The sequence below is a fragment of the Perna viridis genome, chromosome 2 (assembly GCF_037379345.1).
Source record: "Perna viridis isolate PV_CMFRI_1.1 ecotype Kerala chromosome 2, ASM3737934v1, whole genome shotgun sequence".
Lineage (NCBI taxonomy): Eukaryota > Metazoa > Mollusca > Bivalvia > Mytilida > Mytilidae > Perna > Perna viridis.
In genome coordinates, this window is record NC_142446.1 from 50,443,594 (window position 1) to 50,574,656 (window position 131,063).

The window sequence follows — 131,063 nt, forward strand, 5'->3', positions numbered from 1 at the left end:
CTTTCACAGTTTATTTGAACGTGCCCGCTGTTAACACTTGTTTAATATTTTTGTTTTATTGAATAAACAAAATAAGGGATTGGATAACAGGTTATATGTCTATGCACATTCTCTCCCAACATTACAAGATGGAACATAATGTACAACATTATACAGATATAGAATATCATGCAATTAACTCAATTTGGGAAAAAAATATGTAGGAGAACAAGTGTCTGAGGATGTCAATGAAGATGAAGTGTGGAGACATAATAGAACATACAGAATCATCAATACTCAAGTTATTTGCTAAGTATAGAAGGAAGTTGTGCACTATCATACAAGTAGTATTAAGAAATAAAGAATATGTGATTTTTTAATATATTCGGTCATTTTCTGATTATTTACAAGATTCTCTATAATATCTAAATAAAAAATATATTAAGAAAAAAATAAAATATATTAACCTATTTGTCCTCAAACTTCTTTTTTCGGGAGGGGTATTAAAATGAATATGAATAATGAAAGTATTGGGGGATGGGAAAAAAAATAAATATAAAAAGGAAAACGTGGGGTTGGAGCTTGTCGAGGGAGCATTAAATCAATATTTATCAGCAGATATGACCAAAGTATAATATCATTCATACCAGGGATGTAGACCGATCATACACTGTTTAAACCTTCATTACTGCATTTGCTATTTCAGTGTTGTCGACTGGAAAAAGTTCCCTGTTATAGCCTAGTGAGTTTTTTGTATCTAAAATCCATGCAAAATTCTACAGCTCTAAATAAAGCTACATTATCTACAGTGCATAGTTTGGACCAATCCAAAAATAATGATAGTTTTCTTCTATTCCCTTAATTTACCACATTCACACTGCGAGCTCTCAGACAGATAACACTTCTTTAAGATATTTCAGTGACTCTTAATTTTACTTAGATTATCAATACGCTGACGCCTTTGCTGTATCTCACCTCATTCCTTCCCTTTTTGCAACTTACTCTATTTACGCCCCTGAAACTAAAATACTGGATCCGCCAATGTATAGCACGTCTGTACATAAAGATGTAATTAAATTACGGCTCTATGATCTATACTTGTATATAACATGTTTTAGGAAACACCGGTGTAATTGATAAGTACACACGCTGATTCAAATCCTTTTACCTTTAGTTTAAAAGAACCTCATCTCAAGTTTTTAGATATATGTCTTGTGATTGATCGGTCACCGAATCTACGATCCAGAAGGGCTTCAGGAGTTGACACCCCTTTTTCTGAGGAACCCCGGCTGGCATCCCTCCTTTTCAAAGTGTCTGGATCAACCTCTGGAATGAGGGGGTTCCAACCATACACTGGACCCCACACCCCGCTTCGCATCCGCCACTGGAGCTTTTAAAACACATCTTGAGTAACACGATTTCAACAATATAGGTCCAGTTTAAATTTAAGTTCATGGTGTTATTGGTTCAAGGAATTAATTTCAAAAGTGATCGGAATATTTGAATTGAAACAGTCAGAATTCGAGGTCTTGATTATTAGTTTGAATCATGTATTTACAGTGACATTTTTAATGTTGGGCTGATAGGCAAGTCCCAGAGCGGGAAGGTGGTAGTAGTTGTGTTTCGCGGGACGGATACAATGCAGGAGTAAAGAAAAATGTTGCTGTTCATGCGAAACAATGATGAACTAGTCAGGTGCGGTGTCATCTGGTAAGGACTCCGCGTGTGCTCCTATTATCGATAAAAAGCTCAATAGGGCTTATGTTTATTATTATGTATTTCTCGCCGACTCTGAAAAAAAAAGCTTATTTATTCATTCATTTATTATAATTTTGAGACATTTTGAACATGAAAACCAGAAATTTTCACAAATAACCCAAACTCGTGTTCTAATCTCTCTTCGCTCCCCACAGGGGATTACTTCCGCTAACAAATATGCAGCCCCACTATTATATAACTTATACAGGGGTGATCCCAGATTTTGGGTTGCCTCGCCGACTCATTTTTTTTTCAGATAAAATCGAATATATCATTATTTACTGCTCAGCAATTACGAGACAAATTGAATAAACACAGGTATCACCTTCAAATACTTCTAATATATAAAAGGTACAAAACGGTTTAAAATTATATAGTGAAAAAAAAAGAAATAGTCAAATATAAGAACGCTTATTAAATAATCAAATCAGTATTGTCTATTTTAAGAGTTGCCTAAATTAGCAATCGAACGGTCCTCTCAAACCGGAAACTCCAATGGCTTCTGGGTCTTTACGGTGTTGGGAGAAATTTTATCATAAATTGATATTCATTAATCAATTGTCTCTTTAAATCATTCATTGTATGCGAAATCTTTTCTAAGTTTCAATAAAATTATATGTATTGATAAAACAGTGACAACCAATCGCACAGCTATTGTTTTCTTGACTGGAATAATAATGGAACGAAATTTTCCTACCACACCCGGAAGTCACCAATGAGCAAGATGACATTTTGATGAGGTGACAGCTTCTACATTCATGGGTGCGATTTGTCCACTGAAAAATGGATGACACGAATAATAGCAAGAAATCTCTTAGTTTTCAAATGCAAATAGGTCTAACAAGGGATCAAATAAATGTCGAAGGGGAGCTTACACTTGCTAATTTGAAAGAAATCGCCTGTTCTTTTGTCGACAGGAAGGTAAGTCTGTTTTGATGGTGTGTATATTGTTATTGTTTACAGAAACTGAGGTAGACACATTATGTTTCACGATTTTTACTGTAAGTGATGCAGTTTGTTCAATTTTGCACAGTCCATGAATTTGATCTAATTCAAGTGCTAGGTACTATTTAAGACAGTCAGTATGATACTGTACTCAAAATACAGGAGAATAAAAAAAGTAGATTGTCCATATGCAGCTAATTCAGTGGTAACTAACACCAAGGTTTTTTTTTTTTTGTTTTTGTTTTTGCTTTTGTTTTGTTTTTTGTTTTTTTTTTTGTTTTGCCTTTTTTAAATTTGAAATCATAATAAGCAGACTACAAAATTTATAGAAGTGGTTATTTTAATGTACATAGACACATTATTACAGTGGTACAATGTAAATAGACATTCATCAAACTAAAATTGTTTACTAAGTTATCAGTATTCATGTAAAATTGCACATACTCGGTACTCCACTTGTACAGTGTACCTCTGTGAATTTGATATTTTTTGTATAAGTTAAATGAAATAAAAATTGACAATTGTGTATGGTGGAATAAATGGAAATGGTGAAATGCAGCAAATGCACCAGTGTATAATCTAAATCCAAAAATTGTAAAAACTTTCATTGAAAAAAATCTTCTGTAAGCTAGACTAATCAGTAGATTTCAAGTCTTCCATGTACACATAACTCACCAGGAAGAGCAAAAATACATGTACATATGTAATTCTTTTCAAGTAAGTATTTTGCAAACCTACATGTAGCTTTATTTTGTAAGCACTTAGGGGTCCAAAAACACCTGTAAGTGCAAAATAAAAATTCATGTAGCACTGTAATAATGCTTCTATGTACATTGAAATAACCACTTGTATAAATGTACAAGTCAATGTAGGGTATACATGTAGAGTACATGTATACCCTACACTGACTTGTACATTTATGCTGATCACATAGACCATTTTCAGGAAATCGTAGCTGATACATCATAGGTGGTATATTTGCTGGTGAAATTGGCCCCTTATTTTATGAATTGTTGAAGGGTATTAACAAAATTACCAAACTGATAAACTCTAAGCAAAAGTCGAAACTTGAAAAGAAAAGTCTATATAACAAATGACAACATCAAGGTAAATCAAGTCCAAAAAAAACATTCACCATTATTTAACGAAAGTATGCCAAGGGAATTGCTCATATTTGCAAATCAGGCTACTATTTCTAACTCTGTTTCAAATTAACATGGACATGATCACTGCTCAAAATGGCTGATTCTCTTAAACATCCCCTAAAGCAGGAAATCAAAAAACCTTTTGAGCATGAACTGCTTTGTCAACCAGATCAATACTCTTCTGCAATTTTTTTACTCTTTATTTATCCATTAAGATTTTGTAGTTTTACATGTATGTTTGTGCAGGTATTACAATTTTGAAAAAAAAATTATGATGCATGTAATAAAATAAAGCTACATGTAGTTTTGCAAAATAATTATTTGAAAAGAATTAGTTAATATTATTTTTCTTTGATATGTCAGTGTGCAATGTACTACATACATGTACATGCACATGTGCAATTTATTTATTTAAAAAAAAAAACTGTTGATTGTTATAATTCTGTTTCAAAGTCTACAAATTCAGATTATTAGGGGTCTAAAATCACTTGTAAGTGGAACTTGTCCTTTCCAAAATTGTTAGAATCATTCTATCTCTATCAGATCTGTAGTAAATGTACATTTTGTATACTAGACCCTGTCATGGTCATCTTTGTTTCATGGCACCTGCACATACTTTGTACTTGTATATTGAAGTGTAGTACATTTAACTGGAATTCGAGAAAATTCATGTGCTAGAAATATGATATACATGTTTGTATGAGATCCTTGATTTTTATTTTATAATGTTTTGACTTCTCTACCATTTACATTTAGCTACATTGTACAATGTACCTTTGAGTGTTCTGAGCAACTGTTTATAATACATGGTAGTGTTATAGCTAGAATTTGAATATACATATGTAGAGGGGCACAGGAGGAGGGCACTCTCATGTGTAATATGGTAGATGTAATACACAGACCCACAGATTTGTCAATTTGTTTTAGAATATCACAATGTGCATTTTGTAGTATATACATAATACAGTACAGAAAGAGACATACCATGTCTGATCACTGACAAACACGTGGTGGTTTTCCATTCTTTTAGTGATAGCCAATAACGTTGTTATTTCTTAAGGTTAATAACTTATCTTAAAAATTCTTTTTGGAAGTTGTTTGGCATAACCTACAATGTAGCATTCTAAGTTTTAAAAAAGGGAACTTTCTATTTGGATAAACAAAGTTGGGGCTACCACTAACAGTGGTGTACCACCCTGTCAGTGATCAGCCATGGTATGTCTCTTTCTGTTGTGTACATTGTACATTTGTACATTTATATCGGTTGAAGGAGAAATAAGTTATTTGCATTGTTCATTTCATATAAAATGGGTTGGGTGACATTGTTTATCAGAATACATGTACGTGTGTCAGAACACTTTAAAATCACATGTGCATGTACATTTGTATTAAGAGGGATGCAGAGATGCTTAATGGAGCATGGATCTTTCTCTGGTATGTAATGCCCCTCCACTTCTCTTTAGCAAGGAGATGGTATTGTACTTAGCCTGTTAAGTTTTAGATGGTTCTATAAAAGTCAGGTCCACATTTTCATAAAGAATTGTACAGAAATGTACAGTTTAATGCAAAAAGTACAATTGAATTATATCTGTTGTGACTGATCTTTCAGTTTTCACTACATCTTGAAAACAACTTTGCCTTAGACATGTGTGAACTCATTTTCCTTTCCTCGTTTGTCTACCCCAGACTTGACTTTATGAGCAACTCAGCGGGTGTTTCTAGAAAAGCAGAGGACGCTTACCCTACCGTGCACCTGGTCCATGATCCCAGTTTTTATTGGAGTCCGAATTGCTCATTTGCTTTTGTTACTTTGTATGTATGATATTAGTTACTTTATGTTCTTTGTTGTGTATGTCTGTTTTCCATGTCTGGTCTTAGTCCCTGGGTTACATTCTTTTGATTACCGCTATAACCTTGGTTCCGTTGATTACTCTTTCGAAAACATGGTGGTGTGAGACATCTTTGACTAACATGTATGGAGTTAATAGTATGTGGCATTGTACAAATCGTGTACACAATGTTCATTGCATGCATCATGCATCAACATCATTGATCACCTGATCTAAGCTGTTCATTTGTATATATGTTTGTTCAATATATGAATATCATTTTTTCACGTTACAATGAATGGATTCTTGACAATGTCTTATACATTGTATGTAAATGTAGAAAGCTTTGTAAATGAAATTTCTATCGCATGACAATTTTGTCAATTTACATTTATAGCACCTTCATACAGAATATGTTAACTATACTGTATGTTTTTCCTTAATGATATAGTTACATGTACATGTAGATGTTGTTTTTTTTTTATAATTCAAAAATATATTATATTTTAATTCTTAAATGGATATAATGACTATGGTTAGGCTGGTAATGAAATGTTCATGTACATGTATATCAAGCATTTTATTTAGACTTTAAAACATCATGATGAGTTTTAAGTTTTCGTACTTTTTTTGGTAATTATTTTAAAATTAGATGTTTGTAAGACTGAATAGATGTTATTCCAAATTAGGAAATCTGGAATTGCTTTGTAATTATACACTCTACTGGAAAAAAACTGGTACCAAAATAAACATATTCTTATAGCAAAGCTTTTGTCTGAAACATTGTTGGCCTTCCAAAATGATTATAATCAATGCCAATTTTTCTTTTGTAGATAATAAGAGCATTGATAAGCTTTAAGAATCTATTTTTTAATTTAAATCCATAAAAAATGATTTCCTGCATAAAATTCTTCCTTGCTCATGATTGTGTGACCTACCATTTTACCCCAGATAATCTTTACTAGAAATGGGGAACATCTAAATTAATGAGTTTTTCTTGAAGTTGGAATATCATCAATACAATGTAGGGACATCTTAGAAAGTTGAAAATAGAATGTTCATTTTTGTTACAACAGATATTTTCCTGTAAACTTAAATATATGTACATTAAAAGCACAGTGCTTTTTGGTGGGACTTGTCCCAAAAGTTCTAGCCTGACTACCACTATTTTAGTGTTTCATACCAGTAGTTTTCTCATAAGAACAAACAGTGAACTCTACATTGAATAACTACAGCTTTTGTGATAGGACATGCATCATGTTCCAGTGCCAAGGTGGAATACGTTTATAGGAAGGAACAGAATACAGGTCAAAAGCTCTTTTTAAGGCCCCATTTAAAATAATGTTAATTTTCCCTTTACCAACCCTATCTCCTACCTTTGGGTAGGTACATGTAGGTAGGGAAATTTTTCATCTCGAAGTTCATCTGATTCTGTAAAAACCATGATCAAAGAAGTGAAAAATGTTGCCTTGAAAATTTTTTTAAAATTTTGTCGGAGGATGGCAGTAAAATAATTTGGGTAGGGCCAATTTTTATGAGTAGGCAGGGTAAGGGAAAACAAACTTAAATTTAAATTTTAGCCTTAGGTTCAATGTGTGGATAAGATTATGAGAATTGATCACCATCGATACCTGTAGTACATCCGTCTTCATCAAAGTAATTACATGTAAAGATCAAATTAAATGGATTTGTATTGTCTTTAGGCTATTGCTATACATAGAGGAAGTGTTACTGTTCTTTTCATGTACACATACTTCCTTTTTGTTGAAATGTTGTGACAGTCCAAAGTACTATAAGCTCATGATACAATTTATGATTTTTATGCATGTTTTTGAGGAATCAGAAAATATATGTAGTTTAAACGTATGAAAAATGTTTTATTGATACTATGGCATGAGCCTAGTTCAAGTTAAGATTGGCTTTAAATACAAGGGATAACTTTCAGGGCCCAATCGGAATTCCTCTGCCTTTCTAGTTACACTATTAAAAACCTTGAAGGGAAAAGGCAAAATAATAGGTCTTATTTGACTGATCCGATTCTGAAATTATAGTTTTACTAGTTGAAATTTTTACCATTACTTTTTTTTTCCTAGCACTTTACGCCAAAATTCTTGACAGAATTATTATTCTTTATTTCTAGTGATATCTAACCAAATTCTTTAGAATCACCAGGTGGATAGATCTACTTTGAGTTGTGCATGGCTACAATTCTGGCAATTTTTTTTCAAAAAGAAATTCTTATTTCTGCATCTGAGGTCGTCATTTCTTGTGTAGCCAAAATTGGCAAAGTAATTCCGATTGTCTCAGGGCATAATCTAGAAGGAGAAATGAATAAAAACTTTTGCTTCTTTGTGCTCACTTTTCCTATTTGTCTTTGACAGGGAAAAGTTTTTGTAATAGATAACATAGACAAAAATGTAAAAATTAATATTTTTTAAGCAGATTCTACTTCTCCTTGTCATCGATGTCTAGATGAGGCCATAAACGATTCATTGGTGGGGCCGTAAACATGTGTAATTTGATATGTACATCTGACAATGTGGTAAACAATCATTTGAGCATTATTTATATTAAGAAAAAAAATCTTCTGATACTCATAAGTTATAACAACCTTCAGTTTGCATTTAATGTCATTTCAATATTTCATTTATCGCAATTGGTTAAATGCTTTTCTTCTAAACCAACAGTTTCAAATTTACTTTCAAGAATGTAAGGTTCAGGATTTTTCAGAGTTAGGAATAAATGATCCACTTTAGAATCACAGGAAGTCCTTAATTAAATGTCAACGAAAAGAGTCCAGGACCTAAGTTAAAAGAAATTTCAAAAGTCCAAGGTTGGAAATCAAGAGTCTTGGACCTCGGACCACCACTAATTTGAATATGAGCCTGTTAAGTACTTCTTTACCATGAGGACTTACAAGTACTTGTAGAAAATTGTACTGTTAATTACAATTCTGACAATTATAAGCTTTTGTCTGGCAACCCACACACTGTCTGTTTCTTAGATCTTGTAAAATATCATCCACTCCTCAGTAAATGAAAAATTCTTGTGGTCCAAATTTCTTCCAATACATTTATCCAAATGGTAGTCATGGTTCAAAGTGCAGAGATACATGTGCCACTTTAAACTTTTCATGAAATTGAATAATTGTCACATCATTATTTTTTTGATAAGGTTAATATAGAAGTTACAATTGAAAGATGTAAAATAGCCAATTATACAACAGCACCATAACATGTCAGATTGTATCAATGTCAACTGTCTACCTTTACTTGTAATTAAGTGCAAAATTCTTTTCTTTACTGGTACTGTGTGTACATGTATTTACATGCATGTGAAAAAATCCAAACCAGGTACATTCATCATAATAAACATTTTTAATTTCAATCTACAGGTAGATGAATGCTAGTGAATTATAGTTACACAATGTACATGTATCACTAAGATTGCTTAAGAGGAGATTTTGACTTCAATAGTCAGTTACTTGCAAAATGCAAGTTAAAATTCAAATTTGCTGGTAGAAATTAAGTCCAGAAATAACCTAAAAAAACTTTAAATTTAGTGCGTGTAAATTTTCAGTACTTGCTAAATTTAGCTAGTAGAAAAATACTGAAATTCAATCCCTGATAGCGTATGTATATGTAATATTGCGGCCTAAAAGATGTGTGTTTCCAATAAAGTTAAAAACAAAAATAAAGGGTTGGTAGGTTAGGAAGCAATTGAAAAATTGGATTGTTTCAGTTTCTGTAAACACTTCTTTTAAATTTGTTTACGACAGATTTTGAGAGTCCCTGAAACTTATATTTAATAAGTACATATTCTTTACTAGGACAATTATGTTTTAGTGTGGTTTTTAAAAATATGATATATACATGTAAAATGGAGCCATACTTTAATTTTTTTAAACAACACTTCAGCATTTTTTGTAATACTGTGAATTCATTACGTATGACCCATTCCATTTTTCACTTGAGAAACTTATTTTCTTCGTGAAAGCAATCTTTAATTTTTCTGAATTTCTAACATTGGGTACACATTGACCTCAAATCAGTCTGTAAGACTTTAAAAGGGGGAGAATATGAGTTAAGAACCAAATATTTTCTAACTTTAATGCATTGCTTTGAACCATAAAATATGATTTTGTGTTGAGTGCAAGTAAATTGAATTTATTCACAATTCAAGAATTATGATCCTAATCTCACAAATTAATTTTGTATGTGTATTAGGGTATCTAGCTATGATCACCTAATTTACTCCTCTCTCTCTCTCTCTCCCTCTCTCTCTCTAGCTTTAACTCTCTGCTTTGGGAGTAACCTTAAAGGAGTATACAGGAACATTTTTTTTTGGGGGGTGGGGGGGGGCCTTTACTGTTGTTTGTCAACACAATTTTTGTTAGAATGGTTTGGGAATATTTTAAAATATACTCACAGGAAATCACCTACCGTTTACATGTTTGTATGAAAACCTATTACTACCAAAGTATTAGTAAGTGACCTACATATCCATATATTGACTTAATCAAACATATCAGTTCAGGAAGCAATTGAGCCAAAATCCAAGCTTAGGATTTTTTACATGTTGTACATTTTAGGCCTTTTTTAAGTATGGGTGAAGTGTTCTTGAACAAGTGTATATAGTTTTATGTACTGATTTAGTTACCAGTGCAGTTACTGAATCATGATAGCTCTTTAAGATCTTGGAGTACATGTATATGATGCTTGTTGAGTGTCTGTTTTTCCTGTGTTTGAAACGTTTTCTCCATTTCTGTTAGAATATGTAGGCAAATGAACCAATTGCAGCTATCGTGGACTTTCACATCTTCATGCTGGGGAACACAAGTGTAATATATATACTTACAATGTAAAAAAACTAAAGTTTAAAGTCTCATAGATTTGAAGCTGTTATCTTCTTGGTCCCTTTATTTTTTCTCTTTTTTTCTGTTTTTTGTTTACCTTTCAATATTTTGACAAATATAACATGTAAAAATGTTCATATTTAGTGCCTTATAACACCATGTTACTTCAATGATTTCATGATATGTGCTCAAATAGCCTTCTACATTTTGCAGTGTTAACTGTAAATCAATTGTTTCATGACTTTTCTTGTACAGTTTTTTTTGTACTATGTATTTATTTACATGTTCTCTGAATTATATTTTAACAAATTACTTACTGCTACTTGTTTCAGCATTTCTTGTACACATGTACATGTATCATATGTCATTCAATTTCATTTTTAAAGCTTTCATCATTTTGAGATAAGTTACCACTGATTGATAAATAAAATCTTGTATTTTGATACTAATTATGTCTATATTCGTGTGATATTTGATCTTAAACATGAAGATTACAAGCTATTTAAGTTTTTAAATTATGACGAAGACATTACACTTATTTAAGGTGTGGCCATTTAATTTCCAGTATACAGGTAACTTGAACCACCACCCACACAGGTAGTGAAAGTGATAAGAGGAAAGGCATGAACACTGATTAAGTTAAACCTATGTAAATGTTTATGCTTTATAGATAAATTGCCATTAATATAATTACAGTCAAACCTGCCTTTTTGACTTAAAATTTGTGCAGATTAGACTGGTGTCTTGTTTATGAAGGTTCAAAATACAATGATTGATGTAAAAAGATTTTAAAAGGGACATGTATCCGGTTTAGACAGGTTTTCAGATTTTTCAGGGTTTTGTTAAGGCAGATACCACTGTATATTATTTATATACAGTGAAACCTGTATAACTGAACCTCATAAAGTCTGAAGATTTTGTTTAGTTTAGAGAAGTGTTGGTTTTACACAGGTTTCCAATTTCCTCAGTGTTCAGGACAGGCAGATATTTGTTTAGTTGTAAATGACTAGGTGGATTTTGGTTTTTACTTCCTGACTTCTTATGATATGTAGGTTACAACTTTACAAATATATTCAGTGTTTGTACATGTATATTTATACCATAGTTGGTAAAGCAGTTACCTTATTACCCCATACCCAATCCTCTTTTTACTTTGGAAAATATGAGCCATTTTGTTGTAAATTGGGAAATTAGGGATAATAGTACAAAACTGAATTTGTAGTTTAAATTATTAGTCTTATAGGGGATAACAAAGAAAGATAAGTCCTAAATAATAAATCAGTGAATTATTTAAAAAAAGAAACACCATATCATACACCTTGGTTATCTAATTTATCTGATAATTTAGGATACATTTTAGTCTCTTTTTTTGGACTAACTGGGAAAGTTTCCTTAGGGGAAACAGCCTTATTTCAGATGTGATTTAAATAGCGTATCTTTTAAAGCTTTGAACAAAATCTGAAAAATTATTATTAGGCCCAAAAAAAATTCTTGTTTTCTGCTACCAGCAAGAAAAAAAGGGTAAATAGGTAGGGAATAATAGGATAATTAATTTGAATGAGTGAATAACCAAAATAATATCACGAGTGCTGAAGAACGCCTAGATTTAACAAGTTTCCCACACAAATTAAATCCTTGACCGTTCTTGGCACAAGTGATCATATTTTGGTTATTCACTATAACCAACTGATTTTTTTCTATATATTATGTAGATTTTCTTCATTATTCATCAATATTTTTAACACGACTTTTACATTCTGTGATTGGCAGAAAGTCGGAGAATGAAATTACCAAATTTATTTCACAGTGTGAATTATCAAAATTTATTACACTGGGAACATTTGATAAAACACTGTTATCTATATAATAAAGTATACTATTTGTCAAAAGAACATTTTACATTGAGTTAATAGGGAAACAATTTAGACTTTAACAATATTTGGGAGAAATGACCATAAAATGTTTATGATAGGCAAAAAAAATAGGGTAGGTAGGGTACCAAGAAGCAGACATGTTATGTTTTGCTTTATCTTGATAACTTTGATACTTTTGATTCTTTCATGTAGTAAGCAAGGATGTTTATCTATTTTAAAGTAGCTGTCTTTGTAAGAATCATGCAAAATCCAAAAAAATGTGATACACCTTGAAAAAGACTACATATTTTTATTTTTGCAATTAAGTTGTTTTATGGGACTATACTATGAAATGTGTAATTATTCATTCAAATCTGCCTGCTCTTAGGAGATAATCAACATTGAAAATCCAATAGATTCTATTGTATTTGAAGGTCATTTACAGAGTTATCTACCTTAATTTTGAAATTTATAGTGCATTCTATATAATTTTCATCTCCATAGAACACAGCTGATATGAAAAACTGAATGTTAATTCTTTTTACTATGGCAATTCAAACAAAATATCATAAATAAAAATATATAGGCTTTTTATCCATGAATCACATTTTGCATGATTCTTAGCTGGAGTGCTACTTAAATTAAAAATGCCTATAGGTGCATAGAATGTTTGGCAACAGCTTGATATAAATGATAAATAAAATTCTGTGGTTAACTCTGTGTACCTATGTCAAGGGTTGTTTAAGGCTTTTACAGTTTCCTTGTGACCTATGTTTTATATATTATGACTGCAGTTGGAACTACTAGTACATGTACATTTTCATTACACCAAAATATCCTCAGATGCAGAAAAGAGTTATTTGTTAGAATTGTGGATGGCACTAAAAGATATAGTAGACATTTTTTTAGACCAAGAAAAAAAGTAATTGTAAAAAATTTGACCAGTTCTAATGCATACAAAATTTTCCTTCTGTGGAACGAGAAAGACTAAAGTATTTCCAATTTACATGACTCTTCAGCATATTGTCTTCTAAAGAGTATACCAGTTGCTTATTATCATATCTACCCATATTTTGAACTTTAAATTATAAAGGGTAATCAAGGGAACCAAGACATACACAACGAAGAACATGAAATAACCAAAATAATACTTACAAAGCAACAGAAATAAATGAGCAACCCAGACTCCACTAAAAACTGGGAGCATGGACCAGGTGTACCAGTAGAACTCTCTTTAGAAAGAATTCTGACCAAAAGAACAAATGAACTGATATGTCCAATTAGGGATGTCAGTAGCATTTTAAGTACCGGTAGAAGGGGGAAAAAAAGAAAAAGTAGCAGGTTGACTTCACCCGTTTTTGAAAATATAGTAGATGTCAAAAGATAAGCTAGTAGCTGTCTAATTTTGCCAGTTGACGGCTGCTATTGACATCCCTACAAATATTTTATGAATTGACTTATAATCATTGTAGATGATAGACAACCACAACTGGTAGACAAATGTATTGTCAGACTTACTCTGAAGGTCAGCAAGTTTAAGACTTATAGAACAATCTCTCTTGTGAATGACAATTTCCTTTCAGACATATTAAAACATTCTGTATGTCAGAACAGACAAAGAGATTGTGGCATGCATGGTTATAAATTCTTAAAGATGACATTGGTGCATCTAAATGGCCATCAACATTGACAGTTACTAGATATGTTCTATTCCACTGTCTGTCGAGAATATTGGCTAGGTTTAACTAGTCCAGCTCTCAGAAAAAATGCATTGAGTATGGTAATTATTGTTTCTCCTAGAAGTATACTGAAGTAGTACTTTGTTAACCATTCAGTGGTCATAAATATGTGTTCTACCTTTACAAATGTAATTGGTTTAACATATGGTATACAGACATGCAGTGCTGTGTTGTACATGTACAATGTACATGTATCAGTGACACAGGTAATAATTAAAAGTGTGTAAATTACCGTAGAAATATGATACAATCAAAATATTTGTCATTTAAGACCTTTATGTGTCAATTTGGTCAATACCAACTAATTCTAAATAAGGCCAAAAATAATAATATAATCGTTCCCATTACCCTACCTACCCTAGTTTTTTGTGCCTACACTAAACTTTTTATCAGCATTTTGCACAGTAAAGTATAGATTGTTTTCCCGTTAAAAAAATCAAATAATTTCCCTATTTACCTGCTCTATTTTTTTTTTGCTGGTAGGAGGAAACGATGCTATTATTATATTGTTTTTTTGGCCTAAAATAGTGTTTGTAGAACAGATTTTACATTTGGTCTCTCTAACCTTAAGTGTTAATACTTGTATATAAACATTAAAATCTTGCAGCAGTTAAAGTGTGAGATCAACATATCAATATAAAAAAAACTAGGAATAGAATTTCATGTTCTCTGATTGAAATAAATTGAAATCTTATCACTGGGTGTCTCACTGAGATATTTCCTGATCTTGCACTTCCTGACACTATCTGTTTCTTTTTCTCTTTTTTGGAAACAGTTTCTGTTTTTTGTTCATGTATATTTGAATCCCTAAAATGTTCCTTTTGATTATGTTTTACAGTATATGTACCATGTGTTTTTTTTTTGTTTTTTTTATACACCCGTCTAAGACAGGACGTATTATGTTCTACTGTTGTATGTCTGTCCATCGTCCACACTTCGGACAATAACTCAAAAACACTTTCATTAACTTTTATGAAACTTTGATGCATTGTTCATATCTATTGACATAAGCTCCCTTTCGATTTTTATAAATTTCAGATTTATCGTTTCGGTGTTATGAATTTTTTACTCTTTAAAAAAAAGGTGGAAAAGGCCAGTGAAATTTTATTTGTTGAAAAATCATTGAAAATGGACCATTTGATGTGATGATTGACTGATAAATATAAAAGGTACTAGGTAACCTTGTCAGAAAAGTGTGTTTTGGATAAGATAGAAATGTATGGGTGAAAAATCTAAGACAACAAACTTAGTTAAACTTTAGGTAGCCTTGATAGTGCAAAATTTTTTGTGCATTTTTTATTTACTTCTTTTTGGGGGGAGAGGGTATTTGACAGGGCTAATAGTATTTTTAGTTAATCATATAAATTCATTAAAAGCATAAGGACAAGTTAAAAGGCAGCGAACGTATTTTGTGCTTAAAGCACAGCTCTTTATTTTTTTTGCACTTCAGTAGCAGATCCAGAAATTCCAATATGGGAGTGGGGATCACTGGCGAAAAGCGGGACCCACTTCAGTAATTTTCAATTTTTACTTTATTTTTCTAGCATAAGGACCCCATTTGGGTCTCTGTCTCTCTCTTTCTTTCTCTTCCCAGTTTTTTTATGTAATATTTTGTTCAATCATTCATAAAATATATGCCATTGGACGTTTAACCATTATAACAAAATCAATCTTTAACATAACTGTCTCAGTGGTCTCAGGGTAGGGTACTAACCTGGAGTGCAGGAGGTCATGGTTTTGATCCCCAGTCAAGTCAAACCAAAACCTTAAAATCAGTAGTCACTGCCTCTCCGCAAAGAAAATCGTCCTTGGCTTGAAATACACGAAATACCTGTACCTGCGATAGGGTATAAAACAATAATCAATAAATATTAAAAAATAACAATGATGAATGTAACTTGGTCATTTTCATTTCTTATCAGTGTGTAGTGTCAATGCACAATACTAAGTTTTCTCCAACTTAATGTGCTCCCTGGAGCTAAATGGTAAAATGAAAATGCTACATTGTACGGGCCTAAAGGGATTTATACCACATGAGTATTCTCCAGATTTGCTAATGAGCAGCAGGTGGAAAAGAAAGACTCACCATGACAATTTTTCTCATGGACAAACAGAACATGTGAAAAGTCAGACCAAAATTTGATTGGACCAATTGGTATCAAGACTATTTTTAGATACTGTGTGACTATTCTTGTGTTTTTGCAGAAATGGTTCAAAGTTTGCTTTTCTCATATTAGCAAAATCACTGTTGGCTAAGCAATTTAAATGAGACAGTGTCTTCTTTATGTTTTAGTTTCCAGAACATGGGTTTTACAGTTTAGTAGATAAGATATTACTATTTCGTCATGACAACACTAGTCCAAACATTCTTCAGCACATTTCCAGTCCAACTGATGTCAAAGATGGTTGCCTTGTTGAGATTGTTTTATCAGGTAAGAGTATGGAAAAACAATATATAGTATATGTCTTCATGCAATTATAGTCTTTAATGGGTTTTATAAAAAAAAAATCTCAAATTGAGGTTTTCCTCTAATCCTTGAGTTTATACAAAAATCTTTAATTTCAAGTGATTTGATTGGTCAAAATTTGAGTTGAGGAAGGGTTTGGGGAAAATCTCATTTTTAAATTCTTTATAGAATGGGCCCTGAACTAAGCATAAAGTTTAGGAATTAATGCATGTGGTTTAATACACCTTTCAAGTTTTACAAAAAAGTCAGATTTAAACATGAGGCTTTAAATTTAAATCCAGCCAACAGATTATGCAAATATGGAAGTGGATATTACTTATATCATAAAAATCTCAATTAAGACATTTTTTTCAATTTGAGTGTATTTTATCTTTTATCTACATGTACATGTATTTGAATATTCATGAAGATATACCAGTTTGATCAATTTTGGTTTTTTTCATATTAAGTTAGTCTGTCAGCAGGACAGATATTTATTGCTGATCAAAATACTGTCTTTTTCTTCTAGTTAATCTTGAACTGTTCATTTGTGTTATAGCACAATCCTGAAGAAAAAAAAATTAGCTGTGCTGACTGAATTTTTTGTCATCTTGATTTCATGAATTAAGTCCCAGTTCAAAATCCAAAAAAACAGTCTGAATTGTAGCCCTTTTTGACTTTAAAATTTGTTCAGTTTAGTCAGATATTCGACAATACATTTACTAATAAACTGATTTAAGAGACTTTAAAAAATGTCTGATTAAGACATGTTTATTTCAGTTTATGCAGGTCTCACTGTACACATTATATAAAGTGCTTGATCAATGTTTAATTATCAGCTGTTATATCAGTCTACAATTAGTTTAACACACTTACAATATAAAGATATCTATCATATGTATTGATGAGTTAGAACATGATATTAATCAGGTGTCAGCTAGCTAGTATGTGGATTATCTCTTGACTACAGGGACTAAAGTCTCTGCTATTGATTTTATCCACAGACTCTTAGCTTCTCAAGCAGCATTTAATTCTTAATTGTTACACTACATATTGAGACTCTCTCTATTGGATTATAAAACACTTTGATGATAGGAATTTGTCACAAAATAAATGTGGAACTAATTGTTTGGCAATAGCTCTATGGGGAGTCGCTGGGGTTACCTGTTCATGTTTTAAAGAAGACACTTTTGTTTGTTTGTGCTTTGATACTAAAAAAAAAACATGTATTGTTCTTCAGACCTTTTCCTCAAATTTAGTTATGATTGTATACAGGCATCTGTATTGTACAGTGTAGGTTTCTTACTGTTATACACTTTAAAGAAATAGAAACAAAGCCATGCTTTTAACTGAATCTAGCCTTATTATAAGGTTTTAGGTCAAAACCTTTAGTCTCTCCAGGGAAATTGTTTCATTATTTACAAAGCAACAAGCTTTACATTATTAAAACTAAGACACTAGTAATTTCTAGTTTCCTGATTTGTAGAACTGTGTCAGCTTTTTATAGCCCTTGGGAAGATACCATAACAATGGCGTGATTTCCATGTATGTGTATACTTGTACATGTAGTTTAACCATTACTAGTTTGAGTGCCTACAGATTATTTTTTATTTAAACTGAAAAAAAATCAATAGCTTGAACATTTTCATTTTGTCATTACTTTTTCATGTTGCTTTTATTGGAAGGTTTGGTTTTATAAAAAAAAAAATGGAGAAGAAGTAGACAATCTGAAATAAAGTGATATTGTGCTAGCAGGTCTTAGATAATGGTCAAGCAGTTAAAAAAATGTAAAGTCAAATCTGTATCAGACAAAAGCATCGTGTTTATAAGATTTCTGGCCTGAAGCCGTCCAAATGTAGTAATGAAACTTTGTCTGATGGCCAGTTTTTGAAGTTCCAAATTACTGGTATGCAAATTATTTATAGCCATCAAGTGAAAGATCTGAAGATCATGGAAAATGTTCTTTTTTTATAAAGAACTATAAAAATGAAGGACTAATGATATATCAGAGAAACTAAGTACAAAATTACACTTTAATTTTCTTTTGATTAAAGAATCATAAAATCTTTTAATGTGTTAAAACTGTAATTTATAAAATTTTGCAATTTTTCATTTGAGAATCTTCCAAAAGTTGTCAAAATACAAAGCTATAATCATGTGAATCTTATAATTAAGTACCAGTTCATATAAAATTCAGACACTGCCAATATCAAAGAGATTCATGGCAAAGAAAAACACATCAAACAAATGATACATGTACTTTTTCAGTCAATGTACATGTATGCTATATTTTTATGTAACAATTGTCTTTTCCATATTCAGATCTGTACCTTTGAGAAAATCTTGCCTTCATATCTCACTAAAATCAACCAAACCGATCAGAATCAAGAACAATAACTCTTGCAAATTGCCAATTTCATGTACAATCTATACAACTTTCTTATGAAAGGCGCAACAACCAAATGGTCATGTTATCGGTAACTGTCTGAATGAGAAATAGGAGTGAGTTCAGTGGGTTTTTGACATGCATAAATCACCTCCTGTCTGATTTTTATAAAGCCTGATACTTAAGACGATTAATAGTAATTAGAAAGATTTTCAGAAAACACCTGTGCAGTGTTGCAGGATTCTAATAAGTCGATAATTCCATATGAAACTAACCCAGGGACTAAGAGTAGATATTAATAGGTTCTTTTTCAATACCCCTAGATTCTTAATTGTAATGATATGAGGTACAAATAATAAATATTGATTTAGATACTTGGTTTGATATTTATAATGTAAGAAAATTGCAAAGAAAAATGCTTTAATCATACAGACTTCTCACATGGTATTATCCCCTACTAACAAAGTTTTGGACAAAAGAAGCTGTCTACCAGCAGTATTTTACACAAAAATTAGTCATAACATGAGACGTCATAACTTGCGATAATTTTACCGTTACGATTTTTTGTGAAAAGGGCTGCAGGACCCTAATTATCATGTCTGTCTACTATTAGCTGTACACTTCCTGCCATTACTGCCTGGTATTTGAGGTCTCTTACTAGAGTACTTGGTTCTTAAAGTACATGGCAGGACTTACTGTTTTGTATACATGTAACTGTCATAGGTTTTTTCGGGATTGAGTTTCAAGTTATTGATACATGTACATGTATTAAAGGTATCTTTATCTAATATTTGACTTTTTTCTGCTATACTATTTATATGTACACGTAGGACTGATTTATAGACCTACCGGTACTTGTATAATTGTACCCATGACATGGTTTACAAGGTATTGATTGTTTTGTTAATTAAATGTTCTAGTACATGTATATACATACAATTCAGTTACTGTTTTTGACCAGACATGTACATGTATATATTATTAAGTGAAAAAAAAACACATCCTAATTAAGTTCTGTTGTATAGTGTGTGGTACATCTACTGAATATATTTGCATAAATGAAATTCACCTTTAGGTTAGTACAAGGTGACTCAAATGAGGCAGTCAAAATTTGATGCTGTAAAAATAGATGCATATTCTATAAATAGGACTAAGTTGTGATTTATTTCCTGTGATAACCATAAAATAATTGACTAAATCAAACATGGCATCAGTAGACAGATTAAAGAAGATAGGGCATTTAAAAGAGTAACTTTAGGTGAGTGCTTTACTTAAGTGCTTTAAAATTGTACCAAAACTGCTACATGTATGTCCAGACAGTTTTCATGTAGAATCCAAATGGTGCTTCACAATGGCAATACATGTACAACAAATGCTTGTAGTGGCTAAAATATTATTAGTACATATTGAACTTTAAAAAAAAGGCATAATGTTGAACTGTCTTGTTTTAATGGAATCAAGAATGTAAGAAACTTGTGTAAGGTCAAGTTCCAAATTGATACAGACAATAAGTGGATCCAGTTGGGGATGGCAGGGGGAGACTTATACTTGATTAAAAGTTTGGTTAATTGTATAGTAAACATTTAAATCTAATGTAGTGTCCCCCTTCCTTTTCAGGCCCTATGGGGATCTGGGTGTCAAAAGAATAGGCCTGCAGCAGTGCTAAGCTTGTCGTAAAGGCAACTAAATAGGGCTCAAAACTTAGGCTGAAGGCTAGGGTGCTTTTCCCACAGAGCAACTGGGTTGTGTACCCAAGGTAGTGGAATTGGGTACCCCTGGCAAGTTACATGCTGGGGGTAATCAGGCCATAATACAGAAAGCCTTACTGCAAACCATAGGGGTACACTGTTTTGGGAATGATGCCATGTTCATGTTAAAAGAGCCCTGCTGTGGTATTCTATCAAAATAGGAACCTTTTTGCTCCGCCACAGGAGGCTAAATTGCCTGACCCTTCCAACCTCTCTCTATTTCCTGTGGCAATCAAAATTTGCCAACCATATCATCCTTGTATCACATCCCATTTTTCACATCATCATTTCATGTTCATCGCCAGGATATAGCTGAAATATTGCTGCTTGGGCTTTAAACCACAACAATCAATCAACTCTCCTTTTCAGAGTTTCTGAATCTATCACTGCAGAAATTAGTTTCTCACCATCTGAATCTTACAGTAGTTTTGCAGTCAAGTCAAAATCTGGAAATTCTGCATGATTTTTGTTATTACAAACTACTGAAATATACACGTATATTGTACCATGCCTTACAATAAGATATGATAAGGTTAGGTGAATGATACATCTAAAAGAAATGGTACAAACTGTACTTTCCAAAAAACCTCATTTTATGGTAATCAGTGTATTTGTTTAGATGTAGGTGGTCTGTTGTAAACTTGGATTATTTTGTATTAGATCATTACATCACTGAACAAATGTTACAACAAAGTTTTGGTAAACAGCTTTAAACCTAATTCCATGTTAATGATGACAAATAATCCAGTTGTCCTAATGCCAATGTGTCTTCTACTTTCACAATGCACACTGTATAAACAGCTCTATAATCTGATACTATGTCTGTCTTGTATACAGGAGATTACTTTAAGTTCTATCAGATATCTTAAGTCCAAAATTTGGATTTTGTTGAAATAGTTCCAGTAGGTTTATGTACATGCGTGTTTGTCAAGCACAACATAATTTATAAGTTGTTGAAAGATTATCTTAATTGAGGTTTGCATGGTGCTACAGCAGAAGGTTTGAGTTCTTTTTGTATATTTCATCAGAATTGCAAAGGGATTTATGTGTTATTCAAGAGCAAAGAAGTCATAGGATTGCTCGTTTTATTTGATGTATTGATGTTCAGTATGGTACCTTATCTGTTTATATTATTCCATTTCAAGTGGTTACTTCACAGTAATCTAGATTTTGACAAAGTTTTGTGAATTTCTTATAAAGATAAGATAAAAGCTGAAATGTCTCCTTTAAAGCGACATGATCTTAAATTTGCTGTAAACAGTAGAAAGAATGGAAGTTGCAATGGGAAGTTAAATGTTCTCACAATTGTTTAAAATGATTATAATAATAAAAGTTTTATTTTATTTGGCCTTCTAATACAATTAATGTGATAACAATACACATAGTTATGATAAATACAATCAGTATAAGTAGCATTGTTAATAAACATCAGGCAGTAGGTGATTTATGCATGTCAAAAACCCACAGAATTCACTTTTATTTATGACTCAGAATTATAAACAGCCAGGCGTCAATTTCACAAAAAGTCATAGGTGTAAAATTGATTGTAAGTTATGACGTAACAATGCTATTTTCTGTTGTGACGTCATTACTTACGATCAACTTTACACTTACGACTTTTTGTGAAATTGAGGCCAGGTCTTATATTGTCATTCTGTTGTTGTAGTTTCAAGGCACTTTGTAAGGGTTACCTTTCTTGGTTTGGTTGATTTTAGTGGGAGGTGAATTTATGGGTTTCTTTTAAAAAAAATTACAGAAAGAACTATTGTCACATAAAAATATATCATTGACCGAAAGATCAAATAATTCACTAAATTGTTTCTGAATATATATTCAAATGTTTTAAGGTTTTGTGTGTTTATTGTTAGTTTGTCTGACACATTGCTAGTATAGTGTTGCTGAATGTCTGTCTGACACATTGCTAGTATAGTGTTGCTGAATGTCTGTCTGACACATTGCTAGTATAGTGTTGCTGAATGTCTGTCTGACACATTGCTAGTATAGTGTTGCTGAATATCTGTCTGACACATTGCTAGTATAGTGTTGCTGAATATCTGTCAGACACTTTGCTAGTAAAGTGTTGCTTTATATCTGTCTGACATATTTATGGTAATTATTACTGCTTTAAATCTCTTTGAGGCAATATAGTACTGCTTTTAATCTTATATTTATGAGCTTTCAACAAAGTTGATAGAGGCATTTAATCAATTTTTAATACATATATCTAAGTCTATACAGTAAAGTGGGATATTTTGGCAGTTTTCTGTCAAAATGTGCATGTTTAATTTTGGTGCATTCAGACTAATGAGTGTTTTATTTTTGCTCTATCCTCCAGGTGGAATCAAACTATTTATCTTTTATTATGCTAAAAATAGATTTAACACAACCAGTGTCACATTCATTACTACTTTTGACCTGGATAAAACCAAAGGGTCAATTTAACTGCTGTGCAGACAAATATTACAATATTAATCTTGTTTTTGCCTCAGCCTACAAATACACCAAAATACATTGGCTCCTTTAATTTTCAAAATCTTTATAATATGGTATTGTTATTTTTTTTTTATCTTTTAAGCGATGTGCCAAATAAACCAAAATAAAACTGTAACCAGGATATCCCAATTTAAAAAAAAGTAAACATTTTCATCTGCCGTGCTTATTTTTGTCTAGTCCTTAGTTTAGTGGTCCTTTGACCATAAAAATGTCATAACTGAGTACACCATTCCATTTTTTCCTCAGATACTTTCAGATATATGATTGATTTTTGATATATTACTCACATCAGTTAGTGGAACAATGAGTGAATTTGATCTTAACACATCAAGTTCAAGATTATAAGGCACTGAGTCTGTTTTGAAGTAGGTGGCGATAATGATGCTCAGCCTCAATATGTTGATTTCTAATAGGGTCTTAGAAATCAGAAATCATGTGATTTTGATTACTTTTACTTTGTCTTAACTGCAGGTTGTCATATTCAATTACCTTTACGAAAAAAAAATTGTTGTTTTGACTGAAAAGATGTTGGTAAAATGGGGTGGACATATGTTCTATTTTGTTTCATCAGTAATGTGGTGAAGTTGACAAATTGTCAGATCAAAGTTCACATTTATAACACCTTGGAGAACTAATGTTTTGTCTTGTTTGTTTTTTGATGATTAACTGACACAGCGGTGAATTAAGTTTTAACCTATTCTGTTCTGATGTTGATCTTGTTCATTTCCTTGAAGAAATATACTGTTTGATTAAATACATGGATTTTATAGGATTTTCGTAATCAATCAATGTTTTTTTGGTACATTTAATGATTTTAAAATCACTTATTAATCTTACTTTGATTATATGTAACAAATCCATCATTCTGACAAGTAAATAGTTTTGGATAAGGATAAGTCGACCTCCTTATGCATTGACACATGTTCATGCATTTCACTCTGGGTGTCTTTGGAAACTGGTTAAAATTATTCAAATAAAGAACTTGCAGAACGTGTCCTTGAAAATCCTTGAAGTTTAATAGACAAAAATGTTGCCCAGACGAATACACATGTACTGTAAGGATATGGTATAAATAAGGCAAAACAAAACATTAGTGTGTTTATTACTTATGGTTAGAAAAATTTAGGGCAGTATGTAGGAAATTTTTTTTTTTTATTTTACTATATGTATTTTTTTACGTTGAATTTATGGAAGAAACATTCTGTTTAGTGGAAAATTACAAAAAAAAAATCTTTAGGGTACTCTATTTTGGGCTAAAAAATATGATGAGTAGGGTAATAGGAAACACATTATTTTTTTATTTGGCCTAATTTGTTGAAGTTGTTGTTCTATTCACTGGTTAATACAATTTTGAAAAATAACTCATTTTATAATTAAGGTTCTGTTGTCTTGTTTAAATGATTGTATAATGTATGGTACATGCAGAATTCAGAATCTCAGAAATCCAATTGACCCTTTGATGTTAAATTGTTAATTGCAGGGTAGCCAATGAGCATGCTTAATATACACTTCCGTGGAGAAAAGTTGTTCTACCCCAAGTCCTACCTTTGTGGAAGTGTATCTCACGCATGCTCATCAACTGTGATGCAGTTAAAGACAAAAAGGTGTATTGTTTTATTTTGAATTACCATGGCTATAATTTAAAACATGTGGTTTATGCCTACAACAATGGGACCACATTTATGCAAAATATTAAAAAAACAAAAATCAGGTACTGTTCAAAGCAAGGCAAGCTTGCTGCCACATGCCAGACTTAGCTGACACTTGGTTCTGATATGTTCAGTGATTTTGTGATTGTTATTAAGTTCAGTGGCATTAACAAACTTATAACATATCTTTGCTAAAGACACTAGACATGGTCAGTGGGAGATGGTATTACTAAGATGAAACTGGGTAGAAAAGCTTTTAATTTTTGCCTGCATGTATGGTTTTTTACACTATATTTTTAAAAATTTTTTAACTTCAAATGGACTATGGCCATTTTAAAGATACTCTTGCCATTAGGATCAAAACTGGTTACAACTGTTTGAAATTTTAATTAGAATTTTAAAAAAATGATGTTACTGAATTTGAAAATTTGTGAAGAATCACAGATAGAGGAAAGATACAAAAGTTAGCATTAAAATTCACTTCAAATGCTTTTCCATTGTTTTTTTGCTGTTTATGCAATCTGTATTATTTTTTTTATTTCATGTCATAACACTTATGGTTCTTAACTACCTAAATTGTTAAATATAGAATTGATTTGTGACATATGATACATTGATGGCCTAAATATAGCATTCACTAGTGAATCTTTTGAGTACAGGTACTTTGTATGAACAAAATACTGGGACAGTTGGCCAGTGTCCTTTGATTGTGAGTCTATTGATGTAATATAATTGTCCGGGAATAACTGAGATTATCCAAATTGAAAGCTTTTGATGTTATTTTGATAAGGACTTTAAAGGAATTTTATGCATTGACCCCTTTAGTTATTATTTTTCCTTGTGCATTGCTTTTAGAAGAAACAGGCTTTTTACGTCCACGGAGCAGCAGACATAAAAGGACTTATTCAAGTAACTGTTGTAGGCGTATTTTGTAGAATTAATCTCTTATAGGGTAGTATTCACTAAACTGTAGTGTGTTAGTTTTCTCTTCACATTTTCACCCTTTAGAGTGTTATAATAAAATGTGTGGCTTTTTAAAGCTAAGCTGCTTATGATATACATATAACAGTATTGCTTTTGGAACTTTCATACAAGGTTTCCATCACTAACTATATGATATAACATATACACAATACTTGTTTTATGGTAGAACTTATCAATGTATACCTGACTCATCAGCACTCTTGATGAAATATGGTAGAACATATTGAATATATATAGGTTTTACCCTGTCTGTCCATCTGTTTGTCTCTCTGTCTGTCTGAACTATTTTCTTAGCAGCTTGCAGCATTGTTATGAAACTTTGTTGGATGTAATATAACCACATGGAGATGTACATACTGTCAGGAATTTATGTTTGGATAAAAGTTGTAGAAATGAAGGCTATTGAACTTGGTCTCATGTGTTGTCCACAACTATTCCTCAATCTAATGACTTGCTGGATTGTTATGAAATTTAATGGACTGTTAGATTGGGATGTGCATTTTTTTTTCTGAAATTTATGTTTCAAGTAATTTGCAGTTTTATTCTGTCTTCGTGTTGTAAAAAAAAAAAATAGTACTGATTGCGGTTTGGAGTTGAGTATTTTATAATCAGCAGCAAAATTGTGTGTAAAATATGCTTAGTTTACAATGTATATCCCATAAAAATTGTGACCAATATGAATCATGTGTCCATATTGGTCCTTAAATGTTCAGGGTTCAACAGAGTATTAGTCACATTCGGGGCAATGTCTAGTTTAACTACCCATTTTCTTGGATCAGGGAAGAAACATGAGTACATGCATTCTTGAATTCATGTTTTTTAAGTTTTTGGTATACACATCATTGGGAATCTACTATTCCTTTGGAACCAAATTTTGTGGTTTGACCTACCCACGAAAACCACAAAAATTGGTACCCCACAAACAATAGTACTTTAACAGTAGTCTACTCAATGCACCAGCACTATTCAATTCTTCTCCTGTATTCACCTTTACTATTCACCTTTTTAATCTTTGAATATAACAGAAGAAAAGTTAATTAGGGCTTGATTAAATAGTATTTTTTTTTATAAAATTAAATTATTGGCATAAAAAAATTGTATTAATTTTTTGTGCATTTAACAAACATATAAGAAGAAATATTCTGGTTTTTTTTTTTTTTTTTACATTTTTGATTCCCAAACAAGGTGTAGGTATCAAAATCTTTGAGTTTAGCTGAAAAGCAATTTTAGACAAAAATGGCTTGCATTACATTTATAAAGATTAAATGCACAGTGAATGCTTAAGGATCTTTCCAGTAGTCCTTATATTCACTGTAAATTGGCTGAATAGAAAGAATCCCACATATATTGGTAGGACTCCTATCTGTTGCAAATGAAACAGTAATTTAATCCAAAAGTTGATTGTCTTTGAGTATCAATACTTTGGGAATACTTTTAAGTTTTAAAAGGCTGATAAGTTAGAAATTCAAGACTTTCAAACAATTTTTATTTGAACTTGCACTGAACTTGGTTGAAAATAAAGCTTCAGTTGGAGGCATAGTTTCTAAAATTGATTTTAACCTGAATTGGTCAGATGTCAGTATCCAGGAAGTCCTTTAGTTTATCAATAATATATCCTGTTATTTAGCACTGAATTTTTGAGAATTTGATTTGTCAAAATGACAAAAGAGGTCACTCATGGTCACAGCTGAGAAAACTGTATTGATATTGAGTTATCGGAAAAAGGAAGAGATTTTTGAGAAGCGTTAAATAGAACTATTTACAGATATTTAGGCAGTTAGTCTCAAGTGGTATATAAAGGCGGTATTTTATTTAGCATCATTGATTAATTTTGAGTTGTCTCCTAATCTTCAATTTCGAGGAAAGTAACTGGTCAATACTTGAATCGTGTAATTAGTTGATCTATTTAGGATTCTAGAGAGTACAGTCATTTATACATCCAAAAACAGCTATTAAGATAGTAGTTTTCTTTTTTTTTTAATCTGAAATTTAAGGCTATCTTAGTTGTATGTTTTGATATTCTCAAAAATGTCTTCCTCTGTGATTGTTTACATACAGTATAAGCAAGCTTTAGTCATTATATTTCTGTCATTAGACAAAATTTGTGTATGTGATTAAGTTATAGATGTCTACTTTCCGAATGGTTTAAAGTATTTGGTTCAACAAAAAAAAGGGGTATGTTTTTCTTTGCTTTTAGCATCTTCCACATAATACTACAATATATCTGCTTTAGAGTCCTTGGTTGCGCAAAGCTCGATAAAATAACGATTTAGTTTTATATCAAAGCAAATTTAGATTTGAGAAAAGTTAATAATCTATTATAGTTCAACGCGGACCTGTCAGTATCGGCTTAAATTCATCGTTTGGCCAAAATCAGGTGGAAAAACCAACTTTTTCTGAAGCAAAAATATTTGTGAATTTTCAATTTATTCAGTAGTGTGACCAAACAATCCTAACTAAGTCGCAACTTCGATTTGCTATTGTTATGGTGGCAATATGACTTAAAAGGGAGATAATCCGGCTTAAAGGGTTTTATATGTTAAACATTGTAAGCGCAACTCATTGTACAGATTTGGGTTTTACATGTAAAAACCTTGTTAGTGCGGCTCATTGTACAGATGAAATTTTATAGGGAGGTTCGGGATCATATGTAGATGTGCTTTTAAGAATATAATTACTATGGGAGGCCTCCAAATAGAGACAATCATACTTAAGAAATTAACTCTGTGGATGTGTGTGGGGGGTTTCATATATTCAATTAGGATTTAAATAAAAATAGTTTGTTTTACTTGAAATGATTATTTTATTTTTCAGCACAAACTACAATGGAAGATTTACAGATCAAGCCACATCTATTGTTTGTCCACTCCTACAAATCACCCCATTTCTGTGATTTCTGTGGAGAAATGCTCTGGGGGCTCGTCAAACAAGGACTAAAGTGTGAAGGTGCTTTTTATTTAAGATATTGACATAATATGTACCTTGGTGAGAGGTCATATTTTCTTATCATTTTCACTCTTACAGAGATGATTTTTTTCCATTTTAGCAGAATTCCGCATTTCAAATCCTGATTTTACCATTACGATTCTGTTTTTACCGTATATTTACTTCTGAATTTGCCAATTTTTTTTTTGTTTGTAGACCTCATAAAATCATCCCTGCTTTTAAGCCATTTTTCATTATTTGAGACTGTCATATAATTTGATGTAACAGGACCTGTTTAGACAGGAATTAGATTATTCAGGGTTTGGGTTAGACCAGTTTTTGGCTATTCATGGTTTGGTTTAGACATGTTTTTGGCTTATTCAGTGTTTGGTTTAGACATGTTTTTGGCTTATTCAGGGTTTTGTTTAGACAGGTTTCACTGTAATCATTGTCAGATGTGTAACCTTAATGCTTGTCATTTGTTTCTGTTTGTGAGAACCTCTTATTGCTGTTATGATTGTCCTACTGTCCTTCTTGTTTTTATCTCTGTATATACAGTATTTATATAAGCAACACACTTAATGCTTCACAACATTGACTAGGTGAAAAGTGAAGTTATTGTCAAGATTTTAATAATGACACATTTTATTTGATGTTAATTTTGTATTTGCCTCTGGGTTAAATGTTTACATGTATTATGAAGCATACTTTTAACAGTAATGTTTTTGAGTTCTATGTTAATTGAATAGATAGTGCTCATAAAATTTTGTTTGAATATTTATGTAGCACTCCAGCTAAGAATAATGCAAATTGTGTTACATGGTTTGAAAGCCTACATATTTTTCATTTTGATATTTTATTTAAAATGCTTTAATTAAACAGAAAATGTTATGTGGCTTTTCATAGTAACTGTTTTATGAGGAGATAAAAAATATATAGAAAGCAATGTAGAATTCAAAACAAAGGGCAATAACTCTGTAAAGGACACTAAAATTCAATAGAAACTGTTAGGTTTTCCATGTGGATTATCGTCTAAGAGCAGGACTGGAATGAATAATTTTTCATTTCATCATATAGACCTATAAAGCAATTTGATAACAAAAATTAAAATATGTAGCCTTTTTGGGGTGTATCACATATTACAGAATTTGCATGATTCTTACAAAGACTGCTACTTAATACTAAGATGAAGGTGTATTTTGTGAATTTAATTATAAATTTGAAACTGTTTTATAATTAATAACAAATGCCAAGAAGACATGAAAGTTTCTTTAAAATTCTGTATTTAGAAAAAAAAACTCCTATTATATTATACTGTTTGTTTTTAATTGAATCGCTTCTTAAAACTCTTACTGTAGAATATTTTATCTTATATTAAGAAGTAAGTTAACCTTTTGGAATGGTTAATATGGGAGTTTCTCCCCAATTCTCACTGTCTCATATGGGAGATCCTCCCCATTGACACTGTCTCATGTGGGAGATTCTCCCCAATTCTCACTGTCTCATATGGGAGATCCTCCCCATTGACACTGTCTCATGTGGGAGATTCTCCTCCATTGACACTGCCTCATGTGGGAGATTTTCCCCATTTTTTTTGTAAAAAATTTGAATGTTTAGTATTTTGCATCTGAGTATCTCCAGTATGTTTTCCATGTGTGGTCTTTGTCCTTGGATTACATTCTTTTGATTTTCCGCTAGAATCTTGGTTCCCTTGATTACTCTTTCACAGAAAATATAGTAACTTTAATCACAAACCTACCACAAATCTTACATTTTAATGTGGGGGATTCAAAATTTTTCATTGCTTTTGTGGGAGTCCCCCTATTGTTGAAGGATCAATAGGTACATGTATGGGTAATTATAGCAGTTTTGAATATCGTGATGTTACACCCTTAATTACACCCCCATTGTCACATGGCAAAACCTTTGTCACACCCCCATCATCACATGGCTAACCTTTGTTGCATCCCTGCTTGAAATTCTTTTATCATTTCTGTTGGGGTATCTCTCAATTAGTTTGTATACTGTAATACTGTACTATATAAATGTACGATATAGTGAAAATTAAATGGCCAAATCTGTATTACATGCCAGAGGCCGTGATGCTAATATAGATATCTTGGGAGGGTTCAGCATTTGAGACCGATATTGCCATGGATTACTCTCTATTTATTAACTTTATTTTACCACATCTACTGTTTTTGCCATGATCATAGTCACCTTATTTATATTATTAATTCCTATTACAGGTTGTGGGTTGAATTTCCATAAACGTTGTGCCTTTAAGATTCCAAATAATTGCTCATATGACCGACAGCGGCGTCCATCTTCAAGTAGTATCACATATCCAAACCCAGTGAGGGAGAAATGTGACTCGTTAGCTGTAGAAGGAACAGCACAGGTAGAAACTGGAATACCATATGTAAGATATCCATATTACACCCTATCAATGTTGTAAACTGTTGTAATGTGGATATCAGTGTTCAATATGGTGATTTAAAGTATTATAGTATTATTTCCTATACTGTGAAAGTACTTTAATTCATGGATACCAATTTTCGTGGATTATAGAAGAAACACAAATGTGTGGATTCTTGAATTCGTGTTTTGAGATTTTCAGTTATAACATTAAAGGAAATCTCCATTTCTTGGGGAGTCAAATGTCATGGTTTGGCCTTCCCACAAAAACCATGAAACTTAGTAGCCCATGAACAATAATACTTTCACAGTAGCTTCATTTATAGCAGTGTTATAGGAAATCAGAAGTCTTCATTTAGGAAGGTTGCTAGAGAAGTATAGCAGTCTTTTTCAAGTTCTCAAATTCCCAGTCTTTTGCCATCTAAATTTCAAACAAGAAACCCCTATCCTTTATCTGGAAAGAATTTCATATAGGATACAATAGCTTGGAAGCAAAATTTCTGGTCCCAATTACGAAGTTTTTCAGGATTGAAATGATTTATGACAATTTTCATTTCTTTTTTCAATATCCTCAAGGTCTATAAAATATGCAATGTTTTCAACACGACTGGTCCATTCCATTTGACTCTAGAAAGGCTTATGATATCTATTTTTGTGGTTCCGAGTTATATGAAAAGGTTCATTTTTTTATAAACTTAAGTATAAAGATGTACATTAGATTTCCCATGCTAATTTTCTGGACAGGCTCAGTTTGTACTTCTGTGGGGTACAGGTAGATGAACAATTTTGTTGAAAACTGTAGTTTTATGGAAATTTGTAGCATTTACCTCATGTAAGTATCAACTGAATGTTCTCAGAAATATTATCCTGGAAGGGTCTATACATTTAACACATTATGTCCTCATCTCATTTGACTGAATGAAATTTTAGAATTACTGATTGACACAAGGGTGACATTATTGATTGAATTTATCACATTTAGTTATAATTTAACTTCTGAAGGAGAGAGGGGAATCTGTTTTATGCTTGTCCTTGTGTCTGTCCATAACAGTTTTCTCAGCAATTATAGGGACTTGAAATTTTAACACATTCTTCCTGTAGGTATGCTACATTGTGTGATTCATTTTTGGAAATATTTGACAATAACTTCCTCTTTACTGAGGACTTTGTCTTTTTTTCTTATATCATGATTGAATGCAGGGGTATCAATAGATTTCTTGTTTTTGGTTTTTTGTGTTTGTAAGGATCATCAAAGCTGCTTCCTATACCACTGCTATGAGCCTGTTATAGCATGGTTTTAAGAAGATTTCAGTAACAGGTATTGCTTTTATTTTTACCTTTTTTTTTTTTTCATTTTATTCAATTTTGTTGTGTTGTACACACTTTGACTTTGTGGTTACAGTGTTTTTTTTTTGTAGTGAATTACATTTTTTCAGTCACATGGGGAAAAGTTTGTTTTGTTTGTTTGTTGGGGTTTAACGTCCGAGCAGCAATATTTCAGCTATATTCAGACAATGAACATGAAATGGATGATAAAATGAACATGAAATAAAAAAAAAAGGATGGGTCACAAGGATAATAGGGTCGACAAATTTTGATTGCCACTGGAAAAAGGGGGGATGGGTAAGGTCGGGCAATTTAGCCTCCTGTGGCGGAGCACAAATGTTCCTACTCCTATCGAATACCACAGCAGGGTTCTTTAACGTGCGAGGAACGTGGCATCTTTCCCAACACGGTGCACCACTATGGTTTGCGGTCAGGTTTTCCGTATTATAGCCTGACAACCCCAGCATGTAACACGCCAGGGGTACCCCATTCCACCACCTGGGGCACACATCCCAGTTGCTCTGTGGGCAGAGCGCCTAGCCCCTGGCTAGGTTTCTGAGCACTATTTAGTCGCCTTGTACGACAAGCTTAGCGCTGCTGCAGGCCTATTCTTTTAACACGCGGACCTGCACGGGGCCATGGGGAAAAGAAAATAGCTTTTCTTTATAGGTGGTATTTTATTTGTATTATTGGATATAAAAAAGTTCATTATCAAAGTTGATAGTGATGAGTGCTCATGTATTACAGCGAGTAATATAGTTAACTCATGGGATATGGTTGGTGTCCCTTTGATTGAGTAATCATTACCTGGTGAACTTTTTCTAAGGTTGTAAACCTGACAATCAACTAGGAGATTTAAACTTTCCATCATTTCATATGTATTTTAATCTAAGTTTGATAAAAAAAAAAAAAAAAAAATTTTGTCTATTGTCCAGTTAACTACCTAAGAAAGTTCATCGGGTGATAGTCATATAATCAACCAACTCTATTTCCTGAAAATAACTATATTACTCTCTGTTACAGTACTTTGTGATGTTGTAAGTTGCAACTAAATGATCTCTTTTATACCAGACTCCATTTGTGAAATAGCTATTTTTAAAAGCAGTAAATAATTTATCCCATTCTAAGCCAATGATTAAAAATGCATGTGACTCTTTTAACCTGAAGTTAAAGTTACATAGAAAATTTTATATATGCTTAAACATGTATAAGTGTAAGTGTTTGTAAGAATCAGGAAAAATGGGAAAAATCAGAAACATGCATGTCAAAACCCCACCGATCTGACAACAAAATATCACTCAAAGATGCTTTTTCTGTTTGAAAAGACCATTATTTGATCTCTGCATCATTGGATTTGCAAAAAAAAATTCAATAGAATCTTAGAAAAATGAGGTTTTTGACAGAGTTATTTGTCCTTGAAATGTTCATTTTTCAGTGCATTTCAATGAAATTGTAACTCTGTGGTCCAGCATGATATGGAAAAACCTTGTTCTTTTTCCTTGATTCAGATGGTGAGACTAGTCAAATTAAACTATCAAAATGGAGGGTTTTTAATACCATGTTGCACCCGCTGCCTGATTCTTACAGATACTGATTCTTAATACTTTTTTTCCCATTAGACTGTCTAAATGGTTTTCTGTCAATTTGGCCAAAAATATTATTTGTCTGTTTCCTGCTACTTTTTTGTGCCTGAGGCTATTTTGGCTTATTCTGAGGCCATTCTGGCTTATTTTGAGGCCACTTTGGCTCAAACACTATTAAAGTAAATTGTTTCTTTATAAACTTAGTGTGAAATATTTTCGAAAAACAAAACAATTTACCTACTTATCTACCCCCTTTTTTTCTTGCTGGTAGCAGGAAACATTTGCCATAGACTTTTTTTGTTGATTGAATTTATAACTTATTGTTTAAGGCTATTAAACTCATCTTTACCAGTTGGGTAAATATATCCTATTTAACATACATTGTACATGAGGGTTTGTCAAAGGTTTCATTTGTAGGCTTGGTGGATTTTTTTTTTAAATAAGCACCATGACTTTTTTATTTGGCTTCCAAAGAGTTCAGTTTTCTCCATTTTGCATTGCTTATTGTTTTTATAGGACCACAAAAAAAAAAAATTGAGTAAATGGTATGGCATTGTCGTTGTCCATTTTGGTTGACAGAAAATAAATTGGAATATGAGTGTTTGGATAACTATGAAATTGTACCAAAACATTTTGCAAAAACAAACACTTTAATTTGATTAATAAACTAAGTTGTGGCAAAAATGTTTCTCACAATCTAGTCTCATAACCGTATCAAGTTTGAATAGTGTGTCCAATTTCTTGTAAGTGTTCAAAGTTCTACAACTACAGTCGTATTAAGCTGTCCCTTCTGAAGCATTTAATCCATTCTTATTTCTATAATACTTTCTAAATGTTCTGTTTGTTATTAATTGAGACTATGCAGTTATCTTTTTATTTGAACATTTTATTTTCTGTAGACCACTTTTCTTCAGTCTGATTTTAAGCTATATTTCTTTGGTAATTGCTTGGTAAATTGTACTAGATAGGTGACTGTTTGCTTCAGGAGTTCAAATTACAATAACTTTCAAGAGTGACAGGTCCAATGCATATGAATTATGAAATCAAAGGTCCACTGTAGAAAAATAAAAAGTCCTGATAAATGTGTAAATGTAAGTGATTATTAGTCTAGAACTTAAGTAAATAGGAGTTCAAAGGTTCTGGTATAGAAATTGAGGCCACTAGACCTCAGACCACTGTATGTTACAGGGGTTTCATTATTTTTTTGCAATCCAGGTACCTTTTCTTTTGTAAGAGGTAACTTTTATCATTGTCTTTTATAAAACTAAATGAAATTTTAAAATTCTTGAGGTACCTTTCAGAAGGGTAAAAGTACCTGGTACTGCCTCTTAATGACAGGCCAGGTAATATATAAATGAAATTATTTTTGAAAAATCTGCTTTTTTAGGTGTTATGTCATACCCTTGGAAAGTTGCAAGTCTGTCCCCCCTCATCCATCTGTCCATCCCCGGTGGTTAATAGGTGATAACTTGAGAATGGATCAATGGTCTTTTTTTTAAACTTTGCACAGTTGTTTAGTACCATAAAATACAGATTAATGTGATATTTAAGCAAAATCGTAAATGTAGTTGGGAACTAAATTTTGTGGTTTACTGAACCCAAGAAAACCACAAAAAGGCACCTAATGAGCAATAATAATTTTGTAGTAGCTTAATAAATCCACATTAACCATGTGGGTGATATATTGGAATTAACTTGGATGTTTATCATTCTGTCAGTGTGTCCATCTTTGTGAATTTCATCGCAATTATCTTGGCTCCAAATAAATGGATTTTTTTTCAAATTTGGTGTATGGCTTTATGTAGATAGGGCATATAATGTAAGGGATATAGGCATTGTCCAATATCAACTTACTGTTTTTTGAAACTTGATTTTTCTTTATTTGGAATGATATAGAAAATTTTGGTCACAAGAATCTTCTTTCCCATTGGATTGATTTCAAATTTGGTGGGTGGCTTTATATAGATTTGGCTTATGTTGTGAGCTATTATGAATGGACTTTTAAAAGTGTTTGGTTTAGACAGGTTTTCAGATTAATCTTGAGTTTGGTTTAGACAGGTTTCACAGCATTGTATTGCTCTGGTTTCCATTGTACTGATATAGCTTGTAACCTATGTTAAAAAGTTGTATTTGTAGTATCTGATGCCTTTCTTGAGGTAGAATTCATCAACCTTTTATAAATTTTTAACTTTCCTATTAGTGGCGGTTCTTAGAAAAAAATCACAGCAGATATACTGATTATCTGATAGAGAATGAACACCTGATGTTTATTGTACATATACAGGTGACAGAGTAATGATTATAACAGACAGTGACCATGTCAATACCCAGACCTTTGTCGCAATCAAGTATTGATTGTTGGGATAATGTCTAGCTGAATATCTCTATCTGCTGTGTATTTGTGGAGATTATTTTAATTAAACCCTGACCATTAATCTGGGTTCATGTCCAGTTATAATGAAGATCTCATGAAATTTGTCTTATGCAATGATGTGAATAAATTATATGTCACATTCATATTTTTTCTCTTTGTTTTATTTTCAGGTGGAAAAGCAAAATTATCATTTCATTATAAAGTTTTTATTTATTTATTTATTTATTTATTTGTTTTGTTTTTTTTTGGTTTTTGTTTTTGTTTTTGTTTTTGTTTTTTGTTTGTTTTTTTGTTAGTGTTTTGTTTTTAATTAAAGCTTAGATGGATAATTTAGTTTTTCCTAAACTTTAGTGATGGTCGTTTTTTTTTTATGTGGTTTGTTAACATCAACTTCAATAATAATTTATTACCAATACTTCTGTCTTGTCTTCCTAGAATCAGTATACAGTTTTAATTGAGTTAAGTACTAGTCCATATAAAATTAGAACACTGCCTGTGGTAGAGGTGATTCATGGTGTAGAAAAACCCACTGAACATATAATGTATTTTTGGTCTATATATGCTATATTTTTAAGAATTGATAGTCCTTTCTGTTTTCTGATCTGTATAGTTGAGAAAACTGTATATTCATCTTCCACAAAATTCAACAAAATCAGAACAAATTAAGAACTCTTGCTTATTTCCAATTCCATACACAATCTATATAATTTATCTCAAAAGTGCATCAATCAAATAAAAAAAACTATAACTTTCTAAATTACGTGGTTTTTTTTTGACATGCATGAATCACCTCCTGTCTGATTTTTATAAAGACTACTACTTAAGTATTTATTGTAATTAGTGCAACTGATAACTGGGATTGTTACACAGTGAAACCTATCAGTACCAAACACTCTTGGACTTTGAAATCAGTTTAGTTTAGACAGGTATTTGGTTTAGACTGATGTTTAGTTTAGACAGGTGTTTGGTTGACCAAGGTTCAAATTACATTTTAATTAATATAAAGGGACATTGAAAAGTGTCTGGTTTAGACAGGTTTTTAGATATTTCAGGGTTCCAATTAGGCAGGTTTATCTGTACATGTATTACACTAAATATAATTGGATAAAAGAAGTATGCATGAAATTGATATGACTAGAATTCTTTATCAATACTGTTTGACATTTTCCATGTTCCTGATTAATTGTACTTTAATGGAGTACTTGGTCTAGAAGTAGCTTATGTGGTTAGATGGGTCTAAGGAATGTGCCAGTGCCAAGGAGATATTGTCTTAAACCGCTTTCAACAGATTAAGTTAGGTGGAAAAGATCATATCAGAATGGCAAAGATCTATTTTAAGCAGTGTTATGTTTCCAAAGACTTCTGTTGCTTTACTGTTTTTTTATCTTGTAGTTTATGGATGTCTTGTTCTGTTTTAAATTTAAAAAAATGTAGTTTCTGTAGGTTTTCATTCTCCTTCAGGAGTTAGAGTTTACTAAGAAATTAATGACATATGTTGGAAAAATTTATATGAAGTGGTTTGTAATAAGGAACGCTTGATATTATAAATAAACGTTATACCACTAAACCTGATCTTTAATTCGCTGGCTTGTAGATGCATTAGCCTGCAGAAAGACATGAATTCTAGCTAAGACAGGTATCATTGACTCCAGACTGACAAGTTACCATATCTCTCATTTGACAGACATTTGTGGTAGATGCAATGACCAGCAATTTATAACCCTTTCTAATTTAAGGTCTCACTAACCACTTCCAGGTCAAATGGCAATCCCCCTATGTAGTACCAAAAACACACTGAACCTAGACATATGCATTGTAAGTGCATTATTTGTGTGTATTATGATTAAAAGTAGTCAAAATAAAGCTGAGAATGTGTACTTTAAAATCATATATGTAATTAACTACAAAAGTGTATGAATATTGTTTACATGTGTGAGTAATATGCCTCCATGCTGTCAGTTAGCAGAACAGGTAAAAATGTGGATTTTCAGTATTATTTATTCAAGTGAATTTTGTGAAGAATTTCTACTATCATCGTACCATTAGCATAATGATTTTGGAAGCCTTATTTTCCAAGCTTCACAACGGTATGCAGCTTTAAGATGTCATTTGTCCTGGGAATTCACTGTGAGACTTTGAAAATTACTTTTTTAACATGTAAAGTAATGGAAACGTTAGAAGTGGTTAGTGAGACCTAAGGTAGTTGAAGATCAAACCATTAATCTCCTACAAGCTTGACGCTACTAGACTAATAAATTAAGATACTGTATACTCAAGTTGAAAGGACTATAACTGACATAAATAGACATTTCTGACATAAGGGTAAATTTAATCATTTAATTAACTAGGTACCTTCACATGGGTATAATGAGTTCAACTAATAGAGCATTACATGGTAGACCTGGGATAAGGGACACAACTCTTACAAATCATTGGAAGGTTTGTATGCAGCATTTTACATCAATCTCATGCAAGCATCAAAGTAACTTGGACTGATTTCATTCTGTTTCAAATAAAAGCTTGATAGCTTTTGGTGAAATTGAATATGATACATACATATCACTGATTTTAAGAGTTATGTCCCTTACCCTAGGTCTATCTCCTTAACATGGTGTTTTTGTGATGTATTGATGCTGTTTTGTTTCAATTACAAAAAATCAAGAATAATTTGTAGTCAATTTCACAAAAAATCATAATGTAGACAAAATCTGCATATACTTATTGTGAAATTGATAACTAAATTTTACGTAATATTGACATGAAAAATTGACAATAAATGAGATTAAATTTTTGAATACAATTAGACTGGCTTATTTATACCCCTAGTCAGTGGATAGGTGTATACATGTATTGGAATCACCTTATCTGTCAGTCATTCGGTACTCCTGACCAAAAATTCTTTACAATTATTTCTGTTCCCAATGGATGGATCGATTTCAAATTTGGTATGTGGCTTTATATAGATGGGGCATATTGTGTCCTCAGATATTGAGATTTAGTGAAAAAAAAATGTACTCTGTATAATTTATGTCATGATCTGTACTTTAATCTGACAAGCTCTAAAGTGAAAATTCTGTTCTGGTCTGCTGTCTGTTTCATGTTTCATCTCAGATAAGGAAATTTCATTTTTTTTCTTCTTTTTTTTGTGTTTGCAAATTCCCTTGCATATACTCTGGTAGCTAATAAAATAATCAAAATCTTAAAAATATGTTTAAAATGCACTTGTTATCAACCAATCAGAATGTAGGATTCTTATATACAGTGTAATTATTTGATGCATATACTGTACATGTACTGTAATTAATTTCATTGAATACACCATTTTGTTTTTGTCTTTATTGTGATTATCTAGAATGAATCAATGGTTTATGATTAGTATTTGCTAGGGATATGCAACTTTATATGTTTTAATTTTTGCGACCTTCATTCAGATTTTCATTTTGTAGTTTCTCTTGGGAATACTGAAAATTGAAAATGTCTAAGGAATGTAGAATTATTAGATATTTGTTTTGGGTTTTATTACTCTCCCCAGTAAAATGGTCTTTTATTTCAATCAACACTATTTCATGAAATATTACAGTGGAATGTGTCCATTTAAGTACCAGTCAACATAAAATTAGGACACTGCCAATGGTAAAGTGATTGGTGGTGAAGAAAAACCTACCAAACAAATGATGCTTTTTCAGTCTACATATGCTATATTTTCACAGAACAATAACCATTTCTGCATTCATCTCTGCACTTTTAAGAAAATCATACATTCATCTCCCACTGAAATCAACCAAATTAAGCCAAATCAAGAACGATAACTCTTCCAAAATGCAAATTTCATGTACAATCTGTATGATTTTTATCTCAAAAGCGCAGCAAACTAATGAAAAATTAAGACTGGTTATGTGATCATAAATTGTTTCTGAACAAGAAATGAGACTGAAATTTGGGGGTTTTTAACATGCATGAATCACCTTCTGTCTGATATTTAGAAAGACTGATACTTAAGTAGTAGTCTTTGAAAGAATCATGCAAATTCTGTGATATGTGGTTACAAAAAGGTTACACATTTCTATTTTTGTTATAAGATTTCTTTTTAGGTCTATATGATGAAATGTTTAATTATTCATTCCAATCTGTCAGCTTTTAGGAGATAATCCTCATTGAAAATCCAACAGTTTCTTTTGTATTTTAGTGTCACTTACAGAGTTGTCCCCCTTAATTTTGAACTCTACATAATTTTTATTTCCTATGAACAAAGTCACATGTTAATTTCTGTTAACTATAACATTAAACAAAATATGTAAAAAATAAAAATATGTATACTTTCCAACCATGAATCATATTTTGCATGATTCTTATCTGAAGTGCTACTTAAGTTCTTGATGAAACCTTTAGAGAAGTTTTGAGTTCAATGTTTTTAATTTTTTTACTTATTGAATAGTCAGCTGGTATAAGATATAGTATCACAGAGAAAAATTGCCCGAGTTTTTTTTTTAATAACATCTACTGTTGGATTAATTTTCTCTGGAGTTATAAATTTTTTTGTACTATTTTTGTATTTTAGCTAGCTTGTAGGTAACCAAATCCAATTGAATATTAATATCATTCAGAAATGATAAATCCTTAAAACTCAGGTTTCTTTTTTTTTTAACTTCAAGGCTATAACCCTTTAGGTTAATTCTTCTTCAAGTATTAGTTGATATTTGCTCAAGTTAGGTTGTCTATTACACTGCATTTGTCCTGCATTATGTCATGATTTATATCTTGGCGGTATTCTGTTAGGGCATCCAATACTAGGACTGAACTGTTTAATGAATTTTGTCATTGCAAACAATTTGAATTAGAAAAATGTCAATAGATAATCAATTTTACTTAATAAACTGTGGCTGTTTAAAGCAAAAATGTTCATACCATTAATTAAGGAGGTAGACCTAGGGTAAGGGACACAACTCCTACAAATCATTGGAACTTTTGTATTCAGAATTTGATATCAAACTCATGAAAGCATCATGATAAGTAACTCATTCTGTTTCAAAGGAAAGCATGAAAGGCTTTGGTTAAATTGAATATGATACAAACATATCACTGATTTCATGAGTTATTTCCCTTAACGTAGATCTACCTCTTTAAAACAAGAATTGATGTATTCTTAATGCTAGTCTTTTTCTGCATATGTTCTTGTAAAGATGTTTTCATAATAACATTTTTGCACATTGAATTTTGATTTTGTTTGTTATTATATTACCCCCTCCACCAGTGCAGACTATGATTGTAATTTGTAATACATTTAGAATTAAAACTTCATTTTAGGCTCTAATGGTTTCTGGTCAGCCATCTCTATCACTGAGTCTTGGTGGTGATCCTAGAAGCAACAGATCCAAATCCTGGAGTGGTCGACCAATCTGGATGGAACGTGAGGTTTTAGGGAGGATTAAAGTCCCTCATACATTTGTAGTACACAATTACACACGACCAACAATATGCCAGTGGTGCAGAAAGTTACTTAAAGGACTTTTTAGACAGGGAGTACAGTGTAAAGGTAGGTAAATCTGGTTGTATTTTTGGAAAGGCATTAAAGAACCATCCCATATAAAATTCAGACATTGCCAATAGTAGAAATGATTCATAGTTCAGAAAAACAAAACAAACAATGCTTTTTCAATTTACATTTATACATTCAGCTGAATTTATAACTGATCTGTTCCAAAAGTTAAATAATCCTAGTTTTGTGGATTTGATACATATAATCTACCCGCAAAACACTTGAGATAATGGATTCTACAGACACTGTGAAGTCAGCCTCATATCTTGACCTACACTTAGAGATTGATGGTAAAGGAAAAACTATTGACAAAACTGTACGGCAAACGTAATGGCTTTTCATTCCGTATTGTCAACTTTCCTTTCATTTGTGGCATCAACCCCTTAGCACCTGTGTTTTCATGGATTATACTGACCTTGAAAAAATTAGGCAGACTTCTTGTATTGTGCTAGACTTCTTACAATTAAGCTTCAGGAACAAGATTTTGTTGCTAGTAGATTCAAGTCATCAGTACAGAAGTTTTATGGTTGTCTTCATAAACCAGTGGATTGTTGTAGTGTATCCATCTGCATCATGAAAATTGATTTGTTCAGTGTGTCATAGTTTTCCTTTCCACTTTCATATACCCAGGACTTGACTTGTTATGAGCAACTCTGCGGACTATTCTAAAAAGTACAGGATACTTTCCCAATCAAAGTACCTGGTCCATGCTCCTAGTTTTTAGTGGAATCTGAGTTGCTCATTTACTTTTGTTACTTTGTATGTATTATTTTGTTATTTTATGTTCTTTGTTTTGGTAGTCTGTTTTCTATGTCTGGTCTTTGTCCCTTGATTACATTCTTTTGATTTTCTCTAGAATCTTGGTTACCTTGATTACTCTATACCATACTTTTGCATAACTATAATCATTTCTGTATACAGATCTGAATTTTTTTAGAAAACCATATATTCATCTCGCACATAAATCAACCAAATCGAGAATAATATTGATCTTTTGCAAAGAGCCTATTTCATACATAATCTGTATATTTTTTGTTCCCTACCACTATGCAGAGGGGACTTAGAAATACTGGTGTCTGTCCATCCAGTCATACTAGTGAACACAACTCCTCAGAAACTGCTTAACAGATTTTGTTCAAAGTTTGTAGGACTGTTAGTTGATTACATTGGGCTGCCATTCTGATTCAACAAATTTTACAGGAGTAATGGGACTTTTCCATTTCAACTTTTTTTTTATGGTGGCAGGGAACATTTGGCTGTGAGTTGTTCGTTATCCAAATAGTGTAACAACCAAATGACAAACTAAGACTAGTTGTGTGGTATGTAAGTTTGATGGGTTATGTAGCACTTCAGATAAGCAAAATGTGATTTGTGGTTGGAAATCCTACAAATTTTTATCTTTGATATTTTGTTTAAAATGTTATAGTAAACATAAATTAACAAGTGGTTTTTCATGGCACCCTTGTTCTTAAGAGATAAAAGTTATATGGAATGTAATGTAGAATTCAAAATTAAAGAAGGTAACTTTGTAAATGACAAGTACAATAGAAACTGTTGAGTTTTCAATGTGGATTATCTCCTTAGAGCAGACAGATTGGAATGAATATTTATAAATTTTATCATATAGACCTATAAAGCAACTAAAATAACAAAAATACATATGCATAGCCTTTTTTGGAGTGTATCACATCTTATAGAATTTGCATGATTCTTACAAAGTCTGCTACTTATCACCTCCTGTATGATTTTTATAAGACTGCTAATTAAAAGGTTTAACTGAATATCTGTAAGTCTGTTCGAATTTATCATTTCTCTAACCTTCTGTTTAAAAAACAAAAACAAAAACAAAACAACTTTTGAGTTGATTCTTCTTGACATAAACAGCATGACAGGATGCAATTGCTTAAATTACTAGAAAAATGGTCTGAATTAAAACAAGAAACTCAAAACACATTTTTTAAAGAGCGGCACAAACAGAAACTTCCATCATGAATAATTAATTATCATATTTATTTCAGAATTTAAGTTCATGCTAGCATTTTATTGTCATAAATTTTGCGGAATTTTAAGTTTTAGAATTACGTTCAGAATGATTGAGATTTTCCATATATCCTCAACTCATTATTAATCATGCTATGAATTTTAATATTGTTTTATTGCTTACATATGGTTAAAAATATAAATAATTTAAATGACTTCTATATCCAATCTCTTCAAGTTATTAAAGGCTTTTAAGAGCATGTTAACAGAATTTCCAGTTTTGTTTTGAATTACAGTAAAATCAGTGTAAACTGACTGTCGTTTGGGCTGAGAGATTTGTCCATTTTAGGCAAATTATGACTTATTTAACACAGGTTCAAAAACATTTAAACTAATATGAAGGGATTTTAGGTGTCTGATTTAGACAGTCTTTTGGTTTATTCTTATTCAGGCTTTTGTTTAGACAGGTTTTTTTTGTACATGTATATGGGGCATGGTACCTCCATTTTGTTTGTAAATACCGATCTCTATAGGCTCATATTCTTAAGACATTTAGTAAATATAGAGATTTAAAAAACCAAAGGAATCTATCATGTTAAATTGCAAAAAGTGTAGCTGAATACCAATTTATACCCCCTGCTTGAAAAAAAACAACTCTTCAATATGGCTTGAAATTTTATCACATTCTTCGTGTAGGTATACAATATGGTTGGATTCATTTATGGAAAATATTGGTAACAACTTCCAGTTTACAAGAGACTTTGGTTTTTAATCAATTTAGATGGAAGATCAGAATTGATATAGCAGTCACCAGAGCCTTTAGCCTTGTAAAGCGTGATAGCATTTGCAATTATATTACACTACCCCAATAAAATCGTCCCATTGGCATACCCCAGTTATGTTCAAATGCAGATAGATAGGTCCATTTTATAGGTATTTCGTATAAAATTTAATTCCATGTTATTGACGCCAATAAACAAATTCAATGAACAACTTTTTCTGCGAACTTGACTATGCTGATTAATTAGGATTGTACATATCGATCCAATTAAAAATAGTTGACCTCTAATCTTTTATCAGTACCTGTTTATTCATATACAATCAGTTGTTCACTGTCAATATATTCAAGTTTTCTATTTATTTTTAGACACATACTATAGATAAAAATGAACACCCTGCGAGACTATAAATAGTCGAAATGCTGGAGCTACATTCTGTAATTTCATCCAGGCCCTGGGATTCAAATATACTTACAAAAAGAGGGCAGTGGTTTTGATCAAGAAACTTATATAATGAAAGGGGTTTCATGCTGTCATTTGCCACTCATTTTTTTGTCAAGTGTTTTACAAAAGAGTAGCATAATCACCGAAACCATCACGCACAGTGTCATGTATTTTTATTACAGTTTCCTCCTCGTGACATCAGAAGCCTGAAGATGACAAATAAAGAATTAAATTTTGCTTAAACGATAACATAGGAATTTCGATGAATTTATCAGGAATGGTGTCAGTCTGTGGTCTGGTGATATTGCTTCTTTTAATAATCCTTCTATTGGGCTATTTTGGCCATGTGTAATGGAGCAAGATTATAGAGCTGCTGGTGCTCCAGTGCATGTCCAGAGTTGTCTGCAACATACATAATTGTTGAAGTTGTATTCTTAGACTTTGGCGTTTATGTTAATGTACGTGTGTCTGGAAGTAGATGCCTAAGAAACTAAGCAATTTAAATGACACATAGATGTCTGTTTGATAACTTGTAGCACAAGAGCTATAAAGCTCATTAACTGAGGAATGTAGCTAGTGGAGACGGACATGTATCTAAGGACATGATTTATTTCAATGATTGTGGGGGCTTAAGTTTTGATGATTCGACAGATTGTTTCGACCTGGAGGATGATAAATTAAAATTTGACTTGAAAATATTTAGAAACCGGAAAAGGCCAACTAGTAGTTTGTAGTTCAATTACGCAGTATGTTGGAGAGTATTGTGTTCATTTATCTAGGTGTTCCATGTATTTACTGTCATCGAACCTGAATATTACATAAAGTGGCACACTGCATCAGTGCATTATGCAATTTGTGTGTTCTTTTTGTAATGTCTTCGTAATTAAATTGCAATTTGACGATATTTGAGGCGTAAAAATTCAAACAATCGATATAAATTGATTCAGTACATGAATACTTTGATTTCCTTATATCATGATTGAAAGCTGGGGTATTGCTATTGAGTTATTGCTCAGAGTTTTCTCCTTTTTTTTGTTGTTGAACCTGTTATTTACCTATAAGAGGAGACACAGCTTATTTTTCCTCTTTGGTCTTGAGACATTTTTTACTGAGTTATTGTCATTAATCTGCTAATGATCACATTGAAGGCTGAATAGTGGTTTCAATTTACATTTGGTACATGTCTCTAAAAAACAAAGTATTTTTTATGCAAAGGATTACAATTGAATACCATATTTTTCTAACGTATTTTTTTTAATCTGATATTGCACTTTGTTGGTGACGGTTGGCATTGATAGATGTTGTTAAAATGTTTTTTTTTTAATTTCAGATTGTAAATTTAATTGTCATAAAAAATGTGCACCATCAGTACCAAAGGACTGTGCTGGGGAATTACCAAAGGTTGGCTGTAAGTATTACAATACCTTACGCACTTGTAGGGAAGATTAAAATCTTTGTAACAAATGTTAGTTAAACAACTTTCGTCCATTTAAATATTCTGCTGTTTATAATTTATTATTCCCTTGCATAAAAGCTGAAGGTATATACAGGTAGTGTAAGAAATGTTAGTTAGACAACTTTCACCTATTTAAATATTCTGCTGTTTATAATTTATTATTCCCTTGCATAAAAGCTGAAGGTAGTGATCATGTTTTCTGCTTGATTCCTCCATCTGTTCTTCAATTTATCCATTTGTTTGTCCATCCCCAGTTTCTGTCTGCTAATCTTCTGAAACTGTCAAATGGAGGAAACGTGTTAAACATGTGTTCTCTCTAGTTGCTTTATTTAATCAGACATTTCCTTTTGGGATAATTGTCTCAGTGGACATTTGCCCATGTATCTGTTTTATTATGTAAATATGGAACTGAAAACACATTTCTAATAAAAAAAAAAGAAATAAGCAATTAAGAATGACTTTAATATTGAGTAAATATCAGTAATAGGATAATTAATTGGAAAAAGTGAACAACCAAAATATTATCATGAGTGCCGAAGAACACCTAGATTCAACGAGTTCCGCACACGAGTTAAATCTGAATGCGTTCTTGGCACAAGTGATCATATTTTGATTATTCATGGTAACCAATTGATAATCCTATTTATTATGTAGATTTTGTATTTTATTCTTGGCTATTTTCAACATAAATTTATGTATAACTTTGTGAACGGCGGATTGATATAGTGTTGTGACGTTTTGGTGGGAGAAAGTGCGAGAATAAAATTGCCATATTTATTTTGCAGTGTGAATTATCAAAAATATTTATACTGGGAACATTCGGTAAATCACCGCCATCTATATTATAATCTGTTATCCTTTCCCAGCTAGCTAATGAACTGACCGAATTAGTTGCACATGTGAAGTCATTTTGTTATAATTACAGTGGGTGAGAAATTATTTTGCCCACTCACAGCTGTTACAATTCTAAATACAGGCAAATTAATGACAAGGAGAAATTGATTATTATAGTACCACTAATAACTAGGGAGTACTAATACAAAGCAAGCACCAAGTGTAAGTTTTTTTTGTAAGAATCAGGTTAAAAGAGAAAAATCAGAAACATGCATGGTCTGACAATATAATTTCTTTCATGGATGCTTTCTCTATTTAAAAAGACCACTATTTGATCTCTGCCTCACTGGATATGACCTTGAAATGTTCGTTTCCAGTGCATTTCAATGAAATTAAAACTCAGTATACCAAATTGACATGGGAAATCGTAGTCAGCTAGTCAAATTAAACTTTCAAATGTTTTTTTTTTTTTTTCATACCAAGTTTCAACAACTGCCTCATTCTTACAGAGAAGGACAATTAAGTACCAAACTGTGTAAGAATCAGGCAATGGGTTGCACATCATTATTTTCAATTTGGTCTTTTTTTGCCTCATTCAATTCATCTAAAAAAACAAAAGCTATTTAAATTATCCTGAAGCTTCAGTGACATAGATATTTTTTTAATGTTCATATAAGGGAAAAGTGTTTGAAAAATTTCCCGCAATTTTTCCATAGTACATTTCAACTAAATTTGACCTGGAAATATTTTAAAGAGGCAAATTTAACAAACACTTTTGTGGTTATTTCTAGAGACTACTGGTTTCAGATATAAATATTTGCAACATTCAATGAAATCTCTATGGTTTTCTTTTCTTCATATGCCACTCCTTATACACATTTTGCCTGATTGTTAGATGGAGAAGTACTAAGCCAGGTGACATTTAAATAAAATTTGAAAGGGTGTTAATTTTGTTTGACTTATTTGGTCATTTTTGCAATTTATTGGGATACATTATTTCATTACGTAAGTACATAGTGGTACATAATTAAAAAAAGTTGTTAGTGTACTTCAATTTTTTTTTTGCCCCGTGCAGGTCCGGGTGTCAAAAGAATAGGCCTGCAGCAGCCAGTAGTGCTCAACAAAAAATAGTGCTCAGAAACCTACCCAGGGGCTAGGCACTCTGCCCACAGAGTGCCTGGGATGTGTGCCCCAGGTGGTGGAATGGGGCGCCCGTGGCGTGTTACATGCAGGGGTTGTCAGGCTATAATATGGAAAACCTGACCGCAAACCATAGTGGTACACCGTGTTGGGAAAGATGCCACGTTCCTCACATATTAAAGAACCCTGCTGTGGTATTCGATAGGAGTAGGAAACTTTGCACTCCGCCACAGAAGGCTAAATTGCCCGACCCTACTAATCCATCCTTTTTTCTAGTGGCAATCAAAATTCGTCGACTATTATCCTTGTGTCCCATCCCTCTTTTCATTTCATCATCATCATCATTTCATGTTCATTATATCACCCATTTCATGTCCATCGCCAGAGTAAAGTTGAAATATTGCTGCTCGGGCGTTAAACCCCCACAAACAAACAAAATCCTTTCTTTTTTTTTTTGTAGTATTAATTTTCCTGGTTTGTCAGAATTTCATTAATTTATGAATTTTATTGCTTTATAGATTTTTTAACGTTTTGTTGAGTATTTTTAATTCTGGTTTGATCAGACCACAAAGCATGAGTACAAGTAATACATATATAGTAGTTCCTCGATAAAAATAGTCCAGTCCATGTAGCAAAAAAATTTGCCCTTAATCTAAACAAAGTGTAACAGAAGATATTCAGATTCTTAGCTATAGAGTTATGACCCATATAAATACAAAAAAAAAATGTCTAACAAAATCTAATGTGCAGACACCTCAAAATAAGGCTTTAAAATTTTCTACGAAATGAATATTCAACATAGGAAAGGAGAAATAACTCAGTAAAAATGGCTAAAATAACAATAAAATTTGAAACTTAGTCATTATTTTGCCTTATCTGATAAATAAAATGTAGCTTTAGTAGATATTTTGGCACTGAGTAGAGGATCATCGTGACTGTCTATATTTTTGTAATGTTGACTCTGTAAAAGAGATGGCTGACCAGTTCTCATGAATACAGTGTCAGGGGACTCTAAGGAGATTTGTATATAACAAGTTGAAATTTTCATTTTGACAAATTTTTGGTCATGTATTTTGCTGCCTGAGGTTAGGTTGTCTGCAACTCCACCTATCTTACTAGGTGAATTCTCATGAAAAATTATGTAGTGTTGGATCACTATATGAAAATTTTATCAAGAACTTTACCTTTGACAAGTTGTAAGTAAAAAAAAAGTAGCTATGAACACTTTCCAGCTTGCTTTCAAACAGATCTAGCAGGCTTTTGATGCAGATACTTTTAATAGTTGACTATTAAAATTTAACCAGCTAATAAAAATACAATTGAAAACAATTGTTATTTCTTCATCAAATAATTTCTCATTTTTCCCTGCCTAAGCAAGTTTCTGCATGCTTAAAAAGCATGCTACAGTAAGGGTTGTGCATTAATATTTTGAAGGACATTTCTCTTTTCTTTTTTTTTTTAAATATTACTTCAATATAGATATTGATTTCTTCAAATTTCCTGAACATTATGTGATTATTTAAGTGAGATTGATCAGGATCTCAAGGATACTTTTTATCAGCTTCATAAATTGAGTGTTTGCTGTTTGCACGACAGCTTAGTTTGTCCTTCACATTATCTTATCATTACTGCTATGACAGAGGATGTCACTCAATCTATAAATTGAAGTACAAATGCAAAAACATATGTTTTTCTGGATGCATGTCCTTGAATTTTCCATAAATCAGTGCAGTTCAATTTATGTGAGTGTCAGTTAATAAATGAGTGGAAAGTTAATACTGTGAAAGTACTATTGTTCGTGGGATACCAATTTTCGTGGTTTTCATGGATAGGCCAAACCACGAAATTTTGTTCTGAATGAAAAGGAGATATCCTTTGATGTGTGTACTGAAAACCACAAAACCACAAATTCAAGAATCCACAAACTTGTGTTTTTTCCCAAATCCATGAAAATTGGTATCCACAAATTAAAGAACTTTCACAGTATTCTGCTGTACTTTGAATAAAGTACTTGCATACCTTGACTGTAGGTTCTTTGATAGATGTCACTAAAATGTATCAGTACTAAAGCAAGAAGGGAAGATTTTGGAAAATAGGAAGGGGGTCCAGATTAAGGGGTTTCCTGGCTATTATTGCCAAGTTATGCCCAAATTGAGTGAAACTAACAAACTGAAGGTACATTGCACTTAAATGTGCTCTTTATATTTTCCCATACTATTTCTGAATCTTACCTTCTTAGTTATTCCTTTGATAATATCAAAAAATTTTGAGGTGGGAAGGATTCTGGAAAAAAGGGGGATTTTGCATGCTATGAATTGCCAAGTTAAGCCCATATTCATGAAACTGACACTGCTCTGGTCTAGTTTAAGACTAGAATCTTATTGGTTACTATTAGATACACTGTACTCAAGTGCACCTAGATATCTTCTCACTCTTTTTCTGAATCTGAATTTCTTTTTTATTCCATTGATGATACTTTGGTATAAAATCATTATAAATATAACTTATTAATGGATGGCCAGTTTTGTTTTCTCAAATTTTTGAAGATATGGTCCTACTTTTTTTAATATCCTTAAAGAAAAGCTTTTTTGTAGATTGCCTTTATTAGCAGGTTCGGGGTCAGACAAAAACAATCATGGCAGTTAATTTTGCATTATGAGAAATGATTTTTGAAAAAAAAAAATGGACAAAAAAAGGAATGTTTCATTTTTTTAGTGGTGCATATGCGAACCACCTCACTAATATTAGCTTCATATGGTATTATATTGTGCATCTTTTCGGTATTTTAGTGGCCCAGGAACAGAGTATTACTTCTGAGATGGATGGTTCTATTGAAACTAACTACACAGATATACAAGAGGATGAAATGCCTCTGCAAGAGGAAGACGATGAAGAAAATACTCAACAGAAACCTCCCCTCAGGTATATATATATAATCAAGTCTAAACTACGCCCCAACTCTAGAATCGATGCGAGGTTGACAATTTGCAATGCACATTTGGTTGCTCCCTCAGCAGGATTCGATCCCCTTCTCTCATCTGACATCTATGGCAACACCCACCACCTGCACTAAGTCCAACGCTCTAGACCACTCAGCCATTTTGACTATAAAACGTAGATTTGTTAACTATATATATATTTTGAGATAGCTGCATGTCTTCAGCTTAAAAGAAGCAAGAAAGCAATAGGTCATAGTTCAAACAACTACAATGTCAAAGTTTGGTGTATCTGTTGGATGATGTGATAACTTGATCTTGGTTTTTATCAGGAGTCCAAATTAGTGGTGTATACCCATCTAGATTCATTTTGCCTTTGCCGGACAAATCCTGAATTCGGCACTTTTCTCATATATGGGCAACTAAAAAATAATGATTTTCTACAAGATGGCAAGGCTCACACTACTGGGCGATTCAGGTAAAATAGTCGCCCTGAGGTCACTCACTTTGCCCTCAGACAACACCAAAAGCAAAGAGGATTGAATTTTCACCAGACAGGTCAGGTGGTCATGCATATTTCGATGGGTCTAGTGGTGGTCCATGGCTCAGGACTTTCGATGTCAGACCTTGGACTTCTGATGTATTATTTGCCTGGTTCATGGACCTTTAACACATTTAACAGATATTTAATTGTGGACTTTTGATTTTCCTCAAGTGAACCATTGATTTGAAAAGTCCTGGACCTTCCACTATTGAAAGTAAATTTGAACCCCTGTTTTTTCTGGTATACTGTGAAAGTATTATTGTTTGTCGGGTACCAATTTTCGTGGTTTTCGTGAGTAGGCCAAACCACGAAATTTGGTTCTCAATGAAAAGGAAATTTCCATTGATGTATATACTGAAAATCTCAAAACCATGAATTCAAGAATCCACGAACTTGTGTTTCTTTCCTAATCTACAAATAAAAGTATTTCACAGTACTTTTAAGTTCTAATACTAAGGAGTACTGGTATCTTCTCCAAGCATCATGTATTAGTAGAAGTTAGTAACTTTAAGTTATATATCTGTGTTTAAGTCTACCTGTAGCTGTTGTACAACTTGACCTATGCAAGATTAGTCATATATATATATGTTATACATTGAACTTCAGCAAAATTTCGTATTTGAAAATAATATTGTACTGGTTTGAAAAAGATAAGAACCAACTACTGGAGCTACTACATTTCCTTTTAATGATCTGTTGATATAAATATTTGGTATAATTTCAGTCCTACACAAAGCAGTAACATTCCATTGATGAGAATTTACCAGTCTGTCAAACATACCAAAAGGACAGGTTCAAAGGTCATGAAGGCTGGATGGATGGTCCATTTTACACAGGCAGATTCCATGGTAAGAATCCTTATGACTTTTATCTGATGTTATCCCAATAAAATTTAAAATGATTGCATGCTAACAGACAAAGTACAGTTTACTCAGCTTTTGTCAAAAGAAATAACACTTTTTTTTTCTACAGCAAGTGATATAGTTAATTTCAGAGAATTAGTTAGGCTTCCTTTCCCTTAATTGGATGGCCATTGCCTGATGGACTGCCTTAGGTAATGAATTGGACTATTTACAAGGAAATTAAAACTTTATTGTTGCAAAGAGTTTTATAGAGAGTTTAAATTCCTTCTCAATTTTCCAGTTAACTACTTTAGGAATCAGGGATGATTTATTTCCGCCTTTTAGCAGAATTCCGCTATTTCAAATTGGATTTTACCATTACAATTCTTTTTTTTACCGTGTATTTACTTCCATTTTTGCCAATTTCCACGTCGTTTGTAGACATCATAAAATCATCCCTTTGGAATGTTATATTATTACAAATAAGTGACTTTCAATAAACCGTTTACTATAGCCAGTTCACTCTACTTCAGAGTTCACAACAGCCCCCAGAAGAGACATGATCTTGTTCCATATTTCTTATACATGTATAACTGAGCAAAGTGAAAGTAGAAGTTCCTTCCACTTATTTTTCAAAATTTTAATTTGAAAACATGGAAATTACTAAGGAAACATTTTGTTTCATTATCACTTATCTCAATGGATAAAAATGACACTATTTTTATATATTTCATGAGTATTAAGCAAACTATGATCATTAATTTATTATTTTTTTCTGCCATTTAGCAGAATTCCACTTTTTCAAATCTATTACGTTTCTTTTTTTTAACTGTATGTTTGATTTTAATTACACCCATTTCTGTTATTTTTATTAGCTTTGTCAAATCATGTCTGATTAAAAATATGAAGTCTTCAGAAGTAGATCATTCCTAGTGTTCAAATTACTAAATGATATCAATAATAGGTTGATAGGCAAATATGAATGAAATTGGTACTTCAATATATATAAAATTTTATTATAACTCTATCAAGGGTTAAATCAGGGTGTGTGTTCTGGGATTAGGATAATCAGTTATTACTATGATTAAAACTCACAATATGAAAGCCATCATAATAAAAATCAGAAAGGAGATGATTCATGCATGTCAAAAATCCATAGAATTCACTTTTAATTTCTAATTCGGAAACAATTACAAACCAATCTTAGTTTGTCCTTCATCTGTTGCACTTAATGAATGAAAGTTACACATAAATTAAAAAAAAATCCCAGGAGTACTGTCTGAATTTTAATGTCTAATTACAGCAGATACAAATTTACATAATAATTTCTGAATTAACTGTAGAGTGAAAAATATGGAGCAAAACTACAATGATGCATGTATGTTATTTATTTGATAAATGAATAGTAGCCACACAGACCCTTTCTGGTCTAAGTATTTTACAATAAGGGCTTCTATAGTTGCAAAGAAAAAGGCTTTCCAAACATTTTGCCGAGAAACATATTGTTTAAAATACAAGTTTGATAAACAGAGATGCCCATCAATTAGGACAATATGAAGTACAGTACATTGTTAGAAAATGATTAGGCTGTAATTTAGCATACATTTGTTTGAAGATTTAGCTGTAATGTTATAAGTGATCTTGAAGTGCAGTGTAATAGTAGGAAATGTATTAAATTGTCATCTTAGTTGTTTGGTAAGATACATTGTTCATGGTGATTTATTAAAAATATACACTTTACTTTTCATTTACACATTGAAAATGTTTTCCATGAACAAAATGATTCAAATACACATGTGCTTTGATGGCAGTTATTTCAATACACATGTGTACAGAAGTCGGTGATTATAATACATGTTTATGCAACTCTTGTTCTAATACACGTGTGCAAAATTAGTTATTCTAGTACACATACTTATGTATGCAAAAGTCTGTGATTGTAATACATTGTACACATTTAGATTCTTATTTACATGTGTACAAAACACCAAACTTGATTTCTTTAAGTTATGTTTACCCTTTATAAAAGTTGAAGTCCAGTTTGGTCAACTCTTTTGCCTTATAACTTCTATGAATTTTTTTTCATCATTATTACTTGTTTTACAGAGAAAAAGATATTACTGGAGATTAGATTCCAAGTGTATAACACTGTTTCAAAAAGAAGACTCACCTAGATATTACAAGGTAAGTCCAGTCTTAATGTGCTTCTCTATGGAAGAAATTTCACATAGAAATGCAAGTGATCAACTGATAAAAAGTCTTGTGGCATTCATTGTTTCCAAACTATATACAGTTAATATAAATTTGCTAACGTCACAAATGAAAGTTTTATTTCAGTGTTTGTTTTGACTTTAAAGTTGTATTGGTGTCTTCCACAATTCAGATAGTAATTTTTCCACGATTTGTGCTAAATAATATGAACTTTACTTTGCTCCTTTTGCATTATTTAAAGTTTTAATAGTTTCTCTTTAATGTTATACATATTATATACATGTATGTTTTTTTCTGAAATTTTAGGAGATTACATTATCACATATAGTCAATATAGAACCAGCCAAAATACGACCCAATGCAGATCCAAACCGAGCTCCACATGTGTTTGAAATGAGAGTTAACTCCACAGTATATTTTGTTGGAGAAGACCCTACATATGGAGGGAGAGATGGAGATATTGTTGTTTCCCCAGAGAGTGGAGTAGGGTTAGAACAGGCTAGATACTGGGAGCATGCTATTCGGCAAGCCCTAATGCCAGTCACACCCACTTCTAGTGTGGTGGGAGGTAGTAGTAGTAAGGATTTTTTTATGTTGTATTTTTTATTTTGTTTGGAGAACATGGCATGGTACTGTGTTATTAGGAAGAGGGATGATAAATAAGTATATTTGATTTTAATAACAGTTACCATGGTAGAACTTCATTTTCACTTAAACAAAGTAGGCTGTACAGCAATCAGTGAATTTCTTATGCAAACTTTCAAGGGAGATAATTTAGAGTAATTTTTTTTAATGTTGTGGCTTATTTTGATTTGCACAGATTATGACATTAAAAATTCCTGATCATTCTCACATCAACACTTGAAAGTTGGTTTAAATTTGCTTTGCTCTGTTGTTTTTTACTGCAAACATTTTAGGCTGCTGATAGTTTAAAAAATCAATCACGTTATAATGGATTGAGATATTTGAAATAATGACACCTTGTACAAAATAATCTTGTTTACTTTGTGATACCTATTACAAAAAAAAATTCATGTATTAGTAATAGAGAATGGGTAAATATTTTTTTTTAATCTAAGGTAAACAATAGTTTGTCATTGATTTCTATAATGGCTTTATAACCTAGATTTTAGGGCTGTTCCAGAATTAATCAAGTTTTGGGTTGAAAGGCACTTCTAATAAATATATGAGAGGTTGTGAGTATAGTGGCATTTATTTTGTATTAGACAGTAGGGAAAAACATCAGTTTTAATTTATGGGTGGTGAGGTAGGAGAAACACAACCCTCACAGCTGAAACATACATGCATATTAGAAAAAAAACACAGAACATATTGACCATATGTGTCCAGTAAGGTCTGATGCAGACACTTTGCCATATTACTTGATTTTTCCTGATACTATGGATATGATGGGTTAATGGACAATATTTCATTTCAGGACAAACAGCAGAGAATGGTAGTTCTAAAGAGGAAGAGACCGATATAAGTCAGTTATATCAGATTTATCCAGATGATGTGTTGGGCTCTGGACAGTTTGGTATAGTGTATGGAGGTATGTTGTTTAAGACAAATTAAACTTATTTATTCAGCAATAGCTGTTACAATATCCTTGTGGTTACAGCTTTTACCACTTAACCTTATGTTAGCCTCCATAAGATGGGGGCATCTTGTTTTTGACAAAAGTTTAGTTTTGAATGTGGACAGATTAATCAAATCAACACATATTTGTCAAGAAAATTGAAAACAGAAACGTAAACATACCTTTTAAGAGGCACAAAAGGCTACGATCCTAAAGCAATGACCTTGTCTGTCTGTCCATTCATTACACTTTTCAATAACAGATTTCTCAGCTAGGAGAGAAGGCTTTGATATTTGGCATATTCCTTTGTATGATGGTTTGTACTGTATCTCCCCTTTCCAGGTTTGACAGAAATGCTTGAGTTGGGGTATTTTTAGCACAGCATAGCCTGCAGCATTTTGTTCTGTATGTCTGTCCAAATATAAAGCTAATCTTCCAAACCAGACAACAGATTTCAATGATACATGATATCAAGGATGGACATTTTTTTTAAATGTACACGAAATTGAGTTTTTACTGTTGTATGCTTGCAATAGAAGCTATCTGGCTGAAGCATTTTACAGAAGTGAAGGATGTTATTGTTTTGTTTCTTGTTACAGTATTTCTAGTGTAATTAATTGTGGTTTTGTTATATAAATTAAGATTGTATTTTGAAATTGCTCCAGTTAATTTACCCTTACTCAATTAGTGGGTAGTATTTTGGAATCATGTTGTCCATCTGTCCATTCTAATTTTGTCACAATTATCTCTGCTCCCAATGAATGGTTTCATTTCAAATTTGGCATGTTGCTTTGTATAGATAGGGAATATGTTGTTAGCTATTTTGGGTGCCATTTGACATCATGTTACTGTTAGAGTCGGATATACATAGCTCAACAACATGTGTGTCTTCATGTTTACTCTTGAGAAATATACAGAGAATAATTAAAAGTATGAGAATGGTAAAAAGTATTTTTTAAGGACAGGAATTTTATTCATTGCTGTAATTTAATTCTTTAGTTTATATTTGACAGGCAAACATAGGAAGACTAATAGAGAGGTGGCCATAAAAGTCATTGATAAACTGAGATTCCCCAACAAACAAGAGGCTCAGTTAAAGAATGAAGTCGCTATCCTGCAGGTAATTGGTTATTGCATACCTAAAATTTTTCCACCACTGAATGAAGCAGAATTGTGTATTTGGAGAACACATTTTGTTTGTGCAAAAAGAAAAAAAATGTTTATCATATAAAATTTTAAGCCAGAGTAGTTGTTTACAGGTACTTCGGTATTTGAAATTATCATTTTAGCTGTGACTTAAGGTTCACTTATGAATAATTCATAGAGGGATAATTTAGGGAGGTTGTAGCTTGGCTGTTCACTGGGTATAAAAGCTGGGACTATAAATTTTAGCGTCATAATAATATGTTTCAGTGATGTGGCATACCTACCTGTAGTGTCAGAATAATATGTTTCAGTTGGGTTGCATACCTATCTGTAGTGTCAGAATAATGTGTTTCAGTGGGGTGGCATGCCTATATATGGGTTGTTTCAGTGAGCTAGCAGAATTAAGATCTGGTTCAGCATGTTAGACTTGTACAAAGCAGGGTGTGTGCAATTTGATAGTTGTTCGCATCCTGAAAGTATCAAATATCTGCTATAGGATAGTAAACCATTTTTGTTTTGTGTTTGTTTTTTTTTTTCATGATATTGTAGTATTGCATACCTTAAATGTGTTTATATTTTTAGTCACTAAACTTTTTATTCAGTCTTGTGACATTTTTTTATACAAATGTAATTTGTAAATTTTAGAATCTCCATCATCCAGGTGTAGTCAACCTAGAAAAAATGTTTGAAACTCCAGAACGAGTGAGTATCATTTTATTTTAGTTACATAACCATTTAATATATTTCTGTGCTTTCATAAAAAGAAATATAAAGATAAAAAATATTTTTCTACGGAGAATTTTAACACCTGGTCATGATGTCGGCAAAAAATACTGTGTGAACAATGGAACAAGTCAAATACATCATTATCCAAATACATGGCTAGAACACAACAGCAGGAAACAAAGACAACTTACACAATTAATGTAGCAAACTGAATAGAAAAGATTACATAAAAAAAAAACAAGATATGAAGCATTAACAATATGAACTCCCACAAAAAAACTGGGAGTAACATCAGGTGCTCTGGAAGGGTAAGCATATCTTGAGCCACCAGTGGCACCCTTCATTTTGCATGTGAGTGTAATACAATAATTGTCCAGCTACAATTATGCAGCTATTCAATTTATGGTCAGTGCTATAAATGTGCATAAATCCATTATTTTAGTAGAGGTCAAGAAGATTACATGTGTTTTTGAAGGAAAATAACATGCATTTAAATTAGTGATATTGTATGTTTAATAAATGCTTTTGCTATTGGATAAGAATGTATCAGTGTTACAGAGTTTACATACTTTACATTCCCATTGTGTTTCTTTTGCTATTAGATAAGAATGTATCAGTGTTACAGAGTTTACATACTTTACATTCCCATTGTGTTTCTTTTGCTATTAGATAAGAATGTATCAGTGTTACAGAGTTTACATACTTTACATTCCCATTGTATTTCTTTTCAGATATTTGTAGTAATGGAGAAACTACGTGGTGATATGTTAGAAATGATATTATCTAGTCCTAAAGGTCGTCTCAGTGAGAGAGTTACTAAATTCCTCATTTCTCAAGTAAGTTTAACGATGATATTATACATTCTTTTTTTTTTTTACCCCCTCACTTAATGAGTGGATGGTATATTGGAGTCAACTTATCCATCCATCATTACATCCGTAAAAAATATGTCACAATTATTTTGGCTCCCAAATGAATGATTTGATTTCATATTTGGTGTGGGACTTTATATGGACAGGGCATACATTGTAATCTGTCCAATATCAATATTTTGTTATTGTTCATTGTGTGGAATGATAAAGAAATTTTTGTCACAAAACTCACATTGGATAGATATATTTCCAACTTAGGCAATTAAATATATTCTCTTCATGTATTTGCAAGATATAGTTAATTATGCTCAACCTACAGTTTTCTTTATTTTTCTCTTTTAACAGATGAAAAATGTTGGAGAACTTTTTCGTGGACTAGATACATGTATTGCAAAAGGGTCTTCTCTTTTAAAAGTACTTTTAAAGCCAGCATGATTAAAGCTCACATTTTTTTTTGCATTATATATGACAGCATGATGATAAATGAATATAGATTATATTGAAATTAACATTGAAGTTGTTTCATAGTGAGACTGTGATTTTTTTTCCAGATTTTAGTAGCTCTCAAGCATTTACATTCTAAGAATATAGTACACTGTGATTTAAAACCAGAGAATGTCTTATTGTCATCAGAAACAGCATTTCCACAGGTGAGTGCATTATTCCAATCTGGAAAACTAGAAAACAAGTATTAAAATAGAATCCCAGAAAGTGCAGGACGTTTAGTAAGTTTTTTTAATGTAAATTTAGTGGAAATTGTTTTTGTAGAAATTTATTTTTGCATGTATCTAACTAGGCCAATTAGGGCAGTAGGTAAGGTCAATGTAATTTAAGGTCAAGATTTAGTACTTGAACTCAAATGTCTCAATTTTTTTTTTTTTTTTTTTTTCTCGCCTTACTTGGTTTATAGGAAATAAAAAATACACAATCAATATGATAACTAACTTTAACACTGTAAACAATTTAAAGATGTGACCTCTACATGTACAGCCAATAACATAGAGCATTGTAACTTGGAGCAGTTCAAGATTGTTCAAATAATTCTACCTTGTATACTCTCATTATCTTAAAACAATATCATATTTTGTAGGTGAAGTTATGTGATTTTGGGTTTGCGAGAATCATTGGTGAAAAGTCCTTCAGAATATCAGTGGTAGGAACTCCAGCATATCTTGGTATGTTATATTTAGATGTGAGACTACATGGCATGTGAAGAAAAATACATATTTATATGCTGAGAGTTATATTTGTCTCTAGCTCATGAATTTTTTGCAGACTTGCATGTCAATAAAAATGTTGCATACACATGGCTTTTAATTAAATATTTCTGACAAATGTTTCAATCCAGATCATTATTCTCACTGTCTTTGGTAGATATCTTATTATTATAACCCTGTTACAAAGTTTGGAAAGTGATGGGGTTGTCTGTGCTTTCTTTTACTATTACATGTTTCCAGTGTGGTCTTCCTATTGTAGATTTTGATCAGAATCTGGTTTAGGGTTTCACATAGCTAAACATGAACTTTTGTTTGTCATTTGTGCATTTTTAGGGACATAGGGGAACCCATCTCTTATCATCTTTCTCCTCCTACACCACTGAATGGAATTGAATAAAACTTACATAGAATCTTTATTAAATGTTCCGTTTGTGCACCTCTTTTCTCAGTTTTTTATCCAAACCAATATGGAGGTCAATATTTTACTAGGTCTGCAAACAAAGTGGAAAGGTGTATGTTATTAGATGGAGGAGTGAGGGCTATCAGATCAATGAGCATTGCTCACAGTTATTTCTAGTTTAAAAGACTGTTTTGTTATGGCCTAATTTTTACTGATATTTGTATTTTTTCCTCTCTGATAATTGTTACATTGCTATAATAAAGATTCTCCTTAAGGTTAAGTATTTTATGAAACTTTTTTGTTCAAACAAATTGATGGGGTTGATTAAGAATTAGTTTCTTCTCATGAAATGATGTATTTTATTCAAATAATCTATCTTTATAAAATGTTTACAACAAGTCCCCAATATTATGTGTATTACAGCCCCAGAAGTTCTAAAGAGCAAGGGGTATAACAGATCCTTGGATATGTGGTCTGTTGGTGTTGTTATATATGTAAGGTAAGTTTATGTCATAGTATTTTTATGAAATTGACATTCTATGTATGATTACCAAATACTGTAAATTTAGATATTTTGGGTTTAGGTTATTTTGGCGATTTTCTGTCAAAACTTGCATGTTGAATTTTGGTGTGTTTAATTTTGGTGCATTCAGAATTATCAGTGTTTTATTTCTGCAATATCTTCACGATGGAATTAATTGTTTATCCTAAATAGAAACAAACACTACCAGTATTAAATTCATCATTGTATTAAACAAAAGGTCAATTTAATTGCTATGCAGACACATAATACGATGTCTTGTTGTCATCCAAACCTACAAATATACTGATATGTAATAGCTGCCGAAATTTTTCAGATCATTATATTTTGGTGTGTTTAATTTTTGCACTTTGAAGAGAGGTGCCAAATAATTCATAATAAAACTATGGTCAAAATTTCCCATTTTTCAGTAATTCATTTCATATAATCTCAACAATATGCAGAGTTAAGGATTTCAAGGACTCAAGTCTTACATGTAATAACATCATGTTCATTAAATATAGTTGAGATGCATATGTACAGTGTATTTATTTTTATTTTTTTTTATTTAGAGTTCCTTTGAAAAATTCTTTATAACTTCTAAGGAAATTATGACTGGTTGGAGTAAGAATGTGTTTGGGTGGGGTGGCAAGCTTTCCTGCAGGCTGTTGCTTATGTTAGCTACCAAAATAAAGATCCGGCTCAGTGTTTCAGACTAAAACGCAACATGATCTCTTCGATTGGTCAATTGTTCTTGTCCTGAAATGCATGAAATGTCTGTCTCAGGACTTAAAACCATAATTTATTAATCAATCAATTTTTTTTTTTAAATTTATATTTTACATCTTCGTCATTTTAACACTAATCTGGAAAGTAACATTGTTGCAAACTGAAATGTTATGATCTGGAATATATATTCATGTATATGCAAGCTGAAATATAATGAAAAACTGGTATCAAATAGTTATTCTGGTTTATATGGGAATTTTCATATCAAATAATACATGATGCTTTGACAATGTATATTCTATAGTTTGAGTGGTACATTCCCGTTCAATGAAGATGAAGAGATAAGTGATCAGATACAGAATGCATCTTTTATGTACCCACCTAATCCATGGAAAGAAATCTCACAGGAAGGTATGAATGAAATCTTATGACTTATAAGTAAGGTTACTATGTTTCCACTGTTCTTTCTGCCTGATATTTTCTATCTCAGGATACTGCTATGATATTAGGTAGCATTCTTTATAAAAATCAGCCAGGAGGTGATTCATGCATGTCAAAAACCCAACAGATTCACTTTTATTTTTTGCTCAGAAACAGTTACTGATCACATAATCAGTCTTAGTTTTTCATTTGGTTGTTGCACTTTTGCAAAATTATATAGATTGTACATGAAATTGGCACTTTGCAAGAGTTATCATTCTTGTTTTTGTTGATTATAGTGGGAGACGAATGTGTGATTTTCTCAAAACCTGAATACAGAAAGGACAATTGTTATGTAAAAATATAGCATATGTAGATTAAAAAATCATTGTTTGTTTGTTTTTTTTTACACCATGAATCACTTTACCATTGGCAGTGTCTGAATTTTATATGGACTGGTACTTAAAAATTGTCAACAATTTCCAATGACAATTTTACATCAAATGGACTGTAATGTTCTGATATACAAAAAGCTGTCAGTTTTGAATATCTCAACAGAAACCACATCTAGCTTTATTGGACTTACGGTGATATTTTGTATCATAGCTTCAAACTTACTGTTATTCTGTATGTCAAAAGTCAAGTAAAGATGCAAGGGAAATAGTCATGCTACAAAGTCCAAAAAATACTTCTCTGAAAGCTTTAGTCACTCTGTATTATAAGCTGAAAACGCATTGATTTAAATGTTGTATACTGGTAGTCTATAATATACTCATACATGTATTAAAAAAAACCTTCATAACATCATCAGTGCAATGTGGTATTCTGCAGTGGCTATATTTTAGTGTTATTGCAATAATTGTTTATTGCATAGAACAAAAAAGCACAACACAATAGACAACTTTGTTTTTAAACTGGAGAAGTATTTATTTGGAATTTTAAGGAAATATGACATTTATTGTACTGTATTATGATATGTATTGACATGGTTAGAACTGATTTTTATACTGCTTTGTATGTGTAGATGCATGATGTTCTTGTGTAATACCACAATGGCTGTGAGACATTTGCCAATTTTCTTGCATGTCCACCTACAATTTTACATTAAAACACTATAAGCTTTGAGGTAGATATCTTTGATCAAACCATCTTATGGCCACATTGATTAAAGACTGGTTTTTTTTTTTTTTTTTTTTTTTTTTAAAAGAAACTTTTTGTAAAACTTTTATTCCATTTTGTCCATGTGCAAGAAAGTTGTTGATTGTGGCAGTATTCTTTACAAGAAAAAATCCCTAACCATCGTTGCATGTGGTCAAGGTGTTGGATTGCATGGGGCAATTTCATTGATGACACTGTAAAATAAGTGCTATTTGCAGTGGTGTAAATAGGCTAGAATGTGACCTTTCCCTATATCAATTAAAAGTTGTCTTCATTTAACGGACATGATTTTTTCTGCTTTAAAAAGGAAGTAAACTTTTTCAAATGCAGAATTAACAATTCTTATTCTTTTTTTTTTTACCATCCACTTCTCTTTGGATTTTGCCAAATTCCAATTTTTTTTTTATTTCAGCTTTGAAAATCATGTCTGATATAAAGCAACTAATTTCACAGCTCTTTTTCTGACTTATAAACATTAGATATGTTGTGTTTTTTTTTTTAATTTGTAAGGAATATTGATGTTGTTATCATGATGAGAAAGATACAATAATAAAGCAGTGAATATTGTTCTCATGTAACATTTGATCTTTTTGATAAAAAGTTATTTTGAGATTTGAATATCACCATGCATGTATTGATATTTTTTATTTACAGCTAAGCACTTCATTGGAAATATATTTGTAACTCATTCAAGATCTCGGCCTTCAGTGAAAAAGGCTTTACAGCATCCGTGGTTACGTCAGGTGCCATTTGAATAATCGTGATCATGGCTTGCTCAGAGTGCTTGAAACCCAAATATTTATTTTTCTCTGCATATTGTTCGGCAGGATTTTACATAATTATATGATAAATTTTCCATATTTTGTATTACTAAAAATAATATGTATCCATTTACCAGTATTTATATTAAAAGTAACAGACTATTTCATGAAGTTTTGATTATTTTTAAATTATATTGTAATTAAGCAATAGTGGATATGTATAAAACTTGAATTATTTTTATTTGAGTTCCAAGCATGACTTGCTTAGTATACTAACCCACTTTTGCAGTTCTTGTCTGCGCTTTGCAACCAATAGTTTATAATAAACAATATTGATAAAATTTGTAGTGGGGCATTTTATCACTTCTCTAACAACATGAATTATAACATATATCATTGTTAAGTCATTTCAATATATTCAGTAATAAAGCACATCACAGTATTATTTGGTAATAAAATAATCAGGTTTTACTAAATTTTTGTCAAATTTTGGTTTGATGTATGCAGGCAAAACTATTTCAGATGATTTTCACATGAATTAGGCATATAAAATTTCTGGCAGATTTATATGAATTAGGCCTTCATGTGAATTTGATGTGAAAAATTCATGTTACCTTAGTCGACTTTACACGAAAATCATCATAATTTCATGTGAAGTTGAATTAACATGAATTTCACATAAATAATAAAATGTGCCTGTGTAACAGTATTGAATGTATAACAATGCTGTATACTTCTGAAATACGTAGAAATGATATGTGTTAGAGGGTTGATGTGCTTAAATGATTACCTTGTGTGAATTGTTAGCATGAATTACAGTCCCAAAATTCCTTCTTTCATATGTGATTGATTACTAAAGCAGGAATTTTGGAGTTGCAGATACTATCTAATAAATAAAAAACAAAACAGAGCAAAGCTAAAATGTTTTAAATTAGTTTTTGCTAAGATATCAAACCCCCCTCCTTTAAAAAAAAAAACCTGGATGTTTTTCTTGTCTGTAGTTTTAGACTAAGTTATTTGTTTTGGCTTTGCTCAAATCTTCTTTTTTGTTTAGGACATCATTTTTTCTTACCTAGAATGGAATGCTTTCCTTTGCTCCTCTATAGCACAAAGATAACCAATCATTTTGTCTGTTACATCATTCTCTATCATTTATCCAATCATTTTAATTCTTACAGCGTTAGATCTGATCAGTAACCTACTGCAAGTGAAAATGAGAAAGAGGTTTACAGTAGACAAATCACTAGCCCATGTCTGGCTACAGGTGACATAGTTATTTCTATTCTTGTCATTGTTATGCTAAGTTCATACAATACACAATCCTTTTAGTGCATCCAGATACAAAAGTTGGATATGGGTTGAGGACATCTTCTTCAATAGACTACTTTTGGTCTATAACCCACTCATACTTTATTCTAGCATATATTGCTATTTTGGATCATTTGGAGTTATTTCCCTTAGTATTAATCCAACAAGTTGCTGAATTAGATATAAATCCAACAATTGTGACACATTTTGCCATTCAGGGTTATGGCCATTTGAACTTTTTTCAGTTTCCATCTGATTTTTTCAGATCAGCTGGATTGATTATGATGTTTATGTCTGGAAATATTGATTGAACAATATGTTACAGCAAATAAAAATTTTATAAGATATATAATGGGAAACCTTAGGGCCTGTTGTTGTGTTATAAACTGTGTAATTTTATGTTCAATTGTCTTGAAAATAATGATTTTAGAATTTAAGGTGATTTCTGACTTTCTAGGTCAGTTTAGTTAATGACAGTTCTAGGTCAGTCTAATTAATGACAACTCTAGGTCAGTGTAATTAATGACAGTTCTAGGTCAGTGTAATTAATGACAACCCTAGGTCAGGGTAATTAATGACAACTCTAGGTCAGGGTAATTAATGACAGTTCTAGGTCAGTGTAACTAATGACAGTTCTTGGTCAGAATGGTTTGACCATCCTGGGCCAGAACATTTATGTCAATTCTACCCAATGACAGCTCATGATCAGGACAAATCTGACCCTTGACAATTCTAGAATTTGATAAGACTTACTATATGTTTCAAATCAAATATTTATAATCAATTTAGGATAGTGCCAATGCAGGAATTATTTTGGATTTTTAGAAAGTGAAATAAAATATGTTGTAGTCCTCCTAATATGAACTAGGGGTGATAACCTAACTCCTTCTTCATGGCAGTGTAATGACCCACTTAACTAGAAGTTTTGAGAGAAAAAAAATAATCTTGTTTTCTAAAATTCAAAATATTTCTTAATTCATCTATAACTACCTCATTTCAAAATAAGCATCATTAAACCTTTTATCACTGACTTATATTTAAAAAAAAAAAAAAAAAAAGTCAGATGTCATAGAAGATCAAATTTTCTTTTTAATATTTGTACATGTGTATTTATATTCAGAAATATTTCAAAACTTGTTTAATAAGCGACTAACTCAGCTGCCATGTGTGTATTGTATGAACTAGTCTCATGAGCTTTTTCTTACAGTACTTCTTTAAAGCAATAATGACAGGGCTGTTGGTATGAAGGTTTAACTATTAAAAAATTTTAATCTTTAGAAAAGCTTTATGTATTTGATTGTTGTAATATTAAATTTAAGTTTTATATCTTTCACAATGATCTGAGTATTGAAAATTGTTCCTTTACAGATATCACTTCGAAAGTAAATACATGTATGTCCCTTTCCCTTTTTAGTTGAACTTTCCCCCTTAGGCACACGAATTAGCAATTTTAATTTAACACAACTTCACAAACAAATGCAATGCACAGCAAATGTATTTAAATATATGTATTAGGTATCACTAATCAGAATTTTTCACTTCCCCTGAGATATACATAATTTTTGTAGATATAAGCACTTATGATTATTACACATCTCTTTATTAACTTTTAGAAAAAATTTAAGATACCAGAATTTAGAAATTAAAAAAAGAAAAACAATTAAATTCTCAGCCACTGTGTTTGTCTTAAATATCAAAGTTAACAAATATTTTTAAGTAATGTTTCTATCAACAAGAAAGTGAAGCAATCTTAGGCCTTTGATAGACAATTTCATGGTTCTTGGCCATTATCTGGGCATTTTTGGTTGGGTTGCACTTATGCAAATCAGCTTATAGAATTGTGAATGTTAGACTGGTTGGCTGAAAAAAAAAGTTTTTTCTCCAACTATAAATCACAGCCTCCAGATATTTGGTACGCAACTTCAGTACAGGGTCCCATATCGTGGGATGCAGTATCAGATCTAATGAGCTTCTACTTCCTGTTTACAGCAACCTGGCCATATGTATCTTTTCCCCATTTTTCATTAAACCAGAGAGGCAGGAATTTCTTTTAACCTTTTTATTTCCTTAAAAAAATGATTGATACAGCATTATGAAATGGGTAATAAGGCCTCTGGGAACCAAGATATTGACTTCTATGTTAGGCCTTATGTTTTGTTTTCAGTATGTTATTCTAAAGAAATGATTGATAGGGCAGTATAAAATGGGTAATGAAGCATCTGAAAACAAAGTAATTTACTTTCTTAGACCTTATATTGTGCTTTTTTATTTGTCATTCCATTTTATAGATTAAGATCACTTTTTCATCAATACTTTTAATGCTTTCTGTAGGATTATCAGACTTGGTGTGATCTACGTAAGTTAGAAGAGCAGGTTGGACATCGATACATAACCCACGAATCTGATGATGATCGATGGGAGCAGTTCAGGAAAGACAAGGCTCTCAAACTATGGCAGGACATTGGCATGAAAGGTGTGAATGAAACATTTAATCTGAGTAAATCTCGAGGTGAACGTAATAGCACGACTGCTTCATAATGTTCACTGCACTGTTATGTTGTTTTCATTGTTATCAGAGGTCACAGATAATGATTCAAAGGGAAGTTCTTCATTGATCAAACTATTAGATTTTTCACTCATAATAAGGGAATAGATTCCATGGTAATCAAACTTCATTCAATTTTTTTTAATGGTTCCATGTAGAATTCAGGTGAATATGTCATGAACACTAACTACATTAAAATGTAATTCTGTATTGTGGTAAAACAGGAAAAACTACATTTTTTTTTAGAATTGTAAATTAATTATTTTATTGTTTTTCATATTTTACAAGCTTCTAATAGATTTCAAAATTCTGAACCTTGAAGAACTAGGATTAGATTGTGACTCCTGACTTTTCTTACATGATTTGATTTAAATTCACATCTTTGACAAAAAGCAAAGATATTTAGGTGGAAATTGTCAAATCATGTATGAATATTTTACTTATTTTAGTAAGAAATTTTATGCACATACTGTAAAACTTGGCCTCTTCCCATTTTACTTATCTTTGGCTTTGATAAATTTGCATATTAAAATTATCTAATGTCTGTTACTGAGTGTCAACTGAATGATAATTTTTGGGACATTATGTTTCGGGCTTTGTGGATTCCAATAAGACAATCCTTGGAAGAAAAAAATACAAAGTCAATGAAATACTGTTAACGTATTAATTTCCGCAGTATTTAATTTTTTTTTTATTCTGTATTGGGTATTGTGGATCACTTTTGGCAGTTTCAAAAAAATTAATAGTGTTATATAGTGTTAAAAAATCTATTCTGCAGGTACTGTTTTTCACGGTTTTCTGTCCACAGAAAATACAGAAAATTAGTACATTGCAAAAGTTAATAAGTTTACAGGAGGTTAATACAAAATACATTTCTAAATAAATTCAAAACAGATTTTTCAGAAATTATTGCTTTGTTTTCTCGCTGGTTATCTCCCTTTCATAACTTTTTTTTTTTTTTTTTTTTAAATGTTATTAATTGTGTGCAGGTAAAATGTGAAAATATTTTTAATGATGTCATGAAAACTAAAATAATAGTTAGCTAATTGATAACACATTCATGAAATTAAATATCCATCAATTTTTAAAATGACAGAATATAATTTTAAATATAGTGTTTGCTGTAATTAAAGTTAAAAAGATTAAAAAAATTATTATTTCTTTTAAACTATTAAGTGTTTATTAACGTTAGTAGTCATGTTGCAAAGTCTTTAATCAAAATATATTTGGGAAAAGGTCATGATTTTTTGGCATGCGGTCTTTATAATGTTATTTATTGTACTATTTCTATGCTGGGCGTAACATTGTTGTGATGTAAAATTTTTATTGTTATACTTTGTTATATATGATATATGTATTTAAGATTTCTATCTCAGTATTTTATAATTTGTATGCATAATTTTTTTCTGCATCACTCATGAAAAAAAATCAAAAAACCCTTTTGATATAATGTTGTATATATTTTATATAAGATATATGGTGTTGTTGAATCTGAAAATTTTTATGGTTTATTTTCCGTCAATTTTGATGTATTTCTTTTGTCTGTAGTTCTATATGTATGCATGAAGAGCACTTGTAAAGGGAGACAACCTTGTCAACTTATTGACAAAGTTGATAATCAATGCCATGGAGTATTAAGGATATGAAGAATGATATCAAGCATGGGATCTATTGAAGAGTTAATATTTGGTGTATATACTTAATGCCCAGCAAATTGAAGTCATCAGGAATCAAAAGGTGTGTCCATTTTTCTCTTGGTAACTCGTACCTGGAAGACTGAATACAAGAATTATGGTTTATACTTCAACAGCTTCATTTCAGCACCTGTATTTTCAGTATGTTGGTTTAGATTATAAAGTCTGAAATTTTCACAGCAGTTTTACGTTTTTTGGTATTTTTGCAGTAATACCTATAATGTGAAAAATAAATAATTATGAATTTTTTTCCTAGAACATTGTACTTGGATTTCAGTAGAAATCCTGAATTCAATACTGTACAAAAATTAGACTGATTACTTAGGCCTAAAAATATCCCAGTTTACAGTATATAATTATTACCTAAATGTTTTATTTTAGACTGAAATATTCAGAAGTTCTTTCAGTGTCATTCTGCATACTTATATTCTCTCTAGTTTGTCATCTTGCTTCTTTTATGGGCATTTTCACCAAACAAAACATTTGCCATGTTTTGTCTCCTAAAGTAAGAGACTATGCCCCTTAAAGGAACTAAACATACAGCTGCAAGATATTTCTTATAGCCATTTTCTAAAAAAAAATCCTAGAACATTGTATCAGTGGAAGTGTGCAATATCAACATAAAAAAAACAATGTTCATGTTTTTCTTTGCATGGAACTTTAACATTTTTAGTGTTTTCACTAAGATAAGGTAGAAGAAACCCAAAATGCAATTCAAAGCTGATTTCTTTGTTCATGAGCTTTTTTCTAGGGAAATCAGTGAGGGAGTGATGCATATTTTTTATCATTGATTTAACCATAAACAGATATAATAGTTAGTAGGGTTTTTTTTTTTTGGTCTTTTATTTTCTTGATTTGGCAATAAAGTGGGTAAAGTTGCTGGAACCCTTAAGTTTAGGGAAAGCAGGGGAACAAAAAACAATGATGATAGGATAATTAATGAGCATGAGTGAATAAACAAAATCAGAAGTGCTGAAGAATGCCTAGATTTAATAAGTTGGTGGCACTTGTTCCACTCAGGGGTTAAATCTTACTTGGCACGAGTGATCTTATTTTGGTTATTTACAATAACCAATTGATTATCCTATTTATTATGTAGATTTTCTCAATTATTTGTTGCTATTTTCAACATAAATATTTACTTTTGTGAATGATGGATTGATATTTATGTGGTGGTATTTTGGCAGGAGAAATTAGAATGTGAAATTACTGAATTTATTACACATCCTGAATTATTGAAAATTTTTACACTGGGAACATTCTTTAAATCACTGCTATTTATGTGATGATATGTTAAAAATTGTCCAATTTTTATCCATGTCCTGCAATTGTGCTGACAACATCAGTAATACATGTTTTTATACATTTTGTTAGCCTTTGCTTAAAATTATACATTTCTCTCAGGTTTTGAAATATAGAGTCTCATCAATATTGAGTTGTTTAAATTATTTCTCCACTCAAAATGGTAAAATTAAGATTTCCTACATGTGAGCTTTAGCTAGCATGTTAATATCTTAATTTTACCGTAGAGATTGGAGAAATAGTCTAAATTAATGAAGAATAGGCTGAAGGATAATCAGTTTCTCCCACTTAATATGTATAAAATTTGAAAAATGTAAAATGGCAGAAAGTCACATACATTTTTTGTTATCGGCTAAAAATGGGTGAAACTGAAATACCTTTTTAGCTCACCTGTCCGGAGGCCATGTGAGCTATTGCCATCATTTGGCATCCGTTGTCGTCGTCCTCGTTGTCATTAACAATTTCTTAAAACATTTTCTCCTCTAAACTACTGAATAGATTTGCATGAAACTTGTATTGACTGTTCCTTAGAGTATCCTGCACAAAATGACCGTTTGGATTTTTACTTGGAAGTCACCTGAGTGGCTTCGAATATTGTAAGTATAAGAAAGACAAAAGGGCTTCTAGCAAATAACTTCACAGAAATGCTGTCTTCAAATTAATGCGTGATTCTCTTTTAAACTTTAAATATTTTACCAATATTCCAAATGAATGATATTTCAAACATTTTTAAGTGTTAATTTTCAGCTAAATATTGTCGAACTGGTAAATCAAGACGCCAAACTATTTTTTGCCGCTTGGCTGCGTAGTAATTTCAAAGAAGATAGTTAAAAGCTATCCTGGTTCCCATGATTACTGAATTTTGCGATTGGGAACCAGTCTAGTTAAAAGCCAATACAATTTAATTGCAGTTATCTCTCTTTGGGTGGTGTTGGATTTTAGCTATGCCCCGCGGATAGTATTATAATAAAAATCATTTTATCAAGAAGCGTCACACTCAACATCATCAGCTTCCTTTTTTCAAGTTTAAGGTCTCAAGAACATAAACAAATGCAATAATCTTCACGATATTTGTGTACATCTTTGTTTTGTTTTGCTGCAGGTTGCAAGGGAAATATGGGTTCAACACCAAAACAGTCTCAAACCTTGGTCCATGTCATGACCGGCACTCTAGAACATTGCTTAAAAAATAAACATCAGGGAACCTATCTTGCAGGTTGCACGCCAAGCGACTTCGAGTTCCAGCACTTTTGGTGCTTTGATTGATCAGTTAAAAGACATGGCCGCTGTTACTAAAAATAGAACTTAGGGGTCAAACAGCAGATTTTTGCATATATCTCCAAAACCATTATGTTTAGCCAAATTCTGACGGTAAAAGTATTCAGCATGATCTATTTGTGGTCAAATTTTGGTGAAAATCTGTGAACCCATGTTGGAGTAATTGCCCATTTTGGACATTTTTTGCTGTTTTGATGTTATTACTTTCAAAAATCTTCTTCTCAAAAACTACTGTACAGAATTCAATGAAAGTTGGTATTTTTTAATTTTTAGGATATCCTTAACAAAATGACTGTTAGGATTTTTGATCAGTTAAAAACATGGCTACCGTTACTAAAACTAGAACATAGGGGTCATACAGTAGTTTTTTTTGCATATACATGTAGCTCCAAAACCATTAGGTTTGGCCAATATCTTTCACTTGCTGAAATATCCTTATTATTAGGCCTACAAAAGTCTCCCAGGGATCAGTTGTCAGATGACTCCATTTAAGGGTTATTGCCCTTGAAAGGTTAAAAATTACATTTGACGCAGTTTTCAGTCAATATCTTGAAAACTATAATAGATAGAATGAAACTTTTGATTGATGACGTGATCCTCATGATAAGTCCTACCAAAGCCTTCATGGAGTCAAAATTGTTGGACAACTTGTTGTTCCCTAGAAAGGCAAAAATTTAACCAGGTGAGCGATTCAGGCTCCTGGGAGCCTCTTAATTTTTACTTAGCAGATTGTGGATACCCTTATTTTTCTAAAATTACAATTTTCCTCTACTTTCAACAAATTAATGCAGACAATTCTTTGTAATATTCATTTAAAGACTAGCAGAGTATTACCTTCTCAAAATCATATTGGTTGTAATGAAAAAAAAATTTGAAAAAGAGACATTATTTATAACATATTATTTTTAATCTTTAAAATGTAACTGTATGATAAAGACACTGAGGATCATGAAGCATGTAGTTCTAGTAAGTTTATCATAGTTGTATGGATGACAGATAGGTTATGTAAAAATGAAATTTTATAATTATTTTGGTGTTTTATTTAGTTTTTTCTCTTTTTGAATTCCCAACCAACAGAATGTGTGTAATCATAATGTCAGTTTTAGCTAACTGTTATAAATATCTCTTATTTAAAGGATATCAAAATACACCTGTAACTCAAGACAATATTAGATAAATACCCATATTGTGAAGTAACTCTTCATTGAATGGTAAAATTAAAAACTGGAAAGGCGGGGATGCAGAATACTTTATTATTTGAAATACTTAAGTGAAAATTGATAATTTTATTCTTTATACATGTTGAAGTATATAATGTTAAGGTTTTAATATATTTTTAGTGCAATATCTTAGGCATTATCATGACATTGTCATATGGAAAATACATTAGTCACTAATATTTTGACAGGTAACTTTTCTCAATTCTTTTCCCATCACCATTACAGTACTACTATAAGTGATTTCAATTTTCAGATTGACCAATTCAGTTCAAATTACTGAAATACTGTAGGGCTCATTTTGACATTTTATACACCCACTGGTTAAGCATGTGGTGTATTGGAATCACCTTGTCCATCTGTCCTAATTTAGTTGCAATTATCTGGGCTCCCAGTGGATGGATTGATTTCAAATTTGGTGTATGGCTATATGTAGATAGGGCATATAATGTAAGGGGTATAGGCATTGTCCAATATCAACTTCATGTTTCTTGAAACTTGATTTTTCTTTATTTGGAATGATATAGAAAATTTTGATCACAAGAATCTCCTCTCTTAGCGGATGGATTGATTTCAAATTTGGTGTGTGGTTTTATTTAGATTGGCCATACATTGTAGGCGATTTTGGACGCCGTCTGATATCACCTTGTTAGGTTGGACTTTGCTATTATTCACTATATGGAATGATAGAGAAAAATTGTCATAAAATGGCCGGATTAGTTACAAATTTGGTGTGTTTTTTCATATAAATGGGTTATACTTTGTAAGCCATCTTTGTTAATGTCCAGTACCAACTTTCTGTACAAGTGGGGGTATCCTTAGCACGACAACTTGTGAAAGTTCATGTTATAAATATTTCGGTATGGTGATTTTTATAGAGGTGAATTAGAGGAAGTGCTCCAAGTTTGATGTATATTTTGTTGGTCTTCCTCTTTTCTTGAAATGTATGCAAATTAATAAGATATGTCAAAAGAAAACAAGTGTTTATAATAAATTCTTAATTCATAACACTCTTTTCTTTGATTCTGACCTAGGACCTTTTACCCTGATCATTGACACTTTATTGAGGACTTGCGGCTTTCTTCAAGTGATTTCAAAATTAAAAAAGTCCAGAACTTCCACGCTTGAAAGTAAAAGTGGACCCTTGCAGATAGTTTTAAAGAAAAGTTCGCAGAAGAACCATGCAAACAGGAATAGAAGTAGTCAAGAAATTTACTTTCAAATTCGAATAGCTGTAAGAGAGTTGCATACCGTTTTATGAGTATGAGCGATTCCAGTGCATTGACTTGAAACAATACACAAATGAGACTTAGAATCGGGTTAAAACATGAGGATTTGCTAAGCGCTTTTTAGCTCACCTGGCTATAGGCCATGTGAGCTATTGTCATCATTTGGCGTCCGTCGTCGTCGCTAACAATTATACAACTCTTCTCCTCTGAAACTACTTGCCTAATTAGAACCAAACTTGGTATGAATGTTTCTTGGGGTATCCTGCACAGAACTGTTCTGGGGATTTTTGATTTGTCAAAAAACATGGCCGCATTACTAAAAATAGAACATAGGAGTCACACAGTAGTTTTTCCGCATATATCTCCTAAACCGTTAGGTTTAGCTGAATTCTGACATGGATAAAAGTGTTCAGCATGATGAGATCTATCTCTGGTCAAATTTTGGTAATAATCCGTTAAGCCATGTTGGAGTTATTGCCCTTTTTCAACGATTTTTGCTATTTTTAATGTTATTTCTTTCCAAAATCATCTCCACTGACACTACTTGACCATTTGAAACCAAACTTGGTATGAATGTTCCTTGGGGTATACTGCATAGAACTTATGTGGGGATTTTTGATTCGTCAAAAAACATGGCTGCCGTTACTAGAAAATAGAACATAGGGGTCAGACAGTAGTTTTTCACATATATCTCTTAAACCGTTAGGTTTATCCAAATTCTTCCAATAGCTGAAATAATCCACATTATTAGGACTACAAAAGTCTTCAGACTCCTTGTAAGAGTTATTGCCCTTGGAAGGGGAAAATGACTTTTTTTAATAGTTTTCAGTCAATATCTTGAAAACTATGATAGATTAAAAGAAACTTTCCATTGTTGAAAAGATCTTGTGATAGTCCTACCAAAGACTTCTTTAGTCAAAATTGTTGGGCAACTTCTTGTTTAATTTATTGCCTTTGAAAGGCAAAATTCAAGAAGGTGAGCGATTCAGGCTCCTGGGAGCCTCTTGTTTCGGATTTATGCCGCTTTCTTCGATTGTTTTTATAGCTTGTCAATTTTGGGCTGACGTATTATGATATACCGCGTTCCGCCCGTCTGTCATCAACAGTCCATACAATAACTCTTAAAAATGCTTAAAGCTATTTTGATAAAACTGGATAATTGTTTTTATTGATGGAAGAAAGCTCCTTTTAATATTACATCAGTTTTTAACATTTAATTTTTGAGCTATAGGACTTTTTGCATTAAAAAGGGGGTGGTTATTCTGTTTTCACTCTCTCTGTAAAAAATTCTTACGAAACTTTTGAATATTCTTTGTATCCACGGTCATAGGCTCCCTTTCCTTTTCTGTAAAATTTCGATTGGACGCTTTTGATTTTTGCACTTTTTCATAAACGGAGGTTTCTCGTTTTCGCGCTCTTACTGATGAATGCTTTCAGCCACGAAAGTTTGAAACATTCTTTGTATCCATGGTCATAGTCTACTTTTTGTTTTCTAAAATGTTTCGACTTTTGGCAATTTTTCATGAAGCAGGGAGGCTTTTCTGTTTTTGCGCTCGATAGAAAGGTAGATTCATGCAAGGGTAGGATTGTAAGCGAGTTCAAAGTGTTATATACGGTCAGTGACCATATATCATGATTGATTGATTGTTGGGGTTTAACGTCCGAGAAGCAATATTTCAGCTATATTCAGCCGATGAACATGAAATGATGATGAAATGAAAAATGGGATGGGACACAAGGATAATAGGGCCGACAAATTTTGATTGCCACTTGAAAAAGGGGAGGGATGGGTAAGGTCGGGCAATTTAGCCTCCTGTTGCGGAGCGCAAAGGTTCCTACTCCTATCGAATACCACAGCAGGGTTCTTTAACGTGCGAGAAACGTGGCATCTTTCTCAACACGGTGCACCACTATGGTTTGCGGTCAGGTTTTCCGTAGTATAGCCTGACAACCCCAGCATGCAACACGCCAGGGGTACCCCATTCCACCACCTGGGGCACACAACCGAGTTGCTCTGTGGGCAGAGCGCCTAGCCCCCGGCTAGGTTCCTGAGCACTATTTAGTCGCCTTTTACGACAAGCTTAGCGCTGCTGCAAGCCTATGCTTTTGACACCCGGACCTGCACGGGGCACCATATATCATTAATAATATTAATAAGACTACCATCAATGCATTTTGTTTGCTCAAATAGAACGATTGCAATATAATAAATGATTAAAATACAGTAAGAGCTGTAACCAATGCTGGAAAAGGATTAAAATGACTTTATACAACCAGCCAATACTTTTCTCTACGTTCTCTCTTAACTAAACCCTGGGGTCAAAAGAATAAGCCTGTACCAGCGCTAAGCTCGTCTACAAAGGCGACTAAATAGCGTTCTAAACCCTGGCCGGGGGCAAGGCCACTCCGCCCACAGAGCAACTTGGTTTTGTGCCCCTGGTGGTTGAATGGGGTATCCCTTGCACTCTTCATGCTGGGGTCGTCAGGCAATTATAATACGGAAAACCTCACCGCAAACAGTGGTGCACCGTGTTGGAAAAATGCCACGTTCCGTTCACGTTAAAGAACCCTATTGAGGTATTTTACAGGAGAAGAAGCCTCGACTTCGCTACAAGAGGCTAAATTGCCCGACTATACCTGTATCTCCCAATTTCTAGTGGCAAACGAAACTCGTCTACCCTATTATTCCATTTTTCATTGCATCATCAGTTCATGTTCATTCTATTATCCATCTAATGGTATTGCCTTGATATAGTTGAAATATTGTTGAAATATTACCGCTTGGGTGTTTAACCCCATTCCGTCAATTAATCAAATAACTGAACCCTGGAAAAGTGGTTACCTGTGTAAACCAGACATCTTATGGAGTCGATTCATGTCAGTCTTATTACATTCTTAACCTGTGTAAACCAAACACTGTCAACCAAACAAAACATAAGTACAAAACGGGTTCAGTTTTAACAGGTTTCACTGTACCACTGATCGGTATATACTGGATACATCAAGTAACACTCCAGCTAAGAATCAAACAAAATGGGATACATGGTTGGAAAGCCTACATATTTTTATTTTTGATATTTTATTTAAAATGCTTAAGTAAATAGAAAATTACATGTGGATTTTCATAGAACTCGTGTTAATAAGAGATATAAATTATATATGATGTACTGTAGAATTCAAAATTAAGGGAGATAACTCTGTAAATGACACTGATTGGTATGCATGATTATATATTTCATCATATAAACCTACAATACAACTTAAAATAACAAATATTAAAACGTGTAGCCCTTTTCGGGTGAATCACATATTACAGAATTTGCATGATTCTAACAAAGATTGATACATAAGACACTTAACGTATTACCATCTGTATGAACCTTACTAAATGAATAAATTCATTTTCATAACGACGAGCTTCTAATCTCTTACACTATGTATTGAAACGCTCTTTCACTTCACCTAAATTCAAAGGGCAATAAACCATTACTTTCAATTAGTTATTGAGCCCTTCGGGTAATTTTTTATAATGCCAACAAAAAGTAATATGTCTTTTTGTAAAGCACTGACTTGAAGATTTCAGTCGAATTGTCCGTTTTCTTCTACCCTACCTGCCCTAGTTTTTTGTTGTTTTTTTTTTGTGCCTACCCTAATCATTTGATGGACATTTTGGTTAAAGTACCATTAAAACCAAGATGGAACCCTATTAACTCAATGTAAAGTCTTTTTGAAAAAAAACCTACCTTACTTTTCTTGCTGGTAGCAGGAAACAAAACTTTTAGGTGGGGGAAGCTTAACACAGGTAGGATGCAAAATTTAGCTCTTTTTGACTGGGTTATGTATATGTATATATATCTTCCCAACTTCATATATTACGATCGACAAAGTTAATTACTTGTGTACAGCTTAAAACCTTAAAGTTCACATAACAAAATATTTCTTTAAAAAGAGCACCACACTCAAATAATCTTAGAAATAATCTAGCTTAATTATTGGCTTGATTTGAGGGGCTTGCTTCAACCATCGATGCAGTCGATTAGTTGAAGTGCTATACCAGTCGGGCTGCACATTCAGGAAGGATACATTGCATGTATCAAACACTTTAGCCGGACTGAAAAATGCATGGGTCGAGACACAGTTAGGGGACGGTCAGTTTATATTGAGGTGGGAACCTGGCAAATATTCTTGTCCAAAAATGAAAACAAATATTCCGGTTTACACCTCCTAAGTAAATAAATATTATTACCTCAATCCAGATACTTCATACAGTGAAATGGAAGCAGATAATCTTGTCCCGATGTGCTTTAAATTTAATTTTCTGACCTGCAAAATTAAAAAAAAATGTTCTGACCTCACAAAATATGCCAGCACCATTCATAATCAAAATGAAGTCCTCTTAACAGTTTAATCAGTTATATCAGCCAATAAGAATATTAGCTATATTATTGGTCTGATGTACACCAGGGTTGAAAACACGTTTATTTCCGAAGCTTCAGGTCTGTTAATGAGAGTAATTAAAATGCATTTATAAATATTTTCTTTGGTTTCATTTGCAGGTAATGAGTAAGTTGGAGACATTTCTATTTATGACATGGATGAGACTTATATATCCTATCAATGCAATGATGCAGAAAGAACACCATTCCAAAGAGAGGAATATCTTATGGTGATTTTGGAACATGATAAAACATCACTATGTTGAGATTCTCGTGTAACCGTTTTCATTCACTGCATTCCAGTGGAATTACATGTAACATTTATTACGTTTCACAAAACAATTGTGGTTATTCGTGTTTACATCGATACTGGTCTTAGGGATTCTATGTTGTTTTCTGTAATATATGCCCTCTCCAGCGTAAACGTATGAACAACAAACCAGTTTAAGATTTACTGACAGAAGTCAACGTTTATTTAATAAGCTTTTTTTCTTCGGGTTTTGCTTTAATGCTGAAGCATAATTTCACATCAAGCCAAGACTGATACGTTTATATTTTTTTGTATGTCAAGCAAAAATCCTTACTTTCATTGTTTTCCATGTGATCTCATGCGTGTTAGAATGTTGTATATCTGTAGCTGTATCTTGCGAGCGCTGATTGTGATGATTGTGTGTTCATGATAGTTGTCAGTTTTCCGTCGTAATATTATGATGGAAATGTTAACTTTGATGTTGTTACTTTTTCCATGCTTATTCCAGAGAGCTGGTTGTTAACAGCTAGTATGTATTCATTCTTTGGTATACACAGTAACTAGTAAAAATCATAACACCCTCATTTTTTAAGAGTAGTTGTAATCATCCTCATCGTTTTAGCCCTGGATTAAAGATACGAACATCGAAATAAGTTTTCCTTGATAGTTCTCATCTATGCTAAAAGATTATTACTGTTGGCATTTTTTTTTCAAATGCATGAACTAGTATTTCAAAATAGCTGAAAAGCAGGCTTGAACATTTCTTTGTTTTAAAGCATAATGTAACTATTTATATGTTATATTTATTTATATCGAAGAAATCTATGCGGTTCTTGAATTTCTTTCGATTGACCTCATTTTGTTCCTCATCTTAGTCATCTTTACGATTCTTTCTGGTAACGGACCATGGGGGGTATTGGATATATTCATTGATAACAAGCGTCCAAGTAGCTATCGAGGACATGCAAGCATTCTTTGACTGACATCATAGTTATCTTTGTCATTCCAATAAATTTGATACGGTAGAGTTCCGCGTTTTAGACTAAAACCGGGTTCCTTTTTAAATATTTATCACATAGGATTAATGACGTGTATTTTGGTTATTTCAATAGGGTGTGTACCTTGGAATAGGGCATTTTGCCTGTTAGTCGGTAACGCAAACACTACCAATGTTCATCATACAGTAATACAAGTTGTAGATTGTAGAAGGGAGAACGTTTACTCTCTATCATAAAATCGTGTGTTCATAGTTGGTGTCAATTTAATTAAGTGTAATGTTTTTATCTGTTTTTGGAGAATCAAAATTATTGTGGTATGAGTCAAAATACTTTACCGTTTCCTTATGTGTTATCCAATATTTACATATGTGTCATCCTATATTTACGTATGTATTTTCCAATGTTTTATTCAATGTGGAAAGTAGACCCCAATTTGGTTGCTGAGTATATGGAATAGACATAGTGTAGATAATACAGCGTGTTATATATTTAACTTCAGGAAATATATTTGGTCTTCCCTTGATTAGATCATTACTTGATGAATTGTCTAAGTAGTTAACTCGGGACAAATAACAAAACAATTTAAAATTTCTTTCATTTCATATGTCTTTTAATCCAAGTGTGATAGAAAGTCATTTGTCCAGTTAACTACCTAAGGTAGTTCATTAGATGTGTGTCATTAAACCAAGAGAAGACCTACTCTATTCCATGAAGTTAACTAAATTACTCGCTGTAAAATGATTCATGTGTTTTTACTTACTAAATGAGTTGGATTGTGATTGAATGTTGTTTTACACTATATTTTCTATTTCTCGTATATTCAGTGGTTTTGTACCAGAGTATGTTGTTGATAATAAATGTTTTCAGACGAGGACGTTTTCATTTATCTATCCAACCACATTCTAAATACAGACAACATACTAAACCACAGCATATTACTCCTAACTCTTGTGCTTACAAAGTAATTCATCCCCTGGTATCATGGGACGAAATATCCCGACCAAAGCAAAAAACCAAATAACAAAACGATGATAACAACAATATTCAACTGCAACAAACATACTAAGATAAGAACTTGCATTGAGCACCGGTTGGTTGAGCGACCTATGTTATCACTTTTTAATTATGAATTTTATGATTTAGTAATGTATTCTGTTTATTCAAGCACAAGCATTATTTTATTTATGATTGGTTACCGTTTCATGAATAATTTCATAGGTACATATAATTTTTTTTATTTACCGTTAAACGGTTTCTATGATATATCTTTGCCTATCTAATTTCATGGTCTTTGCTTTGTTAACATATTGATAAGATGCCATACATTTTATCAGACCATTAATATCGGAAACAATCAGAGGCTCATGTTCTGCTCTACCAGCGGCACCTGTCACATTGCAATTGAAGTAAGTTCGGTAACATCCCAAATTAAATTAAAACAAAACAAATAATGGGGCCTTTTACAGCTTGCTAAGTGGTATGGGTTTTGCAATTCATTGAAGACCGTGTGGTGACCTGGAGAAGTTTTAATTTGCGTTGCTTGACTTCTGGTGGACGTTTCTGTCATTGGCAATCATACCACATACATCTCTTATCTATCTATCGCATCATTACATATTCTATTGTGTTGATTACTTACTTTTTATGTTTTTTTTTTTTTTGGTTTGTGTATGCTGTTATTTCGCGCTGATTTTTTTTCATTGCTGTAATTCTGGTTGCTGATGATTTCACGTTGAACATTTTCCTTCTCCGCGATCCAAAACGTTCACAGGCAAAAATTGTTCACGTGAATTCAATGTGAATTGACACGAACTTCATGGGAAAAGGTTACATGGATGTCATGTGATGTCTCGATTCATCCGAAATTCGACGTCAACTTCTCAAATTTTAAGTAGCACTCCAAGTAAGAATAATTAAAAATGTGATTCATTGTTGGAAAGCGTACATATTTTTATTTTGTTTGTACTGTTGACAGAAATTAATATTTGGCTTTTCATACAATGCGTGCTCTTAGGAGATAAAATCATATAGAAGGTACTGTCGAATTCAAAATTAAGGGGGATAACTCTGTAAATAACACTAAAATACAATAGAAACTGTTGATCATCTCCTAAGAGCAGACAGATTGGAATGAATGATAGTGCATTTCATCATGTAGACCTACAAAACAACTTAATAACAAAAATAAAAAATTGTAGCCTTTTTGAGGTGTATCACATATTAGAGAATTTGCATGATTGTTACAAAGGCTGCTACTTAAAATTACTTGATTCTGATGAAGATCACATGATCATGTGAAATCATTTTCGTTTTGTATAGTCTGGAACAAAATTTAGATTGACACTCTGTATCTAGTATATAAAGTGTAAAAAAAAAAAATCCGAATACATTAAAAAGCAATAAAATGATAATTTGCTGACGTATTTTATTGAAATTTACCTCGCACAAAGTACAAAGTAGTTTTTAAGTACTTTCAAGGTTATTGATACGCCCTTGACAACTCTTTTGCTTGTGGACTTAGTGCTAAGATTCTCAAAGTATTGGATTTTACTGTTATCCAAACAGTTTGTATATGCTACAACACAAATACAAACAGACATTTGCACTAAACACGTAACTATGAATGGATTTAAAACGCTATATTTGTTTAAATCGAAGACATACAATAAGGCGTAGTAACACCCAAAGATTCCCACCCGCATAAACATTACTCTGCAATATTTGAATGGTGTAGTAACCTACGTCAGCACCACCAAATCAATAAAAACAAGTGTGATATTGAATTAATATCTGCGTATGTATATAGTACATTTGGACAAGCGAGTTTCATTACGTATCAAAACATACAGTTTACCAGAAGTACTATGTTTGTTTCATAGCTTTATTAGACAAACGGTAGGGTAAGCGTCTTCTGCTTTTCTAGAAAGACCCGCCGAGTTGCTCATAAAAAATCAAGTCCGTGGAAGACGAAAGAGGAAAGGAACAATTGCATACGCACCATATAGGTGAATTGTTAATACTTAATCACATGCAAGATAGAACTAAGTGCATGTTGAGTACAATGCTCTTGATTAAATAAAAACTTTCACTGAAGACACTTTTTGCTAAGAATTGATTTTAAGATTTCCAATGAACGAAAGCACATCCAATTATCTTTTCGTGATTCTACATATCTATTAGACCTGCACCAAATTCTAAAGGCGATTAAATTGTCTTGTTAATATTATTTGAAATGATGGATACGTGCTTCTTACGGAAATGCAATAAAACGTTGCATAACTATAAGTTCAATAGGGTATGTAAGTCTCGTCATGTGACCCCGTGATTTCACGAGAATGGGTCCTAGTCTTCCATTCAAAGGCATAGAGTTAAGTCATTTAGAGAGCGTTGAGTTCAGTGTTAACGGCAAAACACCTTTTCGTGTAAAAAATATCGATAAAAATTCCAAATATCTACTTCTGCATGATAAAGGTATTAAGAAAAAAACATAAAATAGAAGATTTTGCATTGTTATACAGCGTTTCGAGTACCCGGAAGTAAACAATTAAAAGCAGATCTGTCTTCGGTTTTCAATACGTTCTACGTCGGAAATTCCGAAAAGGAAACCAGAACGAGACTTACAAACCCTATAGTAAGACCATATACCTGTAGTAATTATAATTCTATGATAGAATGCAATCTGAAACTGAAATTCAATTTAGGAAATCACGTCTAGATTCAGTGCCCAAGATTACCACGAAATATCTATTTATATTAATGTAGAAACATGAATATCTTGATGCAGTAACGAATTATCCATCGCAATGAAAACCTTTGAAAAGAAAAAGGTAGTTTTTTAACCAGTTGAACCTCACGTCACTCAATCAATAATATCACAACTTCAGGTTTTTAGAACTAGATAAGAGATTGTATTTGTTTTCTAGGAAGGCATAATTACAAAAAAAGAAAGTAAAAAAAAATGATTCAAAGTTTGCGTACTGTTAATGTCTACATTGCCATAGAAAATACATTTAAAACTCAATTGATATTGTCAATACAATAACATAAAATAAGATGCTTTTTCGATCGTTCATGTCTCTCGTCTTACATAAATAGTTTACTGTAGCAAATCAGAACCAAAGTTTGATGTGAGTCGGTGCAATCAATTATGCAACCGTTGTCTTTAAACATTCTGCTCACATTCTCGGAATCTACTTGCAGCTGCATTGGGAACGTAATAAGATCAATCAATAAAAAAACCACAAACAGTTCAGTCCAAAAATAGTCCTTAATTCTACTGCAAACTTTAAAATTGATCTTGCTTAGCAGTTTTATTGACAACAGTTTTTCTTGCAGTTATTGTTAGTCCAATGTTGTTATTGGTAATGATGAAACGCCAGACTATTCTTTGTTCTTCATTTTCAAATTAGCAATTAGAGGATAAGTATGATGATTGAATTAAAAATGATCATTCATATGATTCTTCGCAATGGTTTTATATTTGCAATTTGTTCATTCATAAATAAAAAATACCATGACTCATATTTGAACATAATATGTTCAGTGTTCAAACTGCCCATCACAGATATCTTTATAACATTTACAAAAATAAATGCATGATCTAAGCAAAATATCAACTGCTCGCTGTCTTTACTATATGACATTACATTTTTTAAGATGAAGTCTAATCATTTGGTGTATATGTCAGACAGCAACCCTATTGGGATGAAAATGTCTGTCCAAGGCCATCCACTGGAATTCAATGAACGACGAGGAAATCATCATACCACAGGGCAGGCTGCAGGCTACAAAACATTATTATACACAGGTACCGCGAGAGAGTTACCCCTACACACTCAAGTAACAGTTTTGGCCTCATCACAACCCTTCGCCTTTAAAATCTGGCCACTGTAGAAAAAAATATTACACGATTACACACATCTAAAATCAGTTCAAAAAGGTCTGAGCCCCTTGCTACAACGGAAATAAAGAAACTGAATATAAATTACACAAATGTATAAACTAAGGACTACTAGTAGTTAACTGACTTGCCAGGTCCAGACTCGTTTAAACATACAAAAAGTTATGTCACCATTGTATGTAAAATCAATCCCAATTCTTCCGACGCGGGTTTGAGAATCAAGGCCTGTTTTTTACTACAATTTCTATGGGAAACAAATTTCATAATCGTTACGGTGTATTCATCTGTGCCATGAAAACTGATTTGCTCAATGTGTCATAGTTTTCCTTTCCTCTTACGTCTACACCGGACTTGACTTTTTATTAACAACTCGAAGGGTGTCTCTAGAAAAGCAGAGGGCGCTTACTCTACGGGAGCACCTGGTCCATGCTCCCAGTTTTTTAGTGTAGTCCGAGTTGCTCATTTACTTTTGTTACTTTGTATGTATGATTTTAGTTACTTTATGTTCTTTGTTGTGTATGTCTGTTTTCCATGTCTGGTCTTTGTCCCTGGATAACATTCTTTTGATTACCGCTATAACCTTGGTTCCCTTGATTACTCTTTCAACTATATTTACAAATACATGTATTCTCACTTCAATCACTTTAATATTTGTTTTTCAAAGATTTAAAAGCCGATATAATTCTCAATTTAAAATTATGTTATGCAATTTGCACTTACTCTACGCCATTCACGCTTTTATGTTTTCACTTAAAATGAATTTTTGTCTGAGAGTGAGTATATGTATAAGCATGCGGTTGATATTAAATGGTATAAATTGTTTAATTAATAAATCAATTTTTACCAAACCGTTTTCGACAGTATTATTTCCCTACGCAGTCCGTGTACAATCACACGCACGACATTAACATTATAACCGTGCCACTAAGAAAGGGGACGTTTACGATTGGAAAGTTAATATCATTACATGTGTCATATAGTTTCGTATTTCAAACGTCCAGTATCATCTATTACATGTTCAGGTATAGGTATGAAGCAGTGGTAGTTACTTCATTTGTCATTTTAACTTCAACTTCATTTGGTCAGATCAAATGAGAGTAATCTTAGACAGTAGCATTGAGTGTTGTTACATCAAAGTGCAATGGCACTATGTACGTCAAATTCCAATCAGAGGTTTCAAACTTTGCAAGTTATCAGTGCTTGATTATGCTTCTTATTTCGATTTATCAAATTAAAAGTACTGCTTGTACATTGCTTGATTTTGGATGTCGACGTCCTCTTGTCTTTGATTCAAATGTCGATGATTGAGAAAGCTGATGACTATACCGAAACGTATTTAAAATTGCATAACTTTAGATTTAAGAGTTTTGAAAATATTACATAAGACAGTCATAGGAGGTTCTAACATATACGAAATCAATAAATTTAGACAAAGTAAAATATTGAAAATTTACAGTTCCACTTCAGGCTTTAAATATTATGTAGGCCTTACCAATACAAATAAATGATATTGCAGACGTCTCGTTTGGTATTCCATTAGTCATTGGGAAGACGAAAAAAGAAGGGGTGTGGTAAAATCGAAGTTCACTCAAATTTTGTGACAAGAATTAAGAAGAAATGATATAGTTGTTATATAGAAAATTAAAATTTTACACATTCTAACTCATTCCAGGTTAGCAAATATATCACTGATACATAATCATTTACTTTTATCATAGTATGGGGAAAGTATAATAGAATGATTAATAACTATTTGCGAGTTGAAACGTTTGACAAAATTGTCTACAATTACAGGAATCAATATAAGATATTGTCAAGAAATTTAAAATCCTGAAGTACAACCAGTTCAATATATTTGTCTGATAGTTCGGTACGTAAGCACTATTAAACGTATGGTGCGTATTTTCATGAAACACCTTTCTTAGGATAACGTTTGGTTATGTCATGTCTTCTTTCTTAAGTAGCACTCCATCTTAGAATCATGCAAAGTGTGATTCATGGTTGGAAAGCCTACATATCTACATACAGATGTTTTGTTTACTATGCTTAAGTAAACAGTCGGCTTTTCATATAACCCGTGTTCATAATAGATACTAATTATATAGATTGCACTGTAGAATTGAAGATTAAGGGAGAAAACTCTGTAAATGACACTAAAATACAGTAGAAACTGTTGGATTTTCAATGTGGATTATATCCTAAGAGCAAACATATTGAAATGAATAATTATACATTTCATCATATAGACCTATAAACTAACTTGGTAACAAAAATAAAAATGTGTAGCCTTTTTTTTTGGGGGGGGGGGTGGGGGTATCACATTTTTTAGAGTTTGCACGAATCGTACAAAGACTGATACATGAGTTTTGGTAACGAATAACTAACCAGTAGTAGCGATTATTGATAGTAATTCCTTATGCAATAAATTTTTATCACGAATTTCAAGTAGAAGTTCATAACAGCACTTTCTTAAGCTGACTTTTTGTCGTCAATTACTATAGCAGTTACGGTAGCCTTTTTTATGCTAACCTTTTGAATGCTACCTCTTTCTTATATTGACTTTTGGCCATTTATTACAAGTAGCAAAACAATACAACCATAAGGACTAGAAACTACTACTTGCAGTTAATCACAGCACCTTTTAAGCTGAACTTTCTCAAATAAACAACAGTATTTTTACTGATTTTCCGTCTTAGCATTAACAAATGAAAGCAGAGTCATGAAAATTATGTTTAGTGTTGTTTACAACATCAAACTATTACCTTAATATTAATTTGTAAAGATGAAAAATTAATGCAATTGAGAGAATATCGCTATTTCCACGGCGAAGTGGTTCTGACAATATCGATCAAGACAACTAGATAAAGAAATGCGACGAATATTCAATATACCGATAAATATAAAATACATGCACATAAGACGAATGAACATACCAAACAATGGTGAATGGTTGTTAAAATGTGTACAGTCCAAAGCCTCATATTCAACCAAAAAATCATCACTATCTGAGCAAGTCTCTTGCTTTTGCAGTATAGTACATAATCTTAGCAAGGCATACATCAGGTTTAAAATGATACACAATACAGAACACTTTAGACAGTTAAAAGGTCGAATCTTTCATGAAATCATTCTACTGGACAACACGAGATATTAAAAAAAATTCAAAACGACATTGTATTGAAAATTAACCTATTTTTTCATTGGGAAAAACAAACTGCTAGAATTAAATATAATATGATATAGAATCAAGTATCAACCGTTGCTATTATGTTTTATATTAAGTACCAGTCCATATAAAATTCAGACACTGCCCATGATAGAGTGATTTATGGTGTAGAAAAACCCATGGATCAGACGATGGTTTTTTGGTCAACATAAGCTATATTTCCTACATATTCTATGTGACAATGTTACTTTCCGTATAAAGATCTGTACTTTTGAGAAAACTACACTTTAACTTCCTACTAAAATCAACCAAATCAAACGATAACTCTTGCAATGTGTTAATTTCATGCACAATCTATATAAATTTTATCTCAAAAGCGCAACCCCCAAATGTAAAACTAAGATTAGTTATGTGATCTATAATGGTTTCTGAATAAAACTGAGTTTGGTTGGTTTTTGATATGCATGAATCACCTCCTGTCTGATTTTTATAAAGACTGATACTTAATTTAATCAGCTAAACAAATTGTGGAAATATTCCATCAGTTATTGATCTTGTATTTTCTATTTTTTTTCATCAATAAACCAACACAGGGTTTTCAGAGACCATATAATTTAAATAAAACAAATTCCAAAAGACGTAGGTGCCAATCATATATTTCGTCCGATGCCGTATACAAAAAATTTAAGGTTTTACTTTTTTCAAAAATAAATAATCTTTGATGTTCCTTTCAAAAATGTTTTAAACGCATTTAAACAGATTTAAACTGTTATTGGGTGGATTAGAATCTTGATAGACTAAATGACTCAATTATCAATGGCAAAAGTGTTCAACCAAATGGAAGATAATGTACCTTAAAGTAAATGAATGTTCTACCTTTATTTCAAATATGACCTACTACATCATTTTACTGAACACGGTAAGCGATCATGATATAGAAAATACATCTGCCGAGAGCCTATACATACAATCATTCACTAGTAATATGAAGGTCATGTGAAATAAAACTACACCATAGCAACAGGATTCAATAAAGTTATGTTAAATGTTTCTTTGTTTGTTGTTGGTGTTTAACGTCCGAGCAGCAATATTTCAGCTATATTCAGACGATGAACATGAAATTGATGATAAAATGAACATGAAATGATGATGAAATGAAAAAGGGATGGGACACAAAGACAATGGGGGGTCGACAAATTTTAATTGCCACTGGAAATAGGGAGAGGTGGATAGGGTCGGGCAATTTAGCCTCCTGTGGCGGAGCCCTATGGTTCCTACTCCGGGAGAATACCACAGTAGGGTTCTTTAACGTGCGAGGAACGTGGCATCTTTCCCAACACTGTGCACCACTATGGTTTGCGGTCAGGTTTTCCGTATTATAGCCTGACAACCCCAGCATGCAACACGCTATAGGTACCCCATTCCACCACCTGGGGCACACATCCCAGTTGCTCTGTGGGCAGAGCGCCTAGCCCCCGGCTAGGTTTCTGATCAGTATTTAGTCGCCTTTTACGACAAGCTTACCGCTGCTGCAGGCCTAAAGTTATGTTAAATAAAAACAATTAAGATGGCATAAGTCGTAATATTGTTTAAATAATACGTATTTAAATAGTCTATGAATAGCTCAAAGCATCCTATAAGAAACAATCCTATTTTATACCGGTATTAAATTTCACTTTCAAAGTAGGGGATATGGTGATAGGGGTTTCGGTCCTTTTTTACTTTCTTACTTCCGGTCGTCTTTCCTTCCGTTATACAGCGGATACCCATCCCTTATCCGTTACCCTATACCATAGAATGAAATTTAATAAAAACTCGCATAATCTTAATTTCATATTTCCATTTTGCACCTCTTATTTTAGATGTTGTTCCAAATCTATTTTGAAGTAAAAAATGCATGCTATTGAATAGGAAAATGGCATATCAATTTAGTTGGCAACTTTCAAAGTTTGTCTAATTTATTATTTGTACCCAAGAAGTTTTTCGTTTTTATTTTTAGTCTGATGTAATTGGACTTATCTTAATACGTTTGCTATTATTTCCGGAGATTTCAAAGAATTATACTTAAGTAACACAAAAATCCCAATCATATAATATTGTAAGTTTCGATATGCTGTACACGTGTTTCAATGCATTACCCCCCACTAGCAGAGATGAAATGATAACCGAGAAATTACATCACGGATTGCGATATCACAAGCTCGTAAAACATTTACATTTTTATTCATTCGTTACCAGAAACTCATCCTCAAATACAGATGTACTTGTAAACGATTAATACGTGCTGGTATCTTCCGCTTTATATTCTGTGGCAATATTCTTCACAAAGCACGAAAAGCTGAATACTTACTTAATAAGTTGACTAAACCATTGAACAGGCTTACTTGTAAGGGATATAGTTGTGATATCCTTGTCTAATAGCAGATTACTTTTTTTTTGTATTAACAAGGATTCGCTCATATAGTTTTTACATAGTAACTAAAATATTAAATAAAAAGTAGTTTTCAGCATGACATGGGTTCTGTCCTTATTGTATGATTTACAATATACCGTGGTTTTCAAACATGAGAAGAATTAGAATTGATTTTACATACGACGAGTACATAGCTATTTGTGGGTTTAAACTGGTCTGCAGCTGGCATGTCAGTTAACTGCTAGTAGTCCTTTGTTTGTGCATTTGTGTAACGTATAATAAGTTTATGTATGTTTTAAAATGGGACTTATATATTTTTTTTATTTTTAGATAAGTCTAATTGTGTAATATTTTTTTCCACAGTGACAATTTTTAAAAAAGGGGAGGGCTGTGATCACGCCAAAGTACATTAATCCTGCCGCATTTTTTTATTTGCGCCTGTCCAAAGTAAGAAATGTCTGACCTCTGTATGTCTTGTTTTGTTTTCACATTTACCTTTACGGTATTGGAGTATATGATGGCAAAAAATTCCCGTACCTGTGTATAATGTTCTTTTGGGACCAGTTGCAGCCTACACTGTTTTGTGATGGTTTCCTTGTCGTTCATTGAATAAGCTTGGGTGATCTTGAACATTTTTAATCTTGGTGGGGGTAATTGTCTCTTTGACATATTCACCATATCCATTCTCCTTATTTTACAGTACTAGATTTTTATGATGTAATGCATTTCATCCCAGATTACTTGCCAATATAATGCATTACACATTCAGATATGGATTCAAAACACTTTGTGATGCTTGATAATGATATCATCAGCAGATTAACAAATATTGGAGCATCCTGTTGTTACTTTGGAACATTTCTAGTGTTGTTTAACTGCTTTAAGCCAACTATCATCGATTTATCAGTGAATTTGCTATTTCTTAAATAGTAGGCTTCAAAAACTGACGATTTTACTATAATTTTCTGTCTAACCGTCTATTACAAAGTTTAGTTATTTTCTGTGTATATTTGTGTCTAAGTGAAAAATAGAAACAAACAGATCAGTCTAAAGTATAAAGAAAACGAAAAAAACATTTTGTTGGTACATTTTGCTTGATCTAAAATGCCGCTTGACATACTAATTGTGTGTACTAATTTTGTTTTTATAGATAATTTTACTTTAAAAAATTGATTAAGTAAATTAAAACTTTCAAAATTTAAGTGCTACTTTACAAATGTTTTAAGGTACATTTGTAAATTAAATGCATGCCAATACAATATCTTGCTGTTTTTCATTGGTGCAAAAAATGTTTGATGTTTAAATGGAAGTTTCATAGGTGTACAAATACTAAGGTATTTTAGAAAAATGGAAGTATAAAGTGTTCATTGAAGAAGTGCATTTAATCATTTAATATTTCAAATGTATGCTCAGGGTGTAGCAACCACATTAGTACATAGTGATTTGATCAGATTTAATGATCAAAAGACGACACGTTTGAACAGAGTGAAAGAACATTTCAACAGAAAGTGGTTGGTGGCGTACGTGGTGCACGTGGTTTTGTGCTCTTGCATTTTGTTTTCATTACTTATAGCGGGTAATTTAGGCTGGAGTATGATTTGGCAATTTTGAGGCGCTAAAGTTTACAACAAAAATTTTGGCGTTTCTAATTTCTAAAGTAGGTGCACAGAGTTAATCATATAGAATTTGTTTTGGCGTGTTTAGTCAAACGACTCAATTGCGCCAAAAATTAGCACCCCGCAAAAATTTCCCGTTATATGGTATATTATTATGGTATAATATGATTAACGTTTTGTTAATCTGATGGATAGTTTACTTGGCCAGTGGAAAGCAAACGTCGGTAGTGGGAAAGTTGTTACCATCCCTTGGGGCCCATAGACTGCCTTTACTAACTCCTGCATAATAATATCGGTGCTGGATTTGGCTCTCTACTACGACATTTTTTGTTCCTCTAAACAATTTGGTATTAAATCTTAAACTTCCTGAACATTTGGTTCTAGTGCTGCTGATGTAATGTTATTCCTTGAAACACCTGTACACATACAAATATTTGATTTTTGTTTGTTTGTTTGTTGGGGTTTAACGTCCGAGCAGCAATATTTCAGCTATATTCAGACGATGAACATGAAATGGATGATAAAATGAACATGAAATGAAAAAAAAAGAATGGGTCACAAGGATAATAGGGTCGACAAATTTTGATTGCCACTGGAAAAAGGGGGGATGGGTAAGGTCGGGCAATTTAGCCTCCCGTGGCGGAGCGCAAACGTGGCATCTTTCCCAACACGGTACACCACTATGGTTTGCGGTCAGGTTTTCCGTATTATAGCCTGACAACCCAGCATGTAACACGCCAGGGGTACCCCATTCCACCACCTGGGGCACACATCCCAGTTGCTCTGTGGGTAGAGCGCCTAGCTAGGCTAGGTTTCTGAGCACTATTTAGTCGCCTTATACGACAAGCTTAGCGCTGCTGCAGGCCTATTCTTTTAACACCCGGACCTGCACGGGGCAGATATTTGAAATTTCTATATAACTGATATTTTTTGTATTCAGTAAAGTATTTAGTTAAAATCAAATGTATACTTATTGCGATTTTTTTTTAAATTTAATTTGTTTTTTTTTCCATCGTATCGTACGAGAAAAGTAAAAATTAATTACTGTCATTCTAACAATAAATTAAATTTCTTTCAACAATTAAATCAGACTCGTTGTTTTTATATTCTAATTTAAGAAATGGCAGTTTTCAGTGGAGTTGCAATTTTTCGATTCATAAACATATGTTTATTGACAAATATTAATATTTTACAGTATGTAAAATGCTAGTACAAGTTCATTTATTTTTACTTCAGAATGCTTAAAAATACTTTCAATTTTAAGACAAAGACTCCTCCTTTATGTTTACACAAGAATAAGGAATTCCAAATTTATTCTACATTGCCGTTTTATCTCTCTAGAATCACATGATATTTATTTTTATTTACACAGATACTAAGCGACACTTCTTCCACGGTAAAGGGATTAGTATGGTACGTTATTCAAAATAAAAAAAAACATACACAGAAGCTGAATGAACTTGAAAAATTAATGACGTCATGGTTTGCTTCAATACATTTTTAATCAGTATTATTCATATGAAGCATTAAAATTGATCGATCTAACCCACAACATAATTAAAAAAGGTGAACTCACAGGAAGTTTGTTGAGTCATCGATAGCTGACAAAAATTAAGTTCATATTTTTTATGAGAAAATCGAATTAGAATTGTGCAAAACCAAGGTGACTGACCCAGATTTCAATCACACTCTCGACGGGAAATGCCAGCGTTCACCCACATTTTGTTTAGAATTTTATACATGTGGAATCATGTAGACTTTTTATTCTCGAAAGAAAGACCAGCTTAAAAAGTTTCAATACTCGTCCTACCTTTTCGGGTTCTTTCTCATTTTTTCTTTTTTCTTAACCTATAAATAAATGCGATTAACAATTGCCGCATAATAAAAACAAAAAAAAACAAGAGAGTGTGTAAAAACCAAATCATTTGCACTATTAAATAACTGAGAAAACGATAGTGACACCAGCTGCTCCGCCAACGACAATCGTCACTTTATAAGTAAATAAAATCTGTTAAACGTCAAGTTTGGTGGGTTGTCAATCTGATGAGACTCCTAAATAATCTTGTCCCATCTGTGAAATAGTTATTTCACATCAGTCAGATGGTGATGACAACGATAAAATTTATACACTGGTGATAGCAACAAAATGTTTGAAGTTTTTTTCATGTATGGATTTTGTTTTTCTGTAATTAAGACATGCAATATTCATGTTTTGTAGAAGCAATCTTGAATAAATGAACTGAGTGTCAGGCTCTGGTGAACTCCTATACTAGTATAACAGAAAATATTACTGTTATAACCGGCCAGTTTCGATGTTTGTGGTGATTTTTTCATCGTTTTTTGTGTGTGTGTGTGAGTCCTAAATGCTGCTTGTTGTATGTGTCTCCGCTTGCAATAACCCTAATATTGTGATAAGCGAGTTTCGTTTTCACCATTTCTAATATTTTTTTTTTTATTTTACTAAACCTCATAAAAGCATAAAGGGTTTCTGTTGTGGGACAGGAGTGCTGTTCTAACTTTAAAAAAATCATTCTTTAGGAAATTCCATCTATTCAATGAAATAGTTTACTGTTTTTCTTATTATCCACTGACTTGAAATATCTGAATATCCTTGTATTTTTTATCGTTTTTTTTTAACTTCATATTCAGATTATTTACTTTTGTTTATTTTCTTGTCGCTACATCAAACTTAGACACCATGGAATGCAATTTAAAAATTATTTACTTTAAACTTCATCTCCAATGGAATACAGCGTGATTGATAACCAAACATAGTACACATAATGAATTTGTAATGAGGTATTTTGTATAAAATCGAATGACATTTCGATAGAATGCCATAGGAAGTTGATGATGCAAGAAAAAACATTGACCTCTAAACACAAAAAGAATAGTTATCTTAATTTGAAATTCAACACGTTATCTGATTCTTCTAAATGTTCTACATAGTTTGTATGGGTGATGTTTCTAATTCTATGGTATATAGAATGGAGATGGGGATAGTGTATAGGGGATGGTATTGTGTAGGGGATGGGGAAGATGGTGAAATTATCTCTTAAAGTATTTACTGAAATGATAATTGAATTAAAAATTAAGAGTAGCAGTTAATATGTCAAAGAATTTAAATAATCTAAAATTCAAATTGATAATGTAAATATCTGATAAAGAAAAATGCAATAGGGAAAGAATGTCTCTATGGAAAAGGAGGTTGGTATACGGTGTAAATGTGAAATTTATAACATATAAGAGTTGTAACAGCATTTTCAATTCTGTAAAACCTCAATTCTAGATTATCATCAGAATATTATAGAATCAAGACCTTAGATTTTTTAACCCTTTGTACTACTATTTCCCATACTCATTTGAAACCTGGACTAAAAAAAAAACATTATTCATCGTTGTTACTAAACAGAAAACGGTACATTCAGATACAAATATTTGGTACTTGATATAGATTCCTCACACTTCCTCAAACAATTCCGAATCATCTTCCAAATATATCGGGAAAAAATGTCAAAATTCTGGAATTTTTTTATCGACGACATATTTGTCTATACTCGGCGTCACATAAATAACATACTGTTAAAATTTGAATAAAAATATTTTCTACGACTTTATTGACACCAACCGTCGTTTAAATTGTCTTAAATGACTTGCTCATTCGTTTAGCCAAACAGCTTCTCAAAAACAAGTCGCTTATTAGCTTAAATCATGCGTAACAAATCCTTACGGGAAAATCCCATACTAATATCCGCCATGTTGGTTTTTACGGGACGATTTGTTTACAAACGAAGTGCGTAAGTTCCCGTCGAACTCCGGTGACAATCGTCTGCTTGATCAACTTCTCGGTATTATACGTTGTTCGCGTAAAATAAATCCGAGATATCCGAAATAACACCGAATTGCATTCTGGGTTCTTCGGTTTTTGGACAAACCATTTAAACGTAAACAACATCTCCTAGCAACCCGATCACTGTAAACATGGCCGACTTTTTACAATGTAAATATTGCCACCTAGAATTAAAATCTGACCGGAATTTAACGATTCAATGTTTAGGGAGAAGCCGTTTGGCTAAACGAATGAGCAAGTCATTTAAGACAATTTAAACGACGGTAGGTGTCAATAAAGTCGTAGAAAATATTTTTATTCAAATTTTAACAGTATGTTATTTATGTGACGCCGACTATAGTGCGTACGACACGTTTTTCAACAGAAACAAATTGTGCTCCGCTACTAGCTGACCAATTCCTTCACGCTTGAGTTGCTGGCTTTTTAGCTGATCTGATACAAAAGAAGAAACGTCGTTAAGCCGGATCCTTTGATCTCATATTCCACTTTGTAGATGATGTATTGTCTTTAAACAATCCTAGTTTCGAGGATTTAATACATCCATCTACCCCAAATAACTTAAGATAAAAGTAATTGCAGACACTGTGAAATCAGTCACATATCTTGACCGATATTTAGAGATCGATGGAAAAGGTAAAATTCATGACCAAATTATACGACAAAGGCGATGAATATCAAATTTTCTTTCATCTGTTGCAAGACCTCTTCAGCATCTCCGTATGGGGTTTTCATATCACAACTCATACGTTATGCCAGAGCTTGCCGTAAGTACGCGGAATTTTTTTGTACCGTGTTAGAATTCTTACAGTAATGCTTTTGTAACAGAATTACGCTGCTACAACATTGAAAGAGTAATGAAGGGAACCAAGGTTATAGCGGTAATCAAAAGTATGCAATCCAGGGACAAAGACCAGATATGGAAAACAGACATACACAACAAAGAACATAAAGTAACTAATATCATACATACAAAGTAACAAAAGCAAATGAGCAACTCGGACTCCAATAAAAACTGGGATCATGGACCAGGTGCACGGTAGGGTAAGCGTCCTCTGCTTTTCTAGAAACACCCGCCGAGTTGCTCATAAAAGTCAAGTCCGGGGTAGACAAACGAGGAAAGGAAAACTATGAACCGTTGAATAAATCAGTTTTCATGGTGCAGATGGATATGCCATAACGATCCACAAGTTCATGATGACGACCATAAAACTTCTGTAGTGATGACTTCAATCTTAAAGTAAAATAACCCTGTTCCAGAAGCCTATTTGTTAGAGTTCTAGCGCGATACAAAAAGTCTGCGTAGTTTCGGTAAGCTCAGGCATAACGTATGAGTTGTGATATGAACACTCCATACGCGGGTGTTGACGGGATGTTGCCACAGATGAAAGGAAAGTTGACAATTCTGAATGAAAAATCATCACGTTTGTCGTAAAGTTTGGTAAACAGTTTTCCTTTATCATCGATTTCTAAGTGTAGGTCAAGATATGAGGCTGACCTTACAGTGTCTGTAGTATCCTTTATCTCAAGTTCTTTGGGGTAGATGCGATGTATCAAATCCCCAAAATTAGGATTGTTTAAAGATAATATATCATCTATATAGCGGAAACTGAGATTAAAGGATCTAGGCAAACGATATTCTTTCTTTCGGATCAAATCAGATATAAAGTCAGCCTCATAACAGTGAAGGAATAGGTCAGCATTAAAGGAGCACAATTTGTTCCCACTGGAATTCCGGCCGTTTGTTGAAAAATACATCCACCACACTGGACAAATATGTTGTCGATTAAAAATTCCAGCATTTTGTAAACATCTTCCTCTGTTTATTTGGAAGATGATTTGGAATTATTTCTTACAAAGTATGAGGAATCTCTACCAAGAACTATATATTTGTTTGTATCTAGGTGTACCATCTTTTTTGGAACAAAACGATGTATAATGTTTTTAAGTCGGGGTTTTAACTGAGTATGGGGAATAGAAGTATACAGTGTTGAAAAATTATAGGTTTTAATGCTATTTATATTCAGATAATAGTCTTGAACTGATTGTCTCCAAAAGATCTTTCGAATTTTTCAGGATCCACATTGAATTAATACCACAACTTAGAAGTTATAACTACAGAAATTTCATGGTCATCATCATGAACTTGTTGATCGTTATGGAATATCCATTCAATTTGTTCACCTTGTCATAAACTTCCTTTCCTAAATTGACGTAACATTTTAAGAGTAACTCGGCGGGTGTTTCTAGAAAAGCAGAGAGCGCTTACCCTACCAGTGCTCCTGGTCCATGTTCCCATTCCAGAGGAATTCGGGTTTCTCATTTACTCTTATTTCTTTGTAAGTGTTATTTGGTTATTTCATGTTCTTTGTTGTGTGTGCCAGTTTCCCAGTCTAGTTTTTATCCTTTAAGTCGTATCTAATAAATTAATTTTAGATTTCCGCTCGAATCTTTGTTCCCTTGATTACTCTTTTACATGGGTGTGATAATATTTACAATTGTGACATGAGGCTACTATAATATGGCTCTTTAATACAGATATTTAGTAGAACTTATCAGTGCTGGATTTGGCTACCTATTATTATTATTATTTTAATTTTGAGGATTTTGTTCTAATGCTGCTAATGAGAGGTTACTACTTGCGACACGTGTTTAACATATCGAAATTTGCAATACTTGTTTGATTGGTATTTTTTTTAATTTAATAACATACTACATATCAAAATTAAGTGTAGATTAAAAATACTGTAAGTACAAGTCCCTATAAAATTCAGACACTGCCAATGGTATATGATTCATGTTGAAGAACAATCTAATTAAAACTAGACCTTTCAATTGTTCTATTTAGTCACTGTATATATACATGCAGTGAAATAATTGATGGGTATAATTTCAATTTGATTAGGTGAAGGGAAAACAACCAAAATAAACGATGCTTTTTTCAACTTCATATGCTTTACTTTTACAAACCTTTGTCAGATTTTTATAAAGACTACTAAATACATACGCATTTTTATACAGGCTCTTAATTTTATCATTTTGAATGTGCCAAAACAGTTACATATAATTTACGTAATAGCTGTAACGTTCATTCACGTATATAATACCTATATCCGAGCAAAAACTCGGAAGCCGTGTCAAGTTAAGTAAGCCAGCAAAAAATGTGTGAGGTGATGTAAAGGTGTTTAATTGCAGACAGAATTAAATAAACTTAACAGTGTAAATAGAGGTTCTGAAAGCCATCTGCACTCATATTTACAATGATATAACTGTGTTCTCTTTGTTTAAAGAAGACGTCAAGTATAAATAAACTTAACAGTGAAAATGGAGTTTCTGAAAGTTATCTGCACTCATATTTACAATGATATAACTGTGTTCTCTTTGTTTAAAGAAGACGTCAAGTATAAATAAACTTAATAGTGAAAATGGAGTTTCTGAAAGCCATCTGCACTCATATTTACAATGATATAACTGCGTTCTCTTTGTTTAAAGAAGACGTCAAGTATAAATAAACTAAACAGTGAAAATGGAGTTTCTGAAAGTTATCTGCACTCATATTTACAATGATGTAACTGTGTTCTCTATGTTTAAAGAAGACGTCCAGTATAAATACACAAGGAAAATACCGTCAATCAAATGGATATGTGATAAAAACTACAAATATAATAATTGCTTATCAGTTCAATTGCGAAATTGTGTGTTCACTCTAAACCGGATAAAAAACCTGTAAAAAGTCTTTGTTGCAGGTCTCACCTGAATGTAATTAAAAATCTATTTTTAACCATGGAAATTAATCAATGTTGATTCCTATGCTTACAAGGATTGCTAAGTTACCTTTTAAGATTATTTCTGTCGGAATAAACATTTGTGCTTCAATGCTTTGCATATTTATGGATTTTCAGTGTTGTGATATTTGTATTGATTTTGAATTCTATATATTACGTTTAAAACCAGAGTCGTGTTTAACTGAATAAGCATAATGTTTAAAAGGTATTTTTCAAGTCATGAAAGTAATTGGATATTTATACCAATTTTCTGCTATTTTATTTCTACCGTCATTTATATAAAAAAAAAGGCATTGTTAGTTCGAGAAGAAATGCTGTCAATTTAAAAATACTTGTCAATTTGATACTTTGTATTATGTTTTTAATTTTTTTTTCTGCAAACATAAATATTGTTATGTGTAATGTCTGTATGAGCTTATAAAGCTATTGTATAATATGTTGTGTTAAATATTGTTCAAATGATGTAGTTGGCATAAATTATTAATTACTTATTGTAAATTGGTACCGTGGGCTGGAGGCCTTTATAGTACAATAAACATATCGTATCTTATCTTATCTTAAAAAATCCTTAACAAACAATAACAATGAGCATGCCATATATGTCTGCCGTCCAGATGAATGGAAAATTTAAGTCACACTATATTACTGCGAAACCTGTTTAAACTGACCATTTTTTGGACTGTAATATGTGTTTTCCCAGGTTTAAAAAACAATTCAACTGCTATAAAGTGGCTATTAAAAAGTTTTTTATAATGCTACTTCTCGGTGTACTTACAAACACAAAGACATCTGATTAGTAAGTAATTACTGCGAAAAGAATATTAGTAAATATTAAAATGAAGTTATGATTAACCTTTATAAAAGTGACCATTCAGCTCATTGACAGGCCAGTTTACACTACATTTTTAAGGGTTTAAATTTGTTTTACAGGGCGTTGTCGAAAGAAAGAACAAATACCGAATCTGTTAGGAGTTTTATACTTGTGTACAATGCTCTTGACATCAATTTTATTTTGATAATCGATAGCGAGGTTTTTCGTTATATTACTGAAACGTTACCCTGCGTTAAACCATGATATTTTGTTTTGTTTTGCGTTGTCTCATATTTCTTATATAACCCTCTGAGTATTTTAATGTTCTATTCCAATAATTCTGAATTAAGCTTATTTATACCACGAAAACAGCTAGAAAAAATATTTGAAACCAACTGCAAATAATTTTCCAGCATGCTGTTTGCCAGTATATACTGTATAATGTTACTTAGTAGCAGTCTTTGCCAGAATCATGCAAATTATGTAATATGTGATACACGTCAAATAAAGCTACACATTTTTATTTTTGTTATTAAGTTGTATTGTTGGTCTATGTGACGAAATGTATTATCATTCATTCCGATCTGTCTGCTGTGGAGATAATTCACATTGAAAATCCAGTAGTTTCTATTGTATTTTAGTTTATTTACAGAGTTATCTCCCTTATTTTTGAATTCTACTCTATATTCTATATATTTTATCGCGGATTATATGACAAGCTACTTGTTAATTTCTGTTGATTATTACATTTTAAACAAAATATCGAAAATAAAAATATGTAGGCTTTCCAAACATAAATCACATTTTGCTTGATATTTATAGCCACAATATCATTTAGCATTTCATAACCTAAATACGGAAAGTGTCACCATCTATTCATAAACTAGGCATGGAAGCTACAGTATGTGTTAAAGCAAGTCAATCAACATTCACTTAAGTAGGTGTGAAAGCTAGTCAATTATCACTTATTAAACTAGGTTGAAATGCTAGTCACCGTTTACTAAATACGGTGTTAAAACTAGTAAATTGCACCAATTCTTGTTTAAACTAGCCAATCACCAATTATTAAACTATGGTTTAAAGCTAGCCAATGGCCGCTTATTTAACTAGGAGTAAACGCTAGACAGTGGCCATTTTTTAAGTTTGGTGTAAAAGCTAGCCAATGGCCACTTATTTAGCTAGGAGTAAAAGCTAGTCAGTGGCCATGTATTAAGTTTGGTGTAAAAGCTAGCCAATGGCCACTTATTTAGCTAGGAGTAAAAGCTAGTCAGTGGCCATGTATTAAGCTTGGTGTAAAAGCTAGCCAATGGCCACTTATTTAGCTAGGAGTAAAAGCTAGTCAGTGGCCATGTATTAAGCTTGGTGTAAAAGCTAGCCAATGGCCACTTATTTAGCTAGGAGTAAAAGCTAGTCAGTGGCCATGTATTAAGCTTGGTGTAAAAGCTAGCCAATGGCCACTTATTTAGCTAGGAGTAAAAGTTAGTCAGTGGCCATGTATTAAGCTTGGTGTAAAAGCTAGCCGATGGCCACTCATTTAGATAGAAGTAAAAGCTAGTCAGTATACATTTATTAAGCTAGGTATAAAAGCTAGCCAATGGCTACTTATTGAACTAGATGTTAAGCTGCATTATGTGTAGTCAAATCATTAATTGTGACTTCAATTGATATGATTATAAAATCTTTTTAAAATAATTAAATCATATTACAACAGTCTTACTTTATTGTAATATGACTAGAACAGCACTTCATTGGACTATCGCAACAAACTATACAATTATTGTAGAAAACAAAATCTCATGAATGACACCAGGAGCCATCCTCACCCTGCACTAAAACAGATTTTTTGCCCAGGGTTTAATCACACGGTAACGCCCGTTTAGTTTCAGGTTCGTCAATGAAATAAACGCAATATCACTCATAATGTGAGTGTTATTATGCTTAACTGACTGTCCAAGGGAAAATGATATTAGGTGAAAAGTTGATAATGTCTCTAGTCGTTGGTGACGATATTATTATTGTTGAAGACTATATCACTCCCCAAGAGTAGTCAATTTATCATAATAATGACCCCATGAAAATATATTTGTACAATTAAACGACTTCTAGTTCATATCGACCTGAAAAAAAATACAGAATTTTCTTACATAAAGTTCATTTGGACTAGGCCAAGGACTTTTCAATTAAACACATCTCGATTATGTACTAGTTATATAGCGTCGGTTTGAATAATGTTTAAACTTTTAAATGTTTGTCAATGAAACACAAACAAAGTGTTATTAAAATATTTCACCAATGGCTGAAGCTGTTGTCTTTTTGTCGTCAAGCTGTAATTACTCGTCTCTTATGAAGCAAGTGAGAACTAGAAGCTTGTATATTCGTAGATCTGGCTGCAATTTGTTTTGACAACCAACCGCTATATATACTATACAATGCCTTGTGTTGAGACATTTCAGAAGCATCGAAGAAAATAGTGAGAGAAAATGGGAGTTATTGATGATTTTAAAGGGGCCTCAATCCTATGCAAAGTGGCATTTTTATTACTATTAATTGCCTCTATGTTTACTTGCATTTCTTACACTACGACTTCGTGGGTATATGATAGTGATTCGGGCGGAACTGAATTGTACTGGGGGTTATGGAGAGTTTGTGGTGACGCTGAAATACCGACAGGTTGTGAAGCATTAGACGGCTGGGCAAACGGTAAGGCAATCAGTTAATTAAACTTATTTTTGTACAGTACATATATGAAGAAAGCTTTCCATTCTATGGTATATGGGGATGGGATAGTATAGGAGGTGGAGATATTAGTTTTTTAAAATATTTGTGATATAAAAAAATATCAAATTAATTAGAAATAAAATTTGAAATGTTGGAAAATTTTAAAATATGAAATTTAATTTGATAATGTAATGGGGATTCTATGAGGGATGGAGATTTTTCTGTGGGGATGGGGACAATGGATAATAGGGGATAACGGGGATAATATATGGTATAAAAGGGAAGTTATACCAGTCAAGAACTAATTTTCCTTATAGTTTTAAACATATGTTAAAATCCAGCAAACTCGGACTCCACAAAAAATGGAGCATGAACCAGGTGCATCCGTAGAAGAAGCGTTCTCTTCTTTTCTAGAAACTCCCGCAAAGTTCCTCATTTAAAGTCAAGTCCGGGGTAGACGAAAGGGGAAAGGATAACTATGACACGGTGAACAAATCGGTTCTCAAGATGCCGATGGATACACCGTTATGATCCACGAGTTCATAGTGACGTCTATAAAACTTCTGTAGTGTTGACTTTATTCTCGTAGAAACATAACCCTGTTCCAGAATTTTAAGAAGTATAGTGCGAGTGCAAAGAAGTCTGTGCCGTTACGACGATTTTGGCGTAACGTATGAGTTGTGATATGAAAACTCCATACGCAAGTGCTGAAGGGATGTTAATTGCCACAGATGAAAGGAAAGTTGACAATACGGAATGAGAAGTCATCGAGTTTGTTGTATAGTTTTTCTGACTAGTATTTTATTTAACTCATGTTTAGAGAATTTAGGCAAAATGGACAGAATTTTTCAAATCCTCCCTCTTAAATCCACCAATTCAGAGTAATTTGATTTGTATTACAATCTAAATTTATATTTTAAATACAAATAATATTAAAGATTTTATTTTTTCAGACTATTGGGGTGTTGTTCAAGCATTCGTCACTTTTGGATTTTTTGGTATCCTAGTTTCGTTCTTCTTAGTAATACTGTACATGTTTTTCGGAAAATGTCAGAAAAATACAGAAGTGGCTTTTGCAGTCGCCATAATCTGCATTGCTACAGGTAAGTGTGTTCCTTTGAAAACATTTTATAAAATGTGATTGATAGTTTTGTTTGATGCGTTTGACCATTTCTTCATTTGCATAAAAGTGTTGTGGTTGTTTTTTAATGCCTTCTTGTTACTTGTTTATGTTTGTTTGTTTCATATTTGTATATATTTTGTTTCATATTATATATTTTTTTATTCATTTATTTTTTATTTCATCTTTTATTTGTATCTTTGTAAGTTGTATTTTATATTGTTATTTATTAGTACAGTGAAACCTATTTAAACCGAACCCCTTTGTAAACTGAAGAATTTATTCCGTTTAGGCAGATCTTTGGTTTACCCAGGTTCAAAATACAATTAAACTGCTAAAGAGTGTCTGGTTAAGACAGGTTTTCGTTTCTGTTTATTCATGCTTCGATAAAGGCAGGTTTCCCTGTACAACAAAAATTTAAAAGCATAAGGAAAAAACTTATACAAACAAATTTTCCCCTGCTCCTTAAGGTCACTTTGATGGTCGTGTTGCTTATAACATCTGAAGTAACATCTATTTTCGATTTTTTTTTATCCTTTTAACGGAATGATGCAGTTTAGGCAAAAAAGCAGAGAATAACGAAGATCACTATTCACTTACAACTGTTTATGAGATCAAGATAGCACATAGTCACATTAAAAAATAAAAAAAAAAAACACCCTTACGACAAATGCAAATAGTTGACTATAGTTGCTTAACCGTACTATAAGATATTGCAAGAGAACGGATGTGGTGACTTTGTAGAGGCGACAACAACACCAACGGGGGGTGAGCCCAATGCCACTCGTCGGTCCTCAATGAACGACAAAAAATGTTTAGCGTCATATGGAGGAAATGTGTATTGAATGCGATTTTTCTTTGTAATTTCAGGTGTGTTTTATCTGATTGGTGTAATCATATTCGGCGCAAAGATCGATGACGATGACAAATGGCCAGAAAATAATAACACAGACTATAAGTTAGGATATTCATTTGTTCTGTCGTTAATAGCACTTCTTTTAGAAATTGTTGCAGGAATCCTTATGATTGTCGAAGGCAAAGGAGGAGGTGGAGGGGGTAGTACCAAACCATCAGCATAAATCAATTTAAAACAATATTAAACGTCAAAGTACTGTGAAACCTGTCTAAACCGAACACTTTGGGGATTTTAAAATTGGTTTGGTTTAGGCAGGTGTTCAGTTTGTAAAAGTTAAAATACATTTAATGTTATATCAAGAGGTTTTTAAAAGAGTCTGATTTAGACAGATTTTATCCTATATATTGTTAGTTCGTAAACAATTTTTGAAACATACTTTTTAGGAACGGCTGTTAAAGTTTAATTGGGCTAACGGTCTTCTTTTTTTTGCACTGACCTTTTTATATCATACAACATCGTAGTCCTCATACAAAATTGTTGTTCCCTTTAAGATATGTTCTTTATATACGTTGTATATGATTTGTCCAACATTTTATCATAAGGTATTTTTTTATGTACGGAGCACTTCATTTAATGAAACTGTACCGCTTTAATGATGTAAATTTTCCTAAAAAGTAGTAAAATGGTTATCAATGTCAATATTACTGCCTACAACTAAATTTGAATTGGCATTCAAATCTTCTTCCTGTTCATGTAAGATGGACAATAAAGTCACTATTACCAATGTTAAGCGTAGAATATATGATTATCATTGTAACGAGGGAGAGAGAGAGAGAGAGTTTAATATTTATTTAGAATGTTTTGTAAACCAAAGTCAATAAACTAATCTCACAATTTTTTATGTTCAATATTTTTATTGTATGTTTTTATCTAACTTCTTATTCATTTTTACAAAAATTTATCCGATTTTTGAGGCGTGTAAAATGAAGACACTGCCTCAAATTATTTTTTCCATTTAATACATGATGGATAAGATCTACTAACAGCGCAAAAGTATATGCTTGGATAAATCAGTTACATATATATTTATATCAAACGGTGTTAAAGTAAAAGATGTATCATCAGAACCCACTTTTAATTTACTCTATTCCTCAATCAGACAAAACGGTTTGGTTTATAGTAAAAAAAATTGAAAATAAAATTTGAATAAGGTTGAACCATAAACGCAAAATCAAATGGTGCTGACTCCTTTTATAAGTTATGAGATTCACAGCGGTCGTTCATTATTATTTGTTAGGCAGTGAAACCGTTATGGGACAACGAGCGTTAATTGTTTGTAGGTCAGAGAAATCATTATGCACGAGCGTTATTATTTGTATAAAAGGCAGTAAAAAACGCGAATCCTATAACTGCGTTACAAACAATCATGAACGACTTATGTGCTTCATATAACAGATCTGTGCAATCATTTTTAAAATAAAATTACAAAATAATTTCGGTGGATGGGCATTTTTGTATTGGGTAATATTCTTATGCGCATTTGAATGATATTTTTTAACCAATGAATGATTGAAGGTAAGAACTACCTATGCAACTCTGGAATGATACAGTAGAATAATTATAGCAAATTGTACATTTTGACAGCGCTAATTGCCTTTAAAATAGCCATGGCAGTGGATTTCTTCATGAAAACTTGGTTTTAATCACAACTTGCCTTTGATGATGTCAATAGTAAAGTTACTTTTTCATCTGATGACGATGATGCACTCACTGTCTCTCCTTTTAATTTTACTACAGTGAAACCTGTCTAAACTGAACCCCATTTGGAGAGTAAAATTTGTTCAGTTTAGACAGGTGTTCGGTTTACCCAGATTAAAAAAAAACAATTAAAAATGCTATAAAGTAGCTTAAAAAAGTGTCTGTTTTAAACAGATTTTTAGTTTATTCAGGGTTCTATATGGACAAGTTTCACTGTACCGTTATGATTAGTTTCTCTTTACATATGGAAACCCATGAATTAATACAAAAGAAAATGTGCACTGACGAAAAGAGTTCAACAAATCTATACTCTTTTGTACTACTACGGTGTTGTTTAACTACGACATCACCCGGTCAAACATAAACTATCTATCAAAAAATATTATCACCGCCTTACATTTAAATATTTCTTACTTATTGCCCCAATTGTAAAAGAAATCAATGATAAACTGAGATGTTATACAGATGTAGTCACAATTAATCGCTTAAAAATGAAAAACGAAATAATCTTCCAGCCCACAAAAATAGTAAAAAAGTAAGAATCCATCGAAAATGTTATGGGTATTAACTGGTGGACCAATGATATTTAAGATCGCTTTCTTCACGCAATTTGATTTGGCATGCATCACTATTAAGCGCTTATAATTATAATATTGACTTTGGATTTCCAAGCGAGAAGGTTCGTTTCTATCCTATAAAGGTAACGCAGGTAGAGAGCGTGGTTTCTCTCTGAAACAAAGTTTGTTTTGACTACAAACATTTATATAAACAACACCATGCAAGGTTTCAATGCATTAGTGAAAAATCAGAGAAGGCAACAAACATGGGTGTTGTTGATGACTTTAAGGGAGCATCTATCTTATGCAAAGTAGCTTTTGTTTTGCTACTAATTGCATCTTTGTTTACTTGTATTTCGTATACAACGACATCATGGGTTTATGATGATGATGCTACTGGTGGACAGATCTTCTGGGGTTTATGGAGAGTATGTGGAAATGCCGAAATACCTACAGGCTGTCAAGCTGTTGATGGATGGGCAAATGGTAAGGAGTACTTACTTGTACATTATGTGCTAGATTTCCTTTGGTTGTCATCAAAAAGAATTAATTTACAGACGTTTTATTTAAATACTATATTTCATATAACCGAATATAAAAAATACCCCTTGAAAATTATTAAACAATAATTGTAAATTTAATTGTTTCAATTTGATTTGAAATAAATTGCAGTCCATACAGTACAATATAATCTTACAACTTTCATATTTATATATTTCAGATTGGTGGGGTGTCGTTCAAGCGTTTGTGACATTCGGATTTTTTGGTATCCTAGTTTCATTCTTACTTGTTATCTTATACATGTTTTTCGGAAAGTGCCAGAAAAATAATGAAGTCGCATTTGCAGTTGCGATAATTTGCATCGTTACTGGTAAGTACTCAGTTTCCACTTATATCGGCTTTACCATTCAAAGTACAAAGAAAAGTGGAGAAATAGTTAAAATCAAGGATAGGCTGAAGGAGATTCGGTTACTCTAAGGTTACAGACCACCAATTCAACCAATGAGCATTTGGAACGTACGCAAAAATAGTCCTACGCAGAAATTACCCCTGTTCCTCATAGTGCTGTGAAAAAAGTTCTCATCTTATTTTAAAAATTTAAACAGTTTCTGAAAGGAAAAACATTTCTGTACATTTTATAGGTGCATTTTGCTTCTTGAGATGTGAAGCCTAATCTCTATAATGATTTTTAAATATACCCCTATCTTGTGAAAACACTGGGATTTCCCATGCTATTTATAGACCCTTCACTTCCGGTGACCAGTACTGCACTGCAAGTCTGCTAACCCCACATGCCATTCTGAGGATTGTGAGCTGACATATGTAGAATCATGCTGATATATAGTCATCTGCAGGTTAAAGTTAAGGTAAAGTCCAGAGAAGCCATTGAATATTGTGAAATTAGCATAGAAGCCTATGGGAAGTGGAATTAGTGGTTTTTAGCCTTAATCTAATGTAATCTATAGAAAACTTGAAAAAATGTAATAAGGTGATTACGTGCATTTTTTACCAGCTTAGAATGGGAGAATGTACATTTTAAGATGATATACGGATTTTTATAGCCTTTATTTTGTTAAAATAATACTTTTACGTCACTCTGTGCTGGCCAGATAAGGCAACATACATGCATGTTACCAGTGTTCATTTTACATACATGACTGTTTTCGCAAAATATCCAGATGAGGTAAACAAAGGGAGATCAAAACAACATGCATTATTTATTAATTCAACAAATGAAAACCACAATAAGCAATATGAATCCATAATGTTACCCATATTCCAAAAAGCTTCAATGCTCATTTTCATAAATGTAACAGATTTGAACAACTGGCTTAAACGTATAGAAAGAATTCGACATTATTGTATCAAAATGTATATTTTTTCAGGTATCCTTTATATGATTGGTGTTATTATTTTCGGTGTAAACGTTGACGATGAATATAAAGATACCAACACCACCAAGTATGAACTTGGATATTCCTTCGCTCTATCCGTTGTAGCTCTTGTTCTGGAAATAATAGCTGGAGTTCTAATGATCGTTGAAGGAAAGGGCGGTGGTGGTGGTGGTACTAAACCATCTGCCTAAATACAATCATAATTAAAAACAAATAGAATAGAATATGAAATACAGTGAAACCCGTCTAATCGAACCTTTTTTTTTCGTACTGTAAAGTTAGTTCAGTTAAGGCAGATGTTCGGAATATCCAGGTTTGAAATGTTTGAACTGATTTGAAAAACTTCAAGAAATGTCTTGTTTAAACAGGTTGTCGGGTTTATTTAGAGATCGTTTAAGAAAGGTTTCACTGTACGTGCAGTCATTGTATTGTTAGACAAAACATAAAGGTTGGAAAATTGATAACATTTAAGAATAGTGTGGTTTTACAAATATGTATTATTGACCTGTGATAACTCAAAATTTAATACTTGTTATATTCAACAGATTAATTTATCATTATTATTTTTGTGTTTTTTGTGATATTTTAATTAAAAAAAACAATGTACTTGGTTTATTTATTCATCTCTCTTTCCATTGGTCGACACTCGGACAAAATATGAACAGCCCGGTGAATGAAGACTCCCTGTAACACAGGAAAAAATGCACCATGTGTTTTCCATATGTTTTGTAAAACATGAAAACACGGTGTCATTTGTTTCTCGTATGTTTAGGACCAACATGAAAAAAAACATATGAAAAAACATGTGTTGGGAACTTATCAACTTATTCGTGAAAAGCATGTAAAGAAATATGAAATTTATGTGTTTCGTATTTAGGCCATCATGTATGACAAGAGCATGGTTTTCGTTTGAATTTTGGAAAACACATGCTTCCATGTGATATTATTACACAAAAACTAATGATTCCAAATTGGTTACATATGTTTCCATGTGTTTTAAAAGTAATGAAACAAATGTGGCAGTTACTTCAACTACGTCCAAATAAATGATTTGTGGCTTACATTTCATTGGAACAAGTGCCAATGGTGTAAATGAATTAAACATTGTATTAATTTAAACAGTAAATAACATCCGTATATTCAACTCTAATGTCCAAATGAAGCCAACTAAGGAAGTAAACAAGGACTGAAGATTTTTAACTTGTTTCTAGTAAAAATTGAAAGGAGTTGTTTATCGTGTAAGGAAATTCGGACAAGCTAGTTACCAAAAACCAAAACAAATTCGCAAAAACAGTGTAGTATGAACACACAGAAAAGTAGATAAAACAAACAACTCTGATTACAGTTAACGTTGAAGTCCGGAAGCATCGTCAGTTGGTAGTACCATTATTCTTGAAACATTCCTCGGCTGCTCACATTAACCCCGAAGAGAATAGAATAGTCGTTGGAACTCGGTCTAACATCCGCCGTTTCTCGAAAGAGCGAAGGAACCAAATTCTAGCGGAAATCGAAAGAATGTCATTCAGGGACAAATACCAGACTGGGAAAAAAGACACACTCAACAAAGAACATAAAATAACCAAAATAATACGTACAAAGAAACAGGGAGTAAATGAGCAACTTGGACCCAAATATAAACTAGAAGCATGGACCAGGTGTTGCTAGAGTTTGTCTGGCAAGCTATTTCCAGACGGTGCCATCCTATAGAGGAATGAAATTCCGACCTCTTAGGTAGTACAATACAGTTAGGTCATTTCTGAATATTTGGTCTCATTTTATTGAAATAAAGGTGTTTTGAGGCAGTCCGCACAGAAAATTCTTGTATTTCGTCATAAAAAGTGCATATTTTTTAAATCCTTGGTGTGTGGAGGTTCAAGTCATTTATAAGTAATTTAGTGATTATTGTTATAAAATCCAGTAGCCATGGTAACATACTGAAAAAAATATTACTGAGTTTTGGTTCAAATCAGGGGTGCCTTTCCAAAACTAACAGCGAATTCCTATGTTTTATAAAATATCAGGCACTTAGACACTACCACAGGATGAAAACATGCATGGAGTAGTTGGAAAAAGGGTAAAAATAATAAGACCCTTTTCGATTCATTCTCTCACAATTTTAGTTCCAAAAGTTCGTGCGAAATAAGGTATTTTGAAATTCAGCCATCTGATGCTGACGAGAGAACCTAATATGGCAGGGGACTGAAACGTTCCAGATACCATTCTTCCTTTAAATTACACCTGTTTACCATTACATATATCGCATCTGTCTATGTATAAATGCTTAACAACATTTAAACAATATATCCACCAAATTTCAACTTTTAATTTTAAGTTTTTTCAAAATTTGACTGAAGTAACTTGGTGTGCAAAAAAAAAAACGCCTTAACGTAACTGTATAGTGCACCCTTACGTTGTAGGAGTAAGACGTGGTGCACCGGTAGAGTAAGCACCCTTAACTTTTCTAGAAAAAGTGCAAAAACTTGCTCCTAATCGGATTTGCGAATAAACAAACGTAAAACAACAAGGTACATGGTGACTCTGATTCTTTTATGAAGTTACCTTCATATTGATCTTATATTCACTAGTCAACAAACGAAACTGTCAATTTCCAATGAGCTAAATGTGTAAGTAAATGTGACATTAAGACAGGAACAGTAATAAATATAAAGTTCCTAGTCAAATAGACAAAGACTGCCAAAAACAAAGAACAAGAGAAACAGAAACCGTTTAAAAACAACAAATATTAAAAAATAAATAAGAAATGTCAGGTTCCTTATCAGGATGGGAACATGGAGAAACAAATTGGAATGTACAGTCATACACTGAGGACGATGGCAAAATATATAGGGTGTTTTGATACTAATAAGGCACCAACCATTTTATTAGCAGCAGGGGGGTGGCTAGGATCTTTTTAAAACAAAAATGTTCCAAACTTTGGGAAAACATTTTTTTCTCATCCATTCATGAAAATAAAAATTCTATATTTTCCTCATTACTTAACATAGCAGATTTTCAAATAAAAATATTGACTTCGATTCCTACTGAAATATAAATAAAACAATTTGTGCCTACTCTTGAACACCTTGTTTTTAACTTTTTCAGGACTACACTACTTAAACCAAGTTGAACTCAGGTTCATACAAAATGATTGAAAATTCCTGAAGCTTAAAAGTGTTGAAATCAATAAGCATGCTTAATATCCCTCCTGCAAGGAAAATTCCTTTGATCTACCCAAGCCCTACCTTGTGGCAGAATAAGTCATGCATGCTCATCTGGGAGTTAACATGGAAGGGTCCATTTAAACATGAAGTTCTACTAATTCATATTGTTTATTAGTGTATATCATATATTCTATTCACAAAACAGGCTTAGTTTTCTCCACCTTTTACAACTTTCACAATTATGTGTCAAGTGTAAGTTTTTGTAAGAATCAGGCAAAATTGGAAAAATCAGAAAAATGTATGTCAAACACCACTGTTCCAACATTATAATTTCATTCAAAGTATAATTTCATTGAAAGATGCTTTCTCTATTTGAAAAGACCATTATTTGAACTCTACATCACTCGATTTGCTCAGAAATTTTTCAATGGAATGTTAGAAAATTGAGGGTTTTAACAGAGTTATCTGCCCTTGAAATGTCATTTTCCGTAAACTTTCAAAATAGTGGGTTTTTTCATACCATGTTTTTACCCAATGCCTGATTCTTATAGAGATTGACACATAAACACACACAAACTGCCTTCATCATTTTTTAGACTCATTAGACACGAAAACATAGGTGTGAATGTTTTATATACTTAACTAACTTTAAGTGTGCATACTTATTACAAAAATATAATAATGACATGCTTACTGTGTGGGAAACTCACCAAAAAAAAATTGAGGTTGCTCAAAAACTGAAAAGACATATAGACAGAACCATCAAATTGAGACTCATTTAAGAACCATCAAATTGAGATTCATTCACCAGTCATTTCATATATTAATTACAACTTAAACTGCTCATTCACATTCTGTGATATCAATGTATAGATATTCTTATAAATATCATCACTTGATAAGTATTATTTATTTACCTACCTTTCAACTGTGTTGCACAAAGCTATTGTTTTCTCCATAGGATAAATTAATTTCAAATCTTGTTGAAATGTAAGAAAATCAAAATATGACCAGGACAAAGGGAGATAACAATATTTATGTAGAGGACCTCAGCCAAGAACTCCCTGAAATTCAAATTTTCAAACATACAGTAATTTAGCATACTGTCTGTCATTTGATAGTATAAATGCATTTTGAGAATGACACATGGAAAAAAGTTCTTAAAATCCAATCAAAATTAAATTACATACAGTACCAAGAATTGACAAGTTTCTTCCTTTCATACATGAACCATCCCTTGTCCAAAAATATTTCATTTTTAATATTTAGAGACCAATGTTTTCCACTTTGATATGAAAAGAATTAGGTGATTGTAGAAAAACAGTACAAAAAACTGAGTTTCAGCAAAATTCATATTATCAAATTTTTCATAAATCTGAATGATGTGTCAAATGTGTGCATCTCATTTTCAGAAGACACACTAGCAAACATTGCAAAAAGGTATTTTAAAGACACATGAGGTGAATAATTTCTTCAGGGTATCCTCAGGTAGATATATCTCAAGTAACTTGACAAGATATGAATTTCACAACAATTAAATAAATCTATTGATATTTAGAATTTATCTTAACATGAGTGAAAGTTAAGACACACAGACTAAAAACCAAAATCATGAATCTCACGTTTAGAGTCTTCTTGAGAAAAAATCACACTATTTTATGATGAAATGAATGAGAATAAACCCAAGTTTGCAAGATAAAAAATTTAAATATTCAAATTAAATCTTTATTACTGGATTAGATAGCCAAATTTCAATTCGTGAGCACACTAATACACACATATATACCCTAGACATTCTCCATTTTCCTTCTTATTAAATAAAGGAAATCACAATGCAAAGATGGATCCATGGGGGATTGGGGCTCTATTCCCTTATCATCCAAAAGTTAGGTTGATTATACAAGTCAGTCAGCAGGTCCCCTTTTTTTCAAATATTTAATATGGACAGAAATTTCATACTTTCCATATTTGGTGGATTAAAGGCTGTATTCATGTGATGAAAAATCAAAACACAGTGAAATTCCACACTGACAGAAATATCAAGGGTATAAGTTTAAAAAAAAATTCAGAAACTCATTTTGTAAGTAATTGTCTCAAAACCACAAATGGATTGATAGACAGATTGGTCTTATAGTGGCCTTTCAAAAGAAAGCTATATAGGCTTTAAGTAGAGCTAAAGGCCAATAAAATCTTTAAAAAAGTTTTCTATTTTCTAATATTAGTGAGGGATTTGTCATTTTTAAATGTTAACACATTTTTTTTCCTAAAAATCTATTGGTGAAAAGATTAGAACATACTCTTAAAGGGTAATAAAATTTACATCTTATCTAACCATAACACAAATATTCTTTGTCACATTTACAAAGAAAAACAATAAATACCATACACTAAAAACACAAAACAAAACAAAAAAACTAAAATCCATACAGTACACAATCCAGGGCAAACTGACTGGTTTATAGGCGACAACCATTTGATTCTTAGGGGCGGCAGCCTGGCAAATAGTGGGGTCAAATACCATCAAAATATTTATTTTTGATATTTTGGGGATTAGCAAATTTATTTTATACCACATCTGGGCAAGATTATTCATTTGCATTTCACTGAATGGAGTTTCTGGACTCAGGTCAGAAAATCTATTTATTTTCAAGGAGGTGTAGGCCAGAGTATTCATTCTCAACTTTTTAGGGCCACAACATTTATTTTTAAGAACTGCCAGCCCCTTAAAATAAAATGGTCATTTTTGACTGAATGATGAAGTACCAAAATAGTTATAATCGAAACATGAAGTTACAGGCAGTGTCATGCTAGGAATACCCCCCACCCCCAATCATTCAATACAGTGAAAAATGGCAAAGTCCCACAAAACAGTTAATATTAGAAAGCAACCAAAATGGCTTACAAAGTATGCCCTATCTACATAAAGTATACCAAGTTTGAAATCAATCTATCCATGAGTAAGTGAGATGAAAGCAACATTCTGACAGATGAACAGATGAGGTGATTTCAATACACCACCCACACACTGAGTGGGTATATAATATATATATGAAAAAATTTAAAAAGCACGATGATGTTTCAATTTAGTATTTGTTATGTCTTCAATATTACACTGAGTACTTTGTGAAAAATAAAGAGGGAAAGAAATAATCTTAGACTGTTATTCACTTGAAATTTCTGTTCAACTTGAATCCATACTATGAATGCAAATAAACAAGGGTAATTTTTGATGTACTTGTCACCAAAAGCCACAAATTTGTTTATTTTAATCGATTATACACCAATAATACTCAATTTTCATAATTAGTCTAAACAGATAGAACTTGACTATTTTGCCAGTAGTAACATTCTTGGTCATCCAACCCTTTCATTCACAAATTAACAATTTAGGACACAACATGATCAAACATTAGTGGTACAAAAAAGTACATGTACATGTACATATATATACAAATTTTAACAAGATTTGTGTTAAAGTACAATTTGTACCAACTATGATAACCTTCTATCCATAATCTCTCAAAAAAACATACCCTAAATTGTATAAAACACCAAGAAAGGATGGCTGTGTGCAATAATAGCACATTATCCGGTAGTTATTTACATGACTGAGTACATGTATATGTGTATTTCAACTGTCACTATGACTTGTGCTATGTTCATCAAATCCTTCACTTTCTGTTACCAAGGCACGTTCAAGAATCACTCTCCCTTCTTTGTATCTCTGGTTGTCTTCGGTAGCAAACTCATATACCCATCCTAGTTTTGCGTCACAATTCTTACAGGAGACATCCCTAACCATATGTCGACCTGTCAGCATGACTCGATCTTGAACTTCACTATAACTGAGATTCACCACACGGTTGAAAAGAAATGCTCTACCAGTTGCTCCTACCAAAGAGAATCAGTAAATTAATATGATTTCGGCTTTGCCTTTGAGGGATGGTCCTATCTGTACTCAAATGACATTTGACTTTGTTCATAATGCCCCCCCTATACTGTTCTATGTCTGATGTCTTGACCAACGAGAAAATGCAAGACTTCCTATAACATAATAACTTATAGAGTCAAATTAAAGTGGGAAAATGGAAAATCCCATTTTTAGCAATTTTTGATGAATTCTGACTAAGAAAATTGCCACAAGTCATCAAAAAGCACCCGAGATAGCACTAAACAGAAAATGCCAAATCAGCCATTTTTTTACTTAAGCATATATCAAATTTGAGTCACAAAAATCATGGCTTTTCATGAAGTTGATGAGTGGAGTGCACAGAGGACCCTAACAGCCCATGAATTATACATTGTACTATGATTTTTGTGCCATGGCAGCATGTTTAAATATTATGCAATCACTATACCTGTAAACCTTGTAGATATTAACTCAGCTCTGTTTGTCAAAGGTGTGTCACAATTTGAACAAGAAAACAAACGAGTTCCACCAATGTGTCTCAGGAATATTCTGCCCATATTCTGTATCTGTCAAAGTTTTTATAAAATAAAACAAAACAAAAAATGGTATACACGTAAGTGGTCCTAGAACGAACAAATTTGTAAGATCCTTAATTTTCTAAATGAACATCAGTCTCTATCTTCCAGTTGTTGAATGTTTTTTTTTCAATGCACAAGCTTGTATGTATGGTTACAGGTGATATTCATGTTTGTGTACACATCGACTGATACAAATATGTATGATGAAAAACTGACATGAATTTTTGAAAAAAGGTGATTACAAATTTATTTTTCTTAGATACATGTATTTATTGAAGATCTATCTGCCTTTTGATCCTAAAAAAATCAATAATTATGTCAATAATTCTTATGTAATTTTATGCTGCCAAAGGGCCTTTTAATTGGAATAAACATTTTTCTTTATTGCTATTTCCAAATATTTTAAATTCATGAATGCTATTGAGTGGTATGAGAGGTTTTTTTTGTCTTTAATATAAGCTGTTTAACAGAGTCTGTTTGCTTAAATGAGATAACGCTAGTTTTAAAATGAATAAAATGCAGATGTATAACTTGACAGACCAATAAGAAGGCACCATGAATTTGATCTAGCTATCAAAACATACACTTCTTATAAATACCAACTACAAATTGTATATAAATTCATGAATTAAAGCATATATTTAAAAAATCCAAAGACATTTAAATGTTTAAGAAAAAAGAAAGGGGAATACAAGTCATGTGTACATGTACATATGTGTAAAAAACAATTCTTTTGAATCAACTGCTGAAAATATAGCCATACAAGAAGTCAAATGCTTTTAATTACCGCTGAGTTATTTTTAAGCTAAATTACATAATGTGCAAGTTTAACATACAAAAAGTAAACGAAAAACAAGACTTTGTATGTTGAGTAAATAATCCATATATAGAATTATGACATGGAAACAAATCATTACTTTGACTCATTAGCATTTTACTCATCGTTCAGTGATAAATTTTCACATAGTAGGATAACTTGTTTACTATCTTCAAGTCCTGTAAGATTTTAAAATTACCTGATTGTTGAAAAAAGTCTTTGTTCTGTGAAAATACCTTGTCAATGTTGTTTGGGTGTCAGCTGGCAGGAACCAAAACATTGAGTGACGTATCAGACCGAACGTATAATTTCTTGAATTTACTGTATTAATTGAGCTAAATCTCCGAAAAGTATCGAAAAATATTACGGGAAATTTAAACTTCCGGTTCAATATTGAGCACGCGCACATAATGATATTCGATCACTTCCGCAGTTTATGTCACGTCTGTGTTTTCCTTTTCAGTTTGAAGTGAAAGTTATATCAAGGCTTCAGTCATAATGAAGCGGTGGTTAGATGGAAATAATAAGAAGAAAGAACCGGAGATATTTGATAGCGTTGCAGATGGGCTTAAATCGATCTACAGAACTAAACTTTTTCCTCTTGAGGATCATTACAAGTTTCATGATTTCCACTCCCCCCAACTTGATGATCCTGACTTCGATGCCAAACCCATGATTCTTCTGATAGGACAGTATTCTACAGGAAAGACGACATTTATAAGATATTTGTTAGAGCAGGATTTTCCCGGAATTCGTATTGGTCCAGAACCCACTACTGATCGCTTTATAGCAATCATGTCTTCAGAAACTGAGGGTATTGTTCCAGGAAACGCCTTAGTTGTTGATAGCAAAAAACAATTTAAACCACTTACAAAGTTTGGAAATGCATTTCTCAATCGATTCCAATGTTCTACAGTGAGCAATCCAGTTGTTGACAGTCTTACAATCATTGACACTCCAGGAATTCTTTCTGGAGAAAAACAGAGATTAGATCGTGGTTATGACTTTCCAGGAGTTTTAGAATGGTTTGCAGAGAGAGTAGATAGAATTTTATTACTTTTTGATGCACACAAATTAGATATTTCAGATGAGTTCAAAAGAGCAATTGATGCGGTGAAAGGATATGATGACAAGATTCGAATTATCCTTAACAAAGCTGACATGATTGACCACCAACAGCTAATGAGAGTATATGGAGCTTTAATGTGGTCTTTAGGGAAGGTACTGAATACACCAGAAGTTGCTAGAGTGTACATAGGATCTTACTGGGACAATCCATTGCATTTTGACACTAACAGAAAGCTTTTTGAACTTGAAGAGCAGGACTTATTCAATGACTTGCAGAGTTTACCAAGAAATGCAGCACTTAGAAAGTTAAATGACCTGATCAAAAGGGCTAGATTAGCTAAGGTAAATTAGTTTTTAAAAGTTGGTTGTGGAAAAGTACCCTTTCACCTATATGGTATGAGACAAATACATTTGTGAACATTTTGTGTACAGTGCATACTCGTTTGTAGAGAAGTTACATTTGTACAATGAACACCCCACTCCCATAAGCAAAAGAAAAAACTGAAAAAAAACTGTTTACAATCTTTAAATTGGTTAAGCACTATTAAAATCTAATAAAAATTAGTCTTAATAGCCCCCTCTAAACCCCCTAAAAAAGTTCTGGCTACACTGCTATAAGCCTGCTGTGTAGTATGTGTATATACATGTACATGTATTGAAGAATGTACATGAACATATCAGGGATCTCCATGGATCAAAATGAACACATGGCTCCATCTCCGGTGGGACAAATTTTCATTGTGGCACATGTAAATAACTTGCCATAAAAAGTATGATAAGGTTGAATATGACATAATTAATAGCACAAGCTACAACATACATTGTAGAAATTTACAATCAACAATGGTAATATTTTCTTTCTGTATTGTCTATTTCAATTATACCAAGTTTTCTCTTCCCTATAGGCTTGACCATAGGTCCACATCTAGAGAAATTAAAATCACTGGTAGGTGTGGTCATTTTGTTGATGCCATTAAATAAGTTCTTTATAATTTAACCACAAGAGCTTGGATAGTAAAACATTGTTTTCATCCAAATTGTGTAATTAAGCAATTCTTTAGAACTTTTGGGAGTTGATCCATAGCATTTTTATAAACGTTAAGCAAATTGAACTGCTTTTCTGTGTCAGAGAACATTAAGACATTGTAGTATAAGTCAAGATCGTCTTCCTCTCTCCAATCAAATTGATCTTTATCAGATTGAATTGAACTCTTACTTTCTATTAAATGAAAAATCTTGAAATTTTGTTCATTTGAGAAAAATGGTAGAAATCATTCAGTTTATTTGAAACTTATTGATTTCGTGACAGTGATAATCGCAAATTTGACAGATCCGAGATATGTTTACACACACATTCACTCCCTGACTGTCAGACACATTAAATCCCTGGAAATTACTAATCAAAACATTGAAATTACTGTTAGAATAAACACACACGCCAATCATACACATACATATATGTACATGTATGTATGTAGATTTATGACAGGTATAGGTGATTAATAAACAAGAGTGATTGGGAAATACATTGTCGATTTGCAATGCGAGATGCAAATTTGAATACTTGGCGCACACCAAATGAACATGTGGCACTCATTTGAATTCATGACACAGCTCCATGCAAAAAGAGGTCATGGAGAACCCTGCATACATGTATGTACATGTACATGTACTTAAGCAATCCAGGAAATGTGCTTGCAAGCTATTTTCTGACCTACACGGCTACAGTGCACTGTACATGTACCTTTATCCAAACTTGCATTAGCCTGTTTTAAGTCAGGCCAAAAAAAGTAATGTTTCAGCAACTCTCTCTTGATATATGTATACAACGTCTCAGAATGTGACGACTCTATTTGCTACACTGCTCCATCGGATCAAATTGATACAGGGAAGATATATAAACGTATAGAAAGGTCTGAAAAATTCCCAATGATGTTAGAACTGTCAAATTTGCGATGCAAATTTTTGGTCGTTCCCTCCGCAGAACTCACTCATACCACTGTGACATCCATGGCAACACCGCCCGCACAAAGTCCAGCGCCCTAGACCACTCGGCCAGCTAGGCTATATAAAAATATAGCTTTCGCTGGCCGGGTGATTCCTCCTCGTAGGATTAATCTAGGGCTGTAACTAAGTACATGATGTATGGTAGTACGGGACAGTTCATCTAGGTGTTATACATTATGTACATGTACCTGTGTATGTGTTGTTTTGTGTGTACAAAATGTAAATTGATATCACTACATACATGTACATGTACTTGAACATAAATTTGTACATGTACATTGTTGTAAACATACTATGTAGAATGTACCAATATAATTTTAATTTACATGTACAACATACTCATATTGTACCCACTTGTCAATGCAATTTTCATTTGTTTGTGATTTGACTTATATTTTATGTAAATCCTGCATTGCCACCAAACTGAGTCCAAAACAGTCTGCATGTTGTTGTTGTTACCAAATTGTTTGTTTCCTTCTAAACTCCAGGAAGTTAAAACTACACTACTGTCATCACAAATTTTAATTTCTCCACTCTCCACAGTGGAGTCACCATTTCCAAAACTGTCTGTAATTGTATAATGTAACATCTCCTGTCTTTCATGGTTCTTGCATTTTAATAACATTTCAATATAGAATAGAAAAAAAAAATTGAAACTATCGAAATTGAGCAATTTATCCTGGTTTTTTACTTTGGTGGAGTCACTTTGGAGGACATGAGTGACTTCTCTGTATAAAGTGGACAAATTAAAATTTTGGTTGACATTGGTGTACATTAACCTTCCAATGTACATTTATATAAGGCCAAAAAAATTAGTATTTCTGTTTTCTGCTACCCTACTTATCCTATTTCTTTGTGCCTACCCTGAACATTTGTTAGCTATTTTGGCTCAAGCATCTTGATGATTTAGATTGTATCCCCATTAAGTCAATGTAAAAAAAAAACAATTTCCTAACCTACATGTACATGTACCTACACTACCTTATGTTTTTTTTTCTTGCTGTAACATGTTAGTGAACCAAGATCATTATGAATGACATGAAAGCCAACTCTATCAGAAGACATTTAAGTTGCTTATCAAAGTGTATTTGGGTCGATTGATCTAATTAATACGAAGTAGCAGACATCTTTTCAGTTAGAAAATAATGATATACAAAAACTACATGTTGATACATGTACATGTGTATTGTGTATACAAATGTATCAATTTTCACTTTTTTATAACAACATATAGAATGATTGTAAATTGAAATACATGTATGTGATTGCTTGAAAGAAGCGTCCCCTTCATTTTGTTCAATCATTCGTGGCTAATTTTATGGATTAATTTTATTCATGAGAGGAAATAATTGTGTTTTCTCTTGTTCCTATGCACTTAATGACTTATTTCAAACCGTTATTGTACATGTATTTCCCCACACTTATGGAATTTCCATCAAGGGTATGACACTAAACATGCAAAAGTTTGTCCTATTCCCCTGGACAAGTAAAATTGACATTGGGGCAAGTAAAAGTTCAATCATCAAGGCCTAATCTAGAGGGAGAAATGGGCAAAAACTTCTCCTTATTTGTGCTCACTTCTCCCATTTGTCTTTGAAAGGGAGAAATTTTTGTAATTGTTATTTTTCAAACCGAATTTACAAAAACTTCTCCTTGTCATCAATATCTAGATTAGGCCCTGTATCATACAGTGTACATGTACATTTGTACCTGCCCAAAGGATAACTAAATTTCTCAGAATTTTCAGCATGAATTATTAGTAGAGGGCAACCTAGCTTTTACTTTGGGGCAGTGAAATTTTCTTCAACCTGCCCTAAATACAATGTACATGTACATGTTGTATGACAGTGCTCTCAAGAGTTACATGTAACCAATCCCCACCATCATTAGACTCTTAACAGAACCTACAAAGGAGCATGTAGAAACATGTACATTATGTTTGTTCCATTTACTGTACATAAAAAAGTATAGTGGCTAAAAATTTTCAATGTTTGATTTCACATGTTCTAATTTAAAAAGTAGTTGACACAAAAGACAATGTTTTATGGAGTTCAGTTTTAAGACTTATGTACATGTAGTTATCAAACTATTGGATATTTATTTTAAGTGCATGGATTGCTGATTATTTTCTGTGCTTGCCCTGTTGCCTTGATTACACGTGCATTGTAGTAAGAGGCAAATCCTGTTTTGGCTCTTTTCTTCCAAGAAGGAAATCTTGATGATTAAATAATTTCAATGATTTAAATAGAATCCCATTTTTTCAAGTGCAGTTATTATGAAGGCTGAATCCAATTTCTTTAATCTCCTATAAAAGGAAGACACATCTGATAGGCTGAAGTACTATTTCCATATTAAATAACAGATATAACTTTGACTCGTACATGAAGGACATTTTTTATTTAATGGCAATAGTAATTGGATCTTTGGAATGACTTACCGGTATGCATGTACACAAATAAGGACTAAGTAAAGTTCCTTGTCATCTGCCTCTTTACACCTGCTTAAACTGTACAAGAGTTTAATTTCTGTATTCAAAACATTGAACATAAAGTAAATAAAAAAACTTTTTTCGTTAATTGTAGATTACATTGTATATGGTCAACAATGTGTGTACATGTATCTTGTTCAGAAGAAAGACTTTACCTCCACTCATTGAGTGGATTTTATATTGGGATCACCCTGTCTGTATGTCCATCTGAGTTTCACTGCAAGTGAGAAAATTTCAACCTAAAAATGTTAGTTCCAGCTGAATGGATTGATTTCAAATTTGGTGTGTGGCTTTATATACAATGTACATGTAGATGGGGCATGCGTTGTTTTTTTGGTTGCTGTCCAGTATCAACTTCCTGTACAAGTGGGGGTATATCGAGCACAACAATGTGTGTAACTTAGTTTTTTTTTTTAATTATACACATGTACAAAGATGTATTATTAATAATCAAATTTGTAGTTACTATTTTTCACAGTTTTTCTGTCCACCATGGAAATGGCAAAAATTTGTTCTTTTAGAGTTTCTGTTTCGTAGTTTTACTACCCATTAACCTCAGTCTAGTAGCTTACATGTACTTGCAGACTACAATGTATGTTTCATCAATCATAAAAAAGAAATCGAAAACAGACCTTAAATTTTTAATTAAAAAAATCAATGTGTACCTTTCTTTGAGTTGTATTACATGTAATTCAATGTACATGTACATTTGTAGACTTTTCCACCTTTACTCTGACAAGGTACATGTACATTTATTTACACTAGACACTGACAGTTTTCAATATTGTACTATACTAGATTTTACTTAACATACAGTGTATATTCCGGGGTTGGGGTAATGGTAATGTGTTATGGTTATTGAGCGTAATTAATTACAAATTGTGATGTAATTGAAAGTTATGTGTAATTTGGTATTTTTTCAATTACATGTAATGGTAATTTAATTCATTACTGGACCAAAAAAAACCATGTCATTATCATTTACTTTTCAATTACATGCTAATTGTATATATACAAATTATAATATATAATATGACTATGTTATAGTCATGAAATTACAGAACATGCTGCACAATGTACAAATAGCTTAAGTCATGGTAATATGAATATTAACTAATTAAGATACATATACAAGCAAAATAGAACAAATGCCCCGTGAACAGTGAATTTGATTCCTATTTTTTTCTTATTTCAGGTCCATGCTTACATCATTAGTCACTTGAAGAAAGAAATGCCCTCAATGTTTGGTAAAGATGCAAAAAAGAAGGAACTGATCAAGGCACTTCCAGATATCTATAATCAGATACAGAGGGAGCAACAAATATCCCCAGGAGACTTCCCAAGTATCGAAAAAATGAAGGAAGTATTACAACACCAGGATTTTACAAAATTCCACCAACTGAAACCAAAGTTGATAGAGACAGTAGATCAAATGTTATCCAGTGATATAGCTCGTCTGATGCAAATGATTCCAAATGAGCAAGTAAACCAAGTGGAGGGACCAAATGTTAAAGGAGGGGCTTTTGATACAATGAATGAAAGTATGTTTGGCTATGGAAGAGGTGAAGGTGTTGATGAAGGACGCGGTGAGCATGAATGGATCGTCGGACAGGAGAAATACAAGTACGATGAATCATTTGACAAACTAAATCCTGTTAATGGTAAAATTACAGGTGCTGCAGCCAAGTCTGAAATGGTGAAATCCAAACTGCCAAATTCTGTTCTTGGAAAAGTGTGGAAACTTGCAGACATTGATAAGGATGGGATGCTTGATTCTGATGAATGGGCGCTAGCGAACCACCTGATCAAGATCAAGTTAGATGGACACGAATTGCCGAATACATTACCGGATCACTTGATTCCTCCATCCAAAAAAGACTTATAAGTGTACAATGTATGTTATAGTTTTCAATGATGTTGCTGATGTTTGTTCTCTATCTTAAATGTTAGATATGTGTACTTTACATCCCATTCAAGGTATAGTCATGCATGTTTTCTCCACAAAGATCTTATGAAAATACCTTAAGGAGGTAGACCTAAGGTAAGGGACACAACTCTTTAAAATCATTGGAACGTTTGTATTCAGGCTCTTTATATCAATCTCTTGTAAGCATCAAAGTAACTTGGATTGATTTCATTCTGTTTCAAATGAAAGCTTGAAAGACGGGTAAAATTGAATATGATACAAACTTATCACTGATTTCAAGAGTTATGCCCCTTACCCCATGTCTACCTCCTTAAACCAACTGGTTATTGCTGATCAGTATCAGACTTTGTATTTGTATGTGTAGCTGCATGAAAGAATATTACATTTGTGTTAAAGGTATAATCAATTAACCTTTTTGGGTTGACTGTGGGGTACTCGATGAGTACAGGGGCAGATTCATACTATAATTTCATAGAGGGGCTCCCGGCACTGTATGTCCCCTTTAAAATTTGGAAAAAATAAAATTTTTGCAAGGAATCTTGATTTCTCACAAAAATCTATCTCAAATTTTCCTGCCTTGCTTCATACGGCCCCTTACCTAAAATCCTGGATCCACCCCAGATGAGCATGTGTGTGTTTGACATATACAAAAAATGTACAAAACATCAATAATGTATGGCAAGGGCTAAAACAAGAATTTTCCTGGAAGAAGTGTACATTTATAGTAAGTATCCCATGGTTAATAAGTTTATTCTATTTTAGGGAAATTTGCCTTAGGACTACAATTTTGAAACCTACATGTAAGTCTATTTTTAAAAAGTGGTTTATATGGTTGGATCTGCAGAAAACAAATATTTGTCTGTGTAGACTAGTTTTCAGTGTTATCAAATGTAAACAATAGCATTGATTATATATTTTCATATTGACATTTCAATTTCAATTTATCATGTACATGTACATTACCAAATATTTGAGTAATGCAAACACTTGATCGACTCGTCTGGTTCACACAGATGCTTGATTTACCAAGAAATTCTTGTGTGAGGGAAATTATGTAAGATTATGTTTTGTTTCTACAGGATTTTGTTGAGAAAGTTTTTACTCTACATTTACATTTATACATTATGTAATAGAGTCATTGATCTATACAGGAAGAGAAGTAATTGTAACCAAGCCCACTTCCCATAGGTTCAAATTAGTATCTAGATTGTTATTACATGTTTATAATTATATATATGTGGGATTATAAACCAAGTGCCTATCATTTATTTGATAAACTATAGACGTGTTAGAGATAGTATCAGTGTTTAATTTAAACTGCTTTAGAGCATTGATTTTGTACTTCATGATTTTAAATGATACACTTAATACAGGGAAACACTGGAAGATTGCATAGGGTTCATACTTGTACATGTAAATTTAAATTATTACTGAATTACTCTCTTGACCTGATGTAACATGTACTTGACATAGTATTTTAATATATACAGAGTGTATGATGTAATTTGGGTGGTGGTCAAAGGCTTATTTGAAATTATTTATAGACTTGGATAATGGAAAGGATTTTTATGGAACAAATAATTGAACTAATTGGAGTAATAGAAACAGAAAAATCTTCTAGAATTTCATTAATTATTTCACTGAAGCTGTAGTTCTAGTTTGTTGAAATCCTGAGCTATTTAAAATGTACTGGACAGTGGCATACATGTATTAACCAGCTGATTAGCCTAGTACAATGTAATACATTATACATGTAACTTACAGCTGAAAGCTAGTAAATATTCAATGTATGTGTATGATACATGTACATGTATCTTTATTGAAAATATTTGCCATGGTTTTGTAAGATTTCTCATTCCTAATTGTAACCCTTACACTAATGATAGCTTTATTTTGACAATTGGGGGTTCAAATTTATCTCTAACAGTGCAAGGTACTGAACTTTTTCGAATCTGAAGGATGTAAAGGACATAACTCTTAGAAATCATTGATATGTTTGTATTCAGCATTTTATATCAATCTCATGTAAGCATCAAAGTAACTTTGACTGATTTCATTCTGCTCCAAATGAAAGCTTGATAGGATTTGGTGAAATTGAATAATATAATGCTAACATATTACAGATTTCCCTTACCCTAGGTCTACCTCCTTAAATGAAAGGTCCCCATAAGAGAGTGTAAGGTCCTTTATGAGGTGTAATGTTATAATTATTAATGTAGGTAAATTAAAGTTCAATGTTCCTGCATCAGAATTTGAGTGTCCTAGACCTGATGGGCTGGCATTAATTTGAGCCCCTGTTTTGCATGTGTTGTCATCCAAAGTGTTAGTCACAAGCATTTTCTAAAGCCTTGAGAAACCCATATTGTAAAATTAAAAGCATGTCCTTGTCTACAGAGGATTGTTGTAGCTTAACAATCACAAAAAAGGCTAAATTAATCATTGTGGTGTTCTAGGAGAAATTTTAAAGTTATGTCAAAATAATTTTATTTCAGAAGTAACACACTATCTGATTGGATAAATAATTTGTCCATCATCTTACAGACCAAATTTTGTAACTATTTGTGACTGTGACATCATCATTATTTTTAGTTTAGTAAATGTGGTGATTTTTTTTGTACTGTTTAGTTTTGATTAAGATATTGTCAAGCTATTTACTCTTTTATTTACATTGTATTAGCTATGCATGTCATTAACTTATTATTTGTGTCATGTGTATTATTTAGGTTGGTATTCTATTTCATCATTATTGCAAGAATTTCAGCCCGATTACACAGGAAAATATTTTTTTCACATGAAATTAACATGATTTTCATGAGAAATTCACTAAACACAAATTTCATGTGAACATTTCGTGTGAATTTCACATGAAGGCTCAATTCACATGAAGTAATTTTGTCTGTGTATGTATTCAGTTTGTTCACAATATTTTAAGGTTTGCTTAAAATTGTAAAGAATTTTAATATTTTTTTTATATTTTGGTGAAACTATTGATTTTTTTAGTGCTCACAAATAAAGCTCAAGTCTGCTTCAGATAAAAATTCCAAATACATGTATATGTAAAGCATGTAAGGAATGTTACATTGATGAACTTCTCATGGTTATTCTCTTCTATGAAGTTGTCTAACAAGGTGGTACTTCAGACAGATTTTAAAATGGCACTTAGTGAAAGTAGTAGCTCTCTTTAATTATAGTATAAGTTTCATTACATCAGGGTTGTTCATTTGTCAGTAATATTATATTATTTCATAGTTAAACTTAAATTATTTCTTGTATTCATACCGACTATATCAAACTGAAACCTTTATATGGACTCAAAAACCAAATGTCCTTAGATACATGTATATATTTAATATCTGACTCATGAATTGAGGAAATTATACATGTACATAATACACATGTAATTTCCGTCTTACTAACATACGTTATTAAACATTATATTTGTGTGGTATTTGTTATTTTGTTTATGCAGATGAGTTTGTCTTCTCATTTCCAACTTAATTTTATCGGTTTTTCACCCAATTATGTATGATACATGCACATTATAAGTTTCAGGCTTTAGATCTGAATTAAAAAAAGATTAATTAACACATGGAATATGGTAGTGCTCATTCATTCATATCTTTGTTTCCTCATTTCATGAGATATTAGAATTGTAACAATTTATAAGTATAATACAGTATAATACAAGTAAGTTAAGAAGTTATGCTAGGGAAAAGAAAAACACGCATTTCTAATGTGCATGTGGATAAACAAAACGAAGAGGGTGAATATAGACATCTGTATACAAGAGTGAATAGCCACATGAACTATGATAAATTTGTTTAAATTTATTAAAATTAGCTGGATTTGCAATATGTGTACACATTCAGGCTTTAAGAGATGAAGCATGCGTGTATTATAGTCAGTTATTTTGAAATGATTGAGTAAATAAAGATAAAGGTGTACATTTGTAATCATTTATTTGATCCAATGAAATCAAATTTAAATTATAGTGTGTTCTCCATTTGTTGAAATTTCTGTGATTAAAGAAAAAACAGAGCATAATGTTGTGTTATGTATATTTTTGTTATATGAGTTTGTGATTGACAGATGGATATGAGAAAATTAAGGAAACACTATCCATATGGAGTAGTATCAGATTAGATTTAATTAGAGTATGATAATTGACATTAAAAGATATTTAGATAAGGAAAAATAGGGGGCTCAACTCACTTGGTTTCCATGAAAGATATTTCATTGCATACATGTAGACAAGGGGTTTTGGCCGATTTTAATAATCCATCCTCTGAAGTCGAAGTGCATTAAAAACTGTTAAAACAAGCATAGCATTTGTGAGCATTGTTCAAGTATTGTAAATTTTTGTCCAAATAACCTCCCCCTCTAAACTTTAGAAAAGTCTTGCTATAGGCCTGCATGGTATGGAAATATTGTTGATTCTGTTATAGTATTTTTTTACAATTGTAAATTGTTTATTTTCTATGCATTCTAGATTGAGTTTTATTTTCGTCTGTGTGCCATATTTTAGTTGTGTTAGCGCAAATACTCTTCATACATCTAAGCTTGTTATACACCTGTAAGACTTTGTGTTACAATAGGAAGACTTCAAATCTTAGTATGAGAGTCACTCACTACTAGTATTAAGCTGGTATGCTGCATGTTGTGATTTTCAAATATTACACAGGCAATATATTTTCACATCACTTTCACAAGAATCAAGCAAATAAATTTGTGATGGACTTAAC

At 32.3% G+C, this 131,063-nt stretch overlaps 5 protein-coding genes across 14 annotated transcripts; 4 read left to right on the forward strand and 1 right to left on the reverse strand.

Moving 5' to 3' along the window:
• Positions 1-2,427: 2,427 nt before the first annotated feature.
• LOC148625632 (serine/threonine-protein kinase D1-like) lies at positions 2,428-81,784 on the forward strand. Of its 10 annotated transcripts, none has more exons than XR_015919959.1 (22): positions 2,428-2,658; positions 16,397-16,535; positions 25,682-25,735; positions 28,625-28,756; positions 30,985-31,157; positions 41,741-41,969; positions 46,506-46,583; positions 51,395-51,527; positions 52,810-52,933; positions 55,034-55,111; positions 55,445-55,715; positions 56,577-56,690; positions 57,731-57,837; positions 58,509-58,565; positions 59,321-59,425; positions 60,013-60,111; positions 60,552-60,636; positions 61,502-61,577; positions 62,632-62,738; positions 64,560-64,648; positions 65,845-65,930; positions 68,306-68,331. XR_015919959.1 is itself a non-coding variant. In XM_088569272.1 (22 exons), the coding sequence occupies exons 1-22, from the start codon at positions 2,521-2,523 to the stop codon at positions 79,804-79,806; spliced, it is 2,541 nt and encodes an 846-aa protein (XP_088425398.1). In that variant the 5' UTR covers positions 2,428-2,520; the 3' UTR covers positions 79,807-81,784. The 10 variants fall into 10 exon arrangements, 9 of the variants coding, with proteins under 9 accessions (XP_088425398.1, XP_088425392.1, XP_088425393.1 ...); XM_088569272.1 differs by lacking the exon at positions 65,845-65,930 and adding an exon at positions 79,796-81,784 and having other exon boundaries at positions 68,306-68,447; XM_088569266.1 differs by lacking the exon at positions 65,845-65,930 and having other exon boundaries at positions 68,306-75,018.
• A 21,947-nt stretch (positions 81,785-103,731) lies between these two features.
• Positions 103,732-107,041, forward strand: LOC148625633 (uncharacterized). The gene is made up of 3 exons (XM_088569276.1): positions 103,732-104,161; positions 105,133-105,282; positions 106,170-107,041. The coding sequence occupies exons 1-3, from the start codon at positions 103,942-103,944 to the stop codon at positions 106,376-106,378; spliced, it is 579 nt and encodes a 192-aa protein (XP_088425402.1). The 5' UTR covers positions 103,732-103,941; the 3' UTR covers positions 106,379-107,041.
• Positions 107,042-108,685: 1,644 nt separating this feature from the next.
• LOC148625634 (uncharacterized) lies at positions 108,686-110,928 on the forward strand. Its single transcript, XM_088569277.1, has 3 exons — positions 108,686-108,956; positions 109,192-109,341; positions 110,357-110,928. Exons 1-3 carry the CDS (start codon positions 108,737-108,739, stop codon positions 110,554-110,556), a joined length of 570 nt encoding a protein of 189 aa, XP_088425403.1. The 5' UTR covers positions 108,686-108,736; the 3' UTR covers positions 110,557-110,928.
• Positions 110,929-113,675: 2,747 nt separating this feature from the next.
• LOC148625635 (protein yippee-like 5) lies at positions 113,676-119,139 on the reverse strand. The gene is made up of 3 exons (XM_088569279.1): positions 119,031-119,139; positions 117,885-118,002; positions 113,676-117,417 (listed from the first exon to the last, which is right to left on the reverse strand). The coding sequence occupies exons 1-3, from the start codon at positions 119,109-119,111 to the stop codon at positions 117,158-117,160; spliced, it is 459 nt and encodes a 152-aa protein (XP_088425405.1). The 5' UTR covers positions 119,112-119,139; the 3' UTR covers positions 113,676-117,157.
• A 12-nt stretch (positions 119,140-119,151) lies between these two features.
• LOC148625636 (EH domain-containing protein 1-like) lies at positions 119,152-130,265 on the forward strand. The gene is made up of 2 exons (XM_088569278.1): positions 119,152-120,241; positions 125,590-130,265. The coding sequence occupies exons 1-2, from the start codon at positions 119,330-119,332 to the stop codon at positions 126,277-126,279; spliced, it is 1,602 nt and encodes a 533-aa protein (XP_088425404.1). The 5' UTR covers positions 119,152-119,329; the 3' UTR covers positions 126,280-130,265.
• Positions 130,266-131,063: the final 798 nt, after the last annotated feature.

Coding starts and splice junctions, on each gene's coding strand:
- LOC148625632 (XM_088569266.1), top strand. CDS start 2,521: ATGGATGACACGAATAATAGCAAGAAATCTCTTAGTTTTCAAATGCAA. Junction 52,934..55,033: donor TTACACAGGCAGATTCCATG/GTAAGAATCCTT, acceptor CTTGTTTTACAG/AGAAAAAGATATTACTGGAG. Junction 56,691..57,730: donor GTTTGGTATAGTGTATGGAG/GTATGTTGTTTA, acceptor TATATTTGACAG/GCAAACATAGGAAGACTAAT.
- LOC148625633 (XM_088569276.1), top strand. CDS start 103,942: ATGGGAGTTATTGATGATTTTAAAGGGGCCTCAATCCTATGCAAAGTG. Junction 104,162..105,132: donor ATTAGACGGCTGGGCAAACG/GTAAGGCAATCA, acceptor TTATTTTTTCAG/ACTATTGGGGTGTTGTTCAA. Junction 105,283..106,169: donor CATAATCTGCATTGCTACAG/GTAAGTGTGTTC, acceptor TTGTAATTTCAG/GTGTGTTTTATCTGATTGGT.
- LOC148625634 (XM_088569277.1), top strand. CDS start 108,737: ATGGGTGTTGTTGATGACTTTAAGGGAGCATCTATCTTATGCAAAGTA. Junction 108,957..109,191: donor TGTTGATGGATGGGCAAATG/GTAAGGAGTACT, acceptor TATATATTTCAG/ATTGGTGGGGTGTCGTTCAA. Junction 109,342..110,356: donor GATAATTTGCATCGTTACTG/GTAAGTACTCAG, acceptor ATATTTTTTCAG/GTATCCTTTATATGATTGGT.
- LOC148625635 (XM_088569279.1), bottom strand. CDS start 119,111: ATGTTTTGGTTCCTGCCAGCTGACACCCAAACAACATTGACAAGGTAT. Junction 118,003..119,030: donor AGACTTTTTTCAACAATCAG/GTAATTTTAAAA, acceptor AAACTTTGACAG/ATACAGAATATGGGCAGAAT. Junction 117,418..117,884: donor AATATCTACAAGGTTTACAG/GTATAGTGATTG, acceptor TCTCTTTGGTAG/GAGCAACTGGTAGAGCATTT.
- LOC148625636 (XM_088569278.1), top strand. CDS start 119,330: ATGAAGCGGTGGTTAGATGGAAATAATAAGAAGAAAGAACCGGAGATA. Junction 120,242..125,589: donor AAAGGGCTAGATTAGCTAAG/GTAAATTAGTTT, acceptor TTCTTATTTCAG/GTCCATGCTTACATCATTAG.